Source organism: Pteronotus mesoamericanus, unplaced genomic scaffold, assembly GCF_021234165.1.
Source record: "Pteronotus mesoamericanus isolate MK-2021 breed Mesoamerican mustached bat unplaced genomic scaffold, CSHL_Meso_final contig_68, whole genome shotgun sequence".
Classification (NCBI taxonomy): Eukaryota; Metazoa; Chordata; class Mammalia; order Chiroptera; family Mormoopidae; genus Pteronotus; species Pteronotus mesoamericanus.
Window position 1 is genome coordinate 4,216,858 of NW_026555234.1, and position 119,549 is coordinate 4,336,406.

Sequence of the window (119,549 nt, forward strand, 5' to 3'; positions counted from 1 at the left end):
GAAGAGCCCCATCAGACCCGGGGTCTGCCTATTTGGTGAGCCACGGGGCCCCTCGCTCCTCAAGCCCCAATGTCCCCTCTGTTCCAGATCGCTCTCTGCAGCTTTGCTTCGCTTCATTTGCATTTTTCTGGGCTCAGCACGTGTCTGAGAGCTGGAAAGTGTGTCTCTGACAGCTGGGTGGAGGGACCCTCGGGAGGAGGCCTTCGCAGCCTGCAGGTGGGACAGAAGGCTCCATTCCTGGTTGCAAAGGCACCGGGAAAGGGTTTGCCACCAGGAATGTTCAAGGACGCATTGGCCTGGTCCTTGCACAGTGCCCTCTGCCCCTGCCCCACATTTTATTTCCTTGTACAAGTACAGGCCGAGTTCATGCTCTCTGCCCTCGAAGGACCTCCGGGGCAAAGAGACAGCACGCTGGGCAGGGGAGTCGTGGTAACAGGGATTTATTGGGTGTGCGCTGCGGGCACAGGCTTAGTGCGGAACATTTATAAATATTAATGCATTCAGTGTTCACGATAAGTCCAGGAGGCAAGTGTAATTAACACTATTGCTTTGTAAATGACAAGATTGAGGAATGGCACGGTTCAGTGACTTGCCCAAGGTTACACAGTGAGTGTGGCAGATCTGAGATTCAGACCCAGCCAGTAAGACCCCCGGAGCCCCCTGTCCCCCGGCCCCCAGCACCCGCCCGTGAGGGCTGCGTGGCTCATGCATCTGTGGGGGAGGGGAGAATCCCCCTTCCCCTCCTGGTTCTTATGGCTGGTTGAGTAATTAAAACAACATAAAGTGGATTAACAGGAAAAAAACCAAACTTGATTCCTATGCACAGGGAAATTCACATAGACTTGAAGGATTACAAAGACTATATTTTCCAAAAGTAAAATGAGGTCTCTACGTCATTCTGGTCTGAGAAGGAAGTAAGGCAATTAAGTTACAGGGAAATGAAAGGAGTTAATGTTTAATAAAAAAAAAAACGTTTGCTGGGCCCTTTGGAGAAAATGGGTCTCAGCGCGGACTTTGACCCAACAGGCCGCGCCTGCCTGCCACACCTTGATCGGACTGAACGTGAGGCCGTAGCTCCTTCAGGCTCGGGCCTCCCAGCCTACATTCCTTTAGGCAGTTAGAAGGAAGGTCAAAGGTCCTTCCTGAGCCTTCCTGGCCTTAAGAACAACCCCCCTGATATAGTCACTATTCCAAAGAAGCATAGTTCAGGGTGGCAGCCTTTGCCCCCTTCTCCCCCCTGGACCTGGGTCTGCGGGGTCTGGGGGACCGGGGGTCGGGGAGGGGGGCCTCAAACATCCCATCCAGGGTACATCCGCCTGCCTTTTCTTAGCAGCCTTATCACCAACCCTTTGAGGTCATGCGACCCTTTTTCTGACCTTCACACTGTCATCAGCCGCGGCCCCCAGACCACTGCCACCTCCCGCCCTGTGCGGGGTCTGTGGCCCTTCTGAGCTCGGGGACCCTGGGCCACCGGAGGTGCGCAGCGGAACGTGGGCCAGGCGCCTCAGTGGAACGCGCGTGGCCTCCGTCCTCCCGGGCACCCGTCGCCGTCCGGGGCGCCGGCCAGCGGTGCCGGCAGTGGCTGCCTTGTCTCTTGAGCAGAGTCAGATAATGTCCCTCTGGTTCCAGGACTCAGACCCGACAGACCTCTGGGTTTGGGCGTCTGCGCTCCCCCGGGGCAGCCGGCGCGGGGAGGAGGAGGCTGGCCGGGGCGGGGGCAGGGACGCAGAGCCCCCAAGGCCCGCCCAGCAGGAACGGGAGGCGGTCGGAGCCCAGCCGCAGGCGGAGGAATCGGGCTGGGTGTGCAGAGGCCAGGACAGAGGAGTGGGGATCCTGGCGACGGAAGGCCGTCCTGGTGGCTGAACTGATTCTGTGATGGGGCAAGGGATGCGGAGGCTGCTGGGCTCGAGGACTGAGAGCAGAAAGCGAATGGCGGGACAAGGGAGTGGCTCCCAACGGGCCCCCGGTGACTGGGGCAGACTGGGGAGGGGGCCCCGAAGGGGCTCGCATCCCAGTTCCCAGCACTGTCGCCTTACAGGGCGAAAGGGTGAGCGTTACCTCACAGGGCAAAACGTGTGATTCGCGTAAGGCTCTCGAGGTGGCAGGATTATGCTGGGCTGTCCCACGGGGCCACGCAGTCACAGGGGCTGAGCTGGCATCCGCTGGCTGGCCCCTGCCCCCTGCCCCCTGCTTTGCCCTCTGCCGCAGGCTGAAGGGGCGGCCTGGCATGGCTGGTGTGGCTGTGAAGTCACTTCCCTGTGCCTGTAGACCTGTCCCTCAGCCTTCTTTGCCACAGCAGCTCAGAGACTAGCGTTATAAATCAAGTAATAGCAAATACGAGACGTCAGAGAGAAGTCACAATCCGTTACTTAGAAGAGAGTTGCCCTTGCTGGTTAGTGCGCTTCTTCAAAGCGATCAATGTGCACACTTTGGAGAGATGCTTCCTGCCCTGACGCCTGGCTGAGAGAGTCCAAGTTCCTATCAGCTTCCAACCTGCTCTGGGGGCGTCTCCTCTCGTGCCTCCCTCCCACCTCCTCTTGTCACGTCCAAGTATTTTGAGCCAGAGGAAACAGCAATTTAAAAATCTACATACGCCAGCTTTCCTTTCCATCCCATTTCTTTTCAGCTATGCAGACGTGCGCTTGAACTGGCGTGCCCGCTCCGCCTCATCTCCTGTGCGCCTTCCGATCCTGCAGACGCTGTGGGTGAGCTTCCCAGGCGACAGACATGCCCGGGTCTTCCAGGAGCCCCTGCCCATCTCCCACTCTTCCGCAGGAAACAGGAACCACGTTCGCAGACATTTTCAGGGTAGGGGGCAGGCGCCGAGCAGGGCAGATTGAAGTGTGTGGGCCGGGCGAAGGACGGACCGGCCCCCGCGGCAGGCTGAGTGCGCTGGCGGGAGCGCAGACGAGATTTATTTTGGTCTCCACCCCCCTCTCTGATCCTTTGGAGGGACTTTAGCCAGGGTGGGTCTGCGCCCCCAGACGCCAGTGTCGGTCCCCCAGGGCCGCAGACGCAGAGGGGAGCAGCTGGAGCACCCATGGGTGCCTCAGTCAGCTGTGGCCGTGGGATGCCCTTGTCCTGTCCTTTCTGGGGGATGACCTCGCTGTTTGCCGCATGCTCTCTGCGGGCTTTAGCGTGAGCCTTCAGACCCAGGTGAATCAGAAGCAGCAGTCTCCCGGGCGGTCTCAGGGTTTGCACAGCCAGGAACGGTCACGGTCCCTGGTCCCAACGCCCACTACAATCAGGGCCTGCCGAGGAGCCTAATTTTCTTCATGGGTTATTTATACCCAAATCCAAGTGGGAATCATTATGTAAAGAGGGCTGCTCCCCTCCCGCCCCCCCTCCAGGTCAGGCAAAGCTCTGGCCGCAGTAATCAGACTTAACGAGGGGACTCGAGAACTGAAAAGCGCTGTAGGCGAAGGACTCTTGTTGCACGTCTCCTGCGAGACAAGAAACCACAGAGGCCAGTGGGCCTTCGAGGTTTTCTAGCCCGCCTGGCTCATGTTCCAGATGGAAAACTTGAGGATCAAGAGGTTCAGTTAATTGCTGAAATCAGATAGTTAGGAAAAGGGCTAGGGCTTGGAAACCTGAGCCTCTGATTCTAATTCAGGCTTAATCACCTCCGACCCGTGTGGTTTTGAGCTCGTTACCTGGTGTGTGGGGGCTGACGCGTTCTTTCTGGAAAGAGGGGAGACGAGTATCGACGCCGTGGTGACTAGAGGTGACGTGTATAAGCAGCCGGCCTACGGCGGGTGCCACAGTAACGCCGCGGCAGGAGTCAGCGCCAAACCTCCACCCTCTTCTCACTGCCCACAGAGCTTCGGCTCGCGCACAGCTGCTGCCGGAGGACAGGCTTCTACGCTCCCCGCTCTGGGTGTGACTCACTCTGATTTTCCACGGATGCAGAATAGGCAGGGTCACGTGGGAGTCCCCGCTCCTCTAGACGAGCAGAAAATACCCTTGGGCAAGAGGCGTGGCGGAGCCGAGGGGGATAACTGACCCCCCGGTCTCCATGATACCCCCTCTTCGATGTGCTCTGGTTTTAAGTAGAAAGCTCTGCAGACTCAGTTTCCATGGTCCCTCCTTGCTGCCTCCCAGGTGGAATTGTGTCCCCTCAAATTCTTACGTGGCAGTCCTAACCCCCAGTGCCCCAGAGAGTGAGCTTGGAGGTGGGGTCTTCACCGAGGTACCAGAGTTAAATGAGGCCATTAGGCTGGCTCCCGATATACCGTGCCTGGTGTCCTTAAGAAAAGGGGAAATTTGGAGACAGACACAAACAGAGGGAAGAGCCTGCGGAAACACTGGGAGAAGGCGGCCGCCCAGAGCCAAGAGGAGGGGCCTCTGGAGGAACCGGCGCCGCCGACACCTTGATCCCGGACTTCCAGCCTCCAGAGCTGCCAGGCAACACGTTTCTGTGGTTTACGCCAGCCAGCCCGTGACATTTTGTCTCAGCAGCCCCGGCAGACTCATACAATCTGTTACACCCCCTGACACTGGAGGTCTGTGAGGCCGTCTCGTGGTCCTACACCAGCCAACGTGATGCACCCAGGGGCTTGGAAGGCACTTGCTGGCAGGGCTTGGCCTGCTGCTGCCTGAGGAAACCCTGCTTCTGCCACATAAATGAGACACGTGGCTCTGTCACCTCCTGTTGCTCCAGCTGACAGCCAGCCAACCATCTGCAGGAGAGCGAGGCTGCCCCAGACCAACCGTCTCTCAGCCGACACACCGTCTGGCCACAGAAGCAGAGCAAACCTGGCCCAGATCAGCCCAGAAGACCCTCCCACGGAGGAGTAGACTCACGAGCTAAATAGTTTGGTGTGGTTTCTTGTCACGAGTTAAATAGGAGTTTGGTGTGGTTTCTTGTCGTTAAAGCTAATAAAGGACAGCTATAGCTTACAGAAAAAGCCAGCTCAGGGTGTGTTATTGAGCTAGTTACCACTGCAGGTCAACCCCCTGGGGGCACTGAGGGATGCTGTGTGGCCTTTCCGTCAGCACTGAGGCTCGGAAGGACCACGATGCTCCTCTGCCAGGGTCGAGAGTCGCTCCCAGGGGCATTAACGCTCCTGAACTTCTGGGCTGTGGGGCTGAGCTGCTCCTGGGGCTCCAGAGAAGGCCGAGGTGGAAGGGTTGAGAGACCAGACAGTGTGCTGGGAACTGTTCACCGGCAGCAGCTGAGGTCTGAGGTGGGCCTGGAGGGCATGTTGTGCTGTGAGCGCTGGTGGCATCCACAGCAGATGGGGCACCGCAGTCACAGGGTGGTCAGTGCAGTGAGCACGGGTCATCCCGGGTGGGGAGGCGCCTTGGGACCAGGGGCCGGAGAGGGCCACCTGACTGCCGCCTGCGTCCTCACGGTCCCTCTCCCTGTAACTAGGGACCATTTTGAGGGTGAGCACTCCAAGCGAAGGAGAAGCAAACAGGGGCTCCAGCGGCCAGGCTGGGGAGCTGGGCCTGGGCCACAGAGCCGGGAGCTCTTCTTTGTCCCACGCGGCCTGCGTATTTGGGGGCTTCCCGCTTTGCGAAGTTTGGCCCTGCCCCGGCTTCTGGAATGACGGGCATCCTCAGCCCGATGCCAGCACCTGTCGCAGGCTGGGGACCCTGGGACCACATCTTTTAATGGCCATTCCAGTGCAGGACAGGATTCCTGTGCATGCAGGGTCGTGGTCTCTATGTGATGAGAGACAGGGGACTCGCGGGTTCAAGGTTTGAGAAGTATTTCCTGCACATGCTGTTATAAAAAACTCGAACTCAAAATAAGGAGAAATGAGTTTCAAAGAAGTGGGCCATGGGTGCTGGCGGTGTGGAAAATGCATTGCCGGGCCCGTGGACCCTAACCGGGGCGCCCGGGACAGCCAGGGCCGGGTGTGGAGAGGAGGGCTCTGTGGGAGGCACAGGTGTGGAGGGTGGGATGGAACGTTGTCCGCCTGGGAGAGGCACAACGGTGTTAGCATATTCGTCTCCCCCAGAGGCGGGGCAGGAAGAAGAGCTCTATAACCCTGCCGACCTCCGGATGCCCAAAGGTGCCGGATCACAGGGCATTGAAACCTGGCAGACCCCAGGCAGCTTCCCAGGTAGAGAGTGGGCTGCAGGAATTTGTGGCAAACCCACCTCCGCGACAGGTGAGCGGTCCCAGGAATCAGAGCTTCTGGAACCTGGCCCTGGCTCCGCACTCTCATGCTGCTCGATCTGCGTAAGAAGCCACTTTTCATGTTTCACTCTGTCCAATTCTTTCTGTTTTCTCACCCGTATAGTGGGGTTAATGATAGCTGTGTTGTCTGAGGATTACATAGGCGTGCGTGGAGCATTGTGGCTCAAATATAAACTCTATGATTCATCCACTAGGAAATCGCGGGCAGATCCCAGGACGCAGGCTAATTTTCTAACTTGCATAAATGGTGCAAGGAGGCAAGTAACCCCTACCTTGAAGTTCCCTGGAGGGACAGGTGCCCGGGCGGGAGGTCCTGGGCCGTGTGTCCCGCTGACGCCGGCCCCTCCCCGGCTCAGTTGTCCTGTTGCTGACTCATGGGCCCCCGGCGCTGGGCGCAGGGGTTGAGGAGCACCCAGTTAGTGAGGGTAGGAGGGAATGGGGTTGGCTGTGGGCAGCTGGGTGCCTTTCCCGTGCAAACAGAAGCACGCTGCTGACTCCTGGGAGGGGGCAGCCCAGGGGGCCGGCCTGGGTCTCTTGTTCCCCTCCGGTCAAGAGAAGGGAGCAGGGTCGTTTGGGTAGAGGAGGAAGAATCGAGGAAAACCCGGAGAGAGGAGTGGGCAGCCCAGCCAATTCCAAACAGCCTCTCAGCCTGACCTGCATGGCTCAGCACGGCCTGCTCTCTGCCAGCCCCCCTTGGCATAAATTATTCAACCTCCGTTGGGATAAATGGGTTGATCATCAAATCCCAATGTCCTCATTGGTTACATGGTGATACTAACACCTACACTGCAGAGTTGTCGTGAGGACTAGAAATGCTTGATCGTTGACACCCAGCATAGCTTGATAAATTACAGGTATTCTATTGGCAGGGATGGTATTGACTGACCCTGACCCATAAAACCTTGCTTTACCTACTCCACCAAGTCTTTGGTCCACGTTGCCTGGTGCTAAACCAGGTCCCCCCATTCTGGAGCTGTGAGGCTCTAGAGACAATCTTGTCCAGTCCGCCAATTTTGTAGGCGGGCATTTGAGATCCACGGGTCACAGTTTGAGTCTATTCTTACATTATCACTCTCTGGCCACCCATTCTGAGGTCCCGACCCCAACCCTTAGCACATTGCTGTGTGCTCATTGTTGGCATTGCATCCCTCACCGCTGGGTTTTGGTGTGTGACCTATTTATTTATTGGATTCTTACTTTCTATCTCCTTCCACGTGGGCATCAACTTCATGACGGCTGGAAATGCTTCTTGACCATCGCATCCCCAGCACTTGGAACACTATCGGGCACACAGTAGGGCCACAGTCGGCATATTATGGAGAAATGGATTGCAATTCATTGCTAGTGAGGAGCCCTTTTCTGGGTAGCAGTGGCAACGTTGGGGCCTTGGACACGTTGCCCTGCTGAGCCTCAGTTTCTTCTGAGCTGAAGTGGGGGCACCAACACTTAGGGGCGTGGCCTGAGCCCAGGCACCTCCAAGGAGGCCTCAGAAGACACCTCAAAGGGTATGATTTTTGCAAAGTCACCACAATTTGGTTTTTAGCATTAGAGATGAGGTCTTCTCAGTACCTGATAGTTGGACGGGGAGGATGACTCATTCCTACTGTTCCCGGGAGAACACATAGAGCCAGGCATGGCAATTTACTAAGTTGTGTTATGAAACATAGACTTACTCAGAAAAAAGTAGCATTTGAATTTGTTTGACCAGTTTTCTGGAAGCCAAAGTATAGTGAGAAAGCCGCCAGGGCGTTGAGGGATGGGAAAAAGAGGCAGGAGTTAACTGGTGTAGATGTTGGTCATTTCTGGCATCGGGCTTTGAGAGTTCTGCATCTATGTCCCAAACCAGGAGCAAGTGGACAGGCGGAGGCTGGGGGCCACGGCGTCTTTGCCCTTGAGGGCCCTCGGGTACTTGGAGCTGATCATCCTCCCCTCCGACGGACAGTGCCCGCCTTGGACTCTGCCAGCTTCCGCTTTGTTTCCTGGACACACTTTTGCATCTTCTTCCGGTTCGCTGGGGACTCTGTTTCCAGAGAGAGGGCTCTGGAAGTGTTGTCAATAAGATGCCCTGTCCCCTGCCCGCCACTTCTGGCTGGAGCCCATGAGCAACTCGTCCCCTCTGGCCACCGTGGCTGACCTGGGGAGATCCATGTGATCTGAATGGGACATGGGGGTCTTTGTGAAGTGGATATCTGGACATTGCAGGTGGCAGATTGTCTGCAAAGTTGGCCCCGGTAGCCCCTCCTGTCCTGCAGGCCCCTTTGCCATGTGACTTTAGATGCGTCCCGATCAAGAGGCGGACTCTCTTCTCCCTCCCCTCGAGTCTGGGCGGGTCCTGTGGCTTGGTTTGATCGGGGGAAAGCTGCTGTGTGAGTTCTGAGCCTCAGCCCTGCCGACGGGCTCTGCGGGTTCTGCTCTCCCTCTCAGAGCCCTGCTGCTCTGTGAGCACGCCCGCTGGGCCCTCCTTGACACCGAACCGCTTCCTGCGGGGAGAGACCACGGGAGGGCCCACCCGTGAGCTGCGCTAGCCCCCGCAGTGAGGCCCCGGCACGCGAACGAGGCTGTCTGAGGCCCGCCGGCCTCCCGTGCACACCACCTGACCACGAATGTTTGGTGACATCCCGTGGACCCCGCGTGGGTCCACACGGCTGCCCGGTTTCCTCACCCACAGGACTGGGAGCAGCAAAATGGGGTATTGAATATTGGGGTGTTTTGTCCCACAGCGATGGATAATTAACACATTGGGAGAGAGGCTTTTCCTGCAGCAGGTGGTCGGCTGCCAGGCTGGTAGCACCAGAGGCTGCCGTGTGGAGAAGCTCAAGCGGAGACGGCCAAGCAGAGACCAGGAGGGTCAAGAGGCAGCCAGCAGAGAGAGAGGGAACCACAAATGACGTTATTTGAGCCCCAAATCCAACCAAGATGAGGCTGGCTTCCTTACGAGGCTTCCTAGTTAAGCGAGTGAAAAACTTCCTGTAAAATTTTTTTAAAGCTAGTGCGAGTTAGACTTTTGTCGCCTGCCATGGAAAGCACAGTCGCTGGTCCGCGTTCTTTTGCTGGGTGTGCTCTCTGTCATTCGGCTTCAGCCAAATCACGCTGGCCTGGGGATGTTTATCATCTTTCAACTTCGTCCCCCGATCTGTCAAAATTCCCTGGTTTCAAAAAATTATCTTATTCACAATCAATGTGTTTATTTAGCAGCTCCCTATTTATACTTACACTGTGTAAGAAACTGTGGTAAGTGCTGGGGATTTAGCAGGTAATAGGACATATCCAGTGTCCCCAACCTCCGAGCCAGGCTGTTTAATTAGAACTACGTGGAGTTTGAAGAAGAAAAGAAATGGACATTATGAGCATGCGCACAGCTACCTTACAGTCTTGGGGGAACCAAAGGGGATCGTATGTGTGAAAACACCTAATAACGTAGTTCTACCAGAAAAGTATTTATTTTCATTCATGGGCTAAGACCATAAGCCCATTTCTGAAGTCTCTGCTCCCGCCACTGAAAATACCTTCTCTTAGATGTTCTCTTCTGCTTCGGGACCTTACATGGAGCGCAACGTTCTCCGCTGGCCAAACGGGGAGCGGCGGGGAGCCTGCTCTAAACCCCAGAGGTGCGGGTCCCGGAGCCGCCTCCATCCTCACCGCCGACCCTTCCCGCGGGGAACCCATGTTCCTTTCCCCTTTGCCTTTCTTACTGCCAGGCTCTCGTTCTTGTTGAGACAAAGTGCAGCCTTCAAACGCAGTGCTTTAATGAGAGGAAATTTACTTGACTGAATGTACAACTTGGCCAGGGGAAGTGATTCTGATAAGGATCATCACACCCACATCTTAGCGGAAGTCCCCACAAACGTCTGAAACTGTGAGCCGCTGCTGCATCCTTGTCACTCAACGCTGCCGCCCTCCTTTTTTGGCTCATGACCTCTTTAGGATGATCGGACCTCCCCGCATTCCACCAGGTGTTTTTGTAAGAGGTAGAATCAGGAGAGGGTGTTTTCTGCACAGGCCTATGTGCAGCCAGAGAAGGAAGCCGTGGAGGGAAGGGCGTTGCTCCCACACATGGTTTCTCACAGTCTAGACCCAAACCACCGACCAGCCTGACCCCCCGCCCTCCCCGCACGTCCCCAGCAACAGTCTGCTACTCCCGGAATTTGTTATTCCCACGTCACGGACCATTTGCTCTCCGGTTCCTCCTCCCCTGCCTCTCAGTCGGATGAAATTCGAATCCCCATCCGAGACGCAGCTCACATGCGGCCACTCAGAAGCATCTCTCCTACTCACCTCAAAGCCACAGTCATCCTCTCCTCAGGGGTCCCCTCGCGTCTTCTTCCTGTCGCTGTCGTGGCATTTAGTCGTTCGGTAAATTTCCAGTGAGCACTTACCGGGAACATGGAGTTCTGAGATGAATCAGTCATTTTCTTGTAGGACCTCCGAGTATGGGAGGGAAGACATTCAAGCAGAACAAGGTGGCCACAGTGCAATGACTTCATGCAGTGACAAGTCCTCCGTGAAGGCAAACACAGGCTTCTGAGGAAATGAGAAGGAAAAAACCCAGGCCGTTCCAGAGGCAGCAGCATCTCAGCCCGGCCTCAACGCTGAACGGACGCTCTCCAAGTGGAGAGGAGGAAAACGACTGTGCTGACTGTCCGTGGCTTGTCTTTCCAAACACCTTCTCAGCCTCCGGAGGCGAGACATTGGTTTCATCCACGTTTGTACCCCGCTTACCTAGGACAGGTGTATAGTAGGTGCTCAACAAACGTTGCAGGACGCATGAACTAGACTTCGCTCCAGAGAACGTCAATTCTGTTCTTGTTTCAGGTATCGTCTCTAAGCAGTGCTACCTAACTCAGTGAATGAGAACGTGTAACCGAGAATAATGGGTCTGCATCAGCTATCTGTACGTGATGGAAGGAACCATGCCTCAACTCGGCAGTTTAAAGCAACAGTGTATCCCTTCTTGTGATTCTGTGAACTGGTTGGGGGATACTTCTGCAGCTTTCTCATGGACTCACTCACACAGCTACATTCAGTGGGAGGGTGGCCTGGCTTGGGGCCCCGCCTCCTCATGGGGCGCTCATCCTCGAGGAGGCTAGGCGGGGCTCCCTGACGCGATGACGTCAGCATTCAAAGCGGGGGAAGCCTTATCAGGCTGCTGCTGGTGTCATGTTCTCTGACGTCTCCATGGCCAAAGGCAGTTGTGTTGCTAAGCCTGGTTTCGATGCGATAGGGGTGACACAGGGCCAGGGGCGTGGCTCACGGGGACCATTACCTGCTTCAGTCAGCCACAGGTCAGTGGGTGGCAGGTCGTCGCAGGGGAAGGGGATCAGTGTCCAGGTGCGGCACGCGGGTAGGGACGCACAGCAGGGCTGTTGTCCTGGGGCGGGGGCGGGGCCCGATTTCTGAGGTCCTGAAGAGGGGGCGCAAGAATGTTAAACGTGGCTGGACTTAGAGCTAAAAGACCAGGCTTCGGCTCAAATGAAACGAGTCCAGGAATAGTCACTTCACGGGTTTTCTCCAGCATCATAGGCAATAATGAATGGGAAAGCACCTTGCAAACTTGAAAAGGAGAGAAATTAGGGTTGTTCGGCCGAAAAACCCAGCTCAGCACCACAGACAGCTCCGAAGCAAAGCTGCGTTCGGGCAGGCACCTGCGGCCCGGGGAAACCACTTGCTGAGCGTGGAAAGAGCGAGATTTGATTCATGTTTCTCATTTGCCTTGGCTCTTTCCTGTTAGGCCCTGTATGAACTGAGTTTAGGGTTCGTCAGGAGTAAGAGAAACTGAATCTTGAAGCTACTCATGAAAGGAGCTTAAACAGGATAGAATTATTGACTCTCATAAACCAAGGTCGTTGCTAGGCAGCTCAAGGCCGTTACAGCATCCCGGCTCCAGGAAGCCCAAACCCAGGATCCTGGCTGCTCCCTGCCCTGTGCCCTTGGCGGGTGACCTTTGACTTCGTGGTCCAAGGTGGGTGGCCAGCGCGCCTGTCCCTGCATCCATGTTCTTTCATTTGTTCCTCCCTCCAATAAATGCCATTTTTTCCTGGTGTCCAGCATGTACCAGGAAGAGACTAAGAGGCGCTGCAATGTGCGATTAAAAAGCCAGCACTCTTGGGGCACTGAGGAGTGAAGAAAGAGAGGGGGAGAGAGAGGAGGAAGAGAAGTCTGTCTTCTTTAAGACAGGCATCCATGAGGAGAAGCAGCCAAGACGACTCGTGTAGGTCCCAGCTAGTTCGGGTTGGAACAGGGTCTGAGTCATTCACAGGCACACCTGGTTTGATTGCCCTTTGGAAAGACCATGGTTTTTACGCCCTGAAGGTCTGTGGCACCGCTGCGCCAGGCAAGTCTATCGGCGCCGTTTTTCCTGAGGAAGATGCTGTGAAGGTTGTTGACATGACAACAAAGGATTCAGAGCATTATATAAACTTATCTGAGGAAGCAGCGGCAGGGACTGGGAGGACCGACTCCGGTTTTGGAGGAAGTTCTGCTGCAGGTAGAATGCTGCCCGGCGGCGCTGCGTGCTACACGGGAGGCGCTCGTGCAAGGAAGAGGTGGTGGGTGTGGCGAACTTCATTGTCAGCTTAAAATCTGCCACGGCCACCCAGCCCTCAGCAACTGCCACCCCGACCCGTCAGCAGCCTTCCACGCTGAGGCGGGACCCTCCCCCGGCAAAAGGACGGCGACTCGCTGAAGGCTCAGGCGGCGGCTAGCGATGTTTAGCAATAAATACAGGGTCTGCCACAAATAACGCCCTTGTATTACCCTTCTATTACAAAATCATAAGCACGTAATTCTGTGACATAACAAGATCACACTCGAGCACGCCATATGACATTTTTGGTGACATGTTCAAATTAAAACTATAAATGATGTTGCCCATACTATTACCCTGCCAACCTCCCTCCGGCAGGCCTCGCTTCCGCCGCACCCTGGACTGTAAATGAAGGGATGTCCGTATTTTAGATGCAATGCTATTGCACACTGAGTAGACTGCAGTCACATGTAGAAAGAATTTTTACGTGCATTGGGAAACCCAAAGAATGTGCGTGACTCCCTCTACTGTGATACTTGCTTTCTGGCACTGGTCTGGAGCCAACCCCGCGGTCCCGGAGGCGTGCCCGATGCACGTTTCTGTTCCTCTGGACAGCCCTGGCCAACACACGGGCTTTCAGAGGTCTCTTCTAGGACTGGCAAGCATGAAGCACACATGTGGCAGACATTGCTGACCAAGCGCCATGTTCTTTCCCACCGGACCTAGGTTCCGCTTCAGAATCATTCTTAACACTGTTTTTTTTCCAACTGAAAAGGCTTCGATCGGCAGGGCCTGCTCCACCTGTTAAAAATGTGCTTCTAACAATGGCCCCTCTAGGTCTAACATATTGACCCTCTTTCTGTTCTCTGTGGCATATCAGATTCTCTGAGGGGAGGATGTTTCGGGGTTGGGGGTCTTGAGCCTGTGGGATACAGCCTCCCGAAGGCTCAGCCTAGAGGGTAGTGGGTTGGTCGCAGGCGCCCCGCCCCCGCCGAGCCTGAGTTCCACAAGGCTGCACCAGCAATTGGAAACAGGCATTTATCAGGTGTGAAGAGCCTTTCAACTGAATTCTGAAAACCTTCACCCAGGACCAAAGCCAATGGTTCATTGAGGGGTTTCAGGATCTGGGCTGGGAGCAGCTCACAGCTGCTTACAGTAGAGCTGGGACTCGAACCGTAGTCAGTGATTTTTCAGCCCTTAAAGTCCTGTGTCAGAATGTATTGATTTCCTCTGAGAGGGCATTCGAGTGCCAGTGCCCCAATTTCATTTTGAAACCACGGGCTAAGACAGGAAGGAGGCAGGCTCTGGGTCTGAACGGAAGGGTGGGGGATCTACTAAAACGTGGGGTGATTCCTTCCAGCTTCCAGGAGCGTTGGAGGGATTCAGCCATGAATAAAGCCCAAATGGTCACAAGGGTTGATTAGCAAAGGTTTATTTTTAAATACATAATAATATTAAATGTGTAGGGGGATCTTTGGTTCTCGGGGGCGGTGAGACCGTCCATTTAGACAGCCCCATTTGGGGCGCTCTTGTCCGGTGTGGGCCTTTCGCCGGTCTTATCGTCCGTGACAGCTGAGCCGATTTTCTCCTGCGGTGGGTTTGCCTTGTTCCTTCTGGCGAATGCCTCGCTGATTTCTGCATGGGTTCTGTTTTTGGTCTCAGGCAGGACAAAATATAAATAGAGAGCACCTGCGAAGCAGATGGTGGCAAAGACCAGGAAGCAGTAGGTGCCCAGACTTTTCTGTGGAAACGCAGAAACAAAAACCATCAATCAGATCATCACTAAACTGGCCGTGAAACTACCTCTGAATGGACTGTTTTCTCTAGTTCCCCATGCATAAGCCAACATTCCTGGAGAGACTGCAGCCCGTGTGAGGCCGGCTCTAGCGGCAAACGTGCCTTCAATCATCTACCTGAGACATCTCACCTGAGGCGTGAATGCATCAGCTTGTAAAGATGCTTGTAAAGAGGAAGTAACATCTTTCATTTTTGAAAAGTAGGCATGTAAAACTGAATCACCATGGAAGCAGAGTGTAATACTGCTTAACATTATCTTAAGTTCATACTTACTGACAACCACATTCTCCCTCCCCCGCAATATACACACGAGAAAAGTGTGATGTCAAAAGGAAGTGAAATTCCTCAGCTCGTGAGAAAAATATGGAGTGTGGACGAAGCCAAGATAACATCATCTTTTCTGAGACGCAGAGGATGTAACTCGCTGATTGGCACTCGGATCCAGCCTTGTACACATAGGGGAGACCAGAAAACGGGGAAGGGTTGAGTGCAGTCATGTATCCTGAATCTGACACCTAATGCTTGGGCTACAACGACCTTGCCACCTGCGCTTGACCTTGAGCTTCTCAATGATGTGGTTACCGCTGGGGCTCTGGTGCGCAGCACAGCACCTGGCTCAGGTCGCTGCTCAGTAAATGCTTGTTAAATAAAAGACTTTATGGGTTCCAGCTGTGAGGGCTGGGACTTTTTCATGCAACAAACATCTATGGACCCAAAGAGAAGGTGACACTATTTTGAATGATACTTTACAAAAAGCAGTATCTTGAATTTAGTCAATTCCGTACTATCCTTTGATGTGACATTTGTTTTTGGAGTATGACACAGGGCTTTATGAGCTTGATCTGTGGGTCACATCCCAGATCCTCTGTCACCGTGACGACCTGGCATTACCTCCAGGATGAGATTGTGTTTAATCCGGGAAGAGACAGGTGCTAATTAAGCCCCTCCTGGCTGCCAGCAATATTATAGACATGACCTCATCTGATCCCCACAGCTACACTGCGATAGAGCCACTTTTATTTCCATCTCAGAGGAGGAAACTGAGGATTAGAGACATCCTGAAACACGTCCAAGGCTACACAGGGGCCAGCGGGAAACGGGGCTCACACCGAGGTCCGCCTGCCCGGGAGCTCACGCCCTCTCCTCCGTTACTTCTCTCCACTTGCTCGCTTGCTGCTGGGTGTGGGGTGGGGGCAGGAAGGGTCTCTGGGGTCCCACAGGGTTCCCCAACAGCAGTTGGGAGGTAGGACATCTTACCCATCTCTTACAGGGGAGAAAATGGAGATCAGGATGGGAGAGTGATTTATTTGTGGTCGCCCAGCTGGTAAGGGCTGCGCCTGGACTTGAACTTTGGCTGATCTGGAGGCCATTGTCTTGCTTCTGTACTGGCCTGCTTTGTGCAAATTCATTCAGTGCCACCGGTCCTGTGACGCACCTGGCACAGAGCTCTAGCGTCACCTTTTTCCTGTCCCCTGTTCTACTTCTGAGGAGCTCGGCGCTGCCCCGCTGCCCCTGAGAGCTGCTGAAGCATCACTACGTCGCGGTGGGTGCGGGAGGGCTGCCCTGAAGCAGCTTTTCTCTCTTTTTTAAAACACACATTTTTCACCAAGGCAGGATTTACATCCAGTGACTTGCGCAGGCCTTAAGTGCTCAGTGTAACGAGTTTGGAAAAAAGCACACGCCCACGCAAGCAACACCTGAGCGAGATGCGCAGCCTCTCCAGCCCTCCAGAAAGGCCCTGGTGCCCGGCCCTCCCCTCCCCCCGCTCACACAGGGTTGGCCACTGTTCTGGCCTCTGTCACCTTGGCCTGTTTCTCCTGCCCCTGCCCCGAATCCGGGTCCCACCAGGCGGCCAGAGTTCTTGTAAAAGCACACAGTGAAGCCTGTCTTAAAATCGCGCCGTGGCTCTGCGGAGTCCCGGGGACAACCCCCCAGGCCCTCTCCTGCCCGGATGCCGTGGGGGATTCGGCCTGGGCCCCCCTGTCCTGCCCAGTCCCCTCGGGCCCTGGGGCGCTCTGCGCCTCTCCCTCCTCCCAGCCAGCCACGCTCCCCGCCCCCTTACTTCCTCAGTCTCAGCTTGAGGGGTCCCTGTGCTGCTCAGCCCAGTGAGGCACCCCTTTTGCCTTCTCCTGTGAAACCTTACTCCCTCTGTCCCCATGAGGGTCAGGTCTGTTCTTTCCTGAAATGTTAGTCAGGACTGTGCCCCTCCTGGGCGCCTCCTGTCCCCCGGGCCCGGCACCAACTGGCGGCTGAGTGAGATGTTCCCTCCCTGCCTCCAGCCCCGAGGAGTAGCACCGGGGACGCCACCGCGGCCAGGGGGCGCTGTGCTTGCTTTCGGACCCCACCGCCCCAGAGCTGCTGCGTCAGCTGTCCCCTCCCTTTGCGTAGGCATTTGGAGCAGGACCCAACGGTTTTCAAGCTGAAAAGAATCCTTTTCCGCCTTCCAGGTTTTATGGCATCACACGGAAGTTTCTGACCAGTGGAACCAGGCAGGCGTCACATTTGCACGTCATTTTCTCTGAACCAGGGTGTGGGCGCCAGAGGCCGAGTGGCCTGCAGACTGTTACAATGAACGGCCCAAGGGACACCCTGACGCTGACCACAGCCCAGGCCCCGGGGAAAAGGCAGCCTGGGGCCGAGGGCAGGGAGACGGTGCCGCGACCCGCCAAGGCGGGAGGCAGCCCACACACCCCACATTTCGCAGGAAGGGGCTGACGGGAGGCCAAGAGGGAAGAAGCAGCGCAGAAGTCCCGCTTGGAGAGGCGACTTGTCCTCAGTTGCTCAGCTGGTTAGGGGCAGCGTCAGCGTCGGGCGCTGAGCATGAATTCCTTCCCGTCCCTTCTCCTCCTCCTGGCGACCCTTCGGTGGCACGGCAGGAAGCGCCCCCTAGGGGAGGAGCTGTGACTGAGGGGGCGACCTTCCCTGAGTACCCCGGGCAGCCCCAAGCTCCGGCCTTGACGCCTCTCTCTGACTCTTTTGGGGGCGCTGCTGCAAAGCACAGGGTGACCAAAGTCAGGCCGCGTTTGACCAGCTGAGCGGCACAGCCAGGGTTCAAGGCCAGCCTCTCTGACCCCAAAGTCTGTGCCGTTTGTCCTGTGTGTCATTTGGGTTGAACACAGTACCTGGCAAGTAAGGACCTTCAAAGCAGCAAACAGGCCTTGAGGCGGCCATTTGCCGAGCCGCTCTGTGCTGGAGCGGCAGGCGGTGTTCCAGGGCCCCCCCCCTGCCTGGGGCCCCCAGACAGAGCCTGGAGGTGGGTGGGCAAGGCAAGTAGCTCCTTTGGAAGTGATCCCGGGAGTGCTGGGAAGGGAGGGACGGGGTGATGAGCTGTCCCGCGCTGCCCAGGACCGAGGGGTTCTCCGTAGGAGCTGCTGCGTTTCGTGCACACCGTGTTGTGGGGCTTCTCATGCTCTGCCCTGCGAAACAGCCCCGGGGCTCCTGCCCGCCCCTGTCCGCTAGCCCGGCTGGAGCCCCCGGGGACCACGCAGGTCTTACGTCAGTGTGGCCCCAGCACCTCACAAAGTGCTTAGCATGTTGTAGATACTTGCCAAGGGTTTACAGAATGAAGGAATGAATGAATGAGTCTTGGGCCCGCCCTCTTGGCCTGTACAGGGGAGCGAGCTCTAAGGACCGGACTTGTAATGATGGACTTGCCCATCCTTCAGGGCCCCGAAACCCATCTCCAGAGGATTCCAGGGAAAGGCCTGATGTCCGCCTGGCAGAGAGGCTGTGAGGACGCCCACACACGCACTGGGCTTTCCTTTCCTACGCTGAGACCTGCCACATGCTCGGCTCGTCCTTCTCACAGCCCCCGTTTCTCACAGAGCCCCCCCCACCGCCTGCTTCCTTGGCCCTGCTGCCCTGACCCCGCGTGGCCCTGCAGAGAGGCCGGGCCCTCCCTCCTGGCTCTTCCAGACCATCCGCCCGTAGCTGGGTGGGCACCCTGCTGAAGGTGAGCCAGCTGGAAAGAGAGAGATCCTCTTCACAACACACTGCTGTTACGCAGTGCATGACTGTATAGGAAATTTGTCTAACACAGTGATGAACATGTAGCAAAAATGATGAGCAGGTTGCCGGTTCGAGATTCTACCAAGGTTTCCTTCCATACCTGCAGCGATGGGAAGCTCTCTCCCTCTGAAGCAGCCCCCCGCATTTAGGGGTCGCTCCCGGAAGGTGTGAGGTGCGGGGCAGGGGGGCAGAAAGAAGGTTAAGGGTATTGGCCAAGGCCCACTTCTCCCTTCCTTGGGCCAACAGATTGCGTTTCCGATTGAGAGAGTCAGCCTCTGCTCTGAGCCACCGCTCACTCAGGGCACTGCTGAATCACGGGGGACCCTGTGGGCAAGCGGCCGGGCAGCCGTACCTGGATGAACGGGAAGAGGAGCCCCACGGCGAAGTTGGAGAGCCAGTTGACGGTGCCCGCCACGATGAAGGCCGCCGGCCGCTGGGATTGCTGGAAGAACTCGCCGGTCAGGACGAAGGGAATGCCGCCTGCAGGCAGAGCCAGGGCACGGGTGTCATCGCTGCGAGGCGGGGGCTGCGCCGCCAGCACCCGCCTCCGCCTCCCGATGCAGGGCGCCCTCTCGGCAAGAGCCCCTCTGCCTGGGTGAGCGATGGCTTCGGGGGCGGGGGCGGGAGTGACAGCCCCACCTCGTAAAGGTGCGAGGACTGTTTGCTGCCCTGCGTCATCCAAGCGAGAGACGCGCCACGCTCACGGCTCCCACATGCCCTCTGAACCCAGCGGTGACCCGCCGCCGCTGAGTACTGTCTGCTTTGCAAGGCCACTGATGCTTACGGAGCACACGGCGTTAGGAATGTGCGTGGTTTCGTCTCTGGAAGAACTGGACCAGGCAGGGACTGGCCACCCAGTTCCTGGGCGAGGGCCCGGGAGCCCAGAGCGGCGGCTGCCCTCACCCAGGGCCTCCCGGCTCCCGAGGGGTAGAGCCAGGATGCAGGCTTGGGACCCTGGCCTCCAGGTCTCAGCTTCTCCTGCCACCCCTTCCCTGCGAGAGGGTGGGTGCCCCTGCCCAACTCGTCAACTTGTGCCCTCTTTATCGCCGCCCCTCGATTGCATGGGTGGAGGCCTCCTGAGTCATCCGGCAGTGGAGTTGTCAGTGAAAATACCATTATCATAGGGGGACACAATTCTTAATTTGAGAGGCTGTCCTGTGTGGGCAGAACTGGATGTTTACCGCCCGGTCCTGAGGCCAGCAGGCCCCCCAGTCACCGTGGCAACCCAGGCTGCTTCTCTGATTTCTAAGTGCCCTCAGGCACCGGGCTGGGCTCATGGCCTCTGAGGTCTGCACCCCCCCGCCATGTTCCCCTCACTGAGACTCAGGGTTGGGCCGGGTGCCCAGACCAGGCCCTGGGGCTCAGCGTGACTGGGGGTCCTGCTGCACCTCCTCCCCTTCTCAGCTGGAGCCCCTCTGCCAGTCAGACCCACCTGTTAGCGTCCCCAGGCAAGACAGGGCGGCAGGGGGAGGGGAGCCCTGGGGAACCTTCACCAGCCCCAGAGTGGCAGCCGCTGGGCTGACTCATTCTATCCACGTTCAATGAATATTGACTGCACTGGGGCTGGTCCCACAGCAGTGGCCAAGAATGACAACGTCCCTGCCCTCATGGGACTCCCTCATCTGATGGGAAAAGATGACTTGTTTGTGGAAAAGGGAGTGAGTGGACGAATCAATGATTACAACCGCAGGAGGCCTGCCGCTCAGGACGATGGGCGCCTGTGTCAGCAGCGGGCAGGAGGGCGCTCGGGCGGGGCCGAGGAGACGTGGCTTCGAGGAGCAGACGCTGCTCGTGACCATGGGGGCAGATCTGGTCCGGAGGAGGGGTGGGAGGGCAGAGCCCCGGAGGGTGAGCGGGATCGGGTCAAGGTCTAGAACAGAGGCCGGCCGGTCTGCCGGCGGAAGGAAGGGACAGAGGACCCGGATGGTGGCCGGGTGGCAGGAGAGGGTTGCTGTTGAAGAAGACCAATGGGGGTTTCAGGTGGCGGCGGAGGCGGTTGGGCAGCGCGGGGGCGGGGAGGGGTGTGGTTGTTCGTGGGCTTGGAGGGTGGCAGCGGGGATGGAAGGGAGGAACGAATTCAGAGACCCTCCACCCCACGGAGGCAAAGCTCGGAGTGCGAGCACTGCACGTGACCACACGCGCGTTCTAGGACAACCAAGGTCACAGAGCGGCCAGCTCGCGCCTGTGCCGCTCCGGAGCTTTCTCCAACCATTGTCATCTCTGTCCCCTGCCACAGCCACGAGCTCTGGACTCCCACTCACTGAGTCGATCAAAAATGACTCAGGACAGACCCGCCCTCGTCCCCGCAAGACAGGCAGGCGGAGAGCGTGTACTTGGCCACTATTTCTTACTTGAACCAAACACTCAGAATTTGATTTTGAAAAGATTGGATGCGCTGCCCCCTACAGAGGAAGAGGCCTCTCTGTATCTTTAAGATATCCGTCAAAACGCGCGAGGACAATGGCTACACACGAAATGTGCTGAAACCAGCCTTCAGGTGACAGAGCGCACACTGCCGCGGTCACAGACGGTGAGCGCCACGCACGCAGCTGCTCCTGTGACGAACCTGCCGGGAGCCTCCCGGTTCAGAGTACGCACGACACCGCGCTTGGAACCGGCGTGCCTGTTACTGGCTGTGTGACCCCTGATGGGCGCCTTATCTCTCTGTGCCTCAGTTTCTCCATCTGTGATATGGACACGAATCACGTAAGCTTTTGGGGAAAGGCACAGGACTTAATAGGTGACACATGGGGACCACACTAAAAGATAGCATTATTCAGATAGGAGGAAAGAGGTGAGGAAGCGAGGAAGGGAGAGGGGGAGAGAGACCTGCCCCAAATCACACAGTAAGAGATGGGGCCATGCGGGTTTGAGTCTTGAGCTTATACTTATTTCAAACCACAAAGTAATGAGAGTGGTTCTTAACCAGGAGTGATTCTGTCCCCAGGGGACATTTGGCAATGCCTGGAGACATTTTTGGTTGTCATGCTAAAACAAGCTGCTACAGGCAGCTCGTGGGGAGAGGCTGGGAGGCTGCACAACATCACACACAATGTGCAGGATTCTCTGGCCCCAAATGCCAGTAGTGCTGTGGTTGAGAAGCCTGTTCTAGAATTTTCTCCAGCAAGGCACGTCATATTTTGAAGTCTGCCTTAATAAGGAAGACATGGAAGGAACTTGAAATTTACCGTGCACTTCCTGTGCCAGGCACGGCACATTGCCGCTAAACAGCCCTTTCTGCCTAGTCAGGTGGAGGCTGTTAGTCTCTGTGAGCCTGAGTGACTTCCCAAGGATGTCACAAGGAACAGGAGTGGTAGCCTGATGTGACCCTACACCCATGCCTCTCCCTTGGTGCCATGTGGCAGGCAGGCTAAGTGTCCTACTTTCCTTACTGAACATAAAAGAGGGCAGCGGATCTGGACGGTCTGCGCAGAGCTGCCTGGCTGGGTGGGCGAGCCAGCGCCAGGTCCCTGCGGGGGCGCGGTGTGCAGAGGTCTGGCCCCGGGGCCCACGCTTTGGCTAGGAGAGCGTTTCAAAGCTCATGGCCCTTGGGCGAGGATGCAGCCGGAGCAGCGAGGCACGGCTGGCCGGGCGCCTCGCCTGGGACACCTCCGCCCCGAGCCAGCGATTTCAGGAGGGTGGGGGAGGCCGTGGGCACAGGGATACGGGCACCAGCCTTTGCTCTGATACTAACTGTAATACGTGGGGCTAAGTACGTCCTCCCTGAGCCCCAGTTTCCTTATCTGTGAAATGGGCGCACTGACCCAACAGGGTGATGGATGATGTAAAAGTGGCTGCCTATTCCTGCTGTACCATTGCCATTACTGTGACTATTTCTAGTGAAAGGCTCACCACAGAGCAGCTCTCTGAGGGCATTTGGGGCACAGTGCCTCTGCTCCGTTATCCACTCCGCAGCCAACGCGATCATTTGAAATAGAAATCAGGTTAGGTCGGCCTCTGATGACAGCCCTCCGATGGCTTCCACTGCCCGGGGGTCCAACAGCGGCACCGACCCGGCCGCCGGGCCTGCCTCCTTCCCACTCCCTGGCTTGAGCTCCCACTGGCCCAGTTGGTCCCTGGCAGCCCCGCGGCTCCCACTCACCCTAGAGCTGCCCTGACCTGCACGCCCCTCGCCACAGGGGCTACTGAGCTCTTGAATGCAGCCAGTCTGAGTCGAGATGTACTCTAAGCATAAACCACACACCAACTCCAAAGACTTGCTATAGAAAAAGAACTTCCAGGTATCCACGCACACATCTTACCTAATGATTACATGTGAAAATGACCATGTTCTGGATATATGGGACCAAGTACAAAATACTATTGAAAGTGGTTTCACCTGTTTCTTTTTTTATTTTTTGAATGTGGCTAAAATTCCACCTGTGGCTTAAGCGATGTCCCCAGTGGGCAGCCTCTCAGGGGCCTGGCCAGGCACGCTCTTGCCTCCGTCACTCCTCTGCCTGGGAGGGTCTCCTTAGGTGCCCGTCTGCAGGGCTCAGCGCCTGACTTGGCGTAGACCTTCGCTCAACCTCCGCCGGCCCTGGGAGGTCTTTCCCTGCAACCTCACTTAAAATGTGGCCCCTGCTGTCCTGTCCCATCCCTCTTCATTTCCTCATCTGGTCCCCTCCTCCCCTTGGGACTTTCGATGACCTGGCTTTATAGTCATATATTTTTTCATTAGGAGCGTAAGCTCTGCGGGGGCTGTCCTAGCAGCTTATGCCAACATCTGGGGCGCAGCTGGGCACTGAGGACCTCATTTAGAGATGCTACAGATACAGGAACGCACAAAACAGATGAAAATCTTCAACGAAGAAAAGAGGCCAAACTATTTGGTCCCTTCCCTGTCCTCAGCTGTGGCGAGAGCCGGGGGGCTTCTTGATCCAGGCTCTTTACTTTTAGTCCCTGTTCTGGGCTGAACTGTGTCCCCCTCAACCTCAATTCGTGTGCTGAAGTCTAACCCCAACACTTTGAAATGTAACTGTATTTGGAGATTGGCTCTATATAGAGGTGATTAAGGTGAATGAGGCCCCTGGCTGGGCCCTATTCAATCTGACTGGTGTCCTTATGAGAACAGGAGAGTAGCACACAGACGCACACAGAGGGGCAGCCACGTGAGGCCAGCGGGAGAAGATGGCCGTCTACATCCCAAGGACAGAGGCCTCAGAAGGGTCCCACCTGCGGACACCTTGATCTCAGACTTCCAACATCCAGAACTGTGAGAAAAAAAATCTGTTGTTCAAGCCACTCAGTTATGGAAGCCTGAGCAGACTGGTACGATCGCTATGCACGTTGAGGACACGAGGTTGGGCTGATCTGGTCCTCCTTCCCTCTTTGTCCCCTTCGCTAACACCCACAGCCCCCACCCCCCATGACACCACCGGCCACCTGGACTCCACGCCCACTTCCCAAATGTGTCCTGCTAGCTCACGCATTTAGGCCGCGGGAAATGCTGTTACTGCTTGGAACGTCTCGCCACCCAAACACCTCCACACCGGAAACTCCGCAGCCTGTCAATATTTGACCTTACATGACCTTGTATGACAAAAGTGACTTTGCAACGGGATTAAGTTAAGGATCTTGAGTGGGGAGATTATTCTGGATCATCCTGTCCAATCCAGTTGGCCCAGTGTAGCCACAGGGTTCTTAAAAAGGGAGGCAGCAGCAGAGAGGAGAGGAGCTGCTACGCACGGTGGCTTTGGGGACCGAGACGGCAGCCACCGCGTGGGAGAGGGCAAGGAAGCCGATGGCCCTGGAGCCAGCAGGCCCAGCCCTGGCCACGCCGCGACTCGGCCTGTGAACGTGATCGTGCCTTCCGGGCTGAGGGGCTGCCAGGGAGCACGTCTCTGTGGCCCTGAGCCACCAGGCGAGTGCGCCTTTGTAACCGCAGCCACAGGAAAGCAGTGCAGCCCCGCCCCCCTCGAGGGGCCCCCCCGCCACCCCCAGCTGCTTCCCGTTCATTCCTCAAGATCAGGGGTCTGTGCATGTTCGCAGGCCTCCCAGCCCTCCTCAGCCGAGGCAACCGCCCCTGGCCTTGAACCCACATTGCGTCCAGTTAGAATGGACATGGCCCGGGGAGCAGGATATTAAAACGGAGGCCGCATCTGGCCTCAGAAGCAAGAAACTCCAGGTCGCCCGGTGGCACGTTTGCAAGAGGAAGGCCAGCAAGCAGGACCGGTTCCCAGCTCCTGAGCCCTTTCCCGTTCTGAGATTAGAAATGGGTGCGACGGTAGGAAGGAGGGGGATTTTGTGGAGATGTGGGCGATTGCTGAGTCTTGAACGCCTCCCCCAGGAGAAGGGGTGCTGCTCCACTCACCTATGGACAGAGGGACCACATACGAACCCTGACGAGCTCAGGGGAGGCCTGTGTGGTGGCCTCACACACTCAGAGGCCGAAAGTAACCACACGGGACGGTCTGAAATGAACGCTTCCTCACTAAAGGCGGTTCATGGCGGGCACTCCTGCCCCAGGCCGAAATGCCCCTTAACAAAGGTCAATCTTTACATCTTAACTGAGCCTGCCTGTTGTCTTTTTTGCATCTATGATGACATACCTGATATAGCTTTGCGATATCAGAGTAACTTCCTTTTTTGCTGACCCCTCACGGCGCCAGGGCAGAGACCACAAAGCCCCTCATTGTTGTCGGTATTGACTTAACTGTTAACTGTTAACTAACGTGTACCCGCCTAGGGAAAGAAGTGGGTGCCTATTCCTTTTTTCTTTTCATCCAACCCCAGAAATGTCCCCTGCTTTGCTTTCTCCGCCTCCCTAACCTGTCACTGCTGGATTTCCTGGAACCCCCTTCTGTCTTCCCTTTTGACTTTGCTGTATGAAATAAATGGCAAAACTGCCACTTCCCAGAGCATTTTCTCAATCTGTTGAGATTTTCTTCCTGGCCATGGTCGTCAGTTTGGCTCAAATAAACTCATAAAATTCCCTATAGGTTTCAACGTTTCTTATGCGGCCGCACCCCATCTCGTAATCCCTGGGGCGTGTGAATGTTGCTTCATATGGCAAAAGATGTGGTTAACTTTGGAAACTTGAGAGGAGGCGCTGATCCTGGGTGACCAGCCTGGGGCCTGAATGCCCCATTAAAAAAAGAGGCAGAGGGACTCTGGGACGCGCAGAGGGGAAAGCGATTTGAAGACAGACACGGTGTGGTGTAGCCACAGGTCAGGGACGCCTCCAGGGAGAGGCAGGGACAGCTTCTCCCCGGAGCCTCTGCACGGGCGTGGCCCTGCCCACACCTTGCTGTCAGACCTTCGGGCTCCGGACTGGCGAGAGAGTGCATTTCTGTCCCGTGAAGCCTCCGGTCTGGGGGGCTTTGACGTAGCAGCCACGGGACATGGACACACTCAGACAACCAGCTCTCACTGTCTCATTGCTTGCAAGGAGCAGTGACATGACACATTCCTCTGCCCGTTCCCGGACAGCCCCAGGCACAGCTGCGAGGGAGGCAGCTGCTGGCTGATGCCACAGGAGAGTCCTAGGAGCTGGGCGCTGGCCCCTGACCCCAGGGCCTGCACAGGCAGAGGTTCGGACCCTTGCGTGTTTCTGCTGAAGACCCTGGCTTCTCCCAGAAGCACCGGACAGCTCCCTGTCGGCCCTAGAACAGCGTTTACAGGATTGCTTCTGAGGGATGGTCCTTTCTGGAGAGGATCTGCAGAAAGTTGTAACGAACACTGCTCTATTTTCATATTCCCGCCTCAGGAGATAAGCTCACTCGTGAACTCTGCCTTCGGCGTGGGAAAGAGATAAGAAGGAAAACTAAGCACAACCAGAGGGAGGGTGGCAGGAAAGCTGAGACTTCAGAACTGGGGAGACGCGGGTTCGCATCCCGCCTGGGCCAGCTGGTGCCCTGTGGTGCGGGGGCTGGGCGGGCTCCCTGGTGCCCAGGCGTCCTCACAGGGGAAGGGGATAGGCCCTCTCCTCCGAGCAGGTTACGGGGATCGGGTGAGTGGCCAAGGACCCAGCGCTGCCCAGGTGCTCAGCTTACAGAAGAGAATCCTATTAATTTTTAAAGCTCCCTTGGTCTTCCCGAGTGAGCAGAACGGGCACCAGAAGCTCCGGGGCAGCCGCCACGCATCTGTTTGGTGTTAAGTGTTAGATGAGGCAAAGCTCTCACTCCCAAAGCCCTCTGGCCCTGCCTCTCCAGCTGCCTGGGGGCAAGGGCATTTTTTCTGCTAACTTCGCAGCCCGTGTGAGGGTCCTGGGGCCGCCGTAACAAATCGCTACAGACACGATGACGTCAAACATCAGAAATGCGTTCTCTCACAGTCCCGGCAGCCTGGAGTCTGGGCTCAAGGTGTTGGCAGGGCTGGCTTCCGCTGGAGGCTGCGAGGAGGAAATGCCCCGTGCCTCCGCCCTGGCTCCTGCTGCTGCCGGCCACCCCTGGGGTTCCTTGGACCTGAAGCCCCACCGCCTCAGCCTTCGCATCGCCTTCCCCTCGGTGTGTCTGTGTGCCCCCCTCGTCGGATGAGAACTCTGGCCGTTGGATTTAGGGTCGAGATTTTTAATGGCTCACATCTGCAAAGACCTTGTTTCTAAACAAGGTCACACTCTGAGGCTCCGGGTGGACGCGGATCTTGGAGGGACACTGCTCACGCCCGACAGTAGCCAGGAGCGCAGACACTGCCATCCCGCCCACTGCAGGGCCACGGGCCCACGCGACCTCCCGGGCCTCTGCCCCTCCTGTGCGAACTAGGGGCAGGAGGGTCAGCCTCGCGGGGGCTGGAGCAAGAGCCCAGCCCGGAGCCAGGGAAGCAGGCGCCCAGGCTCACCCACCCTGGCCATTTGCAGGTGGGGAAACTGAGGCCCGAGGAGAGGCGAGGACTTTCCCACCAGGGCAATGACAGAGCTGGGGCTGGAATAAGTCCTGGGTGAATGGCTTAGAACATTCCAGACTGCACACCCTTACAGGCAATGCAAGGCGGCAGCCAGGGGCCAGTGACAGGCCTCTGTCCCTGCTGGCTCCATGTGAGGCTCCTCCTGTCTCACCCCCCCACACCCCCCGCTGAGCGGCCACGAGCTAAGTGCGGCACACAGCCAGTGACCGCAGGTCTGGGCCATCACCAGCATTATCATCACCACGTCGTCTTCCACACTGAACTGTGGCTCGTCTATGGGCGGGCACAGGTGCAACTTGAGCACCTTCGGTTCATCCCAAACTGGCGTGTCTGGCTCAAGGCTCCCACGCCGCAAACTGCCACGATGTGGCCATACGTGATCATCAACACACTTTTGCAGAGCATGTGACCCACCATCGGTGGGATGGAAATCAAGGCAGTGGCTGCATTTAAATGCCTGGGAACCCTCTCTTCCCCCTCCACTCCCCAGCAGGCCTTCCCCTCCCTGGGCCCCGGACGTCCCTCCGCACAATGGAACCCCGACCATGGCGGTGCCGTAAGCGTCTGGGCCAGCTGGTGCAGGAGGAGGGGGAGCCTTACCTGGGCCACTGCAGAAGGACGCGATGATGGCCAGAATGCAGAAGATGCTCAGGTAAGGGATCCAGGGGGCCTGGTCCTGCGAGAGAGCAGCAGTGCGCAGGTGAGGGGGCAGGTGTGTCGAGGACTGGGTTCCCACCCCAGTGCCTCCTCCATCCCTCTGCGTGACTGCGGACAGGTCACGTTACGCCTGAGTCCTGGTTTCAGCGTCCAGAAACCGGGGATCCTGATGACCCCTGAGCCCTTCCAGCCGCCTGTTCTACAGACGGGAGGAGCGGGGAAGTTAAGTGACTTGCCAGAAGTTTCACGGTGAGAAAGGGGGAGAGCCAGGACTCACACCCAGGCGGTCTGGCCCCAGAGCCCCGGCTGGCCCCACCAGCCAACGACGTGACAGTTGTGTAAGCGCCTCACAGAGCAGTGCCAGGCGTCTTGGAGTCGTCTCTTCTATTTCGCAGATGGACAGACAGAGGCTCAGAGAGGAGGCGTGTCTTGCGCAAGACCACACAGCTCATCAGGCGTCTCGTCTCGCAGTCCAGGGACCCATCACCGAACCCCCTCCCCGCAGCCGCAGGGCAGAGAGGCCCGGGGGAAGCCTAAGTGCAAGAGGCGTCTGCGGACGGCGCCAACCTCCCACGCCAAAGGCCCTGGGCACCGGAGCCGCAAGCCAGCTCCCTGCGGACCTCCCCAGGGTGCGACAGGCACAAGGTCTCACCTGCAGCGTCAGCGTGACCGTGAGGATCCCAAAGAAGAGGGTCATCAGCCCAAAACCGCCGATGAGGAGAGGCCTCCGCCCCAGGCGCTCGATGACCAAGCCCTAGGTCAGGGTCACAGACAGATGGTTACTACTCCACTTCCAGCAGCAGGGAAGGGACTGTGGGGCTGGGGACCAGCCTGGGGGCCCTGGTGAAAGGATGGCGTTGACCTGAGACAGGCTGGTGAGGTGACGGTCTTTACGAGAAAAGAAGAGAGAAGGGAGTCACAGTTCTTGAGCCAGTGTGTCCCTACCTTCACCTTCCCTCCACATCTCCCTTGTCAGGGGAGGGCGCTTATCTGCCGGGGGTCTGGGAAAGCGGCCGAAAGGATGTGGTTGCCGCAGCCCTTGCCACCGCCCTTGGGAGCCAGGTTGCCTGAGGGTCACGCTGTCTCTATCCTCTGCGTCCCCACGCTGTGGATTTTAGACAGCGCGCTCCCAAGGCGGGGGCGCAGGGGTGGGAGCGGGCAGAGAAGTTTCCCTCGTTTCCCACTCTGCCCATGCCTGGCGGGGGGCGGGGGTCCGTTTCATTCTGGGTGTGGCACCAGGAAGCCCAGGTGACGGCAGCCCGTGAGGCCGTGCCCCCAACCCAGCTTCCTGCAGCTGTAGGACGGTCCCCGGCCCCGTTTGCGGGCCCTGTATCTGCCTTCCAGTTGCGCCAGCACGGGGCTCTTCCCTGAGCTCTTTCAAACGCCAGTGCCCCCGGAGAACAGTGATTGCAGCCCAGCTTCAGAGACAGGCTGAGCTGGGTCTTCTATCCCAGGTCTTCCGCTTCCCTGATGGGTGAACGTTGGCCTGGGACTTCCCCTCCCAGAGCCCCAGGGGCCTATCTGTGAAAGGAGCACCGACTGCCCTTCCACCAGGCGGGGGTGGGGGGCACCTGTGCGGGTCCAGTGAGAGCCGGCTTCCAACACTAAGAGCGTAAGCTGCGTTCTGCCAGGGGCCCCCGGCCTCTCCCTTTCCCGTCCCACTTCAAAGAAAGAGCACCAAGGAAATAGGTTATAACGGTTAACTCGGGTTGGGGCTATTAATTTACGTGGTTATTATTTCACTTGTTATTTGCCAGCGTTTTCCAAGTTTCCTACAATGCGCCTTTTTACCTTACAAAATTAAGACTAAAAGGTCGACTTAGCTTAAGCACGGAGACACAGATGTCTATGCCCCCAAATTACAAGTCTTTACTCCTTCTCCGTGCCCAGTGATTTCCAACACCTGCGCCAGCAAACTTCCGTCGCCGTGTAGGGTGTGATTTTGCTTTAATCTCAGGGGCCCAAGCCACCCTTATGGTTCATGGGGCAGCGAGCCCAGAACTCCTCTGGCACTGAAGACGCAGGGGACTCGTGACTGGAACAGGGGGCAGCATTGCCTTGTAAGAGTTGGGTTGGGGGGCAGTTTGGTTAGAGTGCCCCGTGACAGAGCTGAAATGGCTGGGGAATGACCACGACAGGCAACACAGCCATCGGGACACACTGAGCCCCGAGGTGGCCATGCTGAGATTAACGGGCATTGCTGATGTCCGTGTTTCCAGTTAAAAAGTCATTTTTGTTTTGGGTTTCTTCAGTTTCTTCCAAAGCACCACCGACCAGTCCAGAGTCAGCAGGCGCGTCCCCAGGACAACCAGCCAGGAGGCTCTGCCTTACGCCGCGACGCTGACTCTCACGCGCCTTTGGGTTCGCTTTGTTCCCTAAAGTCTCCGGAGGAGCCAATAGCGTGAGCCCAGTGAAGCTGGAAACATTCCCCCTGATTTGGAAACAGTCTCTGAAGATGGTCTAGGAAGACACCAAAGAGCTGGGAAAGAGAACGAAGAGGTGGAAGCAACCCCCTTCCTCCTGCCCGAAACAAATCGGTCTGCAGGGCTCCCTCCACCCCTTGCATCCTGTAAGGCCCAGGAAGGTCTCCTTTAAGTCCTAGCCTGCCAGAAGGGATTAGGCTTCACAAGGTATTTCTGCTCAACGTTAAAGTCATGGGCGAAGACTTTAACTCCAGGTGAATAGCAGCCTCTGAAGGTCACCGATGTCCGCTGCGGACGGGCTGTCAGCCTCCTGTTGCTCCCAAGAGAGCCCCTCTGGGGTCTCCAGTCAGTCAGGCGCTCAGCATCCGCTCACCTGGCACCTACTGCCCCCACAGCGCTAGGGCATCTGGTAGAACAACGGTAAAAAGAACTGAGGGGGGGGGGGTTCGTATCTAAAACCCAACTTTACTAATGTTTAGTTAGAGTCAATAAAGTGTACCCTTTTAGTGGTACAGTTTGGTATGTTTTGACAAACTTATACACCCATAAAACTACGAGCAGAACGAGCTACAGCACATTTCGCTCCCTCCAAAGTTCCCAAGCCCCGTCCCCCAGCCGCCGGCACCCGCTGATCCATCACTGCTGGTTCGCTCAGCCTAGGTTAGAGTGGGGTTCCACGCAGGTGATCACTGAGCTTTTGAGGTTCACCCCTGCCACGTATACCAACAGTTCACTCCCTGTTAGTGCTGCATCACATCCGCTGCAAGGTTACGCCACACTTGTTTCTTCGTTCATCAGCTGGTTGACATTCGGGCTGTTCCCAGTTTGGGTTCTTCTGCATGAAGTTGTTACGAACATCGGCGTTCGTGTCTCTGTGTAGGTGTGTGCTTTGATTTCTCTTGGGTAAATACTTAGAAAAGAACGGTTGGGTTGTTCAGGTAGAAATTTTGTAAGAAACCGCCAGTGTTTTCCAAAGACGGTGCCATTCTCAACTCTCACCAGCAGGGGGTGAAAGTTCCATCACTTCTTATCTTCTGGGATGCGTGGTGTGACCCTCCACTGCATCATCCTCACGGCGAATGCTGGCATCTCATTGTGGGTTTTAGTTCCAGCGCCCTGATGACTCATGATGTCAAGCATCTTTTCATCTGTTTATTGGTGTTCTTGTTATCTTCTTTTGTAAAGTGTCTGTTCAAGGCTTTTGCTCATTTTCAGCTGGGCTGTTGGTCTTTCTTATTTCAAGTTCCAGGCATTGTTTATATATTCTGGATTCAAGTTCCCTGTATTCTGTGAGTATTTTCCAGTCTGGCTTTCCTCTCATTTCCTCATCGATGGCTTGTAAATAGTCACAGCTTTTAATTGTGATGAGATCCAGTTAAAACCCGTTTTAAAACCAACTCATGTTTTTTGGGTCCTGCCGAAGAAATCGTTGCTTCGCCCAAGGTTGCAAAGACTTCCTCCTGTGTTTCCTTCTTCAAGTTTTAGCATCTTAGCGTCCACGTGTTACTCCTCGGGCCATTTGCGTTAACTTTTGTATATGCCGTGAGATAAGGATTCCCTTTCTTTTTTCCCATGTAAATATTTCCTTTTCAGGGCACCGTCTGTGGCCGGGGTGTCCCGCCTGCGGCTGGCGGGCCGCATGCAGCCCAGGGTGTCTGTGACGGTGGCCCAACCCTGAATCATAAACTGACTTAAAACAGGAAGCGATTTTTTTTTTTTGATTATGTGTCACAATATATTTAATGTGTGGCCCACGACAACTCTTCTTCCAGGGTGGCCAGAGACACCAAAAGGTTGGGTATCCTCCATAAAGACTACCTTTCCCCATTAAATAGCTTTGGCATCTTTTGTGTCTCTGGACTCTGTTCTGTTCCATTGTTCTGTATGGCATCCTTAGGAAAGAACCACACTGTCCTGATGACTGTGACCTGAACATTGTCATAGCACCTACTGGGGACCAGGCCTGGTTCCAGATGCTGTGCAAATAGTAATGATTTAATCCTCACAACGCCCTGTGGGGCACATGCTATTAGCTTCCCCTGTTATATCTAGAAATTGAGTCTCAGAGAGGCTTTAAACGAGTCTTAACTAAGAAACTATGGACTGGGTGTTAGTTGGGCCAGCGCCTAGCCTAGAGGAAGGCGCAAAGACCAGGGATGGCAGAGGTATGATGTGACAATAACCACTGCCATTTATTTACAGCCACTGTGACACACACACACACACACACACACACACACACGGATATACCTCAGCACACCCTGAATGCCGGAGCAAGATGCTGCTGCCATGGTTGGGACCAGTGCTCAAGTATTCCAGACCGTCCTTGAACTTGAGACTTTGGGGATGGTGGGGTCCCTGAGGAGTTTTGCCAGCCCAGCAGTTAGTGACTCTCCAGGCAGAAGCTGGATTATTGCCAAAGCCTGAGCAATGGGAACGTGGGAGCAAGGATGGGGGAAGGGTTTGATTACTGCTGACTCAGTTCCGCCTCAGGAAAGCAAGCGAAGGCAGGCTGCAGGAGAAGAGATGTCAGCTTTCTGTCTTACTTCCATCTGCCAGCAATTCTGTTTGGGATATGCAAGCGTTAACCTTTGCTTTCACTAATTTCTGTCTGAAAAGAAGCCGAGAGCTTAGAAAGCTGCGGTTATTCTCAAGTGAAGAGAATTCTAAAGCCCATGTTCAGAAAACATGGTCAGAAAAAGTTTTCTACTTAAAACATGCTCTCTCTAAACTGAAAATTAAAAATAATTCATTGAAACATAAACTTTGTTTGGAAATTTCTGTTTACGAGATGAATGTATGAGACCTGCATATCTACTTGGGCCAAAGGTATGAAAAATGAGAAAGTTGCACTTAAATAATTGTCATCCCAGAGTGGTTCATGGACCCTAAAAATAATAAATTAAAATGGGTTGAGACATTTCAACCCAAGTGCAAAGTCAGACGCAGATCGGGGCCAACTGGACTCCAAGAAGAGGCCGGCCCAGCCCAGGCTTCTGCAAGCCCTCAAGTCCTGGGGAAGCTTCCCTTGGGCCAAAGCCACAGCTTCTGCGGCTCCTGGGGAGATGCCTCCTCCCCTCCTGCCCCCCTTGGAAGGAAAAGATAGTTTTCAAGAGGTTTATAATCATAAATTTAAAGCCGTTCTCAATTTGTGGCAAATGGAAAGAAAGTTCGCTCTTAAAGAAAGCTCTTAAATGGAGTGGAGAAGGAGCCGCCGGCTGGCGGGTGGCTGAGGGGTCAGGGCAAGGCGGGCAGGACACGGGCCGAGAGCCCGGGGGCAGTGGGGGCGGTGGGGGAGCAGCCGGCACTTGGGGCAGGCATGGCACAGACAGCGTGCTGTCTTCCCCTGAGCTGGCAGGCAGGGCCAGGAGACACAGAGCCCACCCGCCCACACTCTGCTTGGCCTCCTCGTCTTACTGTCTCCTCTAACACGCGGGGTCCCGGGGCTTGAGGTGCAGCCGTGAACTCTAGAGGGGTTCCTGCAATTGTGGGGTTGGTGGGGAACCAGAGGGGACCTGTAGGTGGTGGAAACCAATAGGACATTTTTCTTTTGTTGCTTCAACTCTGTGGCAGAACCCATTCCTGACAGCTACACAAACTCACAGCGGTGAAGACAAAGTACGAATGACTTCTGTGGATTCTGTCTTTCTCCCCAGATGTGAGAGAGCACCGCGTCTCAGCTTCTCAGCGGACCGAATGAGCCTCCCCTCACAGGTCCCTGGCCCGCCCGGCTGTGCGTGCTCGGGCTCCTGCGGCCGCTATGGCACTGGGTGGAAGTTCCCTCATCAGAGAATTCACGCCCACCAAGAAATTCAGTCTGGAATGCCAGCTGCTCCTGCAAGATGGCAGCTACATGCAGCTACCCACGCTGAGGAGCAGAGCCCGGAGGCCACGTTAATCGCAAATCCAAGGAACAAAAATGCCTTTCTCCAGAGGAGGAGGCCCTGAGGCCCTTTTCATAGACTGCCTAAACCTCCCTGAAAAAAAAGGACACAAAATTGCAAAGTCCTTTTTGATAGGCAGTTACTTCCCAGGGCTGGATGAAATCGACTCTATATTTTTGGAAACAAGGTAATAAAATCTTCACCAAGGGCTGGGATGTTCCTCCATCGGCTCTGCTCTGTGCAGCAGGCCTTCGGGCACCTGGAGATTTGTCTCCATGACGATTCTGTATGGTGGTGAGTCATTGTTGTGGCTGCTGCCACGGAAGGCCACAAATTTAGCAGCTTAACGGAACACATTTTTCTCTTACGGTTCTGGAGGGCAGAAATCTGGGGTGCTGGTGCGGTGCTCCGGGAGAGTCCGTTCCTGCTCCCCCCAGCGCCTCCCCGCCTGCTGCCCTCCTCGGCCGGCGGCGCCCCGGTCCGCCCTCCGCGCCCAGGGCTGCACCGCAGGAGCCTCTGTTTCCGTCCTTGTATTTTCCCGGACTCTAGCCCCCCTCCTCTCAGTTCCACTTACACGGACCCTTGTGAGTCACCAGGCCCCATGAAATCCAGGATCAGCCCCCCATCCCAAGAGTTTTAACTTAATCACATCTGCAAAACCTCTTTTTCCATATAAGGCGACATAGTCACAGCTTCCGGAAATGAGGATGTGTGTGTGTAGGGGCGGGGGGTGTTTGGGGAGGGCGTGGTATTCTGCTCGCCACAAATGAGCATGGTTATATCCATTTTAAAGATAGCAAATAAATTCAGAGATATCGGGCAAGCTTCCCAGAGCTACTCAGCTGGTAAAAGGATGATTAGGATTTGGATTCAGCACTGCCAGGCCCTAAAGCCAACGCTCTTTCTCCCCAGCACATTTTTCTGTCTCAGATTCCCAGACTCACGCTGAATTTAATCTCATTATTTTCTAGGGATTAAAGTACATGCTACCATTTTAAGGACTGTTGTGTCCAAGAGACTAGTCTGCATCTCCAGCTCTCTTAGAAGGTAAACAAGGGAGGAGGGCAGATGGCTGGGGACAGGCTCACAGGTCTCTGGAACAGGCTGCCCAGCACACTCTGCCTCCCTTCACCTGGCTGACTCCTGCTGGCTCTTCAGCTCTCGGCTTCCTGGGCCCCTCCTCCAGGAAGCCCTCCTGGACACCTGCACGGGAGAGTTCACCCCCATGCTGCACATGCTATGTGTCTGTTTCTGGGCCTGTCTCTCCAGAGCATTTCACTGGTGATGTGCTAGCATGAGCGTGGTATGCGTGCGCCACAGCTGCTTGTGGGGTGAATGCTCCTTCCGGGGGTTCCGGGAAAGTCTGTTCCCGGAAATGCATGGATAAATGCATGGATAAATATACCACCAGGGCGATGAAGCCATCACTCCCCACCGTGGGCCACGAGAAGGTTCCTGAGCCTCCAGGACCCACGTGATCCAAATGACCGTGATCCAAACTGGAAGGTGGCAGCAGAGGCTGTGACACCCAGTTCTGATTTTAGAAAGGCCCTCTCTGTCTCTCCCAGGAGTGTGAAGTCATTTACCTCTTCCGAGGAGCAGCGCTGTTCTCAGAAATAACCCTCCGTTTACTTACGGAGAAGATGGAAGCCAAGGTCTCAATGCCGCCCGTGCTCAAGGTGATGTAGGGGATATTTTCCAGGGGAATCCCAGCTTTCCCAAAGATACTGTTGGTGTAGAACCAAATCTATAACGCAGGGAAGAAGAAAAAGGGAGCAGGGTCAGTGAGGGGTGTCTGTTCCCTAAATTAAAATCAGGCCCATGATGCCCTTTTGCTATCTGCCACTAAATCCAGAGTCACAAAGTGGAGCTACAGGGCATGGCCGGCTACTTGTCTTCTCCCTTCTCCCGCATTTTCCCTTCTTCATTACTAATAAAACTCCTACATTCCTAGGAGTGAAATGTACTCAGCTAAGCTTGCCAATCAGCTATAAACAAGAGTGTTAGTGGTGCTTCAGGGACGTCTCCTTGACAGGAGCTTTTCCTCAAGGAGGTGTGACCCCATTTGATGCCGTTCCTCCTTTCTGGATGCTGAGTGTGATAGCTGGAGCTCCAGCAGCTCTCTTGGGTCACTGGGTAACCTCAGAACAGCACTGCCGCTAGCCTCCACGGTAACATTGTGGGGTGTAGAAAGGTTTCTGCTTCATAAGACTGTCTACTGTCCTCCACTGGAAAACTGTCATCCTACATCTATGATGGGTACAATGTGAATGGTGCTTCCGGGCGTTGTGCAGACTACGACCTGGACAGCCAGAGCCTTTGCCTTGGGGTGGAAGCCACCTGTCCAGATGTTGGAGCAGGAGGGAGTGAGAAGGAGCCTGTGTCCCTACTGACTAGAGCGGCTCTATAATTCATTTCCCAAACCTGCGCCCTTTTGAGAGTGTTCGTACTTATGCCAAGGTCACACGTATAAAAGGGCGCTCTCCTGGGCAGACCCGGACATGCGCTCTCCGGGCCGCGGTACCAGCCTTCCCGGTGTCCTTCACAGGAGAGAGGAAACCCACATTGTTCAGGTCCCTGAGGCCAACCTGACCCTAGCAAGACAAGCGCAGGACATCAGACACTCTCTGATTCGGAGCTTGAAGACCTGGCTTCGTGGTTCGGTCAGAGGAGCTTAGTTGCCTTCTTTGATCTTCCCCTCAGTTTGTTGATTTTCAGTCACCGAGGGTCTCTATGGGCCCTTTCACACCCCCCCACCCCCCCTACTCCCGCCCACTGTCCCCGCCGGCCTGCTGGCCCCCAGGCAAGGTGGCTCTGACACCTGTGTTAGTCCTAGCCCGGGCTCTTAACCCCAGGCCCCGACCCACTGGTGTGCCCGAGACTTCCAGTCTTCGATCCCACTCGGTGTGCTCTCCCGTGGAAGCCACGCCCTGGCCTCCCCCACCACGCGCCTGCCTGGTTCCGCACACGCCCGCCTACCCGCGTCTTCCCTGAGTCCAAGTCTCCCCGCAGTGACTCGGCCGCGGGCATCCCTGCAGGGCTTACGTGTTAGCAAGCGGCTCATCCTGCGCCAGCGCTCATGGGGTCGGGGGCCCGTTACGAAGGCAGTCCCGCGGTCAGCATCGCATGCTTAAAGGCACTTATGCATCACAGGCGGAAGGCGGCCCTTCAGAACCTCCCTCCAGCCCAGGGCCCGCAGGGAGGTCGCGCAGGGCTGGCCCCCTCCCCAGGGAGGGCTGCCCATCACTCAAACCGCCAGTCTCAGCCTGTTGGCTCCACAAAGCCGTTGCCCTCTCCGTCCGCATAGCAGGAGCCCGGGCCTCGGCTCCCAGCCGAGGGTGGTTCGCTCACGCAGCTGGATGGTGGTGTACTACACGGGGGCACCAGGAGGTGTGGGCCGTGTCCGCGCGGACCCTCCGCGGAGTGGGCTTTGCGCGGACCCCGCCGTTCGGAGGCCTGCCCACGCGAGCCTGGCCCCAGCTCTGACTCTGGGGACCCGAGGGCCTGCGGGCGGCTGATTTCGCATCTCTGAACCTCCATTCTCTGAAAGGAGTCGTCGTACTCCATCTTTCAGCGCCATAAGAAATTTTAAATGCTTAAGTAGAGCATCTTTTCTATAACTTGTGCATAACAAATGGTAGGTATCATTCTAGAAGATTCTGCGTCTGTGGAGCCGTGAACGCTCTTGGGTAAAGGACACCAGCAAATAGTGATGGGTGTGCTGCGAGCGGAAGCCCCGCCCGCCCGCTCCTCTGCTCCTCCCCTCCCGGTGGGCGGGGCCTTTGGCGCACGGGGCGGGGCCCCAGGAGGGAGGGGCTTTGGACCTCTGTCTCCACCACCGACGCTCTACCCTTCTTTTTTAGCTCGGGACCCAGTGCCTTAGAGGCCAAATGAGCGTCGTTTAGTCTTTTTGAGCTTGACGCTGCCTAAGCGGTGGAGAGCCCACAAGCAGCCCGAAACCGTGAGCAGGACGGCGCTCAGGCGCACCAACGTTTGAAAATGCGTGGCACCGGGAGAGAAGAAAATGCGAGCAACTGCCTTGCCAGTAACAGGAGGGCCATCTAACCCCAGCGGAGCCTTTCCCGCCTGTGAGAAAGTCTGCGTCCGAGACTTCGTGCGATCCTCACGGCAGCTGTGCAGATCACCCGCATTTCTCCCAACAGGAAACCGAGGCCCAGGGGAGTCAGGCTGATGGGCTGCCTCAGCTCAAGAAGGAAGGGATCCAGAGGAAGGGAGGGCAGCCGCAGGTGGGTAAGCCCCACCCCAGTCCTTGGTATCCAGAAGACCTGAGAAAGTTGAAGGAAGCTACGGCTTCCCTGCACCAGGTTTGACAGTCGGTATTGATCCAATTCTCAACCCAAGGGCTTGGTGGAAACAGCGGCCTCCCTCCCTGCACTTCATTTTTCTCATCTCCTATTCCTTTTTTTTTTTTTTTTTTTGGCCACGCGGCTCTGGGCGATGGAGACACAGGGACCATGAGACGTGGCCTTCATCGTTGAAGGTGATCGTGGAGAGGGGAACGGCCCCAGGCAAGGGGGTGGGCTCAGCAACCAGAAGGCCCGCTCTCCCAGGTGGGAGACCAAACGTTTGCAGAAAAGTCTGGTTTTCCTGCAAAGGACAGGCTGCTCAGGACGAAGGCAGTGCATAAAGGAAGGAATTTTAGTGACAGGTCTAATTTTAGAGACGAGGATTTAAAAGCTATTGTGAAGAGGAGGGAAAAAACAATTCAGCACTGAAAAGGACTTTAAAAATAACTAAATATTGCTAAATAGAACTCTCGCTTGATTTCCAAAGAATGTGAAAACCACTCATCGACTCTCTAGCAAAAATGTACTGAACAATATGTAATGTTTGTTTAATACGGTGGCTCTCAACCAGGGGCAATTTCGACACCAGAAGACCTTTGGCAAGGTGCGGAGGCATTAGTGGTTGTCACAACTGGTGGGGTAGGCTTCTGCCACCGAGTAGGTGGATGCCAGGGATGCTGCCAAGCACCCAGCACCGCACAGGACGGAGCCCCTGTGACAATGAATTTTCCAGACCCAGACGTGCACAGCGCTGAGGCTGAGGAGCGCTGGCCGAGTACAGGGGACCTGGTCAACTGGGTGGGTGCTCCTGGTACCTGGTGCCAGGACATGCGGATTTGACACCACCTACTGTGACCGTGAGCCCTTCAGGACATTTGGGGCCAGAATAAAGTGATAAATGGGGCACCGCCCAGCAGTATTTACAACTGTCTTCCACTACAGGCCATGTCCCCAAAAGAGTCTCCTGTAAAACTAAGAGAGCAAGGCAAGTTGCCAAGGGCATTTAAAGCTTTCCCCTGTGTTGTTAGCGCTCTTCCTTGGTCTCACGATTATTTGGATTGAAAGGCAGCAGGTACAGGGAGGGAGACTGGACAGAAGCCCAGGACAAGTGGGCTGGGATGCTGGGATTCACTGCGGCCCAGTGTTTGTCCCTTTGTATGTAAAACATAAGTAAAGCTTGTCCCGTTAGCTGCCTGAGGATGACCAGGGGACAAAGCCCAGTGACACATATGGGGAATCTCTGAAGGAGCTTTGGGGACCTTTCCTGCTTGGGGATTAAACTTCTAGATCTTGTGCCCAAACGGTTGTGCCCAAATCGCTTTCTACCATGTCAGCTACTAGGTGGATGAGGGCAAATCTCTGTCTGCCTTTGTGACACACAGGGTGCCTGGCTTACAGGGCTCTCATGGGATCGGCTCCCAGCTCATGTTAAGTGCTAACCAAGCATGGGTTTAATCATATTACAGCTGAGCAGACAGAGGGCCAGGCTTCCTGCTACAGGTTGGCAGCCCCAGTCATGCAGGAAGCCAGGCTTCTGGACCTCAGTCCACAGGTCTTTGCTTTGTGTGAAGTTAGGCAGCCCAAGCCAGAAGTATTACTCCTGACACAAAGATCAAAAATAACCCTCAACAAACTAAGAATAGAATGAAATTGCCTCAACATAATAAAGGCCACGTGTAATAAGCCAACAGCTAACATCATATTCAGGGGTGCAACTGAAAGCTTTTCCTGGAAGATCAGGAACAAGGCAAGGATGCCCGTGCTTACTGCTCTGATTCAACATAGTACTAGAAATCCTAGCCAGAGCAATCAGGCAAGAAAAAGAAAAGCCATCCAAAACAGAAAGAAAAAGGTTAAATGATCACTGTTTGCAAATGACATGATCTTATGGAGAAAACCCTACAAACGCAGAAATTGTTAGATCTAATAAACAAATTTAGTAAAGCTGCATGAAACAAAATCAAGACAGTTGTGCTTCTGTACATTAATGATGAACTATCCAAAAAGAAAATAAAGAAAACAATCCCATTTACAACAGCGTCAAAAAGAATAAAATTCTTTGGAATAAAGTTAACTAAGAAAGTAAAAGAATTTTACACTTGAAAACTACTAAACGATGATGAGAGAAATTGAAGCCACAAATAAATGGAAAGATATCCCATGTTCATGAACTGGAAGACAATATTGTTAAAAATGTTCATATTACCCAAAGCAATTTATAGATTCAATGCCAGCCCTAACAAAATTCCAATGGCATATTCTATAGAAAGAGAAAAATTCTAAAATTCATCGGGAACCACAAAAAGGCAATGAATAACCAAAACAATCTTAAGAAAGAGCAAAACGGGAGACCACATTTCCTGATTTCAAAATATATTACAAAGAATTAAAACCATATAGTATTGGCATAAAGAGACACATAGACTAATGGAACAGAATAAAGAGCCCAGAAATAAATCCTTGTGTAAAAGGTCAACTGGCATTTGACTAGGGTACCATAAATAATCGGGAAAAGTTGGTCTTTTTGATAAGTGGTGGTGGGAAAACTGGATATCCACATACAAAAGAATGAAATTGGGCCCTCATCTTCATACAAAACAGGCAAGAGGCTTAAACATAAGACTTCAACACCTAGAAGAAAACAGGAGAATTTTTTTCTATTTCCATAAAATTTGCCAATGATGTTGGTCTTGGCAATGGTTTTCTGGATGTGACACCAAAAGCAAAAATGGACAAGTAGGATGACATCAAACTAAAAAGCTTCTGTGTGACAAAGGAAACAAACAGAGGACAAAGACAACTTACAGAATAAAAGAAAATATTAGCAAACCACGTATCTAAAAAGGGGTTAGCATCCAAAATGTATGGGACTCCTACGACTCAAAAATAACATGACAAAACAAACAAACAAACAAACAAAAAAACCCCAAATAACTCTACTGAAAATTAGGCAAAAGATTTGAATAGACATTTTACCAAAGAAGACATACAAATGGCCAACATGTATATGAAAAGATGCTCAACATTACTAATTATCAAGGAAATACAAATCAAAACCACAAAATACTACCTCACATCTGTTAGGATGGCTGTTTTTGTTTTTGTTTTTTAAGGGATAACAAATGTTGGTGAGGATGTGGAGAAATTGAAACGCTTGCACACTGTTGGCAGGAACGTAAATTGGTGCAGCCACTAAGAAAAACAGTAAGAAAGATCCTCACAAAACCAAAACTGGAACTACCATATGATCCAGCAATCCCACTTCTGGGTATTTAGCCAAAGGAGTTGAAAGCAGGCTCTCGAAGAGTTATTAGCAGTCCTGTGTTCAATAAAACATTATCCACAAGAGCCAAGATGTGGAAATGTGCTCAGTGTGTATCAATGAATGAATGAATGAAGAAAACGTGGTCTACACATACATCGGACTATTATTCAGCCCTGAAAAGAAGGCAACCCTGCAATCTGTGACAACACGGATGACCCTGGAGGACGTCGCCCTAAGCGACGTAAGCCAGTCACAGGAGGACAGATACTGCGCAGTTCCACTTAAGTGAAGCATCCGAGACAGTCACCCTCACAGAAGTGGGGAGAGAGCAGAACAGTGGCTGCCAGGGGCTGGGAGCAGGGGAAGCGGGGACTCGGAAATGGTGAGAAGGGTCAGTTACGGAGAAAGGATACGTTCTAACAATCAGCCGTACAACATCGTGTCCACAGTTCACAATAGTGTGTGGCACCCTTACACGTTTTCTAAGAGGGTGGGCCTCCTGCTGGATGTCCTCACGACAATACAAATATCCACGGAAGGCAGACAACGCGAAGAGCGCACCACACTCTGACGCCACTCTCCCCGCTGCCGACCTGGGGAGCCGGCCAGTTTTCTCCCACCATCGGGTTACAGACACACCCTAGTGGAATTTATAGTTATATGGGGCCTGCACATCAGAAAGTGACAGCCCAGTGTGGGCGAGAGTTCTGTTCGGAAATGTCATGGCCCCCAGTCTAAAGGCCTCTCATTACATACAGATCCCACACATGCCTCTTGGGACTCCAAGCCTGGGCTTTAAGAAACGAGTCCATTCTCCCTCTGCGCTCTCAGAATGAGGGGGGGTGGCTTTGAGGCCCTGAAGCCTGACCTTGACCCGGTAAAGAGGAGGAAACAGCAGGACTCGTCCAAGGCCATGCTGTTGACCTCAGCCCCTCCTCATTCTGCCGATACGAACCGTACCCTGGCTGTAAGTTTGTAGGCTGCCTTGGTTCCCTCTCTGGATGGAAAAGACTCCTCTTTCATCTCGCCTCCCCTTCACCTCCAGCCCCTCCCTACTGGGTCTGGGGGAGGGGGCGTGGCCAGGCTCATGCCCCTTCTGTGGAAGAGCAGGGGAGCTGTTTCACCTGGGCTCTGTGGAAGGTCCCCTCTGGGCCCAGCCACGGGTCTCCTGAGCTATGCCAGTGGCCTCAGGGGGCACTGCATGATTCTGTGCAAAACCTCCTCTACACACCCTGTCGGCTGACTTGCACACCCTCATGAATGGGGAACTCACCACCTCAGGAGGCAGCCCACTGTTTGCATCCCCAGTCCCCAAGTTTCCAGGTTCCAATTTCTGGAGCCCTTGAGGGAGAGGAGGGGCAGCTGAGCTCACCGGAGGGTTTGGGGACTCCCTGGAAGGACCCCCTCTTCTCACTTCCTGCCTACATCAGCTCAGGCCCCAAGAAACTGACCTTTAAACCTTGAGATTTTCTCAGGCCTAAGTTGCCTGTTGAAGCCAGCCCGGCCACAGGAACTTTTATTTAAATCACCTCAAGGTCTCTTCCTTATGACTTCCTAATACCCATTTTATTGAGAACTAGGACGTTTAAGTATCTCTAGGAATGAGTCATCATACTGATAGGCGGTAGTTGTGAAGGGGTAAACCCGCCAGCTGCTGCCTGGGACACTTGGCGTGGGTTATTTTTTTCAGTGTTATGTTGCCCCATTTGACAGGAGGGGACACTGAGGATCAGACTGTGCGGTTGCCCAACGGCACAAACTGGCAGAAGTGGCAGAGCTGGGATTGGAACCTGGACGTGCGGGCCCTGAGCCACGCCCCCCACGCCTCCCGCCCGCCCCCGCTCGCCCCGGGTTCCTCCGACGGTGCGGGGACACTCACCGCATTGAGGCCGCAGAGCTGGTAGCAGGCCATGGTGACCACCACCGTGATGACCTGCCAGCGGACGAAGGGGGTTCTCAGCAGCTCCCACGTGGACACCAGACGGATGTTCCTCTGCGCTCGGTCCTCCGCCAGGACCTCCTCCACCTCTCGCGACACGTCCTCCTTGCCCAGGAACCGCTGGAAGGCTGCACACAGGGACAAGCGGGACTTTGAGCAGGGATCAGGTTGTTTGCCGTGTCTGACGCTGGGCCCCGCGGGCGCGGTCCCGCCGCCCGCACACACAGCTTGTCAGGGCGGGAGGCGGCAGGGGCCTGCCCACGGTCACCGAGTCGGCCGGGGGAAGAGTCAGGAGAGCCCAGGATCGTACCCTGGCAAAGCTGAGCGTGCCCAGGGTTCTACCCAGAGGTGGGCACACGCTTTGTGGTCCTCCCTGCCTCTCGTGGCCGCTGCGACACGGTGTGATCACTGCCCCCCGGATGCGCACCGCCCGCCTGCCCGTGTGCTCGTCCCCCCTGGCCGTGCCCAGCCGCAGGTCAGGCCGCCATTTGGCCGGGGTGCCCGGGAGCCGATTCTGCCATGGGAAGGAGGCCCCCAGGGTCCTTCCACACGACCCCTGCAATGCAGAAACCTTGGCAAATGGTCTCCGGGAGCCAGTCTTCTCAGGATTCAAATGAAATGCCTTTTCCATGCGAAACGCTGCAAATGCCCAGCCGCGGTGAACCTGCCCTTTGTCACCAAGACCCTCACTGTGTAAACCTCTGTGGGTGGAGGCGGGAAGGCGGGCTGGCGGAGGAGACCCCTGAGGCCGCAGTAATCGGACCGTGGGAGAGGCTTGAGAGGGCAGAGTTAAATCCTCAGCGCTGTGATTCTCACGGTCCCACAGGGAGAGGCGCTATGGCGTGGGCTCCTGTGGGCAGTCCGTTCTGGGCACAGTGGGTGGCACCCTGGAAAAAGCGCTGCTCTGAGCCACAGGGTATGTGAAATTGCTCTTCAGTAGAAAAAGGGGAAAAAAGGCCATTAAACGTGCTCCAGATTCTCCAAGAAGCAAGCCCCCCAAGGCTCTGGGTGTTATTTCCAGAAGTGTACTAAAAATTGCTTCAGAATGTCTCTTTTGTGAGCTATGAGTTAATACTTTTCCTAGCATGTATTAAGCAGACATGGGAGAAGGAGCTGAATGAGTAACATCTCCGCATCCTGCACTACACCGAGTATTCCTAATACTTCCACCAAGTTTGAAATGCAGCATTTATATGATAAAGGAATCTTAGAGTTTCGGGTCAGGAAAATATTTCTCTCTCCTCTGCCATACACCTCTGCCTTATAATATAAGGAAATTTTATGACCTATTTTTTCCCCCTTTTCACCTTGGCTGTTAGGAAGCTCACAGCTAAATTTAATGCTCAGCTCTTAAAAGACTTGTCTAGAACAAAGATCTCTCTTAAAAGTTATGCTCTCTTTCTCCAATGCATCGATTTAACTTCCTGTGGTATATGTAGTCATAAAAATAGTTTGTTCTACCGGTCCCATGCCCCTTCTTTTAAGACTCCTACGCCTGGGTGAGGGACCGCGCCCTGTGCCACTAGCAGGGCAAACGTGGAGATGCGCACTCAGCCCCCTTCAGGAAAGGACTCCCTGCTTGGCTGTGAGCGGTGTGATCGGCTGCCGGCACCCAGCTCTTAGCTTCGTGGGCGTCCACCTGACCTTGGAAGCCCAGGTGAGGCCGGACTTGCATTTCTTTTTCGCCCACAGCCCATGAGTAACATTTCCTCCAGCCCGTAGGTGAGGGCCTGGAATCGGAGTCTGGAGCAAGGAGTCCGTTCCCAGAAGGGCGGGAAACTTCAGGGAGGGGGCGAAGCACACGGCACAGTGTCGGGCGTCCTGCAGCTGGTAGACGGCGCGGCCGCTTCTCCTGTCATCGCTGTGGCCCTGCCAGCGCAGGGCCGGTGCTGGTGGAAGGCTCGTGACACTTCATGCCAGGGCTGGCTCTTATACGGGGCCCGGCATGTGGCGGGTGCTCAAGCCATGATGGATCAACGGAACTTTGAAGAAGGGGATTCTCTAGGAGGAGGAGCCTGGATGTGGGTTGCGTTGGTCTTGTTCTCCTTGGCCCTGAGTTCAAAACCAGGGCCAGCCCTGCCTGGTGTGGCTCAGTGGACTGAGCGCCAGCCTGTGAACCAAAGGGTCGCCGGTTCGAGTCCCAGTCAGAGCATATGCCTGAGTTGCGGGCCAGGTCCCCAGTAGAGGGCACACGAAAGGCATACACACATTGATGTTTCTTTCCTCTTTCTCCCTCCCTTTCCCTCTCTCTAAAAATAAACAAATAACATTTTTTTAAAAAAACAAGAAAAGTAGAGTCCTTTTTCTAAAAACAAAACAGCAGGACCAAGGTCAGGAGCTGTGATGTGTCAGATGTCAGCTCGCCACAAGGAAGGATTGTCTGACTGATGTTTTAAAGGGTGGACTGGGTGGTTTCACAAGCAGAGAGTTCCCCATCCCTGGAGGTGTACAAGGAGAGGCTTGATGACCACCTGTGGATGAGGTGGGAGGGACCAGGCATCGAACCGGAAGGCGGACAATGAGGTCTCAAAAGCAAGTGCGGAGACCCAGCGTGGGCAGGGTCCCTGGAAGATGGGGAGGGGGAGGGGACAGCACACACACACAGCTGTGACTAGCTGTCCTTGGAGAGAGACAAAGTGACCTTAGAAACTTGAGGAGCAGAACCCTCCAGAGGAGGCTTGTTCTTTTTCATGTTCAAGTCGTTAAACTAGTTCCCGGTCTCCCCAGGTCCTCTCCCCAGCTCAGGCCGTGCCCTCCCCTTGCACTAGAGAGTAAGGAGCTCTCCAGGGCTTCCAGCTCCTTCAGGTTCCCAGTCACTTCGAATCACTAATTCCGAAGAACTTGGGAGAGGAAGGGGAATTTGCATTTCCCCGCTGGAAGGCAAACCCTCGGGCACAGGGCCAACTCCGGGGCTGGGAAAGGGAGCCTTGATGTAACCAGGTTTTGTCCCAGTTAAAGGCTCACCTTCACTCAAGGGGACAGGAGGCTAACATTTGCTGTGCGCCTAGTAGGTGCCAGACGTGGGCTGGGCGTCTGACAGACTTGACCGCAATTCTTATTGCTGTGCAGTTCCCTGAGCCTCAGGGAGGTTAGAAAATGTGCCCAAGGTCCCAGGTAGAGCGAGAGGGAGCCGACGTCCCCACCTACATGGGTTCGATCTTTCTTGCCACACCCCTGAAAGACTGATGGAAACAAACTGCAAAGCTGAGAAGCTCTTGGGACAAATTCAGTTCGTTTCCATCAACCCACAGCTCTTGAGGGCTTGCTGGGTGCTGGGTAGGGGCGGAGGGGGCCAAGGCCCCTGCACTGAGGGAGGAGGAGCAAGGCGCGGTTTCTGCTCAGAGGCAAGGGAGACAGCACTTCCACGCCAGGTGACAGAGCTGGAGGGCCTGCGGGACCCTCACAGACCCCTGCCAGGGCAGTGCTTCTACTGCCATTCAGCTGAGGGGGAAGCTGAGGCTCAGAGGGATGAAGTGACATGCCTAAGTCACGCAGGAGCTGGCATCTGCACTCCTGCACTGCTGCGTGCCCGCAGGGACCGTGCCAGCCTGGCTTTGGGGATGACGTCGACAGAGGTGGTCACAGGCAGCGCATGTCCTTGTCCCACACCACCTGGTCCCAGGGTTAGGTGCCGCCCGAGGACAGGGTGAAGGCCCCCTTGCCCAGCAGTGCCCTGTAGCTGTCTGCGGGCAGCCTGGCTTTGCGACGCTTGCTTTTGCACGCCCCGAGGTTAGCAATTGCGTTAATGTGGTCAGGCGCCACATCCATAGCTGTGGCTCACTTTTGTTCCATTTGTAAATGAGTAATTTGTTATTGCAAAGTTTTAGAATGTTTTCATCCCGTGGTGGGAAAGCTCCGTCTTTGGGGGCACAATGCGGCGTTGCGGGGATGGGCACACATGGGACAGGGGGTCTCTGGAGCGGTCTCAGTCTTCCTTGTAACCGAAACCTGATACCCGTTGAACCTAACTTCCCATTTTCCCCTCCCCCCAGCCCCTGGCGACCACTGTTTCACTGTGAGAGTCTATGGATCTCACTATTTTAGATGTTCCATGTAAGCGAGATCATGCAGCATCTGTCCTTCTGTGCCCGGCTTAGTTCACTCAGCAGAACGCCCTCCAGGCTCACCCACGCTGTGCCATAGCACAGGACTGCCTTCTCTTTTAAGGCTGAATAATATTCCATTGTTTGTACAGACGGCGTTTTCTTTATCCATTCGCCCTCCCGCAAACACTTGAGGCTGTTTCCTCCTCTTGGCTGTTGTGAAGAGCGCCGCAAGGAAGGCGGAGTGCTCCTGGTTTCGAGGTCTTGGTTTTCATTCTTTCGGATAAACACCCAGAAGCGGGGTTGCTGGGTCGCACGGTAGTACCAGCTTTCACTTTATTTGAGGAGCCTCCACACTGTGTTCTGTAGCGACGGCGCCCGTCTGCAGTCACTACAGACTGCACTGGGCAAGGGCTCCGGTTTCTCCGCATCCTTGCCGGCTCTTGTTGTTTGTTGAGTTATTGATGGTGGCCACCCCGCCAGGTGTGAGCTGATGTCACAGTGTGGTTTTGGTTTGCATTTCCTGGATGATTAGTGACGTGGAGCATGTTTTCATATACCTGTTGGCTATTTGTACTTCTTCTTTGGAGAAATATCTGTTCAAGTCCTTTGCCCCCTTTCAGAGGTTATCAGTGTTTTCTGGAGGAGGTCCTTATATATTTTAGAGATTAATCCTTATTGGATACGTGGTTTGCAGACACTTTGCCCTATTCTATAGGTTGCCCACCAGACTCAGTCCCAAATCACTGTTTCAGAATTTCTCCTGTCTCACCTGGACCAGAGGCCTATCGTGCTAGCTGGTTCCTGGTGGATTCTGCCCCCGAGGGGCACGGATGAGGGACCCACGGTGAGAGGAAGGAAGGCTGCCTCTGGGCAATGCTCCTGCTCTGTGACACCAAACGCCACAAATTTTGTGCACACGGGTGATTTTCTTCTACTGAAGGAACGTCTGTTGTTTCCGTCAAATTTTCAAAGGCTTCTGGAAACCCAAACCACAGAACCACAGCCTTGGGCAAGTCACTTCACCCCCGGAAGCCTCCATTTCTTCATCTAGTAAATGGAAGTTCTCTGATTTCACACTCCAGAAATGTTGTAAATGAGAAAGTGTATCCGAACCACAAGCTGTGAGACAAATACCGGCCATTATTAATATCCCATTATGCCATTTGTTAGGTCGAAAATAGGTTGCCTGGACTTTTTTAAAATGTTGCATGAATTATATTAAACAAGATGGTAATTCTCAACTTTTTTTCCTTGGATGTGGACATGAGCGCAATTTAGATCAGCGGGACAGGATCTGGATTAAGTAAATGGACACAGTTGTTAGTAGTAATGACAGCAAATCATGCTATGAAGCACAGATAGATAGGTGAAGCTCCCAGGGGCACTGCTGGGGGTGGGCGGGCAGAGCCGGGCCTTGCCGCGGTGCCGGTTACTCCAGCCCCTCACGCCCCTCCCCACGACGCCGGTACCGGTGTCTCCTTTTCTCCCGCTGGATGAACTGGAAGGCGGGGGTTCGGCTCTGCTGTCTGTCTCTGGGCAGAATGATCCTGGCTTCTCGGGGCTCTGCAGCAATGCCTCTGAGTTCCAAAAGCTGAGCCTCGCATCTGACCCTGCCCGGCACCACCGAGGGAAGTAGGGGTGCCGCCTAGGACTGGCAAGCCTCCCACGCCTCCCTGGCAGGGCTGCTCCCAGCCCCGTGTGCGTGACCCGGCGCTCGCTCTGTGCTTGTAAAGTCCCCTTCCTTGCGAGTGAATGTGAAGACAGGAGGACGAGGCAGGGAAGAAGAGAGGGGCAGAGGGAGGGCCCCCGCAGACCGGCACCGCTGAGGAATCTGCGTCCTCGTCCTGTCTGCGGTGGGGCCCACGCAATGGACAGACACCACAGCCCAGAAGTGAGCAGACCTGGGTCTCGCCCTGCTCTTTCCTGGCTTCCCAGGCGCCCAGAGGGACCCACGTCCCCTCCCTGGGCTGCCCAGAGCGGGCTGTGGGGGATGTGAAATGAGTGAGGGTGTCCTCGGGCGCCCAGCACCGCGCCTGCAGGGAGGGGAGGCCCAGGGCCCCGCGCGTCCCGCCACACTGACCCTGTGAGGGTGCCGGAGCCACGCGGCGGAGGCGAGGGGCCTACCTTTCTCCGCTCCCGCCTGGTCGTGCTTCTCAAACAGCAGGTAGCGTGGGCTCTCGGGGAGGAAGGGCAGGCTCACCAGCTGGACCACGGCGGGGATGGCAATCACTCCAAACAGGAACGGCCAGGTGCTCTCCTGAAGGGAGAAGAGGGGTCTGATGGGTGGGCGTGGCCCCCAGGCATCACCGGCGTGGCCCCCGCTGCAGGGCTGGGGGAGGGATCAGACACCGGTCGGCACCAGCCCCGGGTGTCCGGAACTCTCCGCGAGGTCGTGAATCCTGCGAGGTGGTGACCTGCGGGGTGGCTCTGAGGAGGAGGCGTTGGGGGGGCCCCGGCGGACTGACCCCCGGCTCCGGGCACCGCGGTGAGCCTGGAGGGCTTCGCTCTCCTGCGTGAGTGGCCTTGGGAGCCCCTCTCAAGGCCCCCAGTATCTCTGTCTCTTTACCTGTGCCGCGGGGACAGCCCCAGCCCCGTCAGGCTGTCCATCACGCTCTGACGGTGGGCCCTGGCGCACAGTAGGTGCGCAGAGGAAACCGCTGCTCAGGCTCTGCCACCACCCAGCCGCCTCGGCGGCCTGTGCTCACCAGCAGTCAGTGAACAGGGCGGGCTGCCGGGCGTGGCAAACACAGGGCAGGACCTCAGGACCCGGCCACCTCCAGGGCTACCTGTCTTCCCCTCCCTGGGGCTCAGGAAGGTCTCTCTCCCTCCAGCAGCCACGCGGACGCAGGCCACCCACTCAGAAGGCGGCTGAACAGACCATTTTCCCCTGAGGCTGTCTGGAAGACAGTACAAGGAAGTTCAGGCAAGCTTCGAAGGCTTTCTTGGCAGTTCCTGTGACAGGGCTTCAAGAACGACTGGATTTATTTTTTATTCCCTTCCATGTTCCTCTGAGACACGGGCTGAGCTGTTAGAGATGCCGCAGTGTCTCCGGCCTGGAGTGGCGTGACCACACAACCACACAGCACTACCCGTCAAACCAGCGGCCCGAGAACGCAGGGGCCTTGGGGCTGCCTTGAAGGGAGACCTTCTTCTGAGTAACGAGGAGCTCGAGGTCACGAGAGATGACTCACCCAAAGCCACGGTGCTGAGCACTCGGTGGCTCGCGTCTTGCCGGCACTGCACACTCAGAGCAGGTGAGCCCGGGGGTCTGTTTGTATTCTCGGAAGCAAAGAAGTATTAAGGAGCATCTTAAGGTCATAGACCCCGCGGTCGGATCTATGATGATACAGCAACAAGACCCCCTGGGACAGGAGAGCAAGAAGCTAGGAAAGTTCCTGGGCAAGTGGAATGGGGAAACCGAGACAAGAAAATTAAACAGAGCCCAACAGTTTGAGCAATTTACCAACAGCTGGTGAATCCCAAGAGCTTATCTCCCCTAACCAGAGAGCCATACCTCCCTGGCTGTAAAGCCCAGGTATCCACGGAAGAGAGGAATTCTAACGCGGACGGGGAGATAACACCGGAAGAGAGGGGCCAGCCCGGGGAGACACGGCACGACCCGCCCCCGCGGCTCCCCTCCCCGAGAAACAGCACATCTGTGCCCCTCCTCGGAATGTCCCCTCCCAGATACCCACGTTTCCCCCACGTGCACTTGCTTCTGAAAGCTGAAGGGAAGGTGGATGTTAGGGTTTTTACCTGCCATCGGCTCGGACTACTGGCCTCTGCTGTTAATAAAAGCACAATTGCAACCCAGTCCCTGTCTCTGCTTTTTGGCTGGCAGGCAGCGCGAGGCCCGGGCACGGTTGCCCTCCGGTTTCACTCCAGCCTCAGCGCTGGGGAAAGGCCAGCAGGTGAGTGACCACTCGCATCCGAAGGAGAACATAGGACATCTCTACGACAGGACAATTGTTTGGGGGAAGGCTGAGTGGGAGCGACTACCTTTAATGGCCACAGAAACAGGCGATGCCCGAGATGTGTCCAGTACACCTCGCACAAAGTGAGGCTAAACAAGAGAGCCAAGATTTCGGGATTGATCTCTACGTGCGAGGTATTGACTTAAGAATTGGGTCACTTGACTGAATTTGCACAACAGCTCCGTGAGCTGTGCACATTTATCTCCGTCTTACTAACAAAGATGCCGAGGCACAGAGAGATTAAGGAGCCTGCCCAAGGCCACAGAGCTAGTCGGTAGCAGAGTGGGGACCCACAGCCAGGCATTGGTCCAGGGTCCTTGCTCTGACTCACTTTCCCAGGGGTTCTCAAACTCAAGTGGGTGTCACGCTCACCGGGGTTGGGGAGTTTGTGGGACCTCACATGGCTGAGCTGCACCCCAGCGTTTCAAGTCCAGTAGGGACGGGTGCGGGCAGGGAGCACCCTGAGAACCCCTGCTCGGAGGCGCGCTGACCGCAGCTGTGAATGGTCACTAAGGAAACCCTGAGAATCGCCACTTGCAGACATTAGCTCTCACACTTGACAAATGGCAGAGCCCTCCCCCCCCGCACGCACTCTTTTTCCTGTTGTTAGAGAGGGGGACCGTGAATCCGCCCCAGGTGAAAAGCCACCCCGTTTGAAAAGCCGGGATTATCTAAGAGAAGGTTCAGAGTTTGGGATGTCGTTTGAAGGAGTCTGGACATCAACCTGAGAGGAACTCGGAAGTGGCAGAGAGAATGGAGAAGTCACAGTCTCTGATTTTCCTTTTCCCTTCCAGGGAAATGCATCCGTGTGGCTGCTTCAGACCCATCCCTGCATTTCCCGGCTTTAGAAAACCTCTGGGTCATGCCCTAAGGTGAGATTCTCCATTTCAAAGAGGAAAGGTGTGGTTTCTAAGCAACTGGAGAATCAAGGTAATTCTCAGGTGAGAAAGTTGTTGGGCTGTCTGGGGCTTGAAATCCCTTTAACAGAGATCCGGAAGTTTCTTCTTATATTATACAAGTCAAGTGTTCTTTTCTTCCTGGGCTTGAATGAAGAGAGCTCTGGATCAAAAGCTCACAGAAAACGAGCGCTTTCACACGCTCAAGGGCCAGGTCCCCATGAGAAAGATGTGAGGTGGGAAACGCACACCCCCCACGCAGGACACCGTGCCAGGACGCTAAACTTCGGGGTGCCCCCCACCCTGCCCGTTAACAAGCCAGGACTTTGGTCCTCTTGCAAAGAAGTCAAGGGTTTCAGAACCGGGAAGGTCCGGCTCCATTGCCTTCTGGCAGAGGTCATTGAGGGAATTACTAACCTCTCCAGGACTGAGCTTTTGATCTGCAAAATAGAAAGTGACCAGACTTATCTCCAAGTACTTCTCGCTCCACGAATTCAATGAGACACCGGCTGACTTCCATTAAGCACCAGCCTCAGGCATGTCCCAAGTGCTTGACGTGTATTTCCTTCTTCAGGCCTTACAAAAGCCCCCAGGAAACAGGTGCCACCGAGAGGCTCGGTAACTGATCCGGGCCCGCAGCACGTGGCGGGCGGTGTTGCTACGCAGACCCGGGCAGTCTGTCCCTGGACCCGGGCGCACCTACACCGCCCTGTGCTGCGGCTGGGGCTGCCCCCGTGCCCCTTCCTTTGCAGCTCCCTCTCCTATTCTAGAACCATTTTCGCACCACTGTTTAACCTTGTGGGAAATTTTCCTGGTGTCAGATCCTTTGTGTTTTGTAGAGTAACACTAATTTTTGTTATGCCAGGTCTGTCTGTTAGAATGTGCTGAGAGAGAGCTATGACCTTAAGCAAACATGGAATATATAAAAGCTGATCGCACACCAGACACAGTAACCTTAAGGTGTTCCCCAAAGAAGAAATTTATGGGTTACTTTATCTTTCTACAACAACAACAACAACCCTGTCAGTGAATGACCATAACAAAGTCACATCTACTACTTGCAATGGGTGAACTCAAGAGTTGGGAAATTTTAGTTTTAGGTAATAGTTCGTAAGCTTCGTAGTTAATGCCTGAACAAGCTGTGGTTTCAGGAGCTGCAGGTAGGGCCCAGCCTGGCTCCAGGAGACCACAAGCAATTCAACCTTGGTGCTCCAGAGGGGACCGTAGGCCATCAAGATGGTATCTGAGCCCTTGTGTTCCAGGAAGAGACATCCCGCCTCCCAGGACACAAAGAAAATCACCCAGGACACAGGACACAGGACACAGATAGAAAATCACAAGTCAGCAGGTGAAAGGATGTTAGGGAAATTGCAGCTTTTATCCAATTAACCTCTTTCCTGAATTCCAAATCTCTTACATATACTTTTTCCTCCTTATAGAAAAGGCTGGCTTGAGAGGAAATGTAGGACAGTCTGTTAGGGTTCATAACCCGCCACCTTCTCAGGTCGCCGGCCACCTGAGTAAAGTGCCCACACAGAGTCAGTCCCTGTCTCCGCTTGCTGGTTCTGGCAGCGGCAGGCGGCATGAACACCAGCTTTTCAGGTTTGACTTGGAAATTGAAAACATTCTGAGTTAATTGTTCTGAATATGGAATAAAAATGTCAAATTAATTAGAAAAAAATAACATCAAGAAAGTAGCATATTAAAATTTCAGGAATGTTGGCAAATCTATGTTCAAAGAAAAAAATGTGTGAATAATAATGATGAAGCAGAAATTAATAAAGCTAAAAAGCAATAAAATAGTTTACTATTTCAAATAACAAGATTAGAGGCAATCACTTGGACATTTTAAAAAAGAGAGAGCAAAATCAAATAATAAAATTAAATCAAGAGACGATATAAAGAATAGACTATGAAGGACATTAAAACTTACATAGTTGTATGTCTGTATGATACATATTTAAGTTTCAAGGAAACAAGTGACTTTATTGAAAAGACAGAAATTAACAAAATTGACTCAAAAGAAAATTGATTGCTAATTAAAGAAGAAACTGATAAAATTTCTTCTAAGAATTTCTTCCTGAGAAGACTAGGTTGAGATGGTTTTATTAGTGGGGTCTTTTGATACTTTAATTACCAACTAATGTTATATAATCTGTTGTAGAATGAGTAAAAGATGAAAACTCTGGACAAATCTCCTCTATGGATGTAAGTGTGTAGAGTCTAAATAAGATACCAATGAATCAAATTTAAAAACATATAAAAAGAATATTCCATAATAACCAAGAAAGATATATGCCAGGAATGTAAGAATGGTTTTATAAGACACTCGAATAATATCACATATGCATGAATGATTGTAAGCTAACAAAAAAAATCAATAGCTTAATAAAAATCTGAAGCTATTTTATACATTGCTGACAGTCTAGAAAAACTATGATAAGACAGATAATTCCTTACCAAGATAAATAATAAACCATTTTAAATTAATAACAATTAACACCCTTCACTGTGGAACACAACAGGCGTTCCCAAGAAATCAGGAAAAAACAAAGATGCTCACTATAGTCAACATGTTTAACATATCCTGTCCAATGCAATAAGACATGAATGTTAGTACAAGAATAAAATAAAATAAGAGACATAACTATGAGAAAGGAATGAACAAAAGTTTTGCTTTTGCAGATGCTATCAATAACCATTACTTGAATTGTCTAGGTAGGCAAACAAACAAATGAACGCTATTAGAAAGCAAAAGAGAGTTCCAGATTAACATATACAGTCAGTAGCTTCTCCATATTTTGTTAACAACCAGTTCAAAACATAATAGAAAAACTCCAGTAACAGTAACAAGCTAGAGAATATCTAAGAAATTAATAAGAGAATTGCAGTTTCTGTTTCTTAGAGATACAATGGTAATAAGAAGACCTGGGTGCTACCCAAGGAAACCTTAGTGAAGAGGGAGGCATGACCTGCTTCTCGATGGAAATAACGGATTAGGAAAAATAACCTCCCTTGGGTTCAAACTCATGAATCACTTTAACATACTTCCAATAAAAATTTCAGTGACATGTTTGTGTTGGAAAATGAGGAAACAGTTTTAAAGTTCCCACAGGGGAATAAACAAGTAGCTGTTGCTGGCACAGAGCTGCTTAGTGAAGACCAGCGGGGACAGAGGTGCACATAAACTAAAGTGACAAGAGTGAGAACTCAGAGTGGGCGCTGGAATACAAATGCAGAAGGAACAAAGCGGATGGTCCTGCCATAGAGACTCCTGTTCACTATGGATTTAATGTGTGGGGAGGAAACCTCAAAAATCAAGAGGGGAAAGGTTGTTTGAACGAGTGCTTAGTTTAGGAAAAAGTGGTAAGAAAGGTGGGAAAAGATAAATTTAAATGACTTCTGCCGTATTCTAAAATAACTCCAACAATTTTAAGAATTAAACAGAAAAAAAAATGATACCTTAACTTACAAATAAAGGCAGATAAAGATTGATTGTATTCCTAGGAGAGGAAGATATTTCTTGACTAAAAATCAGTGGAAGAAATCTCAAAGGAAATGACTTTGTTATATAACAATGCTATTTTTTTTTAAAAATAATCCACACACTGAAAATGAAAAACTACAACTAAAATAGAAGTCATAAAACATTTGCCACAAATACTGTATATCAAAGGGTTAATATCCTTAATAGCAAAAGAGGTTATAAAAATGTAATATCCCAAAGCACATGAATAGATAGGCCTTTTGTAGAAGAAATATTTGAAAACTAATATATTGTGATGAGCTCAGTTACAGCCTCCTTAAAGATACCCACATTCTGATCCCTGGAACCTGCAAATGTTAATTTATGTGGCAAAAAAAGATTTTGCATTTGAGGGCCTCCAGGCAGGAAGATTATCCTGGATTACCTAGGTGGGCCCTAAATGCCATCACAGGTGCTCTTACAGGAGAGCGACAAAGGGAAATTTGATTGCGGCAAGAAGAGGAAAAGGCAGCGTGACCACAGAGCCTGGAGTGATACAACCACAAGCCAGGGGGTGCCGGCAGCCGCCAGGAGCCAGCAGAGGCAGGGCCGGCTCGTCCCCGGGCCTCCAGAGGGAGCTCTGCCCTCCTGACACTGGGACTTGTCCCCATAAGACTGGTTTTGGCCCTGGCTGGTGTGGCTCAGTGGACTGAGTGCCAGCCTGTGAATCCCAAGGTCGCGGTTTGATTCCCGGTCAGGGCACGTGCCTGGGTTGCGGTCCGGGTTCCCAGACGGGGCACGTGAGAGGCAACCGATCTATTGACATAGCTCTCACACATCATTGATTCTCTCCCTCCCTTCCCCTCTCTATAATAAATAAAATATTTTTAAAAAAAAGACTGGTTTTGACTTCCGGCCTCCAGTAATGAGACAGAATAAAATGTAGTCTCCGGTGTGGTGATTTGCTATGGCACCAACAGGAAACGAATATCCGTATGAAACCTCCCATCTTGCTAATAAGCAAAGAAAAATTAAAAATAGTATAATGCAAGCCAATACCATTTTTGGCCTCTCAAATATCGAAGAGCGAGGTAAGCGGCTATGATGACAAGGATTGTGAGGCCCAGGCTCTGAGCACTGCCGGTGGGGGCCGCGCTGTGGCGGCCTCTCAGTGTGAGGGGGCGTTGAGAGCCTGTGTAAAAGCCTCGGATCAACTGACATTCTTGGACCCATCGCTTCCATTTCTCGGACACCGAACTACACGAAGAATGAGAGATTTGAACAATGACGAACGCAGAAGATTGTCCACCCCAAGTTTGCAAATCGCAGTGTTTTAATAATAAACACAGGAAACAATCCACATGCCCGGCAATAAAAGAACAACGAAACAAATTATGGTAACTCTTAAACGGAATACTGTACAATTATTAAAATTATCAGGGCAAATAATTTTAATGACTTGTTCACAATATAATGTTGCAAAATATTCACCCGAGCTATAAATAGGATGGACCAAATGGCACATACATATGTGTGTGTGCACAAGGTACCTGAGCAAAATATAAAGAAAAGAAATTTTAAAACTGAGTGTTTATCCAGAATTTCTGAGATGCAGAAACTTGAATGTTTTTATTTCCCAAATTCTTCCTTGTTGTGTGTTACGGGCGTACAATGGACGCACCATAATCATAAAAATCAAATAAGTCAGTCAAGAAAGGAGTTAAAAGATTTACAAAACAGGCATTTGTTTTAATGTTATTCATGTTAGTGAAAACTCAGAAAGAGCACAGGCATTGGATGCTGGGCAGGAGTTATCCTACCCCTTTGAGATGGAGTATCGTGCTGACCCTGCTTAAGAATATGTGTTTGCAAAGAATCTTCAGAGACATGGGCACATTGTTTTGATATGATGCTAAGTGATTTTTTTAAAGCAAAACACAAAGTTAAGGGCAGCAATGTTTCTGTCGCGTAACAGGTACATAGAAATGTAGAAAGAATGAAACCAAAACATTAAAAGTGGCTGCCCCCTAAAATGGCAGAATTTCGAGTGTTTTTACTTCTTCCTCTTTTTTCCCCCAGTGTTCTAAGCTGAGCGTTAACTATTTCTGTAAAGAAACAAAATGGACATAAATGTGTATGACGTGTGTTCCCGTTTGAACGATGAGGGACTTCCTTCCAGACACACGAAACCATACATTCATGACGCCACATTCCTCCTGTGTCTTCTCACACGTCTGCCTACAATTTTTCTCTAAGTTCCTTTTTTCTTTATCATTGCAGGAGAAATAGTTAATTAATATGCTCTTTAAAATATCCTTTGGGAGCATAAAACGTCATTAAAACTCCACCCTCCACAATTTCGCGATGCGTCTGATTCGCGGCAGCTGTCCTAACGCCTCCTGCTGCCTCCCACAGTTTCTGCCTTTCAAAGCAGCTGCCTGCATTGAAGGACCCTTTCCATCTCTTTAATTTTTTTACAAGCCCAGTTTTTCTCTCTTTAATGTTTTTACAAGCTCTGTTGTCTCTGTCTTTGAAAGTGAATGAGAAATAAGATTAATGGAGAGAAAACAAAGTCCTGACACTTAGAGAAATAATCATGGATCTCGCTTGGCCAGGATGTCACAAATCTCCAAAGAAACAAATAAAAATTTCCCATTTGATGTTCTTCCTGGGACCGGAGCCTGTGTCCTGGGGCTGGGATTTGAGAACCAGAACTTAGTCATGTACCCTCCTACCCGGTCCCGCAAGTATGTGAAAAAACCCAGCCTGATGGGAAGAGAGAGACTCCGGGAGCCAACGGCGCACCTCCGCACCTGCGCACCTCCGCACCTTCGCAGCTGGCTCTGGTCAGAAGGTGGGCGTGGGCCCTGGGTCCCTTGGCCGGCGCCATGCCTACCAGCCCTGCTGCAGGCAGAGAGCGCCCCTGCTGGAGAACCCCCACACCGCAGTCCTCCCGTCAGCTTTGGCTTCAAGTGACTTGGGCCGTTCACGTCGGCAACCTTGTCATTTTACCCCCTGCACAGCTGCTTCTTTCTCCACCTGGGCTCCCTCCCTTAGCCTCTGGTACCCCATGCTACCCGATGACCTGCCAAACACCTGGGGTGTCCTCCCTCAGACACCGCGCTCCGTCGCCCACTACGCAACCTCACCCACCTGCCTCCGCGCCCACTGCCATCACTCTGAGCCCAGCTTGCAGCATCTTTCTGCTGCCGAGCGCCCGCTCCCCGGGCTTGGCTGCAGCGCCAGCATCCTGTGCAGTGGTCGGCAAATGTGCCGAACGGGGGAATGAACAGAGAAGACGGCGGTACACGGAAGTCCTGGGGACTTGTATGGGCTGAACACTTCGGTCCCCTCCAAACTTATACATGAAAATCTTGACCCTCAAGGTTATGAAATGAGGAGGTGGGGCCTTTGGGAGGTGATTAGGTCCTGAGGGAGGGACCCTCATGAATGGGGCCAGTGACCTTGTAAGAGACATGAGAGGGATGACCCCTCTTGCCCCCAGGAGAGGGCGCAGCGAGAAGGTGGCTGTCTCTAAGCCAGGACGGTGGCCCTTACCGGAACCTGACCTTGCCGACACCCCCATCTCTAACTCCCAGTCTCCAGGCCTCTGGGGACTAAATTTTGGTCCTGTATAAGCTACCCAGTCTGTGGGATTTGTTACAGCATCCCGTAGGGACTAAGGCAGAACTCAAACAGAGAAATGACTTGGTATTGATTTAACAAATAGGGACTCGGGTGAGAGATGAGCGATTGGAAACTAGCCCATAAAAGAAAAAGCCCCTGGCGGGTGCGGCTCCGTGGACTGAGCGCTGCCCTGCGAACCCAAGGATCGCCGTTTCGATTCCCACTCAGGGCACCTGCCTGGGTTGTGGGCCAGGTCCCCAGTAGGAGGCGCACAAGAGACAACCACACAATGACATTTCTCTCCCTCTCTTTCTCCCTCCCTTCCCCCCTCTCTAAAAATAAATAGATAAAATCTTTAAAAGAAAAAAAGAAGAAGCTTCACCTTTACTGAAGCAGACGTTTACTTCCTTTTTACCTTTGGAGGGCAACAGTCCTGTTCATTGGCTTCAAGATATATTTTTATGTTCAGGGAGCTGAGGCTGTACTTGTTATATGGGGGGGCAGGGTTTGGTCACACACATAATGTTTAAGATATTTAGAACTTGAAAAACAAAAGGCAAAGGAGTCTCTTTAGATGGAGCCTCCCTTTGGTAAGCAGACATTTCTAACGCGCTCGCGTTCATTACTGAAGTTGTGAGGGAGGTGACAACCGCAGAGGTGAAATGTAAGTTGTCTTTGGTTTTTGCAAACGAGAAACAAATCATCACCATAATAACCCAGAAGGGTCAGTAACAAAATATCAGAAGCAGGTGCCTCTGAGGTGACGCGGATCACATGAAATATAAAAAGTCATGCTTCCTGCTATGAAATTGTTCACTCTCATATGGTGGAAATGGTAAACTGTGTGTTATGTATATTTTGCCACAATAAACACAGTTAGCAAAACACTTCAAAGCATTTTTGAAGGACAAATGCCAGCCAGGTCCCGCTACCCATCCTGTCACCGGGCGGCCACTGCGCGGGATCCCTCTGCTTGCGCAGCCTTCCCTGAGCGGGGCCGGGGCGGCTCAGGTTAGTCCAGCTCAGGCGCAAAGGGGCCTGGGTCTGCCTTACCCAGGCTTCCACTGAGATAGTGTGGTTTATCATAAGAAATACATAGTTGGTCTTCTATTTCCGGCAAAGAACTCCTAAAACTGAAGGAATTTCCCAAGCGATAGGAGCCATAAAAGTGTCTTGATATTTATAATATCAACCCTCTTTCCGCCACAGCTGAGTTGAGTTAATGAGGTGACTTTTGGAAAGCACCGAAGGACGGGAGCTGGTGGCCGAGGCAAACGACCAGGTGGCTGGAGGGTGGGAACTTTCAGCCCCACGCCTGACCTCCAGCCAGGATTTAATTACCCTGTCTGTGTGATAAAAGCTCCATAAAGCCCCGGAAGGCCAGGGTTTGGCACGCGTCCTTGTAAGTTAACACGTGGAGGAGGTGTGGGGACAGTGGCCGCTGGCGAGGGCACCAGGGCTCCGCGCCCTTTCTCCATACCTGGCCCCGTGCGTCTCTTCCCTACGTCTTTCCTGAGTTACATCCTTTTATCATGAAGTGGTGATCTAGTAAGTATTGCTATCCTGACTTCTACGAGTCACTGTAGCCAATTCTTCAAACCCAAGAAGGAGGTTGTGGGAACCTCGGATCTACAGCCAGTGACAACCTGGAGTTGCCATGGGCACCTGAAGTGGAGGGAGTCTCGCGGGACTGGGCCCCTCACCTGTGGGACCTGACACTCTGTCCAGGTAGATGGCATCAGGTGGGGCTGAACTGCAGGCCCCCTGCAGGTGTGGGGAAGAACCATGTGACAGAAGTGGCCTCAGACAGTCCTCACGCTCCCGGGGGCGGGGGCGGGGGCCGGGGGCCGGCACGCCCAGTTCCCGGCCGGCAAGATGCTCCCACACCTGGTGCATCTGCCTGAAAGCTGACAGGCCCGGGTTCTAGTTTCAGCACCAGTACTTTTTTACTGGTTAGTTCTCTGCCTCATCTCCCCCGGCTTCCATTTCCACGGCTGTCGATGGGAGCGGCTCCCAAAGTTGCTGTGAGGTCTTGAATGACATAGCAAACAAGAATTTTACATAAATGCTGGATGATGTGTATTATTGTTATTTTTTTTTATCCTCACCTGAGGACTTTCTTTCATTGCTTTTAGAAAAGGTGGGAAGAGAAAGACAGAAACAGAGAGAAACATTGATGTGAGAGAGAAACATCTATTGGTTGCCTCTCGCAAGCTCCTTGACTGGGAATCGAACCCTCAAACTAGGTATGTGCATGAAGGGGAATCGAACCCACAGCCTTTCAGTGTACGGGACGATGCTCCAACCAACCGAGCCACACTGGCCAGGACAGCATTGAGATTTTTCCCAGAAGCGTTTTAAAGTGAGTTTCTCGTCCGGGCCTCCTCCCGGCGGGACCCAGCCCACAGGGCAGGGTGCGTCCCTGTGCTCTGTTCCAGAACGTTCGACATTGGACCCTCACTTCTGATTTCATGTCCTCCCTCGCTCGTGGCCTCCTGGCGTGAGTGGGGAGGGAAAGCCTCCGCATCCCTGCAAGGCGCCCAGCCGGGCTCTTCCCCCACCTTGTCGGACACTCAGGCAGCAGGTCCTGGACTCGCCCGCCCCTCCTCTCTATCCCCAGGGCCGCTGCCTCAGTTCCCCCAATCACCCCCACCCCCCCTCACGCCCCGGACCACGTCCAATCGCCGCAGCCTCCTGCCGGGGTGTTTCCTCCCTTTTCACCCTCCCACTCCCACTCCCAAAGCCACCTTCGAACTCGGATCAGTCACTCCCCCGCCGCAGGGCCGCCCAGGGCTCCCTGCTCCCCAGGAGGATGTCGAGGGCAGCTCAGTGAGCAGGGGCCTCGTGTCACGCTCCCCATGCGGCTCTTCCCTCAGGCCCAAGCCACTCGTGATTCTTTCACGGGGCTGTTCCCCCCTCACGGCCTTTTCTTCCCTTCTGCCCTCTCTCTGCAATGTCTTCTCTCCAAACCCTGTCGTATTCCACCTCACTTCTGCTCACCCTTCGGGGCTCAATTCCGAGGCCACTTTGGGGAGCCTTCCTTGACCCCCACCCCGCCGCCCATGACCCTAGGCGAGGCACCCCTCCTGGCCAAGGCCCCGCGGCAAGTGAATGGTTGGACTAGAATTCAAAGTCAGGCCTTTCTGCTGCCAAAGAGAAAGCCACAAGCAGAAGACTGCGCCATTACATATGTACATAGGAAAGACAGACTCCAGAGTGGGGTAGAGCCAAGCAAAACGTCTTAGAAAGATGCCCAAAATCCAGTAAACGAGAACAGTAAGTTGAGGAACGATGTGCACAGCATGGTGCCATCACAAAAACTGTCTAGGGTCTAGGCTTATATAGGTTTGCAAGGGCCTGAAAGAATCGTAACTGAACTGTTAACAATAGCTGTGGGGTGGGTGGATTTGAACATTCTACAAAGTTAGAATTTGTTATGTGTTCTTTATATCCTAAAAAAAAACCCAACCCAATCAAAGGTACTCAGCCCCAACTTTTCTGCAATAGTAAGTGAAAGGCTTGAATGCTCAGGAATTCCAAGGCACAGGGAAGTGTATGGAGGAAGAGATCATCTTGGGCCACCCTTTGTCCCCAACAGGACCTGGGGAGCTGAGACGGTGACATAAAATGAGAACAGCCATGGCCATGGTTGGCCGGGGAGCCTCGCTTACCTTGCCCAGCAGCTCAGGGAGGCCCAGCAGCTGTCCGACGAACACACCTACGCAGATCAAGATGGCAGTCACCTGCCCCAGAGAACCGCGGATCTCCTTGGGCGAGATCTCGCTCAGGTACATGGGGAGCACGCTGAGGGCGATGCCTGCGGAGGAAGCATGGTGGTGTGAGAGAGCCGGCCTCGCCGGGAGAGGGCACACCGGTCCACGAGACAGCTGTCTCCTCGGGGAAGGCGCTGGTCGCGGCACCTCCCTCTGCTTCACAAAGATGGCGCTTAGCTTCAGCCCCATCCCAGCACCCCGCACAGACTGCCAGGGCTTCAGCATGCACTGTGCCATTTACTCCGTGACATGTGGCTGGGAGGCGGGTTCCACAGGGGAGGAAACAGCTGATGATGGTGGTACTGGCAGTGCCACTGGCAGTGGTGGTGGTGGTGATGGTGGTGATGGTGATGGTGGTGGTGACGGTGGTGGTGGTGGTGGTGGTGGTGGTGGTGGTGGTGGTGGTGGTGGTGGTGGTGGTGATGGTGATGGTGATGGTGGTGGTGGTGGTGGTGATGGTGGTGATGGTGGTGGTGGTGGTGGTGGTGGTGGTGGTGGTGGTGATGGTGGTGGTGGTGGTGGTGATGGTGGTGGTGGTGGTGGTGATGGTGGTGGTGGTGGTGGTGGTGGTGATGGTGGTGGTGGTGGTGGTGGTGGTGGTGGTGGTGGTGGTGACGGTGGTGGTGGCGGTGGTGGTGGTGGTGGTGGTGGTGATGGTGATGGTGATGGTGGTGATGGTGGTGGTGGTGGTGGTGGTGACGGTGGTGATGGTGGTGGTGGTGGTGGTGGTGGTGGTGGTGATGGTGGTGATGGTGGTGGTGGTGGTGGTGGTGACGGTGGTGGTGGTGGTGGTGCGGTGGTGATGGTGGTGGTGGTGGTGGTGATGGTGGTGGTGATGGTGGTGGTGGTGGTGGTGATGGTGATGGTGATGGTGGTGATGGTGGTGGTGGTGGTGGTGGTGACGGTGGTGGTGGTGGTGGTGGTGGTGGTGGCGGTGGTGGTGGTGGTGGTGGTGGTGGTGATGGTGGTGGTGATGGTGGTGGCGGCAATGGTGGTGATGGTGCTGGTGGTGATGGTGGTGGTGATGGTGATGGTGGTGATGGTGGTGGTGGTGGTGGTGATAGTGGTGATGGTGGTGGTGATGGTGATGGTGGTGGTGGTGGTGGTGATGGTGGTGGTGGTGGTGGTGGTGGTGGTGATGGTGGTGGTGATGGTGGTGGCGGCAATGGTGGTGATGGTGCTGGTGGTGATGGTGGTGGTGATGGTGGTGGTGGTGGTGATGGTGGTGGTGGTGGTTGTTGTGGTGGTGGTGGTGAGGGTGGTGGTTCAGAAAGTCATAAATACATGTTCTCTTATTATCCTTATTCTAAATATTAGCAAACTGAGACACAAAAGAGTTGAGTAACTTTCCAAATCATCAAGTGACATCCAGAGATACCCAAAGAACTATTTTGCCCAACAGATCAGATCTCTGATTCCAGAATTTGAACTTTCCCACCAGCTAGGAGTGCTTCTTTGTTTTTGTCATGGGTGCCAGTTTTAACGGATTCTGTCCTACTCATTTTACAGCATTTTTTAGATGAAGTCACATCCAGCAGCTCACAAGCCGCGAGGCCCTCGGTGGAGAGTCCGCCCCTCTCTCCCCGTCGCTCTCTGTCCCCAGGCGGGGATGAGGACGAGCCTGCTGTCAGAGGGTGCCGTGAGAGGTGAGTAAGATGAGCTCAGCGCTTCGCTCACTGCGAAGCACTGGACAAGCCAGCGCTATGAGCACTATTACTGCCTGACTTCTCACCGGGCTGTGAGGGCATCAGGCCGCCTTTCCTGCCTCGGCCTCTCTGCGCCCCAGGCGCAGGTCCCCACACCGCAGGCACCAGTCGATGGGTTCCCCTCGCACTGGATGCTCCCCCGTTGCTGGCATCCAAGGAAGCCCTTCCTACAGGAGTTAGTAACGGGGATGCCTGGCCCAACTTCTGAGCGGAGGATCTTACTCACTGCCTCTCAGCCCAGGATAACTTTTCCCGGTTCACCAGAAAGGTAAACACGCTTAAGGTGCACAGTGACAGGAACAATCACCAAAGTCACACCATAAACCCAATGGTGTTTGGAATTTTAACCAAAATACACATATGGGGAGCACCTGGTTGGGGGAGGGGCTGGCTGCCGATCGATTCCACACACCCTTGCCCAGTGGGCAGGGCGACACAGAGGGAGACGTAGAAGGTTCCAGGCCCAGGGCCCTGCTGTCTTCACGGGTGACCCTGGTCAAGTTAATTAGCTTCTCCTCACCTCAGCTTCCTCATCTATAAAACAAGGGTAATAATTGCTGTCTATTCCTGTTGCAGCAGGAATGGAATTACTACACAGAAGGCTCCTGCTTCACATGTGGTCACTTGATAGACACTTCAAATTGTCGGTCCTCCTATCCACTAGGGCTAATTATTTTACCTCACAACAAACGAATGAGGAAATGACAGAATAGGAAAAGTGGCGCGGGAGTGGTGAAGGCCATGGACCCACGCCTGGCATAGTGGCAGCACCTCCTGCCTACGCGCCCTGCACGCGCTGAGCATATGTCCAGCAGACCGTGAGCCGTCAATCAACGGTGACCATTCTTTCCTGCCCATTGTGAAATGATGTGGAAAAAATGAGACGCTGCTAACTAAACCAGAGGTGAGTGAGGAGGGGGTCCACATGAAGGCTTAGGGTGACCCACTCATCCCAGTTTGCCAGGGACCGTCCTGGCTTTGGCCCTGAGAGTCCTGTGCCCTGGGCACCCCGTGAGTCGCAGGCAAACCAGGACGGTTGGTCACCCCAGGCCTGTGGTGCTGTCCAAGCATCCCGCCCACCTGAGTGGCCTCTCCCGACCTAGGGCCTCACCTCCTGCCACTCCTCCCCGCAGGGGCCCCCCGAGGGATTACTGGTTACAGGGTATCCGCCTTGGCTGCTCTGTTTCTCTGGAACCCTCTACCCTCACGGCTCCATCAAGGGGCCCCTCCCTCCTTCCTCTCCCAGCTCAGCCTCACTCCTCCCATGTAAGGTGACCTAGGTGGGAAGTCCTTGCAGATGTCATCAAGTTAAGGCGGGGTCACACTGGAGTAGGGTGGGCCCTCAATCCAATGACTGGTGAGCTTTTAAGGAGGCTGTGAGAAGACCCAGAGGAAGAAGGGCACGTGAGATAGAGGCAGAGACTGGAGACGCTGCCACAGGCCAGGGAGCGCCGGAACCACCGGCCGCCACGGACAGACCTGCCTCCGAGCCCCCCCCCGGCGCTAGCCCACCCTGCTGACACCTGGATTCTGGGCTGCTGGCGCCCGGGACTCCGCCAGCATGATTCCTGCGGCTTGCGGGACGGCAACAGTGATGCTTGGCTACCGCGGCCCCAGCGAGCACCGCGCCTCCCCCAGAGGCCTGCCCTGCCCACCTGCCAGAGCCGGCCCTGCTCCATCGCGCTTTTGCGCTCCAGCGGTCCTACGTCCTGCATTACACCTGTGCTTTCTGAAAGTATCTGGCTGGGTATTTACTTGTATAATGTCTGTTTCCCTGCTTCCAGCCACAATGAATTTCATGAGGAGACAGTGCCAGGCCAGGTGTTCGCTTAACATGCATTCAATGAGTCCCCAAGGCACTATCACGCCGCCTTGCGCATTATTTATTTAATGCGGCCTGCATGGACTGGCGGGGGCGGGGGCGGGGGGGGGCGGGTCGTGGGGTGACTCGGGGCTGGGGTCTGCAGGCCCCCGCAGGCTGGCACTCAGTTTTAACTGTGGTCTAGAGCAACAGGCCCCCGTGGCTAGTCTGAGGGGAGCTGCAGAGGCCAAGAACTGCACAGAGGGCAGAATTCTTGGGACTCTCTTCTAAAACATCAACGCCATCCCAGTCCACCAGCACTGTGTAACTCCAGAACCCATTCACACCCTGCCCCTTCCTCCGGTACGTGGTCTGAGGGTACAAGGAGCGAAGAGGGTGCACTCCCTCATGCAGGGCGGGCCCGACTTCCCGATCCTTCCAGCAGTCCGACTTCTACAGCACCTTTCAGCTCATAAAAAGCAGAATCTGCTCTAGGGACAATCAGAGATGCAGAAAGAACACTCTAGAAATGACTAGGAATTTGCAGTTTTCTGTCAGGTTGCAGGACAATTTGAGCTAAGCATTTCGTCAAAGACAGACGTAAGTTTTGAAAAGTCAGTATGACATCCGCATTTAAATCGCCCGAACACTCTGTGTGCAGCGTGATGAGCTGTCACCAAATGTGCTCGCCTGGGCTCACCCCGCCGGAGCCGACCGTCCACCTCCAGTTGCCGGCGCCCCAGAGGACGCCGCGCCCTGTGCCTCGTCTGGATCATTATCCTCTTTTTGTTCCTCAGTTTTAGTTCCTCTTTTCCAATTTTTTAATCCTTATTTTTAATTTTTTTTTTGCTTACTTCATTGCATTAGCTGGGACCTCTAGGAATATGCTGACTTAGGATAGCGAGCGCGGCATCTGCTCTTGCTCGTGACCTCAGGGGAAGACCCACTGACACCTTAGTATTGAGTATGGTGGCGACTGTAGGTTTCTGTACACAACCTTTATTATTGTAAGAGAATTTCCTTCTATTCTCAGTTGGCTAAGAGTTGGGTTTTTAAAAAATTTTTTTTATCTTTATATGAATATCGAATAGTATCAAGTGACTTTTCTGCATATGTCAAAATAATCATATGATTTTTTTTCTTCAAATCTATTCTGTAAGTATGGTGAATTACCCTGATTGAATTTCAAACATTTTTTAAAAGATTTTATTTATTTATTTTTAGAGAGAGGGGAAGGGAGGGAGAGAGACTAGAGAGAAACATCAATGTGTGTTTGCTTCTTGAGTGTCCTCAGTAGGGGACCTGGCTCACAACCCAGGCATGTGCCCTGTCTGGGAATCGTACCAGCAACCTTTCAGTTCACAGGCCAGCACTCAATCCACTGAGCCACACCAGCCAGGGCTGAGTTTCAAATATTAAGCCAATCTTCCATTGCTGGAATAGCCTAGCTCGGTCTTGACATATTATCTTTTTGTGTTTTATATTATGTTTATTGTTAGAATTCTTTGCTAATTCTTTGTACAAGAGTTTGATGTCTATATTCCTTACTGATATATTCCTGTAATTTCCTTTCCTGTAAAGTTCTTATAGGATATTGTATCAAGGACATGCTCATTGTATAATATGAGCCAGGAAATGTTTGTTTGGTGTTGGTGTCATTCTGCCTTAGAGAAGCCATGTGGGCCTTGAATTTCCTTTGCTGAAAGGTTTTAAATTACATGTTGAACTAATTCAATAGAATAGGACTAGTCAGATATTTTATTTTCTCTTCTGTCAGTATTGGTAAGTTCTTTTTCTTTCTAGACATTTTATCTAAAGTTTTCAAATATATTGCATAAATGTGCTCACATCTCTGAGCCTCAGTGTCCTCCTGTAAAATGACAACACCCTCCCCTCCAGGAATGCAGGAACGTGTCCCCATCCTCCCCAGCCCTGGGGAAGCCTTACCTCCATCCACGCCCATGATGAAGCGGCCCAGGACCAGCATTTCAAAGGCTCCTGCCTGGAGGGCACAGGCCATCAGCAGTGCAGCGGAAATCGCAAAGATGTTGTTGACCAGCAGGGTGTTCTTCCTGGAAGAAAAGGAGAGGTTTGATGAGGAGGCACGTCCACGGGGCTGTCACTAGCCTGCCCAGCCGGGAGCAGGGTCCCTATGGCCCCCACGGCCCCCTCTGGCTGTGTGTGATCCTGAGCAAGGCACTTGCTCCTTCGGGGGTTCACCGCTGGGGTTGATTGTCATTACCATGAACCGGTCTATGAAGGACGGTCACAGCTGTTTCATGAGCGCGTCTCTAAGGCTTTGTGGTTTAGAAGCATGACTTGTGTGGAGGCCTGGGACCTGGTTCCTACACCAACTCCCTCTTTTTATGAGCTGGGTGACTTTGTGCTTTATTCCTCACCTGCCAAATGATCACAGTAGCTCACATGTATGGGACCCATGCTCTGAGAGAGACCTCATTATACGCTGTTTACGTGAGTAGCTTGTCTATGGCTCGAAGTGACCCTATCAGGTAGGTGATAGTCTTATTCCTATTTTATAGAGAAGTTAACCAGGGCACAGACAAATTAGAAACTTGTTGGAGGTCATACAACTAGTGAGTCAAGGAGCTGGGGAAACATCTTAGCCTCCCATAGGATATTTCCCCCCCCCCTAAAGACTCAATGAATTAACAGACATTAAACTGTTGTATAAATTGTAAGAAATTAGGGATTTGAAAGGGGACTTTGTTATTGCTTTTAGAAGGCAGATCTCTCCAGGCCAGCACCCTTTTCACTATTTCTTACTTATCTCAAACTTCCCATCAAATTTCTTTCCCCTTCCTACATCTTCTTGGAGTGTCCCAAAGCTAATGACATACGCAACTCAGTGATGTGGCTCAAAGACTGCTCATTGCAACATCTTCTATAAAAGCAAATGAGCGAAACAACCCAAGTGTCCATTAACAAGGAACTATTCAAATAAATCATGGTACACCCATCAAGTGGCACATTATGCAGACATTAAATCAGAGATAACTTTCTATATTCTTATATGAAAAGATTTCGAAGACATACTCTCAAGTGCAAAGACCAAGGTACAGAACTTTGTGTAGTATATGAAACAATCTGTGTGATACAGAAGGGTGTGTGTGTGTGTGTGTGTGTGTAGAAAGGCACGGACCTTGGAAAAGACACACAAAAAGCTGATAACCCTGGTTGTGTCCGGAGAGGACAGCAGAGTGGCTGGAGGACAGAAAGGAGGAGGGAGGTTTTCACTTGACGTTCTGTTGGTCCTTTGGACAGTTAAGCCTTATAAATGTGCTAATTACTCAAAAAAAAGGAACACACTCTTACTTTTTAAAAATTGATTTAAATGGACCTCATGATGGGAAAAAAGTGGGAATTAGCAGAGACGTAAAACAAAAACTCCAATATCGAGTAACCTCCCTTACTGTGCTCCAGAAGGTCACGGACCCAGACGCAATGAAGGTGAGCCGGGGGTGCTAATTTCTGTTACTGAGGGACGCTCGCAGTGCAATGACAATACCGTGCGCCCTCAGGGCACTGCCCTGTGTTCCCGTTCACGGTCCTGCCCTTCTGTCCTTTAAGGAACTGACCTGTGGCCTTGAGAAGAAAACAGGGCCGTGGTTGGAGGCAGTGGTGGGAAGACTGAAGGTGCTTTCACTCGCGTGTCCACTCAGCCAGCGTTTAGTGAGTACTGGACACGGGGTATACCATCTGGAATATGAGAGGCATCCCTGTCCTCGCCCTCACGGGGTTTGCAACCTAGTTAGGGTCATAGACATCAAATAAATCATCACACAAAAGTCAGTGACTTTTGTGGCTTCTGAAAGTAAAGATAGAGAAGCTGTGAGAGTGTAATTGGGAACTGTGCCTGCCATATGCTTTTTGGTCCTCTAATCCTTTCTTTCTTGGCCCTGCTCTGTTTCAGAGGGAACCGCATTTCCCAGCCTCCCTTGCTTCTGGGCTTCTTGGTAGCATTGACCAATGAGCAGCCTGATATTAGTCTGGAGGGTGGGGGAGGGAAGAAGCAGGTATTCCCCTCCCTCCCCCTGTGCTTCCTTTGCAGCAACTGCGTCCCCCTCAGTGGCCCCAGCAACCTGCCCTCTTCCACCTAGTGGCTCTGGCTTTTGGGCCCCAGCGATGCTGCCTCTCCCTTTGGACCTTCCATCCCAGGCCAGGTGATCGCTTTCCTGTGAAAAAATGATTTCTCACTACAAGTCAAAATAGTCTTCCTGCAGGTCCGTCTCTGAGTCCCAGCTCTACCCCCCGAGGCCTCCTAGGACGAATCCCTGTGGGTGTGGAGTCTCATGTAAGATATATTTGCGAAGGGGCTGTCGAGACAGGGGAGGTAGAAGAGGAAAATGGGTCAGACTCAGAGTGTCCTTGGATGCTGGACCAAACAACATGTCTGTAACCTGTAGACAGGGAGAAGTAAAGGGGCTGATTAGAGATCAGACCTCAACCCCTACCCCCGAGGTCCACTGCCCTGCCACAGCTGGCATGGATGTTTGGTCCTGGGATGATATGCAGGATGACCCTCAAAGTGACGCTAGCATCCCTTAGTGGTTCTCAGGCTCGGTGCTCAGCAGATTCACCAACAGCTCCTAAGGGCAGGGATGCCGGTGTCCACCCCAGAGGGTCTCAACCCTTGGCGCAGCCGCAGGGAGAGATCTTTAGCGGAGCGCTGGAAAGAGCATGGCTTTACATAAGTGACCTCCTGCCGCGGCATTTCATCTTTACCACCCAGAGCTGTCAGTGTTGGTGAGACCTTCCATTCTCAGAGGGGGAGGTAGCACCACCGCATCCCCCCCACCCCCTTAACTTCGCTGCCTGCCTGCCTCTGCGTGGAACTGCCCACTGATGGAAAGTGTCCTTGGTGCATTGGCTATCTCCTTGCCCTGCAAAGAATTCATTCCTTCGCTGTCCAATCATCCTCACACAAGCACATCTAAGTATGTCTCTTTGCCTCCCTTCCTTTGAGGCCACTGCCCCTTGTCTCTGCAGGGCAGCCCATAGCGACTCAGGTCCCCCCCACCCCGCCCCAAGTGAGATGGGCCGCCACTGGAAGTTCTGAGGGGGCAAATGGCATGGCCTGACTGGCATTTTACGAGACTGTACAGTCTTCTGTGTTGACCCTGGGCGGTAGGGGAAGGAGTGGAAACAGACCAATTGGGAAGCTCCTGCAAGAGCTCAGGCAAGTGCTGACGGTGGTTTGGACCCCATGACAACAGTGGCAGCAGTGAGAAGGGCTCGGACCCTGGCGTGTCTGGAAGGCAGAGCTGACGGGCTTTGCAGAGGGACCAGATGGAGGTGGGGAGGAGAGGAGCCAAGGACGTCGCCGCGGGCTTCAGCCTGAGCTCTTGCATTGGATCCGACGGTGTGTTTTGTGCTAAGCGCACCCAAGTCTGACCTGAAACATTTGCAAACAGGGCTGCACACCCCTGAAGCGAGTTCAGCATACCGCTGTATCCCTTCCCCAAGTTACTACCCCCTAACCTGGCAGCGTCCCGTGAGAATGGAAGCCCTATTTGCTAACAGTTCACAAAGCTGACTCACTAGGGTTCGGAGACGGGGGTTTCCATCACCGCGTCTCCATTTTTCCCTGGGAACAGACGCGGCAGCAGAAACAAGGGGAGCGCGTCAGGCCAGTTCTGAGAGCAGGACACCGGTGCGCCCTTGGAACTCCACCGGACGCCTAGTTCGCTGTCTGGAGCTCCTGCGGTAGTGCAGGCTCCTCCCTGTGCAGCCCTGAGGATCATCAGCTCCCCGGGCAGGGGGTGGGGGGAGCGGGGGCGGTGAGGAGCCGAATACAAGGAAGAGTGGCAGGGCGATGAGGAGAGTGCAGACCCTGTCCCTTGAGAAACGGTGAGAGGAGCAGGGGACATTTAGCCTGGACAAGAGAAGGCGCAGGGAGGGTGTCAGAGCTGCCTCCCCCAATGTCATACTTCAACTCCATACACAGGACCAGGATCAAGTGACGGAAGGACGGAGGGATACTATTTCCCTTTGATTTAGAAAGGACTCTTCATGAAGCCCAAGTGAAACGGGAAACCTCTGGGGATACTGGCTCCCAGCACCTACCCTTCCAGCGATTCTTTAGCCTGACCCAGTCCCAAGCCCACAAGCCAAGATGGCACTTTGCTTCCATCATTCGGCCGCCTCAGGTCCTCTCACTTCTGCGTACCCAGCTTGAATGACAAGGTCCATTGTTCCAAACATTCATACGCCTTCGGCTCCTTGAGCCACCAACCTGCTCCCGTCATTATATGTTCTTGGCCAAAGCCCAGCCCTAGTTAGATACGGGCCGACCTCACGCACGCACACCACAAAGCACAGCTTGGCTGGAGAAAACATACAACTATGTTCACTGGTCCCCCTTGAAATTCACAGCTGTGAATCTCAAGTGGCCGTTAGAGCCCTTAGCAACCTTTCTACAGGTTCCTGGTCCGTTCAGTCTCCAGCTCTGCTAGAGGGCTGTTTCACACGTCTCTCTCCAGATCCCCGCTCCCATTCTCAGCTGACGACCTACTTTCTGTTCCACTGAGCGCGGAAGCAATCCGGAGAGACCGCGCCCATGTCCCTCCCGCGCGTACCGTCCGCCTGCCTCTGCTCCCAGATGCCGCCGCCCTTGTTTCTATGCACAGACCCTCCCCACTCCTACCCGAGGGCCAGCCCTCCAGTTACCCACTGCTCGCCCACCCCCGTCGTCCGCTCAAGGCATCAGCAAGTTTCACCTCTTGCCCCTGACTATCAACATTGCTCTCTCTGCTGGAACATCTCATTCATGTGCTGGCGTAGCTCGTATCTTAAAAGGAAACAAACAGAAACAATGCTCCCTGTCCTCCATCGTCCTCCACCTACCATCGTCTCTGCTCCCCTGTGTAGAACTCCTCGAAAAGAGCATCTTGTTCATTGTCTCCATTTCTTCATCTCTCCCCCTCTCTTACACCCTCTCCAATGCTTGTCTCCCCCATTGTGCCCCTGAAACAGCTGTTGTCCTGGCAACCAGCAACCTCCATGCTGCTAAATCCACCTCTGGAGCTCAGGTCTTGCCTTCATTTCTCAGCAGCGTTGGACACAGTGGGTCACCTCCTCCCTTCTTGCACTTTCCAGATTGCACCCAGGGGCGGGTCCGCACCGACCTTGTTGGCCAATCCTCACCATCTTCCCAACCCTCCGCGGAGTGGATGGCTCAGCCTGCGACAGCTTGTGGCTGCACGAGCTGACTGATATATGCTTCGGCGCGCAATGCGGGCTTCACCGGCCGGCATGTAGGGAGCTAACATTCTTCCCTACCACTATAAAATAGAGACATGTTTTAAAAGATTGAAGTAGAAAAAGAGGACAGAAAAATGATGCTTTTGAGAACCTGCTCTGTGCCTGGTATGACACACAGGGTGTTAGTTGTTGGGGTTTGTTTCCTACCCATTCATCTTCTTCTGGTGGGCGTCCCTGGCATTTCCTCCAGGAAGCCTTCCTGCCCTTACTCTCAGTGTGGGGGCTGGTGGTGGTTGTCTCCACCCAATGGTGGCTCTAGGAATGGGCATGTGACATAGTCATTTTAAAGTACATTAGAAACGTCATTCGCCAGGAATCCTACTGTGTCATTGTTAACATTTGGAGCTGGGAATTCTTTGTGGTGTCCTGTGCCTTAGTGGCATCCCTGGCCTCTCCTAGATACCAGTGACACCCCTTGGCTGTGACAATCAGAAATGTCTCCAAACATTGTCAAATGTCCCTTGACGGGGCAACATTGCCTCTGGTTGAGGACCCCTGAGGGCATGCCACCTCACTCAAGCAAATGAGATTCCATAAATGTGTGCTGAGGTGCTGGCAGGAACAGTGTCTGCCCAAGAAGAAGGGGTCACCTCGCACTGACGAGGGGAAAGGCTGCCGTGCGTGAAGCCAACACAGAGCGAGGCGGAGCCCAGAGGCAGAGGAAACAGACTTTCTTATCATGTCATGCGAGCTGCTGGATTCGATTGCAGTAGAGTTCAGTTATGGGAGCCAATTCAAAGTTGGGGCCTAAGCCAGTTTGATTTAGGCTCTGAGTGACACGGGACATGTCAGCACGATTTTCGTAATGAACTGCTCTGGGCCCGCCTCCCTGCCGCAGCACCTGCCCCAGGCGGCAGGCCTTGGTCCCGGCCACCCAAGGGCCAAGCCCAGAGCCCGGCTTCCAGTGAGCCATCGGGAATCTTTGGTGAGTGAATGAGCCTGGGCAGAAGACCTGCCCGAGAAGTGGGTCCAGGATCTGATCCCTGAGCCCACGGGGGTCGCCCCATGTCTCTTCCCTGGTTTCTCTGCTCTGCTCTTGAGGGAAGAACTGGATCCAGGGAAGGGTCAGGAGGCCCATTTCGGTGCATTTTAAAGAATATGCCCATCGGCCCTGCCGCCTGACGGCAGGGCGCTCCTCGGGAAGGGCCGGCGGTGGCGGTGCTGGGATGGCAGTGAGCCCGAGCTGGGTGCTGGCCCTGCGCGAGTCGCTGAGAAGGACGCTTGACATCCACAGGACAATCCTGAGGCTCAGTCTTCATTTTCCCACGAACCAAGTGAAGTCCAGAGACTTTGAGACGCTCGTGCCCCGCGAGCCATGAGTATCAGAGCGCAGACTCGAGGCCGAGCCTGTAGCCAGCGACGACGCACCACCGCGGTCATCGTCCTGTCTCACGAGGGACAGAGGGTCTGTCACTAAAGCCATGTAAGCAGAGGACAAATGGCCCTAGGTGAGGGACTGGGACTCAAAAGCAATTATCCATGGCCAGAATTCTCTGAGCCAGAGAGTCCAGGAGACCAAGCACCTGCACCCCTGAGACCAGATAATGGGATGGCTTATATCCAGAGATGGTCCCTGGCCCCTGTGGTCCTCTATCCTCGTCCCTCTCCCAAATCACAGGAGAATTTAACATGCCCTACCCGGGATCAGCTGCCGGGTGGGTCTGCCGGTGACCACGCCCACCTGACTCCCAGGATGCCCAGCTCCAGCTGAACCTCTCTCCCGGCCCCTTCCGTTGGCCCCGACCCGGGCCTTGCACATCAAGCCCAGCCTCCTCTTCCTCTGCGACAGCTCCCAGAGGGGACCAGTAAGGAGGGCTCCAGAAGCATTGCAATTGGCACATTGTGGCAGCAAGAGTGCAGGCTCCCAGTCACGCAGGCCCAGATGTGAACTGCCGGTCACCCGCATTCTTTGGAACCTGGGACACCTCGCAGAGCCTCTCAGGCCTCGGACCCACCATGTGTGGAACAGGGACAGTAACACAAGCCGTTGCAGGAGACACCGAACGTTAAGCACGGAATGTAGCAGGAGACGGACCGGTGGTAACTGTCTTCAGTTTTTGCTGTCTTTCCTCCCGGCAGAGCTACGACTCCAGCTGGGACGTCACCCCCATTCAGCTTTTGTCCCCACCATGATGGAAGCAGGAACGGGCAGCTGCCTGGAGCAGAATGACCAGCACCTGCAATCGAATCGCTGCGCATCCCAGGCGTCCGTCGCTGCGAAGCGTAGGACCTCTCAGACCCGTTTCCTCCGGTGCTTTCCTTTTGCTTTTGCGGCTGCCATGCTGCTGAAGCCACTGTCACTGCCTTCACTGAGCACACGGGGAGAGCGCTGGCTGAGAGGGGGGCCGGCCAAGTCCCGTGCCACCCGCTCGGCACGTTGAGGAGTCAGGGCTTGCTGGGCGCGGCATCCTGAGCCCCATTCCGGTGTCCCTTTCCCTGTGCCATCTGCTTAAGTTCAGAGCCTGCTTATGGGACAGTCTGGGGGAAAAGTGCCAGGGCCACATATCAGACAGGTCCCTGTCACAGGCCGCAGAGCCTGGGTCTGGGGGCAATGCCACCTAACTGGGACAGGAAGGAGACTGGGACCAGAGTCGGGCCCGGGCCCGGGCCCGGGCCCCAGCAGCAGTGCCTCAGTGGCCCGGCCAGTGGGGCCAAGCTGGTGGCCAGCCGGCCACTCACCTGTCGTCAGACACTCGTGGATTTGCCTAATTAAGACCTGCTTGGAACAGGAAAGACCACGGTGCCGTGGCTCTCACGCGCTGGTTCCAACCTGAGTTCAGGCACCGCGTGTGAGCTCTGAGCTCCCATTTCCCACCCACAGACCCCAGGGAGTCAAGGGAATTAAACAGAAGAGCGTGAGTGGATACCTGGAACACGGGGGGACCTCCGAACATGCAGCCTTTGCCCTGTTACGCCTCCCCGGTACTGAGTTACCCTGAGTTACGGCCCTGGAAGTGGCCTTGGGGACAAGGAAAATGTCACCGCACCTGTCTGTAGGCACCACGAGGATGACTGCAAGGTGGCATCCCGCCCCCGCCTTCGGAAAGCCTGCTCTCCAAGTGTCATCAGTTCTCACTTGCTCCTTGTTGGGGATGGGAGGCCGCATGCAGAGGGGTGGGCAGCCCCTTTCCTAACGGGCCTTCGTAGACCCAGGTCCGGGGAGAGTTGCGGGGGTCCCTCCAATACGGAGATCTGTCGAGCTCTTACTACCCTGGTTGTCAAGGTGACAGTCAGGATGACGGTAAATAATAACTGCTTCTCTTTACTGGGCTCCTGCTAATGGGCCACCCTCCCGCTTCATGTTCCCTAGCTCCTAACGCCCCTGCAGGGCAGGAACAGGGGCCTCCTTTTCACAGCGAAGAAACTAAAGCTCAAAGGCATGAAATGACTCGGCCAAGGGCACGCAGCTGGCGAGTGGAGGCGCGTGACTCAAGTTCAGGGGTGCACGCTCCAGGGGTCCTGCTTTCCCCATCGGTGCCTCAGTGTGTCCCTGGGAGTCCTCGGCAAGGGCATGGAAGAAGCATCTGGGAGACTTCGATACATCAGTCTGATCTGAGAGACGCTTTTATGATGCAAATAAGTGAGGGATGCAGCTCACTATCTGACTGGAGGGAGCCTGGAAAGGAAGCTCCAACGTGAAGTCTTTAATACTCGCTGCAGCCGTATTTGAAGGCAAGAGATTTGAAATAACCTAAATGTCTATCTAAAGGGAACTGGTTAAATAAAGTATCATGCAGTCATATAATGCAAGATGGCCGAAACACCCGATCTTTGAGAAGCAGAGCTACCTGTGCTGATGTGGAACAACCTCGAAGACACTGCGCTCTTCTGTTTTCCATCGGCAGCTGCACCCAGGTCTGTCCCTTCCCTCCCGCCCTGCTCTGTGCCCGGGACCTGGTCCTCTAGACCTCAGTCATAAAGCCCCTGGTTATTCTGGCTTCCGCTTGGGTTTGACCAACGAGAGGCATCAGCAGCAGATTGGGGTGGAGCCGGGGAGGGAGGAGCCAGGGCGTTTCTTCCCGGCCCCTCCAACTCTGGACGGCAGAATTCTGATCTAGCCCGACGCCCTACACCCTCAGCTCCCGGTCGGCAGCCCCCCGCCCACAGCTCTGCTTCCCCTCGACGTCTGGTGCCCCCGTTCCATCCCATGACCTTCTCACATTGAAGTCTCTCCCATAGACCACTTCTCGGCCTTTTGGCTAAGATCAAGTATCAAGTCTCTCCAGGTGAACTAAGCAGCATTTTGTTGTCGGCTGGGATCCTGACTAGGGACATGTTATGAACATTACGGAGCGCGTCCACAAACGGAGACAGACCCACTGACCTCCCGAGAAACTTTCCAATCGGCTTCACCAATAGCGTCCCCACGAGTCCACCGATGGCGAATATGGACACGGTCACTGACCAGAGCAGAGTCAGAGTGTCCGGGTCTATCGGCTGTCCATACCGTCTCTCCCACGTCTCATTGTAAAAGGCCTTGATGTACTGAAAACAAACAACAAACCAGGTTACTCCTTTTGCCCTGCCCTGCTGCTTGAAGCCAGCTGGTGTGTAAACAAAATAGTTGGGACTGGACCCTTTCTTCCTACTAGGGCTTCGCTGAGTTCCGTTTGAGCTTTATTTCATTGAGTGCTTCTAACTGCGTTTGTGGATGGGGGCTAGTTTTCACCTCGTTTTGCAAATGGGGAAACTGAGGCTCTGAGAGACAAAGTGACTTGCTTAGTAAGTGGCAAACCTGGGACTCAAACTCAGATCTGACTCCAAACCAAGAGTGGATGTGAGGCCTGGGCTTCTCCAGCTGCGGCGCCCAGCAGACTCTCCCGGGGAACGCGATAAAGAGGCGCGTGCCTAACGGAAGTCAGAGAACGTCAGTGCCCGCCGGCGGCAGGCCGGGATGCCAGGCTCGGGAAACACTCGCCGCAGAAGAAAAGCAAAGCGCTCGTCTGCCCTTCATTAAAATTAGAGACTGAGATGACATATTGGCCACACAGATATTACACAGGACTCGTATCCACGATCTCGAAAGAACTCACACACATCAGTAAGAAGACAAATGACCCAATTTAGAACACACAAAAGACTCGGGCAGGCTCCAGAGAAAATCCAAGTGACGAGTAAGCTAATGACATGATGCTCAACATCATTCATGCATCATCCATCATTCATGAAAGGCAAGTTAGAACCACACGGAGATACCCCTTCACAGCCACTTGACCCCTGTCACTATCAACTCGATGCCGTGGGTTTGGGCTGGGGACTGGGTGACTCGGGTGTGGAACAAAGACGAAGGTCACAGCACTGCACTCCCCAAGAGGGCTCTCTCCCCGAGATGCTCAGTCACCCGCTGCTATCCAGCATGGGCCCACACAGCTCTCCACACGCCAGTGCACTTGCTGTGGAAAAACCGCCAGTTCAGGCTGCATAGGCCTGGGCGTGAATCTCAGTGTCATGATTTGCTAGTAACGTAAACCTGCGGGACCTTGGCTTCCTCATCTGCAACACGAGAATGATGACCCTGATGTCTCAGGGCTGTTGTGAGGCCCCGACAAGAGCCCCGTTCTGGGGGAGAGCTCCCGCGAGCCCCGGCAGCCGGAGACTGGGCATGTCTGGTGAGACACGCAGGGACCCATCGGCAGCGCGTGCTCTGCGGCGCTTGCGGTGGGAGTTCAGGTCGTATAACCATCTTGGAAAATCAGTTTGGCATCATCTAGTAAAATTGGAGATGTCCCTGTTCTATGGTACAACCTATAAAATCCATTTCTAGAAAATTCCTGTAACAACCTCTTCTCCCTCCATCCTAGGATACATCTATGCAAATGTCCTCGGTAGCATTGCACATAACCACGGGGACTACCACAGCAGCCGACTGTCTCTCGCTCCCCAAGGTGCTCTCTGTCAGCGGCTGGACGTTAACACTGACCTTTGATTTTCATGTACCCCAGGAACATCTGTTACCCCTTTGGCTACCCGGCGTCAGAACCCCCCTTCCCATGTGGGAGACGTTCCCACCTTAAGAGCCCTGTGGGAAACAGAGCCCGCTCATCACTGCGGAGGTTGAAAATGCCAGACACCTGTCCTCCCAGCATCCCTTGCAGCTAGGGAGTGGATATGTGACTAGGGCTCAGCCATCAGAGGTCTGGACTTTGCACGAGGCTCCTGAGGCTAAGGAACGGGGCCAAGACTTGTCAGCCAGCAGAGGGGTCTCCCTGGCAGAAGTGGCTTGGGGGATGGCAGTGGCCCCGTGGACGCTGAGATGCTATGCCAGGTGCGGCAGACGGCACGGGTGGCCACAGGGCACCCCCAGGCCCAGCTCTGACCTGCTTCAGGGTGTCATCCCAGGCCGCGGAGCTCCCGGGTGAGGCTGGCCAGCCCCCCACCAACCCCGCGAGCCGCTCATTACCTTTTCAACACCTTTTTGGGGGCTTCAATCGGACAAAACGATGACTGTCACTCCCGACTGTTGAAACTCTGCCAGAACATCGAAACGATATCATTTGATCCTCACGACAACCCTAGAGGGAGAAACCCTCCTTTTCGGAGGAGGGAACCGAGAGTCACAGCACTCACGCAGTCACGCGGCTGAGGTGGTGGGGGAGGGTTTGTGTGACATCGGCCTGGCCCCAGGGCCGAAAAGCCCCCGCCCGCCGGTGGACTCCTCACTTCCCAGTCAAGGTGCGGGAGAGAAGCACCAAGCCCAGTGTGCACGTGTCGATTTGACGGGAGCATCAGCAAAGCCCTCGCTGCGGGCAGACGCTCTGCAGCCCCGGCAAGTGCAAGAGCAACGGCCCTCAAGGGGCCCCCGTACAGCAGGAGGAAGTGGGATGACTTCCTAGGGGAGAGGCCCCAGGAAGGCAGGGGTACAGGAGGCCCCGCGGGCAACAGCGAGCATTTGCAGGGTCGAGACCCTTCGGAGAAGCTGGAGCGCGTACCAGGGCTTCCCAGGCACCCCTCCCGCTGCCCGATAAACAGGAGACCCCCATGCCTAGGTGGCTGTTCTTGGAGGCGGCCTTGGCCCCCGCAGCCATCCTGCACGGACTCAAGCAAGTGCAGCTGCCTCGCCGACCCCCAGCCCCGGGCCTCTTCTTACTGCACGGGGGCAGCCGTGCTCCTGGAGTCCATGTGTAGAAACTGAGAGGACGCCGTTTGGCAGGAAGTTCTCTCTTTTCCTTTCCAGCCACTCAGGGGCCGGGAGGGAAAGGGGGCGGATTTCTATGGCTCAGTGCTTGGTGGGGCTGAGGGGTCGCTGCGGAGAGTGGGGGAGGATGGGAGACAGGCGGCCCGGCCTGTGCGTGGGTGGGAGCACCCTTCCCCAGGGCCCCCTGAAAGCTGGCTTCCAAGTGATGACTTTGGCGATTAAATGTCTGTCTTCGCCAGGTGTCAATACAGCCAAGGCCTCAGCCTGGAGGCTTACAAGGTCACAGGAGCCGGGAGATGAAGGTTGTTCGGCTGTTTGCAAACAGCCGCTGAGTTTGAGATTTGCAGACCTAGCACCTGCGGACACTGACTTATAGTGCGTGGCTCATAACGGGTGGTTGAATAAGTGTTTTAAATTGAATTTCTGCTGTGGGTCAGTCACCGTATAATCATGAAAACAGGTAACCTGTACATTTTATTTCTACACTAAGTCCTCACTTAGCATCACCAACAGCGTCTGTGGCTTAAAGCAAAACGACGTATAACAAAATCAGCTCTACCATAGTCTTATTGGTAAAAACAAGAGTTAAGTTCCTACCGCATCTCATCAATGTTGTAACGAAAGGACGGTGAATGAAGCGACGTTCGTCGAAGGTCTGCTGTCCTAGCTGACCTCTAGGCATCCCCGGGGCCACCTCATTCACGGATTCCACGCCTGAACTTTCCGATACTTGACCTCCACAGGCCCACGCTCCGGTCTCTCTAGCGGCCCCTCCCCACCAGGCTCCCATCCCGTCTTCTAGACAAAAGTTCTGCAGTCCCTGCCTTCAAGGAGCCAGGGATCTAGTGGAGACAACAGCAGAGTAAACTTGCGATGATAACACGGGGTGGAAGGCGCTGAGAAAGGCTGAGGAACCCCAGCTGTGGAAACCCAGCCCAGGCGAGCGAGAAGGGCAGGTGGGATGGGCTCGGGCAGACGATAGTAGTCAGAGTTCCCAAAGGCTCAGCGCTGGAAGCCACGTGCTGACACGGAAGGACCATAAATGATGCGCCGACGTTGGAGGGTGACCCAGCAGAGGAGAAAGCCTGGAGAATGAGGCAGGGGCTGGTCAGAACCGGCCTGGACTGCCAGCCCCAGGAGCCCAGGCCTAACCCTGGGTGAGGGACGGGGAGCGGCTGGAGGATCCGGCGTGGAATCAAGGGGTCCGAAGTGTGGGCCAGACCGCTGTAGGTGCTGTGTGGAGGCCACAGAAGAAAGTTCAGACTGGAGGCCTCCAGACCAATCCAGAGGCTCCTCCGATCGGTAAGACATGATGAGGTGGCTGGAGTTTTGGAATGAATTCATCAAGAAATATTTCTATTTTGATGGGTACTGACCAGAGCTCCAATTGCCAAGAAATGAGTAAGAGGCTGCATGGTTAAGGGACAGGTGGCTAAGCCAAGAGGCGAGGCTCTTGGGTTCAAGGCTTGCCTGAGCCCCTCAGTCTGTCTGTGACCTCTGGCACGTTGCTGTGCCTCGGAGGGCCAGGCTCTCAGTGGGCCAGGGCCCTGGGAATCCACTATGTTCAACTCCCATCTCTGCCACTTCTCCGCTAGGTGACCTTGAGTACGTCACTCAGCCTCTCTGTGCCTCCGGCTCCCTACCCTTGAAGTCCTTTTCCTCCTTAAAGACTGTGCATGAGAACTCACGTGTGGATGAAGAGAAAGCTCAGCGCTGGGTCCGCAGGAAGCGCACAGTGAGAATTGGAAGGGGGGCGGCTGGTGGGGGTGCTGATGCCACTACGCCTATGTCTGTGAGTAAGGGCCCTAGACGTGTTTATTTCGCAGGCCTCTGAATCCGTGAATAACTTACCACCCCCTCTTGAGCCAGTGACTCAGGGACCAGGCTCCTGGCAGTGTCCTGCACCTCAACCCGCAGGGAGGTAGACCCGCGCAGAACACTCCCCCAGGACGACAGCGAACTGCCAGACTACGGGAGGTAAATTACCTTGTAGCCTGTTTTACGATATTCCTGTTTTACTGATCCGCACAGAGCCCGTCTGGCTCCGTCTATACTTCTTCTCAGGAGTGCTATAAAAACGCACACACAGAGCACGCTCATGATGGGACCGGAGCACGCACCCCGTTTGTGGTACAGCACAGGGCCTGAGGGAGCGGTGAGGACAGGCCACACCGCCGACCGCCCTGGCACAGCGAGCAGGACAGCGTGGCTGTGGGCACATGAAAGCGTCCATGGCCAGGCTAGGCTCTGAAGGAAGGGCCACACAAGGACAAAATTCCATAAGCCTTGCAGCGCCACCTAATGCCACCCGAGGAGCAGAGCAAGCAGTTAACATCCGTCCGGAGGCTGCTCTCCTCTGAAAGGCCACCTTGCAAGGTTGGCCCTGGGCTGGCTTTGGGGACCTTGGGTTTCGGGAGGGTTCCCGCTATTCCCAGGACTGACCAGAGTGGCTCTCGGGGCCTGAGCGGAGCACGGCATGGCGTCTGCTGACCACCTGCGCTCCCACTGCCAGTAGGGAAGTGGGTATCTGCCAAGCCCCTGATAAAAACCCTGACCTCGGGGTCTCTGATGAGCTTCCCGGGTGGGCCCCCGCCCCAGGTCTCGTCACAGCTCAGAGCTGGGGGCATTCAGTGTGTCCCGTGCGACCCCCTGCGAGAGGGTTCTGGAAGCTGGAGCCCCGTTTCCTGCGGCTTCACCCCAGGCGCCTTTTCCCTGGGCCGACCCTGCTTCGCACCCTCTCCCTGTCATAGGTCACGGCTGCGCGTGTGCCTGGTGCCAGGTCCTGGGACCCTCCCGCTGAGTCACATGGAGCCTGGGGGTGATCTCGGGGACCCCAACACACCTCCCAGGTCCTCAGGGACACGTCCCCCTCCCGTTTTGACCTGACATTCAGTTTGCATGTGTGAGGTGCTTCGCGGTCTCCCCACGGGGCGGTCCCCGGAGGGCCTCTGCTGGCTGACGGGTGGGAAGGGACGTCTAGACTTCCACACAGCGAGAGCGCTCGGCTCCCACTGCCGGCCTCGGAATGAAAACTGGGCATGGTGAGAGAGGGCGCGGCAGTTGCTAGCAACGGTCACCTGGGTGGGTAAGACTCTCAGAGCTTCCTGGGTTCTCGTCCCCCACCACCTATGTCCTGAGGGAGGCTGGCCCGGCTGTTGGGGTTGAGGATACAGCACACAAAGAAAGCTGCATTTTCCGTCCGGTCCCAGGCAGGAGCACACGGAAGTGCGTCCTCCCAAATAGCCTTCTTATTTAAAACAATAAATAATAATTAATTCCGAGCCTCTCTGTTGCTGGAACATTCTTCTAGGAGGCTGCATCGCTGGGTTCCCTGGAGGGTGGTGCAGTCACCTGCCATTCGCTCCCACCCCTGGCTGCGTGGCCTCTGGTTGGCTGGAAGGAAAAGGGCGGCTGTGCTCGTTCCCGCCCCGGTGGCTGAGGGCCGCTCAGTATCAGCCTGGAGGCAGCAGAGACTTGCCAGGGCCGTCCCATCCGACCCACGCTCAGGGCGCTGGGTTCGAGCACCAGGCCTGGGATAACGTCTGTGTGGAACAGAAATAGCCACCCGAGCTTGTGGGTAGGGCTGCTGGGAGAATTAAATGAGGGTGTGTGATCCTTGGCCTATTGTAGGTGCTCAGTAAATCCCAATGTCTCTCTCCCGCGGGTCAGAACTAGCACGTTTCTGGTTTTATTTGTCCAGGTGTGTTCACACCAGCACGCTCCCTCCAAATGGGCCGGGCTGGCCGATCCTCCGTCCCCTGCGCCGCCCGCCCCTCTAGGAAGACCTTCCCCCCAGCTCTGACGGGGCCATGGTCCTTGCCCCATTAGGCCCAGCAACAGCATTTTTCCCAGAAGGACTTTGTGAAATGAGAAAATTCTGAAATCAAAGATACAGGCTTTCCGGTCCCGCTGAGCTGGGGCCCCTGGGGGCTGAAGCAGGCAGGGCAGCACCCACAGCCCGGATGCCACCCCAGGCCCGGGGAGGACCCCGCCCCCACCCCCACCTCCGGTCAGCCAGCAGCTCTGCCAGTTCCAACTCAAACCAAACCAAACCAAACCAAACAATGACTCACAGCTCCCAGTTTAAACAATGCAGCCGCATACTGGAGGAAAACTGACAGCGCCGTAAGAGGCCACACCAGGAAGGCTGGGCAGCTGCCTGTTGCAGCGGCACACAGCTCTGAGGAATCCTGGGGCAGATTTTCAACAACATGGAAACAGGCTGATAATATAAACGTAAAACCAGAAAGGATATAAAACAGCATATATGAACAATCTTTGGGGAAAACGTATATGTAGACAAAGCTTAAAAGTTAAAAAAAAAAAAAAGATCTGTTTTGTAAGATATTACGATGTTGGACGCGTGCAGTTATACATTTGTTAAAACCCATAGAATGTACAACATCACGCGGAAACCTTAAAGTGAACTATGAACTTTGAGTAGCGAGACAGGCTCATCGATTGTAGCAAACGCACGGCCCTGGGGAGGGATGCGGACGGGGGAAGGCCGGGGGGCGTGTGCCGCAGGGGCCGAAGGGTACTCGGGAGGTCCGTGCTTTCTGCTCAGTTTTGCTGTGAACCTAAACCTGCTCTAGAAAATAGTTTCTTAATTAAAAATCTTTTGAAACAAGGACAGAATCGCCCCTTGCTCATGTTCCCACAGTGGTTGCTTAAACCGTTATTTGTCCACCCACGTCCTCCTATTCCAGGTTCAGGTTTCACGAGTTGGCTCCTCGGGCCGTGAGCGCAAAGGTTCTCCACCCCACCCCCCCGCCGCCGCTGGAGTTTTTGCCAAACTGTCACGAAGAAGCAAGAGCGCAAACCCCCCCTCCTCTTTCAGAGACAAATATGGACGCAGCGGCTCTCCATCTCGGGACGATGTCCCAATGACAAAATCAAAGCCATTGGCAGCTGTGAGCGTCAGGAGAAACTGCTTCCACCTTCGGGGTTTTCAAACTGTTTTTAGCATCAGAATCAATTTTACAAATGAACTTGCACAGAGTGAATGGTGTAAAAAAAAAAAAAATGCCGTCCACAGCCTGGCAGCATTTTTGTGCCCTCCAGGCTCCTGCCCTGTGCCCTCCCAGATGCGCCCCCCGCCCCAGCTGCATCCCACCCACCCTTCTGCAGCGCTCACTCCTGCCGTGTTTCCTATCGGGGCTTTTCTGCCTTGGCTCCGCCCTCAAGACACGCTAGGCCTGTCCTCCTCCAGGCAATCGGCCCCCAGCCCCCGTCCACCGCACCCCAAGTGGGGAGGCAGGCCCAGTAGACGCCGGCACCCCCAGGGATGAGGAGGGCCTAACCCTAATAGCCGAGGCAGGTGAGAGCCAAGCCTTCTCCTGCACGCCAGCAGGGCGGTGTCGGGTGGGGGTGGGGTGCTGGAGGAGTTGCCTCGAGTGACCCAATTTCAGAGAAAACAAAAGCCAGTGATGGATCTTAACCAACGGATTCTCAAGTGACCTCTAGTTCTGGTGAAAAGACGGGAACACAAACAGAACAGACCAGGAAAATGTTTCTGCCTCTGGCCCTTCCGTGGGTCCTCAGACTCTGTGCTCCTTGCTTTGGAAGGAGGCTCTTGGAATCGCCCCTGGTACCTCCAGAGGCCCCTCCTTTTTCCCACACTGTTCCAGGACCCCCACACTGCAGCCTCAAAGAACTGATATGTCCCCCGCAATCCCTTCCCCTGCCCTTGGATCATCACCAATGCCTGTTTCTGTATTTTCCACCTCCCCTTCGAAAGCGGGGATGGGTGGCCTCTCTGTCCCCTCCCCGGCCATCAGAGCCCCCCCGCCACCCCCTACCTGCCCCAGGGTCCAGCAAGGGTCTGGCACAGGACCCGCCTCACCAAGGTCTGCAGAGACCGGTACCACCCCGCACCAGGCACGCCCTGCCCCACGCACCCCGGGCCGCAGGCACTCACCCGAGTTGGGGCGTTCACCACGGAGAGGTTGTACCCGTAGAGGAAGGAGGAGCCGAAGGCGCCCGCGAGCGAGGCGACGACGAGCAAGCAGGACCAGCCCTGGAAGGGAGAGGGTGGCCCGTCAGACCTGGCACTGGGCTGCACACTGTGGCTGTGGCTGAAGGTGGCCGGTTTTCGACCCACATAGGAGCGGAACGCAAAGCCAGGCTGCGTGGCCGGCAGTAGCCGCTGGCTCATATTAAGAGCTGAAGGCCAGGCGTTGTTCTCAGCACTTTCTGGGTATCATGTCATGGAATCCACAGGTCAGTACTGTTTTATCCTGATTTTATAAGTGAGGAAGCAGGGGCACAGAGCGGTCAGGTGGCCTGGCTCCAGCCCCCACTGCACCACACAGCCCCTCCCCTCCTGCCTCTTCACCGGGGCAGGTGTCCAGGGCCCTGAGGCTCCTGACAGCCACACAGACGTGCACACAAGTTCCAGGCTGAGGGGCCCGTCTTCCAGGCCAGCGTGAACGCCTGGGAACAAGGACCTGCAGACAGAGAGTTGCAGGTCTTGGCGTCCACGGAATCCTGCCCTGCGGCTCCATCCAAGCACAGCCACAGCCCGGCAGAGCCACAGAGCAGAGGCGTCGGGGCCCTTGGGCAGAGGCTGGCCAGCTGGCAGAGCTGGAAGGAGGAAGGGCTGCCCTCCGAGGGTGGCGGCGGGGGGCAGGCCGCTCACCAGAGGGAGGGAGTCCAGGTGCTCTGGGAAGGCACCTTCTCCGCCATCATTCAGTGTACGTGTGTGCTGAGTACCAGCCCCGACAAAGCTCTGTGGATGCAGCAGGACACGAGAGAGACGAGGCCCGAAGTTCATGGAACAGTGTCAGTCAAACGCTCTTTGGGAGGGGCAGCAGGGCCCCCATCGTCAACCCAGTAGCCTCTTCCTCGAGCATCAGCTCTGCTCTGCCCCCGGCGGCTCCGCCCCTCAGCTGCGGGATCCGCGCCGGTTTCCTGGCCTTCCTGGGGCTCGGCCTGCCCAGCTGTGCGGCGGGGTCTGACCAGCGGCGCTGGCCGCACAGCCAGTGGACGGGTCAACACGTCATGGGCAAGGATGTGGAGGATGTTGTGTGCGTGTGGGGATTGTTTGGAAAGGAGGTCAACTTTTGTTTTCCTCTCCCCACACCCTTCAATGTGCTTACACAGAATAGCTGCTGCCTGCGTGGCATGCTGAAGTCCCTCTTGACCTGGCCTGGTACCTGCCCAAGGTCCTTCCTTCTAGAGACTACCTATGACCCACTGCCCTGTCTCCTCCCTGAAAGCTCCACCCCTTGCTTTACATTTACCTCTTTGATTCCTCTCCGCCTGACCCCCAGCTCTGCCACTTAGAACTGTGTGATCTTGGATCAGTCACAGAGCTGCGCGGTGACTCCTGGGCCTCTCCTGTAAGACGGGTCTGAGCATAACCCACCTCCTACGATATTAGGCTGAAGAAAGTAGTTACAGCAGGTAAGGTCCTCGCCTGTCCTGTGCCAAGCGCCCATGAGCGTCAGCAGCAGAAGCTGGGCAGTGGGTGGGGGTCTTTTTACGGGCCGAGTTCTTGCTTCTTGCTCGCTTCCAGGCACTGAGCTGGGGCAGGTGAGGCGCTGACGATGGGAGGGAGAACGAGGCAGAGCGTTTGTAGGCCATGGGGGCGAGTACGGTCTGCCTCTGTTCCCACAGGTTCCACTTCGTGGATTCAACCAACCAGATTAAAAATATTCCCCCCAAAAGTTACATCTTTGCTGACATATAGTCCATACTCACTTGTATGATGGTTACGTCTCTGCTGAACACATACGGACTTTTTCCCTTGTCATTAGTCACTAAACAATACAGTATAACAACTCTTTCACCATATTAGGTATTACAAGTAAACTAGAGATGATTAAAAGTGTACGAGAGGATCTGTGGAGGGTATATGCAAATACTGCAGCATTTTATACAAAGGACTTGAGCACCCATGGATTTGGGTGTCCTGGGCCCAGTCCCCTGTGCATACTGGGGACAGCTGTGTGTTTCTGCATACGAGGAGCTTGAACTGAACGGGGTTCATGAACAGCACAGAATTAGACTTTGGACAGAACACTGTTGCCCGTCACCTGTTGTCTTTAAACTCATCATCTGGGTCCCGGCTCAGATGTCACTCCCCCTGACCCCCGGCTGCACTGGGCCCCTTCTCTCCCAGGGCCTCCCTGGCCCCCGGCACGGTCTCCATGGTTTCTCTGTGCCCATCAGCGGGCAGGCGCCGTCTCCCGGAGCCCCCTGCCCCCGCGAGGCCCGCCTGAGCCTGCCACCCTCCCTGCCAGCCCCCGGAGCAAAGGGTGCCCGCTGTGGGGCCGGGGAAGGAAAGAGAAACACCAGCCAGCGTGGTCTCCTCACATGAGTGAGCCTGGCCACGCCACCAGCAGGGGCTCTCTGTCCCGGGAAGCTGCCACTGGAGAGTCGGCCAAAGTCACAGGGACCAGGATGCTCGCCCGGTGGCCTCTGGGGCAGGGCAGCCACAATCACCCACCGCCACACACAGGGACTCCGAGCCCCACCCCGTGGTGGGCAGAGGCCCTGTCTCTGTTACCTGGTTTCTCCTCCCTTCTGGCTTCCTGCTCCTGGGCCAGGCCCCCTCGGGGGGCCCCTGGTCGCCGGGGCCCTGCGTGAGGGGAGCTAAGCTGAGCTCCTGGGAGTCCATGCTCCGTTCTCAGCGGTGCCGAGGGGCTCTCCCGGGACATCTCTACGGCTAAGGAGGCAGAGTCCACGGGAGGGGGTGGGGCGCCACACCGGAAGTGTGGCAATGTTCTCCTGTCTGATCAGGAAATGGACTGCGTTTCTTTCCCACCCCTGTTCCCAAGTCCCACAGCAACTGGAGGGGGCACCAAGTGAGAGCTGTCTTCTCGGGAATCACCCCTGGGTGTGATCCTTCCTTTGGAAATTTTTTATTTTCCTTCTTAACAAGGCCTGGGGACAGGGAGGGCTGAGACTAGCATACACCCAGGGCGCGTCTCCCGAGGGGCTGGGACGGAGGAAAAGGTCGCTGACGTTGCCACAGAAGCCTGATGGAGTCCAGCCCTGACTCCGCCCCATTTTTTCTCCTTTGATGCTTTTAATTAGCATCTATGACATACACTGCCAATCACCACTTTTTTTACTGTGTCCTTAGGCAAATGGCTTTGCTTCTCTGCGCTACCATGTGTGCAAGTGCAAAGGACGGACGGACCCTGCCCTGATTGTGCTGTACAGTTAGTCTTTCTTTGGGCAATTAATTAATTAATTGATTGATTGTTTTTAGAGAGGGGGAAGGGAGGGAGGTAGAGAGGGAGAGAAACATTGATGTCAGAAACATCGACCAGTTGCCTCTTGCGCGCAGGGACTGAACCTGCAACCCAGGAGTGTGCCCTGACAGGGAATCGAACCAGCAGCCTTTTACTTTGTGGGACGATGCCCAACCCACTGAGCCACACCGGTCAGGGCCCTGCACAGTTACTCTGAGGTTCAAAGAGAAACCATGAAGCCCGTGCTGGAGACAGACACGGGCTGCCCGGCAGTTCTGGAACCAAAGGAACCTGCCCCTGGGTCATTGTGCGGCCCCACTCATTCAGCGCTGGCTGAGAAAATGCCTCCCACGTGCCCGCCCCCACTGGCTCTGGGGGGGCGTGAAGGCAGCCAGACCCCCCATGCCCTCATGGGAGGACAGGGTGAGAATTAATTCGCCTTGTACCCCGCTTGCCTAGTGTCAGAGCGGGACCCTTCATCTGGGAGCACCTGGACAGGTCACCTTGGCCGATGGCTCCCAGAGGCAGAGAGCAGGTGCAGAGGCAGGCAGCTGCATGTGGGGAACGCTGGGCCCCGAGGAGACCAGCGTGACTTCAAGTCCACAAAGAAGGGACCAGAAGCCAGCAAACTGGGTTTCACGGAGTGCACGCATGGAAATAAGACATGGAGCACTGCAGACGTGCCGAGAACGTGTCGTGTCACACGTGAGTGAGGACGTCCAGCCCCACGACACACAACTGTAGGGAAAGAGCTGCTGCTACGGAGGGGGAACCAGGACTTCCAGGACCAGGACAAGCCAGCCCTGCATTGTCAGGTGAGTGACTCCCTGAGCACACGACACGTTCAGTGCAATGACTGTTGGGCACATCAGTCCCACAGGGAGACTCGGGAGAACCAGCTCTTCATGGAACTGACTCACAGCCAGCTGCCCGGCGCACCCCCGCCAGGTGGAGCTGAGGCCCAGAGCAGGGTGCTCTCGGTTGCAACATGACATTCCAGGGCTGAGGAGGCCCCGGAAGAAAGGGCAGGGGCTGAGCCACCCTGAGGCTGGGTCACAGAAGACTTCCTGGAGGAGGTGGCCCCTGGACGACTCAGCCTGGGGAGTATGCAGGCCAAGGAGGGCACGGCAGGGGAGGGCACTAGGCCTGAGCCTGGGGTATGAGGGGAAGTGAGCCGTGGGGCGCGGGTGGGGCACCGACGGGGGGTGCAGCACACGTCACACCAAGTGCCCGTGCACTGGGGCCTTGACTCAGCCCCGTGTGAGCTCCAAGAAAAAGCATACGGTGCCCACTGGGGGACTGTCTATTGGACATGACTCCACCGTGTCCCTGGACGACCCGAGGTGGGTGGCCTGGCCTTCCGGGATGTCCCTTTCACACCTGTGAGGTGGGGATAACAGGGACCAGCCTACTGAGTTCACACTTCCCTGGCAATCTGGCAAATATACTTGTGTTGATCTTTGTCCTGCTAAATAAAAGTTTATTACAAATATGCACATACTCTCTTCTGAGTGCTGGTCGTTTCCACACCTATCCCAGGAGACCAGACACAAAAGGGCCGAGGTCTGAGACCAGCTCCACCTTGAACTAGCCACATGGCCTTGGACAAGCAGCTTCAGCCCTCTCTGAGCCTTGGTGCCTCGCCTGCAGGGCCTGTGTAGCGAGGCCTTCACTGGGGTGTGGCTGAGAGAGCCGAGGACCCTATGTGAAGATCTGGAACAGAGGGAGGGCCGACCAGCAGTTGGTTTTGGCATCTGGTTTGAAGAAAGGGCCCAAGGAGTCCCAAGGAGGGACAGAGGCTTTCTAAGCATCAGGGCTTCCTGGAGGAGGGGGCAGGTGCACAGGGCCTTGCGGTGGCATGGGGGGGTGGGTTCCAGTGCATCCTCAAGGATGATGACATCATCCCTTTCACCATCAACATCCCCTTCAGAGATAGGACCTCTGGAATGGAGACACCTGCCCCGCTCCACATCTGGAAGGTCTCCAGCAGACAGTGTTATTATCAACGGAAGTACAAGTGACCCGCAGCCTGTGCCTCATTGCACACACTTAACGACCCAAACGGCTCCTTCCCATGCAGCCCTGCTTCCAGCCTCTGCTCTCCCGGCCCAACCTCACCCTGACCTGCACTTACCCCGGGAGGAGGGAGCAGGCATGAAAGGACACCCCCCCACTTTGCCAGAAAACGCATATAAAAGAGGTCAGCAGACCAGGACTGACCGATTTCTTTTTCTCCAAGCCGCTTTCTTTGATATCAGCTAGGTTCCTTTCGCTCAGATTCATGCTTTGTTTTCCAGATTTGGGACTGGGTTTTCTTGTTCCTGAGAAGGAGGAAGAAGGAAGAAGTCATTAGATGCTGGCAGAGGCAGGTGACTCGGAGGAGGTTGCCAGAAACAGGGCGGGGGAGGGAGGGCGAGTGGGGGCGTGGGGGCGTGGGGAGGGGAGGGTCCTGGTGACAACGCCAGGACGGGGGACCCCTGCTCCCCTGCAGACCTGGACACGCCCTTGCTCCACTCTGGCCTCAGTCTCCCCATTTGGGAGACGGGGATGGGGCTTCCCGGGCTGGCTGCCTGCTTTTCGATGCAGGCCCCTCCCTGAACAGCCTCCCTGTGCCGGCCATTCCCACAGCGGGGCGCACGCTGTAAACGCCAGACTGTCTGCCCCCAAGATGTGAAAGCCAAAGCTGGGAAGATTAAAACAAAGAGCCGACCTCCCCTGTCAAACTGGAAGCCGTTATCAAAATTGTCGCCCTACTGCCTGGCACTACAGAAGTAAGAAACTGCACCGTCCTTCTGGGGTTTGGGAGTATGTTCCTAGAGCAGTAAAACCCTTGGGCCCAAAGGCTCCATTTATAGAAGTTTATCCTAAAACAGTAAAAAATGTGCACCACGGTTGAAGCCAGAAATGACCACTGAAGCATTTTTTCGTGGTCGAAAAAAATGGTATTCACGGTAAGAAAAACATGTCCGAGAGGAAAGTTTAAGTAAACTGTGGTACATCCCTAGGACGAGAATGCACGCAGCAGCCAAACCTTCCGTCAAAGGGCATTTAAGGTCATGGGAAAACGCTCGTCGCCATTCTCACTTGACAAGAAGAGGGGCCAATTCCTAAAAATGTCTTTCTCTTTACACTTCTACCTCCTTTCTCTCTCTCTGTCTACCTCTGCCTCTATCTCCGTCTCTCTCTCTCTCCATCTCTCTCTCTCGCTCTCCATACATATCACCGTACCTAACGTACAGATACAGACCTTTTGGTTCTGTTCTTCTGGAGACCCCTGTCCGATACACCCCTCACCCTGGGGCCTGCAGCGGACGGATCCCTGAGCGCACAGAGACAAGACTGATATTTGTGTGGCCCAAGAGGTGCCTAGAAAACAGAAGGGGGGGGCAGGGGTGGAACAGAGGGGCAGAGGGCGCCAGACTGGGGTCAGGTGGGATGGGATGGGGCAGAGGAAGCCAGAAGGAGCGTGCCTGTGGCCGCCCCCGCCCCGCCCAGGGGCTGCGTCCCTATTCAGACATTTGTGACTGGCTGCCGCTGTGTGACTCCAGGGAGGGCCATTCTCGCAGATGGCACTGTGACTGTCCCCCTGGAGTTAGGCCCCGGGGTGGCCCTGCAGGTGCCTGAGCTCTGTGTCCTTATCAACCAGCTGAAGGTAGTCACCTCGTGGCAGATGAAGGATAACTTAGATAACAGGCCTTGGGAGAGGCCTGGCGAGTCCTGGATGTCCAGTTACTGGCCCCGGTCACTCACGGAGCCAGAGACACCCAGGAAGTTACAGGTGTGGCGTAGGCAGAAAACAAGGGGTTCTGTCTAAAAAGTGAGCTCGAGATGTTTGTGTGGCGTCTGACTACAAATGCCACCGGGGCAGCTGGAGAGGGGGGAGGAGCCGGGGCAGGGCCCGTGCTGGGCAAGGCCACCCGGGGGAGCGTGGAGAGAGGGGCCTCTCAGAGCCCCGACCTGGGAAGAGCAGGTGGGGCGGGAAGGCAGCAAAGGGGGCTGAGCCAGAGAAATTGGAGAGTGAGGCTTTAGAAACTGCAAGACACTGACACTCAAAGTGTATAAAGAACTCGTAGAACTGGCCCCGCGATGGGAGGCCTGCCCCAGGCCAGCATGGGGACCGGCTTGTGATTTCTTCCCAGAAAACGCGTTCCAAATGGGCAGCGCGCCGGGCACCCGGAGGGGGTGTGTGCGGCGGGCTGTGCTTCCTTCGGGATCATGCTCGCCACCGAGCCCCTGCTCCCGGGCCCGCCGGGGAAAGGACAAGGGCGGCTGAGTCCGGTGCGGCCGAGGCCTGGGCCTGTGCGCCTCGCCCCCCCCAGACCAGCACAGGCCTGAGAAGGGCCTCCTTGTCCCTGAGAGGTCAGGTCCCGCCCGTGCGCTGCAAAGCCAAAGGCAGAGAGCTCACGCCCTGGGCCGCAGGGAGCCAGCGCTTCAACTCTCAGCCCCGCTACTGGCTCGCTGTGCAGGGGTGGGGGGGGGGCAGAAAGTCACTTCAACTCTCTGTGCCTCAGCTTCTTTAGGTCACGCAGGGAGTACTAACAGGGTCTGCTTCGTAGGGCTGTTGTGAAGATGAAACGAGTTAATAATGCTAAGTGATCGCAAACTATTGTCATCGCCAGCAGACTCCCAGCCGGCGGCCTCTGCGGAGCACAGGTTACGCGCTTCTCATTTGCAAGGGCCGCATAGAAAGGACGATGTCTTAGAACCGGTTAAGAAAAAAGGAGGGGATGCCATTTTATGTTGGACTAGAGAACCCTACCCTGCCTCAAAATTATTCTTTAAGCTTTAAATAGAAACATAAATAAATAACATAGCATAGTAAAATAAATACAAGCTCCACGAACGAGGTTCTAAAAATGCTAGCTAGCTTCCTGTCTTTTTGATCCGCAGTAACAATACGAATGTTGCTGCCGCTCAAATCTAAGTGCGAGCGCCTGCCAGGGTGGCCAGGCCAGGTCTTAAAAAGGTAAGAACGCTGTGGCACTCGCTGGTGACAGCCCACGTCCCCTGGGTGCCCGCCTGACAAAGCTGGCGGCTTCGGAGAGCTGGCCTTGGCTCCCGGGAATCTGATTGGCCGCTGCCCAGGCTGTGGCTGGGGTTCAGCACTTAGGAAATGACCGCTGCTTCTTCTCTTGCTGCTTCTCCCAATAAAATAACCGTCATGGGCACTGTGTGCTCAACACCACAACTGCCGTGTCAGAAACAAAACAACTAAGCCTTGAAGTGTCTCAGCCCACCCAACCCGTCCCAGAGCTTGGATCCGACAATGTGGAGCCGGACCGCGCCCCCTCCGCCCCGTTAGCCTGTGGCAGGTGAAAAGACAAAGGGAAAGAATAGGCTCTACTCACACCAGCACAGCACGGACGGTCGGCGGACGGCCAGCAGCCTTGTCCTCCCACAGCCAGTGCGCGAGCGGGAGGCCACCTCCCCGAGGGCCTGGAGCTGTGCCCTGAGCAAAGCCCCATGGTGCCAAGGTGCTGGCCACCAGCTCGGAGCGGGAAAAGCCACCTCCACCCTGGCCCCCAAGTTCCCTGTATGATTAATGCATGACTGGGACTTTATTCTTAATTTTCAGGATTAATTCTCTGTTAACTTTGACATGGAATGCAAGATAATCCTTTATCAAGATATTGGAAAGGAACGTGAAAAACTGAACAGCCGAGAGAGAGAGAGAGAGAGAGAGAAAGGAAGAAAGATGGAGAAGGAAGGAAGGCAGGCAGAGAGGGAGAGTGTTGCCCGGCCTGGTCGCCGGCCCTTGGAAGAGTAGCTGTCCTCACCCAATGCAATTTTTATACTAACACCTGTCAGACACCATGCTAAGCACTTCACGTGCATTTCCTCACTTTCTCTTCACCAAATTAATTTTCAGTTCCCTCAGTTTTCAAATCCCTTGTTCCTGCTGTTCTGTAGGAGTTTTCAGTAATCTTGCCATTGCCCCCAAAGCCGCCCCCAGCCTGTGGATGTCGCTTACCTGTTCTCCTGGAGCTTCCCTCACCTGCCCTGACAAAAGAGGACAGAATACACTTCGCAGGTAGATCAGCTTCCAATAAAATCAGATATCAACCTGGGAAATTATAAAACATCTTAGTGATTACGTGGCCTCCAAGACAGCTGTTCCTATAAACAGTCTCCAGTGCCTATCTTGACAAGTGATAAATGATTAACAAACATGCCCGGGTTTGGAGCAGCAAATTCTGGACCGGGAGTCGAAGGCAGAGGTATCGCGGCAAAGCCCCGCTGACCGGGAGCTGACCTTCCCAGGCGTCAGATCCCGCCTTCCTGACCCAGGGATGTGCCTGGCATCAGGCCAAGCCGCCCGGGCCGTGGAGAGGGTCAGGCGAAATGACATGCAAGACTCATAAAGCGGGACACGGATGAAAGCAAGCTGATTGGGTCCTTGACCCAAACGACCAGGATGAGGAGCTAATTCCTGCTACTCCATTGATGCAGGAGTAAAATCAGAAACGCGTGAGAGCCATCACTCTAGTTCAAAGTGACGCTCAGCCTGCTGCCACGTCAGAGAAACAGGGGACTGGAGTGGCAGAGAAGGTGTAAGGGAGCCGAGTGTGCCTGGGCAGGGGGCAAGCCCGAGTTCAGCCAAGGGCGCTGGAAGGGAGGTGAAGGCATGAGGAGTGAAGGACGGTTCTGGGGTGGAGCAGTAAAGGTGGGCGGCTGCGATACCCTCACCCTGGGAAAAGGAGGCCGTGGCTGGCCTCTGCGCCTGCTCACGCCCCAGAAGACGGGCAGTGTTTGGGAACACGGAGAAGTCCATCAGATCCCCTGGACATGGACTGAGGCCGGCGAGACAACCTTCCCAGCGCTCACCCCGTTTCCCCCTACCTTGATGTAGACCGTGGGGTGGACTGGTGTGCTGGTGGCCAGGAAGAAATCACCCGATCCCTGGGAGACATCTCCCTGAGGTGTCTTTATCAACCAACTGCTGAAGTCTGACAAGTGCCACACTAGAAAGATGACATTCCTGTGGCCGCGTGACTTCAGTCGTGCTTAGGAAATGCAAATACTCCAAGCTGGGGATCGCCTCGGAGCAGTGGCATTGTTGTCCACCCACAGTCCACCGGCCGGAGCCCTGCCCCCTCCCACGCGGTCCCCGGACCTCGCTCCAGATGTTTTACCGGAGCAGCAGCTGGGATGGCCTGGCCGCGCGGGCTGCATCTTGCCCCGGGCCCCGCCCGCCTCGTATCCTACCTTCTGCTGAACTGCTCAGCCCTGCACACAGGTGCAGCGAGCATCAGAACAATTCTGCAGGCTGTTTAAGTTTTACAAAGACAAAATGAAACAAAAATATAGCTCCTTGCTCAAAACTGCCTCCCCTGAGGACATAAGGAAGCACGTACCAAAATGATGAGTGTCTGTCGAAGATTTGTGGGAACACCACGACCAAAACCACAGCAAATGGAATCTGTTGGCTGAGAAAAAAGGTCACCTCCTCTACCCTTGCTGGCACCTGGATGTCTCTTGTTGTCAGTCACTTCCTGACCTCAACTCCTCCCATTTTCCCCTTCCCTTGCATAAAGGAAGCCTGAATTCTGTACTTTATATTTTTTAAAATAGATTTATTGATTCAGAGAGAGAGTAAGGAGGGGGGAGAGAGAGAGAGACAGAAACATGGATGGGAGAAATATTGATCATCAGCTGCCTCCCATGTGAGCCCCAACTGGGGACCAAACCCACAACCATCTGATGTGCAGGATGATGGTATGACGTTCCAACCAACCGAGCCACCTGGCCAGGGTTTTTATTTCTTTGTTTGTTTGTTTGTTCATTTATAAAGAGGTGGAAAGGGAGGGAGAAATAGAGAGAGAGAGAAACATCGATCAGTTGCCCCTCCAGGACCAGACCCACAACCCAGGCACGTGCCCCAACCAAGCATCGAACCAGTGACATTTCACGTTGCAGAACAGCACTCAGCCCGCTGATCCATGCTGGCCAGGGCTGTACTTTCTTAAGGTGGCTCTTTAGGAGGCCAGTCCACAATCTTCTGGGCTTGCTGGTGTTCCGAATAAAGTACTTTCCTTATCCCAACACCTTGTCACTTGACATAGTGGCCATCGTGTGGTGAGTAGTACACACCTGAACTTGGTTACATTTTTAGCTGCAATGAATCACTCTGTGATACCGGGATTCTTGAACCATTGCCCGAGCAGCATGTGGAGAGACAGTACAAAGTGATGACAAAGAGCCCGGGGTTCGATGTCAGACCCGCCCCCCCAGCCACGTCATACCAGGTAAGTCCGCTCCGCGGGGTGGGGTGAGGGAGCACATGCCTCAGGTAATGCTGCGCAGGTCAAATGAGACGTTGCCCTTGGAATTGCCTACCATGTAGCAAACAATAGTAAGTATTCACTATTGCTATTATTATCAGAAAATCTCTTTTTTGATTGTATTTTTATTCCTGTAGTTTCATTCTTTTTGAAGTATTTATGAAGCACTTAGTATGTGGCCAACATAGTGCTAGATACTGGTAAGAGTCACACTGTTACTTCTATTGGGCAATTCATTTATTTACTTTTAGAGAGGGGGGAAGGAAGAAGAAAGAGAGGGAGAGAAGCATCGATGTAGGGTTGCCTCTCAAGCGCCCCCTACTGGGGACCTGGCCAGAAACCCAAGCATGTGCCCTGCCTGGGAATCAAACCGGCAACGCTCTGGTTTGCAGGCCAGCGGCACTCAATCCACTGAGTCACAGCGGCCAGGGCAAGCTATTGACTTCTTGTTCTCTCCATTCTACTGTTGAGCTTACCTGGGTCCTTAGAGTCACCCCACCTGCCCAAAGCACACGGCTCATGAGTGAGAATTAAGGTTTAAAGGAAGGGCGCCGACTGTGCCTGTCCCACCCCCGTTCACGGCTGCTCTGCGGGAGAGCTTGTCCCAGGGGGACAGGCCCGGCAGACTGAGCCTCAGGGCTTTGACGTCAAAGGCATCTTTCCTTTCGGGTGTTGGTGGCCCAGCATCCAGACCTCCCCCTCTGGAGGGCCTCCCTGTCACGGGTCTTGTGGTCTCATCCCTCCCGCCTTTGTAAGGATCTCCCTCAGCAACTTTCTCTTGGGCATCATCAATTTCTCCCTTTCATTTCCAGGCCAGGTACAGAAATATCTCAATAGTACCAATTTAAAAAACAGCAGCAACTCAAAGGGCAAGGATGCGGAGAAATCAGAGCCCTCGTGAGTTGCTAATGGGAACATAAACTGGTTCAGCTGCTGTGGGAAAGAGTTTGGTGGTCTCTCTCAAAACCTAAACGCAGACCGACTGTATCATCCGGCAACTCCTGTCCGAGGCGGAACTAGTGAAAGGATAAACAACTGCGGTCTGTCCACACAATGGAGCCACGCAAAGAAATGACATTAGGACGCATGTTGCAACATGAAGGGACCGCGACACCATTGTGCTAAGTGAAGAAAAGCCTGACAGCAAAGGTCACGTGCTTTATATAATTGTATTTAAATGAAACATTCAAAGTAGGCAAAACCATAGAGGCAGAAAGCAGAGGAGCAGCTGGGGGCGCTGGCGGAGGGTGCAAACGAGGAGCAGCCCTTTGATAGGCAAGGGGTCTGCGTCGGGGGAGGTGAAAGTGTTCGGGACGAGACAGAGGCGGTGGCTGCGCAACACTGTGCCTGCGTTACGTGCCACTGAGTGGTTCTCTGTCAAATGGTTAAGTTGCTGGTTTGTGAATTTCACCTCGACTTAAAACACAGCAGCACCCAGGGTGACCCCACGGGCTCCTGTGGCCGCCCCTTTCCCGTGCTCTTTGCTGCCATGAAACCGGCCCCGAGGGAGTCGCTGTCTCCACGCTGCACCTCCGCCCTCCCCTTGGCTGCTGCCCCGGGGCGGGCCCCCCACCCCGCTCAGGCTGCCCTTCCTAGGACATCAACAATCCGAAGTCAGAAGCCAGTTTCCTCTGACCTCCTAGCAGCTTTGAGGAAGTGACCACTGCTCTTCCTTTTGGTCCTTCTAGAAACGTCCTTTGCAGCCAGCGCGCTGGCCTGCTTTCCTCTCTGACCGCTCCCTAGCCCGCTCCGCCGCTCCCCAGAACCGCCGCAGTGGAGCGCCCTGGGACCCAGCCCGCAGCCCTCCTCTCTGCCTACCCCCGCCCCTCCCATGAGCGACCTTTCCCAGACTCGTGACCTTAAAACCAACAGCAGGCTGCCGACTGCCACATCTGTCCCTCTGGCTCTGACCTCTCCCCTGAGATCGATTCCTGTGCCACCTGTCCAATCAGTGCCCTCACCTGGCTAAGGAGCATCGCGAACAGAACGGGTCCCAAACGGAACTTCGGATGCCTGTGTTCAGCCCCTGCTCCGCCCCCAGTCTCTCAGCCCAGACATCAGAGACTCCCCACTTCCTTCCTCTGGACTCCCTCCCAGTGCCTGTGCGCACCATCAAAACCCCCATCGATTCTGCTTCCCATTCCCTCTGGGCCAGATGACATCACCTGTCACCTGGGAGACTGCCTGCTCCAGCCCCCTGACAGAGGTCTCTGCTCATCCCCCACTGCCCAGATGGTTCCATCCAGGGGCATCCAGAGCGACTTCCATGGCAAAACCACATGGCCCATGCCCTTCCAGCCTCCAGGGGCTTTCCTAGAATCAGATCCCAATGCGCTGTCCCCTCAGCTCAGACTCAGGCCCCCCTCCTCGTTCGTTCACATGACACGCCTTCGGGGCCCCCAACCTGGATTCAAATTCTGGCTGTGTGGCCAACCACCCCCCGCCCCGCCGTGTGACTTCAGCGCGTCGTGAAGGTCTTGGATCACAATGTGGGCGGCCCTGCGAACCTTGGACCCAGAGTCTGACACGGGGGGCAGGGGGTGTGGAGGAAGCAGCCCCACGCGGCGGTGGCAGCCTACTGAGAGCCTCGTGGCGGCCGCACCGCGCGGCCAGCAGTGGCAGGTCCGGGGCCTCTGACCCGGCTGGTCCCTTGCTGCTTGCTTCCCACGCTTTCTGCCTATTTTCAGAACCTCAACGCACAGTTTACCCATTGATTCAACCGTGATCTTCCACTCTCCGCCCATTCAACTCGTTCTGCACCCAGATCCCTCGCGCTGGGTCCAAGGCGTTCATAACCCGGAATCCAACAGGCCCATTTATCTAGCTCCTTCAGAGAGCAGCATTCAGACCTCTGCACACCTGGGCACCTTATCTGGAAGGTCAACCAGAAAGCCCACGGGGCCGGGCCATTTTGTCCTGGGTCAGTCCTGATGTGGGCGTGACAACTTGGGAAGAAAAACAAGTCCTTTGTGATGAGAAAAATCCGTGAACTCAAACGCAGCCCTGGAGACCCCTTAGAATTTCAGTCCTTTGAAAAGCGGAGACAGGGACTGAGTTTCAGGTCACGGGGGCCTCCAGAGCTCGGCAGCGCCGCTCCCCCGGGGGTTGCTGTGCCCCCTTCAATTTTAAATTAGTTGACATGCAACTACTACACTCATAAAAATGAAGCAAGGAAAACAGAAAATCCTATTTTGCTGCTAAAAATATCTTCAAAAGAAAAATGACAGAAGGGCTTTCTACAATACCGCGAAGTTAGGACAGAGAACTTTTGAAAGTGTGCGAAGGTCAAAGACTCTCTGCCAACCTCAGGCGCGGCTGGTGCCGCGTGGGTCCGGCTGGGCTCCTCCTGGGACCTTAACTGCACGAGCCCTTCACAAACAGTTCATGCCCAGACCATGCCTCGGTTAAGGTGTCACTTTGAAATTAATTCGAAATGCCAACCAGTTTTTGGAAAAGAGAAGCGGAGCGCGGTAAGACTGAGACCCTCCTCCTCGCTCATCAGTGCGGTGGGAGCGCCGAGGGCACAGCGTCGGTACCCCCGGGACCCAGCTCCACTCCCTGACGGCCACCAGCCAGCGGTGCGACCTTGAGCGATGCCGTGGACCTCTCTCAGCTCAGCTTCCTTACCTGCTTCACAAGCGAGACACTATGTCCCTGTGTGAGGATTACTAATCATGTGTGGACACAGTACTCAGCGCCTAGCCGAGACTCGTGAATTGGACCTATTTTTAACATGGGTAAGTCAATCATTCATGAAATTGAGCGGATCCAAGGTAAATATTTATATTTAGCTGCTCATTAAGTTCCTTCCCGTCTCTTGCTCGGCTTGGCCTAAGTTGACTAGCAAGAGCGCAGGAGCCTTGGGCCATCCCAAGAGGGTCCTGGTGACCTTGCGATTCCCAGGGAGACTGAGCACATGGTTTAGACATCGCGAGAAAGGCCATGGGCCAGACGCGGGGTAGCGTGGATCCTCCCTAGACCTGGACAGGCTCATCGGAGTTGCTTCACTGAACTCCTGCTTGGTTCTCTCCCTGTTCACTGGCCTCCTTCCAGATTCTTCTGTGGGGCTCCCTCACCCTCTTCCCTCTGCGCTCACTGCATGGGTCTCCAATCCCAGATCCCATCCGCATGCTGACGACTCCCGCGAGTTCAGACCCCACCCTTACCCAAACCCGCTCCTCTGCGGTCTTTCCCTTGTGGGTACATGGCATCATCATTTCACCTACTACCCACACCCCACCTGGGCCCTGAGACCCACCCAGAATCTGAGCACTTTGCCTCAGAAGCAGCTCTTGTGCCCAAGTCCGAGCTGCCGCCATGGCCTCTGGCCTCTTCTCCCTGCCTCTGCACCTGCCCCTCATACCGCCACTACCTACACCTATCCTACACGGTCGGGAAAGTATAAATAGGAAAAAAAAAAAAAAAAAAGGACATGCGAACAGAATCCGTAGTTCCCTTTGGATTGTGTGATCAGCCGAGTACTGGCTGACTCTGTCTCCTGTGCTGGCTGCTGCCTTCAGGGTCAAGGCGAGAGGACCTTCCTCCCAGACAGTTGGATGAAGTCTATGAGATCCCCTTGACCTTGGAGCCGCGGTTGCTGGCCCCACCCTCCCAGTTCAGAGTGCTCAGAGTTCAGGCTTCTGCTGGGCCGGAGGCGTGAAGACTCCTGCCCTGCTCTGGAAAATCCCCGGGGCTCACGCCCCTGCACCAAGGACAGGCAGTGCCCAGCCGCCTCTCCGGCAAGAGGGACCCTCCTCGCTGCGCAGGAGCCCTGGCTGTGAGGACCTGCTCTTCAGGACCCCCTCGGTCGGTTAAGTGGGGAGACCCACAGCACCTCAGCCTTCCTTCTGAGGTGGGCGGTTCCTTTTCGCGGTCAGACACAGCTGGGGTCAGGGCAAGGGGACGGGGAGGGAAAAACAGAACAGCAAATCCAAGGGCTGCTGGCCCGAGAGGCCGCAGGGGGCTGTGGCCTCTTTCCTGCTCTGTTTCCTGAGAAGCAGTTGCGGGGGACAGGGGAGCACGCGGGGGTTCCTCTGTGCAACGGGGTGCAGAGGGCAGATGCTCTGAGGTCAGGGGGAGGCAGGTTCTCCCGCCCAGCTGGGGCAGAGGCAGAGCAAGGCAGGGGCAGGGACGAGGTGACACCCCGCTAGCCTCTCTGTTTTGCCCCAGCCAGATGGACGCGCTCACTGAGTTCAACTTTTAGAGCCCTGATCAAGTTCCTGGGGCTCTAAACATCCCAGTGGCCACAGGCGAGGCCACACGGGGACACCCATTTGCTGCAGTTTGCCAAGCAAGCTCTTCTCTGGGAAAGAAATCCACCTGGCCATCCATCCACCCATCCATTCATTCGCTTATTCGTTTATTTATTCAACAAAGGCTTCCTGAGGACTTACTAAGAGCCAGGACCCTGGTGAGTGGCTGGAGATACAGAAACGAATCCAACGAAGTCCCTCCTGGAAGGAGCTGGCGGTGTGAGGAGGGAGAGGGACGCGCGACAGAGGACTGTGTCGGCGTGGACCCCGTCCCTCCCTTCACTCAACGCACCTTGACGGAGCTGAGGCCCCGTCCTCATGGCGCTTCCATTCTAGGGGGTCAGGGCAGATCCTAAAACAAGACACAGGAGTCAAGGACACAGTGTATTCGAATGTGACAGGTGCTGGGGGGAAAACCCTACGGAAGGGGACGGGAGGGCTAGGGCGGTGGTGTAGCCGGGAAGGTTGCAATTTTAAAAAGAGGGCTCTGGAAGGCCTCCCTGGGAAGGGGGCACCTGAGCCCGGACTTGGAAGACGGGAGACGCTCAGCCTCGTGGACAGCGGGGCTGCGGTTGCCATCGCTGAAGACGCAGGAGTGGTTCTGTGAGGCCCAGAAAAGGGCCCCTGCCCACCCCCCGCCACCCCTCCCCCCGCCCCCAGCTGCCGGGAGGGAAGGGAAGATCTCCAGTAGAAGGGCCAACAGGGCGGGGAGCGACCAGAGTGCAGGGTGAGGGCAAGGACAGGCCGTCTCTCCAGAGAGGGAAGTGGGACCAGTAGACGGCACCAGCCGGGTTGCCGGGCCGGCTCCTGGGGGCCAGGAACTTGCTCTGAGCGGTGGGATAATGGCATGATGGGGAGGCTAAGATACCGGGTCAACGCCCCTGGGCTCAGACCCGGCCCTGCCACGGGCTCTGTGACCTTGAGCCAGGCCCTGCAGCTCTCTGATCTCCATTTCTCCCCTCTCTGTAAAACGGGAAGGGTCCCAGAACCCCGGCACAGGATCAGGGGACTTAGACCGTATCTGCATGATGGATTCCTCCAAAGGCGCGTGGAGGGGCCCGCCCAACGTGCAGCAGGGGGTGCACTTGAGAGCTCCACAAGGAGAGCTCGCAAGTCCCCGGTCCCCCGTCCCCGGTCCCAGAGCAGGATGTTCACATGCAAACACATTCATCCCTTGTGCAACGCATGATTCCTAAGCACTGGCCACCTTCCCAGCAACGTGCATGAGATGCAGGTGTGGTTCTGCCCTTGTGGGTTTGTTACCTGGGTGTGTGGCAGATACCGCACCCACCACGCAGGCGGTAGAGTGAGTGAGCTCAGGGGCCAAAGCCGGACCCCAGGAAACCTAGAAAGCCAGAGAGGGCAGCAATCGCAAGATGCAGCTCAGGCCGCTACCGGGGCAGGTCCTTAAAATCAGATTTCCGGCCCCTGCCCAGAGCCAGTGATTCTAAAAATCCGGAGGAGAGATCTAATAAGCTAAAATTTTAATGGGTCCCAGGCAATTCTAGTCATTAGCAAAACTGGCAAATGCCGGTCCAACACGACTCCCTTTCCTTGCAGACGGAAAGGCGAGGTTCAAGGAGTTGCGGCTGGAGGCACAGGGGGCGTGGCGCCAAGGGGCCTGGACAGGGCAGCCGCCCGGAGCCCGCGCCCTGGCTTCCCCGGCTGCATCCGGGTCCTAGGGCTTCATCACGGAGCGCTGAGACAGGGGGGCACTCAGACAGCAGAGCTGTGTTTTCTCACAGCTATAGAGGCGGGAAGTCCGAGACCAGGGGGCCGGCAGGGCCGTGCTCTCTTCAAGGCTGTAGGTGAGGGCCTGTTTCCCTTGGCTTCCGGGGACTTGCTGGCCTTCCATGGCCTGTAGCTCCAGTCCTCACAGGGCCGAGTGCCCACTGCTTACCTTCGTCGGGGCACACCCTCTCCAAGGCAAGGCTTCTCCCTTAACTAAGCGTGTCCGCAACGACCCCATTTCCAAACCAGTTCCCATTCCTAGACAGTGGGCATTAGGATGCCACGTCCCTTTTTGGGAAGACACAATTCAGCCCACAGCACCGTCCCCGGCATGTCTGTCATACAGGGTGGCAAAAATAGGTTTGCACTTGTGAGCACACGAACGCAGTTTATTGCTGTATTATTATTTATTCATCACTGTATTATTTCCCATCCAAACAACTGTAAACCTATCTTTGCCTCACCCTGGGTTTAATTGTTGTGGTCCACCTAATTCTGAGAAGATCTGAGGACAGTGACGTTAAAGGAAAACCAATAAAACAGGACTAATATTATAAGAAATTGCCCTGACCGGCATGGCTCAGTGGGTTGGGTGTCGTCCCACAAAGGGAAAGGTCACCCGTTCGATTCCTGGCCAGGGCACAGGCCTGGGTGGCAGGTTCAGTCCCCGGTCAGGGTACACACGAGAAGCAACCCATTGATGTTTCTCTCTCACATCGATGTTTCTCTCCCTCCCTTTCTCCCTCCCTTCCCTTCTCTCTAAACAACACATAAATACATATTTTTTCAAAAGAAGAGAAATAAATAAGTCATGACTAAGAAACCACAACATAGAGCAGGGACATGCTGTGGCAGACACTCGGGTTACAGACGGTTGGCACCGCTGAGGGCTCGGTGGCTCTCTGAGTGTCCGGACCCCTGGCTGACCCCGGGGGCTCCCCGCACTTGGGGCCATCTTTCCAGGGGTGCAGCTGGGTGCTCAGAGAGGGCCCTGTGGGCAGGGCCAGAGCCAGTGCAGTGGGGGTTTTGCTTCAGGGCCTTCCAGGCTCGGAGATGTTACTCCCCAAGCCCGTCCCTCCGGTTGTTGTGGAAAATCAGTAAGTGATGCAAATTCAATAACACTGGAAACAAATAACATTTTTTGTTGAGCTTTGCCATTTACAAAACCCCTGCACATTTATTATCCGAAATAATCCTCCTGCGAATTTTGGGGGGTGCACTGGACCACACTTCACACATACGATGAGAAGACCGAAGGCAGAGAGGCAAGTGAAGGTCGCACTGTGAGTTGTAAATGAGTCAAACTAAGCCAGGTGTCCCGGTTCTGCGTCCAGGCCTCGTCCCACCTCTCCCACGACCGTGGGGCTCTTCCCACCAGCAGTTTTCAAAGTCAATCTGTCAATCAATCTATCCGTCCGTCTGTCAATCAGTATTTAAGTAAGTAAATGGCCATATTCCATTTAAAAACATGATTTATTGTGGTTACTTCTAAAGTCACACGATCTCATCCGTTTTCAACAGCCACCTGTGAGGCAGCCTTGACAAAGGTCCCCTCCAAGGCTGGATGGCTGGGGAAGGCCAGAAGCCACCACCACGCCAGCCACGGGGGTCTGCTGGATGGGGCCCTGGGGAGAGACGCCAGAAGGAGCAGAGGTCACCCCCTTGAAAGGACAAAGTCACCCCTGTTTGCTATTGTGGCTCCATCTGCCGAGCAGGCCTATGCCCTTGTTGAACAGGAATGCCATTTTACTCTTCTGAGCTTGTCCCCAGGACTGGAAATTACTGGAAGCAAGAACAGAACGAACCGCTCCCTACAGCCCCAGGCAGAAGGTAGCACTGGAACAAGCTACAGCCTCATGTTACAACACCCTCACAACCCCGGGGCTGCACCACAGAACCCACCCCCTTTTTTGATCCAATTATAATCCAATGAAAGCTCAAAGTCCACCCCCCAGCCCTTAAATCTGGTGTTTCTCTCCGCACCAGGCCCCGCTCCCTTCTTGGAGAATGAATAAAAACTTTCCTCTCACACTTTTTTCTCTTTGTGAATTCATTCACAGCCCGCGACACTGGCCACGCTAACACCCCTGACCCCCATTCCCGGCTTCAACCTCCTCTCCTTCTAGCCAAGAAGGGCCTCACGCCAGAATACATCGGATGGATTGAGTCGCAAGGATCACTTGAAAGGTGCTGAAGAGAGAGACGCTGCAATGAAGTAGCTGGGTCCTTCCTTGGCTACGCTGGAGTTTGGTACAGAGGCAAAGATGGAAATCTACACGGATTAAGTGTGCCCAAGAATAAGCAACTGCTTGTTATTTTTAGACCCTCATATAAACCCCTGCATTCATCCCCCTTAGTCACCCTGAAAGCATTTGTTAGTGAGACCGATACACTGAGCCTCGGAGGGTGGGCGGCTTGCCAGCTGCCAGACCATGCGGCTGCCTTTTCATCCAGACTCTGGCCAGGGGTGCCCCTCAGGGGACAGGTTTTTCTCCTCCTTCAAGCTTTCTGCAGCCACCGAGCACCTACTGCGACCAGGCTGCCGGCGCAGCGAGGAACAAGCAGGCGTGGGATTTTCGGACTGTCTCAGTGTGCCTTCGGGGAAGCAAATATTGGAGGTTCTAGATGTGGCAGTTACTCGCTACCTTGCAATCTGTCTGAGCGTGAAGCTTCCATTGAGAACGCTCCTGCCAAACACACCTTCAAACCATGTCGCTTGACCGTGCGTTTGTCCTGCCTCTGATCCGTCCTGTCCCAGGGAACCAGGCCGGATGTGCTCAGAGAAGCCTTACCTTCTGCATCGAGCACAGAGCTTCCCCCAAAGCCATGGCAAGCCCAGAACTTGCACCCCGTGCCTCTCGCTGCCTTGGGCGGCCACTGGCTTAACACCTCCCAGGTGTCAAAGTGCCGCTGGCTGGCACGGGCTGGCCAGCACCCTCCCTTGTCTCCACTGTTGGGCTGACAGTGGAGGGTCTCCCTTCCTCCCCAGTGTGGCCTTGAACTTTGTAAATCAGTGGCTCATTCCTGCCTTCCGCAGGGCCAGGGCCAGGGTGGCTGATGAGAACAGGGACTTGCCAGGCTCCGCCCGTGGGATTCTGATGCAATGGATCTGGGATGGGGCCAGGCGCCTGAAACTCAACACAGGCCCAGCCCACCCCACCTCTGCCCACTCTGATACGCCGCCTTCAGGCAAACTGCCAGGCTTACCGGTGTTCCCCAGACTCCAGCCTTAGCGCGCCACTGATGATACATTACTTCTATAAACAACTTGGAGTTACTTATGTTTTTTAGCTCGCTCTGCCCTAAGCCAGTGGATCTCAGCCTGGCTGTTGATTAGTGCCCCCGGGAGAGTGCTGTATTAAATCCCAAAGCCAGGCCCCTCTCTGCGCTGGGGCCTTTTTAAAGCTCTGGGCACTTTTAAGCAGTGATGTGCATGAAATCAAATAGATATTAAAATATATGCATAAAATCTAAAATAAGCACGCTCATCTACAAACAGCCAGCAAGTGTCCTGGGTTCCACAGCCTGAAAATCCCTGGATGGAAGGGAAGACCCTTCCAGCCTTTTGGGTCCACATCTAGAAAATGTCAAAATTTCTCTCATTAGCCCCGGCTGGTGTGGCTCATGGCTTGGATGCTGGTCCGTGAACCAAAGAGTCGCCGGTTTGATTACCAGTCAGGGCACAGGCCTCGTTTGCAGGCCAGGTCCCCCGTAGGGGGTGCGCGAGAGGCAACCACTCATCAATGTTTCTCTCCTTCTCTTTCTCCCTCCCTTCCCCTCTCTCTATAAATAAATACATAACAGCTTCCAAAAAAAAAAAAAAAAAAAGAATTTCTCTCATCGAGTCTGTTGTATGTGCTAGACCCTCTCAGGCCACTTCACATGCAACCTTGTGACCCACCCCAGCAACCTGAGGCAGGAGGTCATTACCATGTCTGTCTCGCAGATTTGCAAACTGAGGCTTAGCGGCTCCCGAAGGCTGATTCTTCAGCATTAGCGAGTCCCTTGCAGAGAATTCCAGCCCACACCCGGGGCGGAGCAGAGGGAGGCCCCTCTTCCAGCTGGCGGGACTGTCGAGCCGTGGAACTCCGTGTCTGCACCAGTTTGTAGCATCAGCTGAGGAGAGACTTTCCAAAGGACTGGTGTCAGGGGTCAAGGGCATTCACTGGGGCGACCACATCCCTCTCAGATTAGAAGAAGGGAATAAAGTTTCCTGACTACTGGAGAAGCTAAGCTTTACTCAGCACCAGACGACCTGCTAATCTGCTGTTCAGGGCTGGCAGGCCACCCCGGCCTTTCGCCCCCTGATTGCAGGAGGGCTGGGCCCAGTTTGAAAGCGGCTGCGGTGTTTATGGGTCCAATCTAATCAGCTTCCAAGGTCCTGACCAGCCAAAGAGCAAGAGATGCGCTGTGCAATCCGCGGCAGAGCGAGGCCTGACCGCTTGGCCCACGCAGGCTGACGCTCCGAGGGGGCTCCAGAGCCCAGCAGGGACCAGAGGGCGAATCAGACACTGAACAACCGTGCACCTGAATGGATGTTCAGGTACAATTATGGAAAACTCTAGAAAGAGGTGTAAGGTGTCACGAGAGGCAGTATGAGGAGCTTCTCATCTAAACAGAGGAGTGAGAGCTCCCCCGACGTTGGTGCACGTGGGCCGGGGGTGGGGGCATGTGGGCGTCAGGCCAGGTGGAGGGAGCAGTAGGCGGCTGAGGTGGGGAGGGGTCTGTGTGTGGCAGAGACACCGGCGTGGCTGACCCCCTCGGCTGTGGGGTTGGGCACAAAGCTGGGGAGGTGGGCTGGGACCCTAGGATGCATGGGAAACGTCGAGGGTGTCTAAATTTGGGCAGAGGGTTGAGGAGGATGGGGAGGCTGGTTCTTTACCAAGCCTCTTGGGCGGCCACGTGGTGCTGGGAGAATGGTCGCAATGAGGAGGCAGGAAGACCCGGTCTGGTCCATGTGGGAGGCGACAGAGGCTTAGACCAGGGGGAAGCTAGAAACAGTGCACTTCTCGTCAGGTGGCTCCAAAGGTCGCAGGGGACAACGGGGCTGAGTGCGGCACGTGCGGCCTGGCGCGCGGCGGGCAGGACACCCTCTTCGGCGGCTGCCGCTCGTTGCCTGTCCTGGCCTCAGGCCACGCTGGAGAGGACACCGTTTCTACCTTCCTTCAAACTCTCCAGGAAGTCCCTACGGAAAGACAGTGTGGTGCAGTGGACAGCGCAGGGACCTTGGCTTCAGAGACCTGGGGGGACAGGGTCCCGTGCTGGTGACATGGCCCTGGGATCCCAGGCAGGTTATGGAACCCGCGGAGTCACGGCTCCTCTCTGAGAAAGGACAATCCGAATCTCCCTTCGCAGGCTGGGCGCCGCAGTGATGTCAGAGGCGTGTAGACACTTTTGGGGGCCCCACGTGCCTCTCTCCATCCTCTCCAAGAGCCGAAGAGCCTCGGACTGTCTATCTTAACTCAATTTCCTCGTTTTGTCCTGAACTCTGTGAAAATCAAACGTTTGCTGTTAGCGGCTTATCGTACCTGACTTGAGTCTGTTATGCTGGGGGACGTTACTGCAAAGAACATCAAATGGTGCGTCTTGCAACAGAAGTTAGATGCTCTGCAGGAAGCCTTACGTCGGAGAGTTGGCGAGCACGCCGTGCTTCGCGATCACCCCTCTCCCTTTCTCTCCCTGCCCCCAACATTTAAACGCTCATGTGTGAGAATGGAAGCCTGGCTGCCTCTTGGGAGAAGAAGGTTGCCAGGGCCCAGAGAACTTTTTCTGAGGTAGGTTGCAAGTTTTTTCTGTCAGATGTCAGTCCTTGCTGTCTGCTGGAGACACGCGGAACGCAGTGACACGAAGAACTAACATTGTAGAGTCTTCGCCTCTTTTATCTGATGTTATTTTCTTCTGATTGTTATTTAAAAAAAATTTTTTTTAATTTACTTTTAGAGAGAGGGGAAGGGAAGGAGAAAGAGAGGGAGAGAAACATCGATGTGTGAGCAATACATCAATTGGTTGCTTCTTGCACCGGTGCCCCCATCTGAGGACCCAGCCTGCAGCCCAGGCGTCTGCCCCGACTGGGAATCGAACCAGTGAGCTTTCGGTTTGCAGGCCGGTGCTCAGTCCATGAGCCCCACCAGCCAGGCCTACTTTTAACATTTCATTAAAGAAGCTTATTTTGATTTTATAAAAGTCAAGCAAAAAAAAAAAAATATATATATATATATGGTTTCATTATAAAAATAAAAATGGCCACAAAGGCTAAAATCCATTTGGGAGCCTTTGCCAGCAAAGCGGATGCCACCGGTTCCTGTTTCTGTCTTTGTAAAGAAGAAACAGGGGAACTGAGGCAGGTAAGTGGGGACCGTTGTCTGTGGTCGCAAGGGGAGACGTGTTCCAGGGCCAGCTGACCGCCGATGCCTCTGTTCCTGGGCCTTGGTGGGAAGGGAGGTGGCGGCTTCCTGAGCGACTGCTCCTTGCGGGACCCACCTGCCCGGGGCCCACCTGAGCTTGTCTCACGGAGTCCTCGACGGCCCTGCGAGGACTCCAAGGGCCCGCGTCTGAGCGAGGAAAGCATGAAGAAGGTGTCAAGGTCACGGAGCAAGGATGGAGATGAGGTGCGATTTGGACTCACGTCTGCCTGGTTCCAAAGCCTGGGTCTCTCCCGTGTCTTCCCTCCTCCCATTTACGCAGCCAGATCCTTGCCCTTCCTCCCCCTGCAAAGGCCCCCGGCTGGGTTTTCCAGGCCCCCAGGCGTCAGCCGGGGCCCAGGGTCTCACCCACTCTCCTCCTTCCTCTTGAAACGCGGTCACCCCCGCCCCCCACCAATCCCTGGCCAACATACCCTCCTCGGCGATCCTCTGGCCATTCCACAGGGCCACGCGCCATACCCAGCGTCCCAGGTTCATGCCGGGGAATTTAGTGAGGATCCCCAAAGGTCTCAGAGGCTTAATTCAGCGATTATGAAACTTTGATGGCAATAACTTATTGATCACTTTGCAGATGTTTCCCCTCAGACGGCCCTGGGAGGGGAACACAGTTTCTCTACACACTTGACAGTGAGAAAACCGAAACCAAGAGCGGTTTGATGTTGCATCCAAAATGTGGTTCGCGGGGAGCAGAGCGGGAGCTGAAGGAGCTGGCGAGCAGCCTCCCTGCGCGGCCTCCCAGAGTCCTGGCGGCTGGGCGTGTGGCGCCCAGACCCACACAGCCAGGCTCCCGTTTCAGCTGGTGGCCTTGGGCACGCTGTTCCACCTCTGGATGTCTCTTCCTTCCCGGCAGGTGGTAAACATCCTGCCTGCTTCCCAGGGTCACCGTGAGGATAAACTAACGCTGACACACAAGATGCTGAGACCCGTGCCTGGCTCGTGGGCTTCATGTAAGTCGGTTGTCATTTTTCTTTTAAGAATTCTTGTTACAAGCAGCCCGGGAAGAGTCTTTTTTAAAAAATATATTTTTTAAAGATTTTGTTTATTTTTAGAGAGAGGGAAAGGGAGGGAGAAAGAGAGGGGGAGAAGCATCAATGTGTGGTTGCCTTTTGCACGCCCCCAGTTCGGGACCTGGCCCCCAACCCAGGCCTGTGCCCTGACTGGGAATCGAACCTGCAACTCTTTGGTTTGCAGGCCAGCACTCAATCCACTGAGCCATGCCAGCCAGGTCCCAGGGAAGATTCTTAACTAATGTCAGAATTCTAGGTCAGACTGACTCCTCACCCCCACGCCCGCGGACCTGTTTTTCTGTAACACCGATCTTCCCTGCTGCTTTTCTCTAGGAAGAAAGAAGGGAGGAATACAAAATGGAAGGATCATCAATAGTGATGAAAAAAGATCTTTCTGTACTTCCCCCTCTGATTTCTCACTATGAAGGGGGTGGAGCAGAGGACAAATACACTGTCGTAGGGGTCTGGCAGAAAGGGCGTTGAACTCTCAGCCTTGCGGTTTATAAGCAACATGACCTTCACCAAGTTACTTCACCTCACAAGCTTCCGTTTACTCGGTTGTAAAACGGGGGAGACAGCGCCAGCTTCCCTGCACTGGTAGGAAAGGAACGCTGACGACTTACACAGAGCGTGACACAAGGACAGAGACCTGATGGCCTTCAGCAGCCCTCCAGTCCCCTGTCCCCTCTCCCCTCACGGCCTTAGGGAGGGTGTGTTCAGCTCTGTACCCAGACGCAGAATTATCAGGTCTTAAATAATGACTGCACTTCCCTTGAGAAAGATTGTACCAGTGTTCCCCACACCCACATCCCCACCTTCAGTGGAATTGGTCCCCACACCCACATCCCCACCAACGGTACCAAAGATCACCGTTGTCAGAGAGAAGTCCAGACCTCTGCCCTCCTAGCTCCCCCGCGGAGTTTATCAGATTGCTCCCTAAATTAAAAACAACAGCAGCAGCCACAAAACACAAGACAGCCACTCACCACCTCTGGTCTCACTAAGGCTCGGAGCCAGCACCCTGCATGAGAGGAATGGAATCCAAGCCACACACGGCGCTGTGACGCTCCCTCGGGCTGGACTCCTGGGACCTCCAAGGCATGGCTGGCCCCTTAAGACTTTCCTCGAAACTCCCTGACCTTTCCGGGTCTGTTTTGCCCCAGCCCGTTTTTCCAGTCCTTCAAGCAGATTCTCTGTCGCCCCGTTAGTCCAACCTCCTGATTGGACTTCCTGATGTGAGCGCAGCCCTCCTCCCCCTGACGGGGTGAGAAGTTAATTTCCTGAGTGACTAAGTGTTTCCCCATCCCAACCCAGGGGCTCGCGGCCTCGGCGCCGTCACACCGTCGAGCCGCCCTTCCTGCGGCGGGGCACCGTCCGCCCCGGGCGTGAGGGGCTGGCTGCAGCGTCCCGGTCTCTGCACACCCGGAGCCAGCGGCGCGCCCACCTCCCATGCCCCGCCCCATCACCACAACAAAAAATGTCTCCAGAATCGCCGCATGTCCCCTCGTGGGCCACATCAGCCCAGGTGGGAGCTGCTATGTTCATCCACTGGGTCCCGCCCCTGGTTTTGGAATAACTTCAGGCAATGGTGGCTCCATCTCGGTGCCTCTGTTCCGGTTAGACCAGGCGACGCGTGCTGTGGCCTGCGACTCCTGTGCCCTAGCCATGCACTCTCCAGTCAGAGAAGAACGAGAATGGGATGCTTCACGTGCAACCGCGTCCGACAAGGGGCCCATTTTGATCCCTTTGGTCTCACTAAGACTCGGAGCCAGGGAGGGGATTGTATGAGTCGGGGTTCTCCAGAAAAACAGAATAGGATGCCTGTATGTATAAAAAGAGATTTATTTTAAGGAGTTGGCTCATGCAATTCTTAGAGACACAAGTCCAAAAATCTGCAAGGCAGGCCAGCAGGCCTAAGGCCCAGGGCAGAGGTGCGGTCCCAGTCCAAAGGCTGTCTGCTGAGAATTCCTTCTTGATCAGGGAAAATTAGTTGTGTTCTTGTTCGGGCCATCAACTGATTGGACGAGGCCCACCCACACTGTGGAGGGTAATCTGCTTTATTCAAAGTGCACAGATTTAAATGTTGATCTCGTCCAGAGAACACCTTCGCCAAAACATTCAGAATAAAGCTTGAGCAGATACCTAGGCACCATGGCCCAGCCAAGCTGACACATACAATCTATCGCTGCCAGCAGTGATAATGAATCTGTGACAGCAGGAGGTGACGTTGAGCTCCTGAGGAATTTGAGGCCAGGCTTCTGTGATTGCTGTCTGGACTGTCCACGTTACAGATGCGACGCTGGAACCACCAGTGGCTCTCAGCCCTGGTCAAAACGATCACCTGGGGAAGCTTGAACAGATACGGAAGTCACAGCCACCCACAGAGAGGCAGCTCCATTTGGCGTGGGTGGGGCTCAAGCACTGCTGCATTGTTAGAAATCCTTGGTGGCCCGCCTCTGCATTGTTAGAGATCCTCAGGTGGCCCGCCCCTGCAGCTGAGCTGAGAGCCTCCAGGTGGATCCAGAATCTGATTCTGCCCCCAGGGGCTGGCTGAGGAGCGAGCGGAGCGCAGGCTTTGCAGCAGAGCGGGCCTGCGTCCGGCTTCCCTTCAAGTGAGTGTGGGATGTGGCAATGGCCACTGTACCTCCCTCAGGCTGGGGGTCGGGGTGAAAAGACAATGCTTGGAAAGAACCTAGCACGATCCCCAGGAGGGAAGTGACACCACATATGTCACATGTCAATATGTGCCCGTTCCCACCACCTGCTTGGTATGAACAACCTGGTGTCCCTGCCCTGTCGTTTTAGGTTCCCGATAAACTCTAATAATAACTCTGCTTTCGCGAACATTTATTGAGCCGTGAGGCCAGACACAGTGCTGAAAGCAGGTATTATTTAATCTTCACCAGGACCCGATGAGGAAGAGCCCGTGATAGCCCCAGGCTCTAGATGAGGAGAGGGTGGGACTTGCCCAAGGCCGCCGCTGACAGTCTGGGACTGACCAGACTCGAAGGTTAGCGCTTTTTAAGTGCCTTGCTTCCAGGGGACATAAGTCAGAGGGTGGCCACCGGGAAGGGAGAAGCCCCAAATGCGACCAGGTGCAGATGTTACCGTTGTGTGCCTAGAAAACATCCGAAGATAAGACTAATGTTTAAAGAAGTAGTATGGGGGTTTAGTAAAGACTTGGTGCGTAGCCAAAATTCAGTCACGTGCCTAGGAAAGAGCCAGTCAGTGGAAATCGTACTTAAAAATGAGGAGCTCACTCACAACAGGAAGAAACACATGAAGCACCTGGGACCACACGTAACGAGCAAGGTGAGGCACGCGAATGCCCATGACCCGCAAGCTTTACTGAGGGGACTGAGGACGTGGCCTTCGGAGAGAGGTTCTGCGCACGTGGCAGATGGTGCAGAAATGCCAACTCTTTGCAAAGCAGTTTTAGGTTAAAACGATTCCTTCCTGTTTTTCAAATCAAAATCCGGCATTGAAATAATTTCTAAACACTTTAATAAAAAATTTCCGAGTGTAACACACAGAGTGACATCTGAGTTCACAGCAACTTCCAGCCCTCGAGGGTAAAAGAGTCAGCCTTCCTGCGCGCTGGAGTAGGGCGCACACGTTGCTTCGGGCTCCGCCACCGGGAGCCCAGCGGTGAGGGCCTTCCTGCTGGGCTGCTCCTGGGCGCGTTCGCTTTCTAACTGGTTTATTCCTAAAACTGCTTCATGGTCTAAAAAGTCTTTAATTGTGAAACATACCATAGGTTTTTAAATATAAAGTACATAAATGTGTAATATATAGAAATCTGTATTACACATTTTACAACTATTCTATTAAAATATATTTATATATTTATTCTATAACATTACAATGATACATTACACAATATTATATATTTACATGGCTGTATTTTACAAAAATATATTTACATATTATGTATTACATATAATTTACATATAATCAAATCTTTACATATACATATACACACACATGAACACAGCCTAACAAATAACTGAATAAACACCCGTGCAACGACCTCGGCAAACTCTTCAGAGACCCCAGGATCCATCTGGCTTCCCTGTGCTGTGAGGGCAGAACCTGGGACCTGCTTCTAGACACAGAGGATACGGCAAAAGCGAGGGCTACACATGATTGCGTGTGCGCGGCGGCCTCGTGTGAGAGTGTAACATCTGCAACATGCTGTGTGGTGAGCTGCCCGCGGAGAGAGGGCCGCGTGTCCGGGCCACAGCCGGCCGGGCCTGAGGCCCCCTTGCAGCAGGACACCGAGTGCTGCCGCGGGAGGCAGAGCCTGCGCCAGCTGAGCCCCCAAGGAGCCTCTAGCCTTGACTGTAGCTGCACACGGGACAGAGCTAAGCTGCCCAGACTCCTGAGCCACAGGAGCCACGAGACAGCAACCTCGTTTGTTTTTAAGCTGCTAGGTTTTTGGTAATATTGTAACTGCCCAATAGGTAACTTATACGCCACCATCCAAATGAACAAGAGAACGGCCACTGCCCCAAGGTCCCCGAGGCACTGCCCTGCCCACTGCTGCCGCCCCCCGTGCACTGGCCGGCTTGGCCTCCTGCGCGCCATGCCAGCAGCCAGCTACCCCTCCAGCTTCGAGCGCTCCCAGCAGCTGGCTCGGCCTCCGCCCACCCCGGCCGCAAGCTGCTCTCTGCTGCTTTCAGCTGAGCACCACAGTGGACGTCTCAGCGGGCAGCTGGCAGCAGGTCCCCAGAGATGGCGGGGGGGCTTCCATATGCAGGGAGGTGGGGTTACCTCGAGGTGCTCTTGAACCCTGAAAGTGGGCTGTGACCCCCACCCTGCCCCCACCCCAGGCTGGGGCTCATGGCCATCACCCAGGTTCCCGAGCTCACGCTGCTGCAATGCGACCGTGTTGGACAGCGTCCAATTTAAATGCTTCCCAATGCTCCACGCTCGCCCTGAGACAAGGTCAGTGCCGTTCGTCTCCTCTCCACGTGGAGTGCGTCCCCAGAGCGGACTAGGGTGGCTGGTTCATAATGGAATCGGTGAGTATGAGTAATGAATGATTTGAGTGTGTTTTGTTGAATGAAGTGAAGGCACCTAACTCACTTATGTTCTTTTGAAGAGAACGAAGCTGTTAGGATCAAAGTCGTAAACCTCTTCTAGCAGACAACGCCCCCCAGCCCTCTCCAAGTAGAGGGGCCTCTTGCGGAATTGGCAGTGTCTGGAGATACTTCTGGGGGTCACAATCGGGGCAGCAGGTGCTCCTGGCCCTAAGTGTGCTGAGGACAGGGACGCTGCCCAACCCCGCCCCAGGTGCAGACGGCGGCCACAACAGAGAATCGCCTGCCCAGACCCTGCCTGGGCTGAAGTGTTGGAGCCTGAAGGAGGGAGGGGCGGCCCGAGGGGTCAGTCAGAAAACCACACGCACCAAAGTCCCGGACTCCATAGAAAGAACAGGTTTTAAATGAGAGAACGTGAGGCTGTGAGCGTTCACCCCCATGAAAGGAAGGAGTCCACGCAAGAACCCTGGGGAACAGCAGACCCCAACCCGAGTCCTGTTTGCCTCCCCAACCTTGAGGGCCGCCTGCTCCTGGACACTGACCCCGATTTTCCTCCTCTGAACACCGCCTCCCACGCCCCACCCCTACTCCTCCCGGGACCCGGGGCACTATTTGCTGTGCACTATCACTAGCTGGGTGTGTCTATGTGGGAACTACTGTGTGTGTAGTTTGGTGTAGCTTGTTAACGTCTTTTGCATCTATAATGTGTATGTCCCACTCGCTCCATTTACGCATCTTAGGGCTTCCCCCTGGGGCCCCCACACAACGCCATGGGACGGGCACCCTGTCACCTCCACTTCAGAGGTGGACGATGGCGCACACTGCTCCCCCTTCTGTGCCCACGTGAGTCAGCTGACGAAAGGCTCGCTGTGCCCACAGGCGATCTCAGCGGGCCGACGTCTCCAGGTTACAAATGACGAGATTTAGGCTCAGAGATCAGAGGTGAGGCGAGGCGGCCCAGGTCACACAGTGAACTGGTGGTTGGCCTGGGGACAAGGTCCAGGAGTCGCAGCCCCTTCCCTGGGGCCTCTCCCATCGAAAGGTGGACCCAACCACCCCGCGCCCGGATCTTCTCCCCCTGAGCACGTGCCCCCGGCCCCGGGGCCCCGC

The 119,549-nt window shown here is 54.7% G+C and overlaps 1 protein-coding gene across 2 annotated transcripts; it reads right to left on the reverse strand.

Moving 5' to 3' along the window:
- Window positions 1-14,101: 14,101 nt before the first annotated feature.
- SLC2A9 (solute carrier family 2 member 9) lies at window positions 14,102-90,150 on the reverse strand. Of its 2 annotated transcripts, XM_054581937.1 has the most exons (12): window positions 90,013-90,150; window positions 87,421-87,519; window positions 78,690-78,850; window positions 69,032-69,156; window positions 63,476-63,621; window positions 49,966-50,098; window positions 43,736-43,923; window positions 35,921-36,031; window positions 28,630-28,731; window positions 27,921-27,996; window positions 18,829-18,956; window positions 14,102-14,412 (listed from the first exon to the last, which is right to left on the reverse strand). In XM_054581937.1, the coding sequence occupies exons 1-12, from the start codon at window positions 90,121-90,123 to the stop codon at window positions 14,176-14,178; spliced, it is 1,617 nt and encodes a 538-aa protein (XP_054437912.1). In that variant the 5' UTR covers window positions 90,124-90,150; the 3' UTR covers window positions 14,102-14,175. The 2 variants fall into 2 exon arrangements, with proteins under 2 accessions (XP_054437912.1, XP_054437913.1); XM_054581938.1 differs by lacking the exon at window positions 18,829-18,956 and having other exon boundaries at window positions 14,201-14,412.
- Between the last annotated feature and the right edge of the window lie 29,399 nt (window positions 90,151-119,549).

Coding starts and splice junctions, on each gene's coding strand:
- SLC2A9 (XM_054581937.1), bottom strand. CDS start 90,123: ATGGACTCCCAGGAGCTCAGCTTAGCTCCCCTCACGCAGGGCCCCGGC. Junction 69,157..78,689: donor ATTGGAAAGTTTCTCGGGAG/GTCAGTGGGTCT, acceptor CTTTTCTTCCAG/GAAGAACACCCTGCTGGTCA. Junction 50,099..63,475: donor TCCCTGAGCTGCTGGGCAAG/GTAAGCGAGGCT, acceptor TTCTCCCTTCAG/GAGAGCACCTGGCCGTTCCT.